The sequence below is a fragment of the Crinia signifera genome, chromosome 1, assembly GCF_055691185.1.
Source record: "Crinia signifera chromosome 1, ASM5569118v1, whole genome shotgun sequence".
Lineage (NCBI taxonomy): Eukaryota > Metazoa > Chordata > Amphibia > Anura > Myobatrachidae > Crinia > Crinia signifera.
In genome coordinates this window covers 28873403-29017581 of record NC_139217.1, presented here as the reverse complement: position 1 = coordinate 29017581, position 144179 = coordinate 28873403, and the positions used below count along the sequence as shown (strand labels likewise).

General features: G+C 47.4%; 1 protein-coding gene across 3 annotated transcripts; it reads right to left on the bottom strand.

The window, feature by feature from the left end:
* Positions 1-41915: 41915 nt before the first annotated feature.
* On the bottom strand, positions 41916-137722 carry PTPRA (protein tyrosine phosphatase receptor type A). 3 transcript variants are annotated; one of them, XM_083183191.1, is made up of 24 exons: positions 137262-137722; positions 92222-92308; positions 73589-73665; positions 71948-72334; positions 68885-68905; positions 67937-68021; positions 66667-66740; positions 65452-65588; positions 64712-64802; positions 62356-62432; positions 60535-60571; positions 60328-60425; positions 58821-58940; positions 58040-58206; positions 57144-57279; positions 55405-55554; positions 51793-51886; positions 51595-51671; positions 50288-50422; positions 49615-49740; positions 48657-48808; positions 48347-48482; positions 46789-46901; positions 41916-43916 (listed from the first exon to the last, which is right to left on the bottom strand). In XM_083183191.1, the coding sequence occupies exons 3-23, from the start codon at positions 73659-73661 to the stop codon at positions 46827-46829; spliced, it is 2448 nt and encodes an 815-aa protein (XP_083039317.1). In that variant the 5' UTR covers positions 73662-73665; positions 92222-92308; positions 137262-137722; the 3' UTR covers positions 41916-43916; positions 46789-46826. The 3 variants fall into 3 exon arrangements, with proteins under 3 accessions (XP_083039317.1, XP_083039235.1, XP_083039403.1); XM_083183109.1 differs by having other exon boundaries at positions 41916-46901; XM_083183277.1 differs by lacking the exon at positions 68885-68905 and having other exon boundaries at positions 41916-46901.
* Between the last annotated feature and the right edge of the window lie 6457 nt (positions 137723-144179).

Below are 144179 nucleotides of genomic sequence, written 5' to 3'. Positions count from 1 at the left end.
TTTTTCTGCTACTGATTCCTCTCCCTATGCAACCAAGCATCTGACTAGCCTTCCTCATTGCTTTGTTACATTGCCTCCCTGCCTTTAAGTCACTTGAAATAGTGACTCCTAGATCTCTTTCCTCCTCAGTAGTTTCAATTATAGTACCCTTGATACTATATTGAGCCTTTGGGTTTTTGAGTCACAAGTGCATAATTTTGCATTTTTTAGCATTAAACTGTAGTTGCCATTCTCTTGACCAATTCTCAAGTTTACTTAGATCATCAGTCATTTGATTTACCCCTCCTGGTGTGTCTACTCTGTTGCATATCTTTGTATCATCTGCAAAAAGGCATACTTTCCCTTCAATACCATTTGCAATGTCACTAACAAAGATATTAAAGAGCACTGGTCCAACTACAGATCCCTGGGGTACTCCACTGGTAACATGTCCCTCCATAGAATGCACTCCATTTACTACAACTGTCTGTTTCCTATCCTGCAACCAGGTTCTTATCCATTTAATTGTTTTATAATCCAATCCCACACTTTCAAGTTTATTTAGCAGCCTGCGATGTGGGACAGTGTCAAATGCCTTACTAAAGTCTAGATATGCCACATCTACAGCCCCCCCTTCATCTAGTATTTTGGTCACGGAGTCAAAAAAGTCAATGAGACTTGTTTGGCATGATCTCCCTGCAGTAAAACCATGCTGTTTTGGATCCTGTAAGTTGTTTAATTTAAGATATTCCACTATTTCTTCTTTTAATAGTGTTTCCATTATTTTCCCTACTACTGATGTAAGGCTCACTGGTCTTTAGTTACTTGCTTCTTCTTTGCTTCCGCTTTTGTGCAGTGGAACTACATTTGCTTTTCTCCAGTCCTCTGGAACTGCACCTGTATCTAGTGACTGGTTGAATAAATCTGTTAATGGCGCTACCAACACGTCTTTTAGTTCTTTTAGTATCCTTGGATGCACTCAGTCTGGCCCCATTGATTTATCCACTTTCAGTCTTGAAAGTTCTGTTAGGACTTTCTCCCTAGTAAATGTACCTCCATCTACCTTATTTTTATGAATGTCCTTGCAACTTAACTGTGGTCCCTTCCCTTATCCTTCTATAGTGAATACAGAGCAAAAGTAATTATTTAGATGATCTGCAATTGCCTTGTCTCCCTCCACCAAATTCTCAGTGTCTGTCCGCAGTCTTATTATTCCTTCATTTGATTTTCTCCTTTCACTTATATACTTAAAAAAAGTTTTGTTTCCTTTATCTACCGACTGAGCCATTTTCTCCTCAGCTTGTGCCTTGGCACGCCTGATCACTTTCTTAGCCTCTTTGCGTCTGGCAAGATACACTTCTTTGTCATTATTATTTTGAGTCTGCTTGTATGTCCTAAAGGCCATCTTTTTTGCTTTTACACTAGTTGATACCTCTTTAGTAAACCACACTGGCTTCCTTTTCCTGGTACTTTTCTTAACCCTTTTGATACAAAGGTCCGTTGCCTTTAGTATTGCACTTTTTAATTTTCTCCACCTCTCCTGCACTCCTTTCAAGTTCATCCAATCTGCTAATGAGTCGCTTAAACATCTCCCCAGTTTTGCAAAGTCAGCCTTCCTAAAATCCAACACCTTAGTTTTTGTGTGACTGGAGTTGGACCCTGCCTTGATACTAAACCATACTGCTTGATGATCACTGGATCCCAGGTTCTCACCCACATATATGTCTGATATCCTGTCACCATTTGTGAGTATTAAATCTAATATTGAGTCTTTGCGAGTAGGCTCCCTCACCAATTGCTTGAGAGAGGCTCCCCTGTAGGGAATTTAGTAATTTGCCACTTGTAGATGATCTTGCAAAAGACTCCTCCCAATTCACATCAGGTAGATTAAAGTCTCCCATGATTATGACTTCTCCCTTTAAAGCCATTTTAGTGACATCAAGCAATAGGCTCCTGTCCAAATCCTGCTCCTGGCCTGGTGGCCTATAGATGACCCCAGTACTAATAATGTCCTTCTCCCCCATTTCTATGGTCCTCCAAAGGGCCTCAGTTTTTTCTTCAATGTTTTGTATTAAAGTAGCATTTATGTTTTTCTTTACATACATTGCTACCCCTCCTCCGATTCTTCCCATTCTGTCCTTCCTAAATAAATTGTATCATGTTACATACGTAACACAGCCTTTATCAGACCATAAGGATAAGAGGTTAGTGCCATAGCCAAGGGTGCTCAGATTCAAAGTGGAAGCTGGAGTTATTATTAGTTGTATCCTATACCTGGAAGGGTCTCTGTGACGACTCTTCACTTCTTATCACTACAGTACCCAACGGGCACTATTTCTATATCCCAGCTTTGAAAAGGGGCTGCATTTCTATATCCCAGCTTTGAAATTTATAGGCACTTGACTACAGCATATTTCACTGCTTGCAGGGTGATTGACACCCTGCGGATGCTTGGGGGTGATAACGCAGCATTTTCTAAGAGTGCTCCAGAAAATGCAAGCGTCCACTGGCCACTGGGAGGGAGGACCGCTGATGTCATAAGTGGCCTCCTTCTCCCCACGGCCATCACATCGCCAGGTAAGTCTAGATTTTTACTCTCCATTTGTGAGCGGGGGGGGGGGGGGGGGAATGATTTGATGGTGAGTGATTTTCCCCCAGTGTGCATGACTGGGAGTGCATTTGCAGCAATGCACAGGGGTGGGGAAGTTCAGTGCAGTAATAATAATAATAATAATGATATTTATATAGCGCTTTTCTCCCAATAGGACTCAAAGGTCTTCACCAATGTCTTTACAGCTCAAAATACAAAACAAGCTTAACAGTGGATTTCAGTGAAATGCTGAGTAAATAAGTATGTTTTTAGTCTATTTTTAAGGATTCTACAGTGGGGGCTTCTCGTACTGTGCGAGGAAGAGAGTTCCACAGAGTTGGAGCAACAAAGTTAAAAGCTCGACCCCCAGATGAATTCTGGGAGATTCTGGGTACTGTTAGTAGTCCTTCTTCAGTGGATCATAGTAATACAGTAGGACAGTGAGGGATCAGCAGCTGCTGCAGGTACCTTGGGCCCTGGTCATGTAGGGCCTTGAAAGTGAGTAAGCCAATCTTGAAAACAATTCTCCATTTTACAGGCAGCCAGTGAAGGGAGTAGAGAATGGGAGCTATGTGGCAGGAGCGGGGCTGGTTAGTTAATAGTCTGGCGGCTGCATTTTGTACCAGCTGCAAGCGGTGCAATTCTTTTGATGGGAGACCCAGGTAGGGAGCATTGCAGTAGTCCAGGCGTGATGATATAAATGCATGTATGACTTAAGTGCTTGATTCTGGCGATGTTTCTCAGATGATAGAATGAAGATTTGATTGTGGCTGACACCTGGGGCGAAATGTAATGGGAGGCGTTTTTTTTTTTTGGCGATTTTTCCCGCAAAATATGCCGTTTTCGGCCATTTCCCGAAAATCGCATATTTTATAGGGTGCGATTTGCGGGAAAAATCGCATTTTTTAAAGGTGCGATTTTTAGTTAGACTAAAAATCGCATCAAGATGTTTTCCCATTAAAAAGGATAGAAGTCGCATATTTAATGGATTGCGATTTTTAGTAAAGCTTACTAAAAATCGCAAAAAAAATAGACCAGGTTCTGTCTGGCGCTTTTATCAGAAACATGCACAGATCATTGAGATCTGTGCATGGTTCTGTTGTAAAAAAATAGTTAAAACAAGAAAAAAGAAAAAAAAACGGCGTGCGGTCCCCCCTCCTAAGCATAACCAGCCCCGGGCTCAAAAAGCCGGTGCTGGTATAATAAAATCAAAGGAACAATCAAGTTGGGGTTCCCTGGATTTATAAAACCAGCACCAGGCTCAAGGTCCGGCGCTGGTTCCCAAAATACGGGGGACAAAATGACTAGGGGTCCCCCGTATTTTAAGAACCAGCACCAGACCCAACCAGCCAGCAGGGTAATGCCACAGCCGGGGGACACTTATTATATAAGGTCCCGCGGCCAAAGCATTAACCCCCTGGCTGGTCAGCATGGGCAGGGGTCCTGGGGAAGTGGGACCCCCCCCAAAGAAGGGGTCCCCCCCTCCAGGACTTACCAGCCCATGCTGAAAGTCCGGGGCTGTCCCCGATGCCCCTGGGCAGTGGGCATCGGGCTGATGTAAAGTGTAAAAAAAAGATTATAAACTATTGTCTTATGCTGAAGAACTATGAGTCCCAGCAAGCCTACCCCGCATGCTGGGACTTGGAGAACCACAAGTCCCAGCATGCGGGGCATAAAAGGGCCCGCTGGTACTTGTACTTCCATAGTACAAGAAATAGTTAAAGAAAACACACTGACACCCTGAAAAATAAAAGTTTAATACATACACAGCCCACACACACTGATACTTACCTACCTTGAGCCCGTAGGTCGGTCCCTGGATCCTGGGTCCGGGCTACGGGGCTCCAGGGCAGAAGAGTCCGGTTCCGGGGCCTTGGTCCTGGTTCCGGGGCTGGTCCTGGGGTTCCGGAGCTCCTGGGCTGAAGAATCCAGGGTCCAGGATCCGAGGTAGTCCCCAGGGGTACCTAAGGAAGGAAATCCTACTCACCTGGTCCCCGGCCGCACGACCTCGGCATCCTCTCCGGCAGAAGCGCTGCTCCCGTCTGCTACCCGGCTCACGGACTTTCAGAGGCGCAGAGATCCTTCTTCCTCGGCATCTCTACTCAGAATGATTTCTGGCCAATCAGGAGCCGAGAAAGTCGGCTCCTGATTGGCCAGAAATCATTCTGAATACAGACGCCGAGGAAGAAACATATCTGCGCCTCTAGAGCAGAGATGTTTCTTCCTCGGCGTCTCTAGTGAGAGGATGCCGAGGTCGTCGCCGGGGACCAGGTGAGTAGGATTTTCTTCCTCAGGTACCCCTGGGGACTACCTCGGATCCTGGACCCCGGATTCTTCAGCCCAGGAGCCCCGGAACCCCAGGACCAGCCCCGGAACCAGGACCAAGGCCCCGGAACCGGACTCTTCTGCCCTGGAGCCCCGGATCCAGGGACCGACCTACGGGCTCAAGGTAGGTAAGTATCAGTGTGTGTGGGCTGTGTATGTATTAAACTTTTATTTTTCAGGGTGTCAGTGTGTTTTCTTTAACTATTTCTTGTACTATGGAACTACAAGTACCAGCGGGCCCTTTAATGCCCCGCATGCTGGGACTTGTGGTTCTCCAAGTCCCAGCATGTGGGGTAGGCTTGCTGGGACTCATAGTTCTTCAGCATAAGACAATAGTTTATAATCTTTTTTTTACACTTTACATCAGCCCGATGCCCACTGCCCAGGGGCATCGGGGACAGCCCCGGACTTTCAGCATGGGCTGGTAAGTCCTGGAGGGGGGGACCCCGTCTTTGGGGGGGACCCCACTTCCCCAGGACCCCTGCCCATGCTGACCAGCCAGGGGGTTAATGCTTTGGCCGCGGGACCTTATATAATAAGTGTCCCCCGGCTGTGGCATTACCCTGCTGGCTGGTTGGGTCTGGTGCTGGTTCTTAAAATACGGGGGACCCCTAGTCATTTTGTCCCCCGTATTTTGGGAACCAGCGCCGGACCTTGAGCCTGGTGCTGGTTTTATAAAATCCAGGGAACCCCAACTTGATTGTTCCTTTGATTTTATTATACCAGCACCGGCTTTTTAAGCCCGGGGCTGGTTATGCTTAGGAGGGGGACCGCACGCCGGTTTTTTTCTTTTTTTTTTTTTTTTACAACACAACGCACTGTACTGAAAATGTGCCGATTTTCATGACTGAAAATCGCACATTTTCAGGACTAAAAAAGCGCCCGAAATCGCACCATATCGCACTTTTTTGCCGCAAATTCGCATCTCATTACATATGCGAATTCGCGGCAAAAAATGCGATTTTTAAAGGTGCGATTGGTGCGATTTTTTTCTTACGAAAAAAATCGCACCCTATTACATTTCGCCCCTGGTGTTTAAGTGTCAGGCCACTATCCAGGACCACACCCAGATTCCGCACATGATCAGAGTTTTTTAGTGCTGTGGCCCCCCAGCGTGAGACCTGTCAGTTGGCTATGCTGCCATCTTGTCCTGTGGTTTATCATCTGGACTTCTGTTTTATCTGGGTTCAGTCTCAGCCAACTGGCACTCATCCACTCCTGGAGCTCAGCTAGGCAGCCATTTAAGGTTGTTATTGTGTTATCGGTGCCTGAGCAAAGGACAGGTACAGTTGTGTATCATCTGCATAGCAGTGGTAGACCAGGCCATGACATCTGATTATGTCACCCAGTGGAAGCATGTATACTGCAAAAAGCATGGGAGAGAGTATAGAACCCTGTGGGACACCACAAGACAACGGCACTGGTGGTGAAGAGTATACTCCCGATGACACTCTCTGTGACCTGCCAGCGAGAAATGATTTGAACCAGCTAAGGACTGTGCCACCCAGGCAACAGGAATTCTTCAGGTGCTCAATTAGAATCCCATGGCCAATGGTGTCAAATGCAGCAGAGAGGTCCAGCAGGATTAGGATTGAACAGTCCCCTCTATCCCTTGCATTTAGAAGATCATTGAGCACACATACCAGAGCTGTTTCTGTGCTATGTCTTCTCCTGAATCCTGACTGGAATGGATCATAAATGTCATGGGCTGACAGGTGGGTCTCTAGTTGAATTACTTTCTCAATAACCTTTCCTAGAAAAGGAAGATTTGATACTGGCCTTTAGTCGGTCATGCAGTCAGGGTCTAAATTAGATTTTTAAGAAGTGGTCTGACTATTGCTTCCTTTAGTCGTTCGGGAATAACGCCTGTCTGCAAAGAGCATTGAACTATTTTTGCTAATGCAGGGCCGATTATTTCCACACACCCTAAAATAAGTTTGGATGGGGCAGGATCCAGATCACAGGAGGAGGGACGCAACAGTCGGGAAATTCCAGCAATGTGTTTTACATCCACTTGGTCAAAGATGTCCCATAAAGGCAGGTGTCTTACACTGGCAGGCTTGGTATGTTGGTACTCCTTTGGTGTCACTGTGGGGATTCCAGCCCGGATGATAGATACTTTTATCCGGGCTGGAATCCCCACAGTGACACCAAAGGAGTACCAACATATCAAGCCTGCCAGTGTAAGACACCTGCCTTCATGGGACATCTTAAGTGTGACGAAACACATTGCTGGAATTTCCCAACTGCTGTGTCCCTCCTAATGTGACCTGGACCCTGCCCCATCCAAACTTATTTTAGGGTGTATGGAAATAATCGGCCCTGCATTCGCAAAAATAGTTCAATGCTCTTTGCAACACAGGCGTTTTATTACACTCATACCCCAACATCTCCGCTATTACACTCATACACCAACATCTCTATTACACTCATACCCCAACTCCTCCTCTATTACACTCATACCCCAACTCCTCCTCTATTACACTCATACCCCAACATCTCTATTACACTCATACCCCAACTCCTCCTCTATTACACTCATACCCCAACTCCTCCTCTATTACACTCATACCCCAACATCTCTTATTACACTCATACCCCATTCCCCTCTATTACATTCATACCCTAACTCCTCCTCTATTACACTCATACCCCAACATCTCTATTACACTCATACCCCAACTCCTCCTCTATTACACTCATACCCCAACTCCTCCTCTATTAACCATACCCCACTCTATTACACTCATACCCCAACAATTACACACTATACCACAACTCCTCCTCTATTACACTCATACCCCATCTCCTCCTCTATTACATTCATACCCTAACTCCTCCTCTATTACACTCATACCCTAACTCCTCCTCTATTACACTCATACCCCAACATCTCTATTACACTCATACCCCAACTCCTCCTCTATTACACTCATACCCCAACTCCTCCTCTATTACACTCATACCCCAACATCTCTATTACACTCATACCCCAACTCCTCCTCTATTACACTCATACCCCAACTCCTCCTCTATTACACTCATACCCCAACATCTCTATTACACTCATACCCCATCTCCTCCTCTATTACATTCATACCCTAACTCCTCCTCTATTACACTCATACCCCAACATCTCTATTACACTCATACCCCAATACCTCCTTTATTACACTCATACCCCAACATCTCCTCTATTACACTCATACCACAACTCCTCCTCTATTACACTCATATAACAAAAAATCTCCACCATTACACTCATACCCCAACATCTCCGCTATTACAATCATACCCCAACATCTCTTTTACACTCATACCCCAATACCTCCTTTATTACTCATACCCCAACATCTCCGCTATTACACTTATACCCCAACATCTCCTCTATTACACTCATACCCCAACATCTCTATTACACTCATACCCCAACTCCTCCTCTATTACACTCATACCCCAACATCTCTATTACACTCATACCCCAACTCCACCTCTCTTACCCCAACATCTCCGCTATTACACTCATACCCAACATCTCCGCTATTACAATCATACCCCAACATCTCCGCTATTACAATCATACCCCAACATCTCTATTACACTCATACCCCAACTCCTCCTCTATTACACTCATACCCCAACTCCTCCTCTATTACACTCATACCCCAACATCTCTATTACACTCATACCCCAACTCCTCCTCTATTACACTCATACCCCAACATCTCTATTACACTCATACCCCATCTCCTCCTCTATTACATTCATACCCCAACTCCTCCTCTATTACACTCATACCCCAACATCTCTATTACACTCATACCCTAACTCCCCCACCATTACACTAATACCCCAACTCCTCCACCATTACACTAATGCCCCAACTCCTCCGTTATTACACTCATACCCCAACACTTATATAACAAAAAATATCCACCATTACACTCATACCCCAACATCTCCGCTATTACAATCATACCCCAACATCTCTTTTACACTCATACCCCAATACCTCCTTTATTACACTCATACCCCAACATCTCCGCTATTACACTCATACCCCAACATCTCTATTACACTCATACCCCAACTCCACCTCTATTACACTCATACCCCAACATCTCCGCTATTACACTCATACCCCAACATCTCCGCTATTACAATCATACCCCAACATCTCTATTACACTCAAACCCCAACCCTCCTCTATTACACTCATACCCCAACTCCTCCTCTATTACACTCATACCCCAACTCCTCCTCTATTACACTCATACCCCAACATCTCTATTACACTCATACCCCAACTCCTCCTCTATTACACTCATACCCCAACATCTCTATTACACTCATACCCCAACTCCTCCTCTATTACACTCATACCCCAACTCCTCCTCTATTACACTCATACCCCAACATCTCTATTACACTCATACCCCAATACCTCCTTTATTACACTCATACCCCAACATCTCCGCTATTACACTCATACCCCAACATCTCCTCTATTACACTCATACCCCAACATCTCTATTACACTCATACCCCAACTCCACCTCTATTACACTCATACCCCAACATCTCCGCTATTACACTCATACCCCAACATCTCTGCTATTACAATCATACCCCAACATCTCCGCTATTACAATCATACCCCAACATCTCTATTACACTCATACCCCAACTCCTCCTCTATTACACTCATACCCCAACATCTCTATTACACTCATACCCCAACTCCTCCTCTATTACACTCATACCCCAACTCCTCCTCTATTACACTCATACCCCAACTCCTCCTCTATTACACTCATACCCCAACTCCTCCTCTATTACACTCATACCCCAACATCTCTATTACACTCATACCCCAACACCTCCTCTATTACACTCATACCCCAACATCTCCTCTATTACACTCATACCCCAACATCTCTATTACACTCATACCCCATCTCCTCCTCTATTACATTCATACCCCAACTCCTCCTCTATTACACTCATACCCCAACATCTCTATTACACTCATACCCTAACTCCCCCACCATTACACTAATACCCCAACTCCTCCACCATTACACTAATGCCCCAACTCCTCCGTTATTACACTCATACCCCAACACTTATATAACAAAAAATATCCACCATTACACTCATACCCCAACATCTCCGCTATTACAATCATACCCCAACATCTCTTTTACACTCATACCCCAATACCTCCTTTATTACACTCATACCCCAACATCTCCGCTATTACACTCATACCCCAACATCTCCTCTATTACACTCATACCCCAACATCTCTATTACACTCATACCCAAACTCCTCCTCTATTACACTCATACCCCAACATCTCTATTACATTTATACCCCAACTCCACCTCTATTACACTCATACCCCAACATCTCCGCTATTACACTCATACCCCAACATCTCCGCTATTACACTCATACCCCAACATCTCCTCTATTACACTCATACCCCAACATCTCTATTACACTCATACCCAAACTCCTCCTCTATTACACTCATACCCCAACATCTCTATTACACTCATACCCCAACTCCTCCTCTATTACACTCATACCCCAACTCCTCTTCTATTACACGCATACCCTAACTCCCCCACCATAACTCATACCCCAACTCCTCCACCATTACACTAATGCCCCAACTCCTCCGTTATTACACTCATACCCCAACACCTCCTTTATTACACTCATACCCCAACATCTCCGCTATTACACTCATACCCCAACATCTCCTCTATTACACTCATACCCCAACATCTCTATTACACTCATACCCCATCTCCTCCTCTATTACATTCATACCCCAACTCCTCCTCTATTACAATCATACCCCAACATCTCTATTACACTCATACCCCAACTCCTCCTCTATTACACTCATACCCCAACATCTCTATTACACTCATACCCCAACTCCACCTCTATTACACTCATACCCCAACTCCTCTTCTATTACACGCATACCCTAACTCCCCCACCATTACTCATACCCCAACTCCTCCACCATTACACTAATGCCCCAACTCCTCCGTTATTACACTCATACCCCAACACCTCCTTTATTACACTCATACCCCAACATCTCCGCCATAATACTCATACTCCCAACATCTCCGCCATAATACTCATACTCCAACATCTCCGCCATAATACTCATACTCCAACTGATCTCCGCCATAATACTCATACCCCAACATCTCTGCCATAATACTCATACTCCAACATCTCCGCCATAATACTCATACTCCAACTGATCTCCGCCATAATACTCATACCCCAACATCTCTGCCATAATACTCATACCCCAACATCTCTGCCATAATACTCATACCCCAACATCTCTATTACACTCATACCCTAACTCCCCCACCATTACACTAATACCCCAACTCCTCCACCATTACACTAATGCCCCAACTCCTCCGTTATTACACTCATACCCCAACACTTATATAACAAAAAATATCCACCATTACACTCATACCCCAACATCTCCGCTATTACAATCATACCCCAACATCTCTTTACACTCATACCCCAATACCTCCTTTATTACACTCATACCCAACATCTCCGCTATTACACTCATACCCCAACATCTCTATTACACTCATACCCCAACTCCACCTCTATTACACTCATACCCCAACATCTCCGCTATTACACTCATACCCCAACATCTCCGCTATTACAATCATACCCCAACATCTCTATTACACTCATACCCCAACTCCTCCTCTATTACACTCATACCCCAACTCCTCCTCTATTACACTCATACCCCAACTCCTCCTCTATTACACTCATACCCCAACATCTCTATTACACTCATACCCCAACTCCTCCTCTATTACACTCATACCCCAACATCTCTATTACACTCATACCCCAACTCCTCCTCTATTACACTCATACCCCAACTCCTCCTCTATTACACTCATACCCCAACATCTCTATTACACTCATACCCCAATACCTCCTTTATTACACTCATACCCCAACATCTCCGCTATTACACTCATACCCCAACATCTCCTCTATTACACTCATACCCCAACATCTCTATTACACTCATACCCCAACTCCACCTCTATTACACTCATACCCCAACATCTCCGCTATTACACTCATACCCCAACATCTCTGCTATTACAATCATACCCAACATCTCCGCTATTACAATCATACCCCAACATCTCTATTACACTCATACCCCAACTCCTCCTCTATTACACTCATACCCCAACATCTCTATTACACTCATACCCCAACTCCTCCTCTATTACACTCATACCCCAACTCCTCCTCTATTACACTCATACCCCAACTCCTCCTCTATTACACTCATACCCCAACTCCTCCTCTATTACACTCATACCCCAACATCTCTATTACACTCATACCCCAACACCTCCTCTATTACACTCATACCCCAACATCTCCTCTATTACACTCATACCCCAACATCTCTATTACACTCATACCCATCTCCTCCTCTATTACATTCATACCCCAACTCCTCCTCTATTACACTCATACCCCAACATCTCTATTACACTCATACCCTAACTCCCCCACCATTACACTAATACCCCAACTCCTCCACCATTACACTAATGCCCCAACTCCTCCGTTATTACACTCATACCCCAACACTTATATAACAAAAAATATCCACCATTACACTCATACCCCAACATCTCCGCTATTACAATCATACCCCAACATCTCTTTTACACTCATACCCCAATACCTCCTTTATTACACTCATACCCCAACATCTCCGCTATTACACTCATACCCCAACATCTCCTCTATTACACTCATACCCCAACATCTCTATTACACTCATACCCAAACTCCTCCTCTATTACACTCATACCCCAACATCTCTATTACATTTATACCCCAACTCCACCTCTATTACACTCATACCCCAACATCTCCGCTATTACACTCATACCCCAACATCTCCGCTATTACACTCATACCCCAACATCTCCTCTATTACACTCATACCCCAACATCTCTATTACACTCATACCCAAACTCCTCCTCTATTACACTCATACCCCAACATCTCTATTACACTCATACCCCAACTCCTCCTCTATTACACTCATACCCCAACTCCTCTTCTATTACACGCATACCCTAACTCCCCCACCATAACTCATACCCCAACTCCTCCACCATTACACTAATGCCCCAACTCCTCCGTTATTACACTCATACCCCAACACCTCCTTTATTACACTCATACCCCAACATCTCCGCTATTACACTCATACCCCAACATCTCCTCTATTACACTCATACCCCAACATCTCTATTACACTCATACCCCATCTCCTCCTCTATTACATTCATACCCCAACTCCTCCTCTATTACAATCATACCCCAACATCTCTATTACACTCATACCCCAACTCCTCCTCTATTACACTCATACCCCAACATCTCTATTACACTCATACCCCAACTCCACCTCTATTACACTCATACCCCAACTCCTCTTCTATTACACGCATACCCTAACTCCCCCACCATTACTCATACCCCAACTCCTCCACCATTACACTAATGCCCCAACTCCTCCGTTATTACACTCATACCCCAACACCTCCTTTATTACACTCATACCCCAACATCTCCGCCATAATACTCATACTCCCAACATCTCCGCCATAATACTCATACTCCAACATCTCCGCCATAATACTCATACTCCAACTGATCTCCGCCATAATACTCATACCCCAACATCTCTGCCATAATACTCATACCCCAACATCTCTGCCATAATACTCATACTCCAACATTTCCGCCATAATACTCATACCCCAACATCTCCGCCATAATACTCATACCCCAAACACTAGGCATTGTCCTGCTTCTGCCCCCTGCCCGCCCGCTTCCCTTATCTAATGTGAAACTTGCAAAGCCGTTCGCTCCCGGGGTTTGCACATGTGCATATATCGCGCATGCGCATAACTCGAACATCGGGGACAGGGCTGAATTCGTCCCATAACATACGCGTCTGAATCAGCCCCTTAGGTCTGTGAATGAAGCTGATAACAGAGAATAAAACCCTCATGTAGTACAATGGAGGTGTAGGTGTTGTAGGTCTGCTTATCTTCAATATATTTGCTAAAAAGTTCATAAAAAAACAATAATGCAAAAATAATGAAAAACAAATACCATGAGTGCTCCGCGACCTTCTCTAGCCTCAGATGCAGGCCGGAAGATGTCACCCTGCAGCTTTTCCCTCAGTGCGGGGCTGCTAGCAGGCTGATGTCGGGTACTGTCCGCTGTGACTACAACAAGCAGCAGCGATGACATAGGAGACAATAACGGGCAGAGCAATGTTTACCTTCCCCATAGCTAAATATCACAGCACCTGAGTCACCTCACACGCATGGAAAGATGTGATTGAGGTTATTGACGACGACCCAGGATCCCTTTTGTCATGAGGTGGGCGTGTCTGCTGCGGAAACATCTCAGAGCTTCTGGGAGCAATGGGGTCTCTCCTTCAGCCATTGTATTTACTTGTGGCCACCGCCGCCATTTTGTCTTTGGTGCATTGTCATCCAGGTGAGGAGGGGGCCCGCAGACACCAGCATGCGAGCCCCTTCCAGGTCTGAAATGCCCCTGCTGGAGCCCTGTGACAGATTACTCACCTTCGAATGATTTTTCCTCTGTTTGTTATGGGATGGACGCTTTCCAACGCAGTTGGTGCCGGTCGTCGACGTCATATGATGTCATCCACCCGTGCCAAGCAGGCAGAGCCATGTCTGTGTTTGCTGGGGACCACCCAGCATTTTCTGTGGGCGCGCCCATGAAACGCTTGGCGGACCCCAGCAACCGCCCTCTGCCAGTCACTCTATTTGCAAATGCCCCAGCGAGTGAAAAACTCTCTGAAGGCGTTCGGAGGTTTGCACTTGCGACTATGCTTATGCGAACACCCCCACCATCGGACTGAATCGCCCCCTGCGTCGGCGGTAGCTGATGAAATGCAGCGCGTGCTCAGTGCAACTCTGACGCGTGCGCAGTACAAAATATATGCTCAACTGCGCTGACATCAGCATTCATCCCACCCCTGAATCCGGCTCTTGCAGTCGTAGCTTTAGGGCTCATTCACAAGGATGCAAACTGTATTGCGTACTGATCAATGGTCACTGTGCTCTCTGGGTGTGCTTCTGTGACTGTACATGGAAAGTCGGTATTGATCTTAGGAACTTCTTAGGAACTTCAAATCAAAAAACCTTTGCAACGCTGCGCCCCAGGACAGGCGAGTGCTCGATTGAAGAGGGCCTAACGCAATCACTGATAATCACGCTGATTGGGAATGCAGGAGAGGGAGAGGTAATGGCAGGAGGGGGGGGGGGGGGGTGTTGGGTTTTAGAAAACACATTACCTCTTACAAGTTTTGGTGTTTGTCTAATATTCCCTGGATGTATTTGCTCCAAAAGGCAATTAAAAGTCAAATCTGATGAAACCACACGAGAAGAGCAAACAGTCTTTTTAGAGCGCACATGAATATTTTACACCGCTCTGCTCGGGATGCCTGGTACCTGGCAGACATTTCCAATGACGCATGGTGGGACCAGGAGAAGCGCTGATCTGATAGCCAGGGTCAGACGCAATCTGGACACACAAGTAGGAAGGCCATCGCGGTGATGTACCAATATCTATTCATAACCTCTGCTCACATTCATAGCACTCGGTCTGATCATTACCAGTCGCTGTACAGAGATGCATGGACCAAAAATGCCCACGTGCCAATTCATTATCGGAATAGGGTTTACAGGTCATCGTCTGCGATCCAATGGAAGCATCTATACAGGTCACTATGGCCCTTATTCTGATCGGTGCGGTATTATCCGCGTGCGTTCGTGCCGCCGATGTTTTGTGTCTGCGCATGTGCAGAGGCGTCTCTGCGCATGTGCGAGCGGGGCGTACGGCCAAATCCCGCATGAAATGTGAACACTCCGAACAGGGGGTGGAGAGGGGCGTGAAGGGCTATTTGGGCTCATTACCATATGCATACGCCCCGCGTTTCATGGGCGTTCCCATGCAAACGCTGGGCGTACGTATGGTAATGCGGCCGTGACGCACGTGTAGGGGGCGGACATATGACATCGCCGGATGTCAGCTGCCCGCCCAGATCCCGGCTTTTGCACGGAAAAATGTCCGTGTGGTCTGAGGTTGCGGGAGCTGGTGGACCACTCTGCGACCATCGAATGATGGGGGAGGTTCCCTGAGATGGAGGAGGCGTATTCCGTGAAAAATACACATGCGGTCCGTTCGGCCAGCTTCTTACCGCGTACGGACGGAGTTGGCGATCCGTATGGAAGGCGGGGTTTTGCACGCACGGTCCTGGCCGCATAATCGGATCCGGCCGCACCGATCAGAATAAGGGCCTATGTCTGGCTGAAGAATGGATTTGGATCAAAGAGAAAGTTTGTGATTGACAGTGACAGTGATTGACCATTTGTGGCAGGTGATGGGGTAGAGGGGGGTTCTCTACAAAAATGCAGGTGTGCCGTGACCATTTTTGGAGCATGTCTCAGTCTGCGACCGTGACCCTGTGCATAGTAACTCTCGGCTGTGATGTCTCAGCTCCAACGTCCTCTCTCAGTAACCCCCCCCCCCCCCATCACCCTGTTCTGTCTGAATGCTACAGTACTGTCAGATTTATCCAGCTTGGTCTTTCAGTTGTACAGACACATTAACTATAGATATACAGGGGTAGATTTATTAAGCTCGGTGAAGTGATAAAGTGTCTGGTTTTTATCACCGGCCAATCAGCTCCTACCTTTCATTTTTCAAACCATAGCTGTAACTTTACAGGTAGGAGCTGATTGGTCGGTGATGAAAACCAGACACTTTATTACTTCACCTAAGGCGTCTAATGCATTATTGAGATGAACCTTTTCTTTCAACCTAAACCTTGGTTACCCCTAGAAGTAAATCACTCGGACACGTGACCTGAAATAACGACACGGACAACCACTGCATAAGTTTAAAAGGTTAAGGGTATTTATTGTGGTATGACCCTATTGAAAGGGATGGCCTAGAGAGCGCTTGGAGACCAGCCAGTCATAAAACGTTAGCAATGGCGGCGACTACAACGCCCCAACTTGTAACCAGGCGATGAACCGCCCCCATTGAATTCAAAGCCAGCCTGCGCTGTGACTGTCTTGCCGCCCCTCCTAGGGCATGATGAGTACAGTTCTAAAAGTGTCCTGCGTCCCCCCTCGGGGGCAGAACTCACCAGCCTTCCTGGCAGAGGGTGGCAATACCTCACAGTGACCTCCTGTACTTCAAACTGGACTGCTGATCGAGAGCGTCCTCCCGCCACAGCTGGGTTCAAAAATTGCCACTTAAAGACAATTACTGTAGAACCCAAGCCCCGCCAAACCTATCAATAACTAAGTCAACCAAAGTAACACAAACCTAATCCCCTATCTGCAACAACTGAACAAGTCCTGAAGTAGAACGGCCATGCCTGATTCTGACAAATGGACACCATCACTTCTGTAGAAGGATGGGGTCTCCAGTGCTAAAGAGGGGTGTCTAACCGCTGTGCCTCCCATGGACGTGACGGCTTTGGAGACCGCAAAGTTAACCTTGCGTCTGATCTTTTCTAAGGACTTGGGGTTCCAGCAGCCTCTCCAGTTGAAACGAGGCACTATGTCGGACCAAACTATCCGCAATCCAGGCCAAAGGCCCACCAGAGTCTTAAGATCAGCCTCGATTCTCAAAATAAGGCCTATGCTGGTTCCCCGGCCTAAGTCGTTACCTTCTAGGTGTACCACCAAAACATCCGGGCGACCCCAGCGACGCTCTTTATCTGACAACAATGGTAAAAGACCATTCCACCGGAGACCCCTGACACCGAACCAATGTACTGCCTTCGCCCCTAGCTCTGCGCGGGCCCTGACAGCTAACTGATGATTGGATGCCCAGAAAATGTATGAATGCCCGACGAACCAGACAGTGGCATGAGTCGTTGAAGAGGGGGGAAGGGCTGAAAAAGAAAACCCTAACCATTCAAACTTAACTGTACAATGCACAACGTAGGGTTAGACATATAATGCACAACATAAATTAGTACACTAGAATCCAAGTGAAGGGGAAAACCTTAAAAAACCTCCGGTGGACTTGAGGGGGGAAGCCAATTGTAATCAGCCCACTATCGGAGGAAAAAGTAAAAAATTCCCTTCACACCCTCGATTCCGTAACGCTGCCGTTACAAACCCGAGTGAAAACCTTGTTTTTGGATCCAGCGCCAAAGGCGCGTGCTAAACCTTATCTAGACGGATATAAGATTTATAAGCGGAGGACTTCCAGCGGCCGAGTTCCTGTATGGCATTCACTGGAAGGCCCTCCGCTGCTGCGTTGGTGGCCGCACCAATACGGAACGAATGCGTCCCGTAGTCGGCGACCTCCAAACCCAACGCAGCCACACAGCGCTTAAACACGGCAGTGAATTGAAAGCGCGTCAAAGGTGATTCATCAGCATGCGCAAAGAACTGTGCCGGGGGTGTCGGCCTCAGAGGCAAGTATGCCGCGGCCAGGCGCACAGGGCATATGTCCCCTTCCGGCTGGGACTTCAGGGTGACCCAGCGGCCTTTGCCCAACTGATCGGTCTTGGACCGGCGGATTTTGCAAAGGACTAAACCTTCCTGGAAGACCATGTCTTCATACCGCAAACCGGAATCAGTGGCACTCTTATTGGCCGCTACGAGCTCGCTCACCCTGAAGGCCCCAAAAAACGCAAACGAGAACGCCGCTCTGCACACAGTGAATTAAATTCCCAAGCATCAGCGGATCGATTGGCTTACGCCAGGGGTCTTCAACCCATGGCCCGCGGGCCACAAGTGGCCCACTGAGTTGTTTTGAGTGGCCCTCCACCTGCCGCCTCTCATTGCTGTGTAAAAAAAAAAAAAACCTTCCGCGCTAGTCCCCTTTGCATGTGAGACGCGGCAGAGGTGGATGTGCAGTGGCTGGGGTGGTCGGGACTGTGCGCGGACATGCGCATTGTGTATTTCCTGATACCGTGCACCTGTCCCCCCTGCGCCCTTTCAGAGCGCAGTGACAGCCGCCGCCAGTCCTCTGATGAAGCTGTTGTTTCCTGAGACCTCTGCCAGGGACATGGAGCATCTTGTGACATTGCAGAAGATTCAGGCAAGTTTCTTAGGGAAGGGGGAAGCTGGCTAAATGCAGTGCTAACTTCGGGGGGCTGGCTGCAACGCGGTGCTGAGTATGGGGGGTGGGCTGGCTGCAATGCTTTGCTGACTATGGGGGGGGGCGTGAGCTGGCTGCAATGTTGTGCTGAACATGGGGGGGTGAATGGGCTGCAATGCGGTGCTGACTATGAGGGGGGCTACCTGGCTGTGTGGTGCTGACTATGGGAGGGCTGGCAGGCTGTGCAATGTGGTGCTGACTATGGGGGGCAATACTGGGGCACTTTGTGAGGGACACTACTGGTGGCATTTTGTGAGGGACACTACTGGTGGCATTTTGTGAGGGACACTACTGGTGGCATTTTATAAGAGGCACTGCTGGGGGCATAATATGTATAAGCAGGAGTATTGGGGGCATTATAGTGCAAGGTGCAATGGGCATCATGGTGTGTGGCACAATGTGTAATGGACATTACAGATAAACCGTGTATATTAATTTAAGTAGCCTGTCATTGTTTGGGCTTGATTTGTGAGGCGAGCTAGGTCACTGTGTGGACCTTAATGTTTATATGTCACTGTGTGGCCTTTAGCCAGCCAACTTAAGCGTGGAAGGACAACAACTATTCCTGCTGTAACCAATGTCTGGTCATGCAGGTTGCAAAAGTGAGATGTCAGGTAATGGTTTTCCTGCTAGTTCACACTCTTATAATTAGACCACGCCCCTTAGAATTAGGCCACACCCATTTTTGGGAGCGCTTCTACACCGCGTGCAATTTCATCAATATAATATTATGTATGGGGAGCTGCATTTTTTTCTGTTCGCACTGGGACCCTAATTGTCTAGAAATAGTCCTGATGCTGACTATATATTGGGGATGGGGTTTATGTGTATGGGCAGCTGTGCCAACTATGTATTCAGGGGCTGTGCAATCTATAAAGGGCTGTGCTTTATGGGGGCTGCGATGTCTATCTATGAAGGACTGTGCTAATTATCACAGTAGAGATTAGTGGCCCTCAGGCTTCATTGAATTTTTTAATGTGGCCCACACTGTCGTAAAGGTTGAAGACCCCTGGCTTACGCGAATCCGCTGCTACCGGGCGTTCTTTAGCCCACCCACACAAGGCCTTTGTTAATACAAAGGACTTGGTGGGATCACGCACCCCATGCAACTTGGCGTGGAAGGATATCCCCGCTAGGGCTGATGACATGGCGGATTTAGACCGGCCCGCGTTGTAATGGCCCCATACTAACGCCAGCAAACGGTCATCAACCGACTTACCGCTGTTCGCCGGGGACTCCTGAAATGCCTCCCAGTCCTGCTGTGCCGCAGCGTACGCCCTACGGGTGGAGGGGGCCAGGGATCGCAATGCTAGCCCCATCATGTCTGCTCTACAATCTGCCACACAGAACATGGACAAGTAAGCCCAAGGGGAGATGCGTTGGGTGCCAACTCACGAAACTTCACGAAGTTGAACCGAGACAACACATCAGCTATGCAGTTATCTACCCCCGGGACGTGACGCGCCATGAAATGTATGTTATGTTGCAGGCTCTGCAGTACTAAGTGCCTCAACAGACACAAGGCTTGTGGGGATGAGGTGCGCTGGTTGTTAATTGCGTGGACCACGCCCAGGTTATCGCACCAGAACACGATTGTCTGGTTCGCCAACCTCTGTGCCCATAACCCAACTGCCACTATTATAGGAAAGAGTTCCAATAAGAGTAAGTTGGCAGTGAAACCTCTGTCGACCCATGACTGAGGCCATGGCGCGGCGCACCACTCCCCCTGGAAAAACGCCCCGAAACCTGTGGACCCTGCAGCGTCCGTAAATAGCTGAAGCCTGGCATTTGGTGCCGGTTCAGAGGGCCAGAGCTGTTCTCGGTTAAAGTTTACCAGGAATGATGCCCAGACGACCATGTCGTCTCTGATTTCCCTGGACAACCTGACCATGTGGTGTGGGTCCCGTGTCCCCGCTGTGGCCCTCTCTAACTTGCGGCAAAACACCCTGCCCATCGGTATGACCCTGCATGCGAAGTTCAGCGAGCCCAGTAATGACTGTACCTGCCGCAGTTGTGCCTTCTTGCGCGGCAAGCATTCCCTTATGAGCCCCAGCAACTTGCTGACTTTGTCCGCCGGGAGGCGACAACAGCCGGCCGCAGTATCGATCTCGATGCCGAGATACGAAATCACGCATGTGGGCCCCTCGGTCTTGTCCGCCGCGATGGGCACCCCGAGCATTTGGAACACCCGGATCGCCGCGGACAACACAAAAGCGCAGGTGTCTCCGTCTCCAGGTCCCACAAACAGAAAATCGTCCAGTTAATGTGCCACACCGGGGCACCCTGAGGCTTCCTGGATGCACCAATGCAGGAAAGTGCTGAATTTCTCAAAGTATGAGCAGGAGACGGAGCAACCCATAGGCAGACACTTATCGAGGAAAATCCCCCCGTCTAAGCGGAAACCCATAAATCTAAAGGATTGTGGGTGCAACGGGAGGAGTCGGAAAGCGGACTCAATGTCCAGCTTTGCCATTAGGGCGCCCCTGCCGAACCCCCGTACTAATGCCAGTACCTCATCAAAAAGCTGGTACTTGACGCTGCATACCTCATCAGGGATGGCATCGTTAATGGATGCCCCATGAGGGTGAGACAGATGTTGGATAAGTCTATATTTCCCCGGAGCTTTCTTGGGCACCACGCCTAACGGCGAGAAACACAAGTCACTCAACGGGTCAGAAGCGAATGGGCCAACCATCCTGCCCAACGCTACCTCAGCCTGTACCTTCTGTCTCACCACCTCGGGGAACTCCATTGCCGATTTAAGGTTCCTGTTGGACACTACCCTAACATCCTCCGAAATTGGCAAACTAAAAAAATAAAAACAAAGCATCCTCCCTGTTGGGGTAGGATCGCAACCGCAGCTCCAACTCCTCTATGACTATAGGGGAGGGGGCCTTACTTAGTGCCAGCGCTGTGCTCGCCCCCCGTGCCTGACTTACAGGACTTGGCCGGGTGGTTGGCTCCACAGTTGCGGCATTCGTGGCGAAAACAGCATTTCGCTCCCCTGTTGCACTTGGAGTCATTGAACGCATAGCACCTGCCTTTGGCGGCAGGTTTGGACGCCTTTTTCCCCCCAAGAAATGGCTTCTTGTGTGTTGCGTCTGCCCCTGTGTGGCCCTTCCCAATGACCTCCAACCAAATTTCCACATGCTTGAGGCCCATGGGCATTACTCGGGTGCCGTCGTGTGTCAGACGAAACTTGTCGTCATAGTCCCTCCACGCCGTCCCCTTGTAAGCCATGAATGTCTCGTTAACCAAATAAATGTGCCTTAGAACATTGTTGTGTTCCTCGGGCCTGGTGTCTAGGTAGCAGGACCCAAATATGAGGAAGCCTTTTAGCCAGTTGTGAAAGCTCCTGTAAGGGTTTTCCCCTGCCCCAGCAGCTTTCCTGGCCTTTTCGTGCTCCTCTTTCATTTCGGTCATCAACATAAAGACGTCCACGAATTTCCCCTTGGCTATTTTCCCTTTTATGCCCCTGCGCAAGCCGCGTGATACCGCTGTGTTGCTGCAATGTACCATGTCAGTAGGGGGCTGTGTCTTCTCGAAGGGCTTAGCCTTGGGGGCCTGTTTACTACCGCCCACTTTTTTGGCCACTGCACGCGCAACTAACCGGGCAAGTTTACGGGGGCGCCTACCGGTATCTGACCCATCACTGCTACCAGATGACTGTCCAGACGTGGAACAAGCAGAATCAGCATCATCATCATCATGCTCACCATCACCCGGTATGTCCTCTGCGCCAAGAGACCCGGCAGCCTGAAAATAAACCAGCAGCGGCCACTGGGGGGCCCGATGTTGCTTCAGCCGTGGAAGTCGGCGTCGTGTGGGTTGTTCGCCCTTCCCGTTCAACTTCATGTTTGCCATCTCTGGAGGGACGTGCCACCTCTGGTACCGATGTCTGCTGGATGGCCGACACCTCGGAAGAAGCAAAACGGGTTAGTGAGGCATTGAGGACGCCGGGTACTACTCCCTCCCTACTGTGCTGTGACACCGTGGCTGACGTCACGGTGGTGCTGCCGGCAGCCTGGGCCCGGGATGTGAAACCCTGTTGGAAACCACCGTATGGGCCCGGCGGGTACTGCGGGGGAAATTGCTGTTGGCCTGACCAACCCTGCCCAAAGTAGGTGGGGTAATGCCCCCCCGTACCGGGGCCTTGGAAAAACTGAGGACCCGGGCCTGCCGCTTGGGGGTACCCCCAATGCGGTTTGTAAGCCTGCTGCATATTGGGGCCCTGAGCCGACTGCGGCGGGTAGGGCCATTGAGGGGTCAGCTGCTGCCCTCCCAGCGGAGGGAAAACTGGGGGAAAAAGGGGAAGTGACCCGGGGTAGGGCCCTTGCGGTGTGTCCCCGCTGCGTGCGGCCCCTTGAGACGCGGTCCATGGTCCCCCCTGACCAGGGGGTGGCAGCGGGTGAAGCTGCTGAATGGGCCCCAACAGGGGAGCCCCGGAGGAGGGGGAGGCATGGCCATGGGCAAAACCCCCTATGTGTAGGCTTATGGGGCCTTGAGATAGCATAGATGCTATCTGCCCAGCAGGTGGCGCCAGAGCACTGTGTGAAGCTCTGAGGGCCCCTTGCCTGGGTTCATGCGCTCCCCCCTGCACGGGAGGCCTGGCCCCCCCCATGTATCACCGGCCAGTCAGACCTGGCACCCGGCGTGGAGGGGGGGAGGGAAGCCGCCGGAAGTTGAGCTCCTGCGCGGCGTGACATAACCCCCCGCCGCCTCTCGCGGCTCATTACCCGCCGCGAGGGGGCTGGGGAGAGGGGGGAAAAGATCAGGGCTGTAGTGGGCGGCACGAGGTGTTCCGGGCGGCGGCGCGGGGACCGGAGACTGTGCAACCGTGTGCACACCCCGCGCCCCGCACGGCGGCTGTGTACGGTTGCCGGACAAGTCCAGCGGCGAGTCAGGCGGGGAGCCGCCATAGACGCTCGCCGCTGGTATGATAGAGGGTGACGCGGCCGCCGAAGCAGGGGAGCAGGTAGGGCTGAGCAGCAAGCCGGCGCTAGGCCGTGACTCGCGGGCGGTGACCCGTGCTGCTGCGGCAGACAGGGGCCGCGCCGATTCAGAGAGCCAGCGGGGTGGGGGGGCCTTTCTCTGTGAGCGGCGCATAGTGCAACAATTTATTTAGCAGCAGGAAAATTTTCACAAAAGTACTTAGCTTCCTGTATCTTTCCCTGCAGCTCGACTGTCCCTGATTCTGAAGAAATCTAGACTCAAGAGGAAGATGGATCACCTGACTACCTCTTATATACCTCCGCCTAAGCTACCACCCCTTCCACACCTGATTGGCTACCCCATCTACACTGCACCTCTATGGGTAAGTGACACTCTGATTTCTATCTTTGTCATACTATCCCAAACTGCACAGACTCTTATATTCCCTCATGCCTAGGCAGCCCTCGCTTTCTCAAGTTTAATAAATCTGCCCCACAGTCATTACAGTAGCACACACCGGCTCACCAACAATCTATTTAAACCATTTAACGAATGGACGAAGCTTGAGAAAAATAACATAAGAAATGAACGTCTATTTTTGACATACAGTGACATTTCTGCATGAAGAGAAGCTGATGGTTAGCTGTGGTGTTTAATAGACAGATAGCATAAATACTATGTACATGACGTCAGTAGATTTCTGTCATACAGTGTTTAGGGTCACTAAGCTCACGTTATCCGAGCCGTAAGATGCACCTGTTCCCTCCATGCTGCCGTATGCCTGGAGGTGGTTCTGTGTCATCAGTTACCTGACGGAACCTGCCTCATCCTTTACACCTGTGTTGGGCTCAGACTGCCAGCCAGTTAGGAACCTCTTTATAGTGCTGGCTATAAGCAGGGGTGGATTGAGCCTTCGGGGAGCCCTGGGTCACTTTAGACAGAGGAGCCTCTCCCACTTATTACTGGCTGCACACTGCACGGGAGAATATTACACTGTCAGAACACAGACAAGTGGCAGTATAAACTTGGTCAATGGGTAACTGCAGAGTGGGGGATATATAAATCTCTGTTTGTCCCTCTGTACATTACTTTGTAGGAGACCTCACAGGCTCACTGCTGCCTCTGATTAAAAACCCTCCCTCGAGGGCTGCTGCTGTCTTCCATGGGCCTGAGAAGTATGTAATGACCACAGGGGGCCCCTAGATAGAGGGGGGCTTAGGGGTACTGACCACCTGAGCGCCCCCCCTCTTAATGTGGCCCTGGCTGTATGTTGTGGTTGTTTATCTTCATCTGTGCGCTGTGGCCGGTTGAACAACATTTGTTTTATTTGGGTTAAATCAGGAGCTGCAGCTTTCTCAATGGGAACTAATGTGGATTTTAGTTTGCAGCTCCAGACTAGATAAAAAGTAGAGAGAAATGCTTGTTTGATAGTAAAATGTTGGGACAGATTGCAGTACCCCTGGGACGACCCTCCCAACGATTAATAATATACTTAGCTATTTATAAATAGGAAACACATCATTTTTAGGAAAGGGTCACTAGGACGACCCTATTTAGGTCAAAATACATTGAGGCGACCACTAAAGGTCGACTTGGAGATTAAATAAGTCTTAAATAAGATTAATGTAAGTCAACATGGTTAAAGTCAAGCTAGATACAGTACCGGCAGTTAGAAAAATCATGTTTTCTTTCATTTTATTTTAATCATACAACTAGGAAGTGATATGTATTATCTAAGTGTGTCACACTGGTACTGTGTAACTCTGGTGCTGAGCATTAAACCTTTGTGTACAACACACTGGAGTTTTTTAGTGTTTTTTTTGTCTTTGTGGCAGGATTTAATGCTTTTTTTATGCCCAGTGCATGCTGGTGCCCCCAAAATAAAAATTTCCATAATGCACAGTAGGTGCCGTGGAACTGCATTAATAAATATAAATACTGAGTCAAAATCAATAGAAGAGCAGGAACAGCAACCAAGTACTAGTGCTGTGGCTGCTGTCAGTTATGATAGTACTGCAACATCTAGTAAAGATGGTCAAAGGAGTTAGAAAGTTTAAGAATAGGAACCTGCAATCAAAATCTTTCACAATGTTAAAAAAGGGCTAAAGGTGACACATTAAAAACTGGCAAATCAATGACAAATAAAACACTTAAACAGAAGAGCAAAATGTGTGTCCACAAATTCCTTAGCAGAGTTTTGGGGTGTCCACATTAGCTATGTGACATTCCTGAGACTATACTTCCACCATTTCTGTACCATCTGCACAGGTGTGGTTTATTACAAGTTAAGATGTTGATGATGACATAATAGAAATTGTGGATGCTTATGTGCAAGTGGAACAGTATGAGGCGATAATTGTGCACTATCTGATGCTACTGAGGATGATAAGGATTTTGATGATACTTTTTGCTTAAATCAGCCACCAGTAGCAGCAGTTCATGCCCATGGTAACAAGAAAGCCATTGTGATCATACATGTGGCCCCTTACCTTAACAGATGCAGTCCCGACGGTGAGGATGACAGCACTCAATATACCGATGTTGGCATCCTTCAGAACACTGGCGACGGGACTTCAAAAGACATAAGCATGCTGAAGTACCGGCAGCCAGCTACCTGAACGTAAGTATGCTGGGTCGGTTAAGAACAGGCCCGTAAATGGGGGGGGGTAGATATATTTAGGCACTAAGGGGGGACTTAGGGTTAGGCTGCAGGGATTGGCTGTTAGGCACTTACAAGGGGGGGGGTAGGGTTAGGCTGCTGGACAGGAGGACTAGATTTAGGTTAGTAGACTGAAAGCAGGGAGCATTGGGGGGGGGGGGTATTGTATGTACTGCATCCCAACTTAATAGTATCTTTGTAAATATCTGCAACTAAAATATCTTCATTTTTGCTTATTATGTAGTGTTCAAGTCGATGAGGAAACGGACATGTAAAAATATGCTCCCCAGCCACATGTGTTTCCTACATGTAGGGGTGGCTATTGGTGGATTTCCCATCGATGGTACTATTGATAGGTAACTTCGATGGTGTGAAACCATCTGCAACTGAACCAACTATGGTTTCACCCGATGACAGTCATCCCTGCTCTTTATTCAGTATGTTGGGAAACCATCTAGGTTCCCCCCATCAACGGCAAAAGTATTCAACATTGGTCATAGGCCATTGATGAGTTTTATCGATGGTCAATGGCCATCCTTTCCTACATGACTGTATGATGTTTTGCAGTTATGTTTATAGGGGTGTGCTAGATTTTGCCAACATTCACTGTATCAGCACTAATAAAAAGTTGACACGATTATAAGGTCGACAAGTGGTGACGTACCTGGTAAGGAGGGTACAATGTTTCCATTGACATCTTCATAAGTCTGGCAGTGACATTAGGTGGTACGCATGGCTAACTCTCCCCCCTAGAGGCTAACCCTAACCTCGCCTCCCATAGCCTCCCCCCTCCCCATATTTGCTTGGGTGTATATATAATTAAGGTGAGTGACCTACCACTTGTATGAGTTCATTTTATTATGAGTTGAAGACATGCTCTGGATCCTCCCATCCTGCAATAGACAGATGTTAAATATGAACAGAATAAATACGAGGCGCACAGCGAAGACTGATCTGTCTGTACGGGGAAACGCTAGCGCTCGTTCACATTGTTCTGCGCAATAAACTACAGCTGTTTTAGTTTGTGTGACATGTGGAGCCTAAAATGGGGTAACTTGGGGTGAAATTTATTGGATGAGAGATTTAGAAAGTGAGAGATTTGGTAAGAAATCTCCAGTTAAAGCGGCAATCATTTACACTGCAAAACCAGTTTGATTTTGCAGTGTAAGTGATCGCTGCTTTAAAAAAACTGGAGATGTAATAGGATGAGAGAATCAGAAAGTGAGAGATTTGCTAAGAAGCAAATCTCTCACTGTCTGATTCTCTCATCCTATTACATTTCACCCAAGGGGTCTATGTAGGGGAGAAAGCAGAACGTTGTGGGTAGGGTGGCCAATCCCGGGATCGGGATCCGCGGGATCCCGGGATTTGGCCCCCAAAACACCGGGATTTCAATCCTGGGATTGGAGTTTCCAATCCCGGGATTTCGGGAATTAGACTGCGCATGCACCCCCTGGAGTGACGCATGCGCAGTCTAATGCCATCACTCCAGGGGGCGCATGCACCCCCTGGAGTGACGCTAGCGCAGTCTAATGCCGGGCAGCGTCTGAGCGGGTGCTCAGCAGCTGCCCGGCTTCTCCCGTCCCGGGCAGTGCCGACGTCAGAGGTCACGATGCTCAGGCCGCACAGGCTGTCTGCCTCCATCCTGTCCCCGGACCAGCCCGCCCGCCCAGCAGCGGACCTGCCGGCACACCGGGCCACCAGCAGACCAGCCCGGGCTGTCCCCGGATCAGCCCGCCCAGCCGTCCTGTCCCCGGGCCAGCCCGCCCAGCAGCGGACCTGCCGGCACACCGGGCCACCAGCGGACCAGCCCGGGCTCCATCACCCCATCTCGCCCACCCACCCGGCCGCACCACGCATCTGTAAGTAAATATGCGGGGCGGCCAAGGTGGGTTTTTAATAGTAGGGAAGCCAATCCCGGGGATCCCGGGATTGGGCATTTTTCAATCCCGAATTCCGGGATTGAAAAAATGCCCCGGGATTGGCTTCCCTAGTTGTGGGCCCCATAGTAAGATATTGAAGGGGCCACTGTCCCTATGCTTTTGGAGAGAGATCACTTTGCATCAGTTATTCATTTGATGTCCCAAATTAGTATTATATGTCATTTTATAAACCATTGCAGGGCTGCCAGTACACATTATACAGTACAACACAGTACCCCTTATTCACATTATGACTTGGTGGGACGTATTAAGCATCACTTTCACATACTAGTCACACGTGCTTACTTATGTGATCTGTATTGCAATGTATAGTCTCCTGATCAGAGTTCTCCTTTGCGATGCTAGGAATTCTAGGTTTACACCCCAGAAGGACACCCAGGGCCGTCGCCACCACTAGGCAGCCTTAGGCATTTGCCTAGGGCGCCGGCCACTGGAGGGTAGCAGTTTGGATCTGCCCCCCCCTGGATGGAGGTGAGTGGCACTGATTGCGGCCACCACTTCCCCCACCCCCTGGAGTGACTCGGGGCCGCTGCATCACCCATCCCCCATGGAGTGACCCGCACCGCATCACCCAGCAAGGATCGGCACATGCTGTTGTTTAATCTTTCTTTAGGGTCCAGCTACTATATGGCCCTTATTCAGATTCACTCACTACCCTGCGTGTTCGCACAGGGGAGCAATGTTTTGCGACTGCGCATGCACCTAATCAGTTATGCGCATGTGCAGTCGCTGTGTGCGAGCGGCCGCGGTGAATAGATTATTTGCTGGCTCTCGCACACATCAGTGCGTGGGGGCGTGACCTTGCGATCCGGGGGATTCGCCCATGGCAACGCATGTTCGAGGGGTGGGCATCTGCCGTCAGCGGCCCGCCCGCTTCCCGTACAGGCACTCGCAGATGTAAGACACCAAAGAGGAGGACTCGCAAGCCTGTGAAATTTGCGAGTCAACCTGCGTAAGGGCCTATATCAAATAGTTCTCAAATCACTGGGCATCTCCAGTAGTGGGCAAGTTGGGGCATGGAGGAAGCGGCTCAGCACTTACTTGGTAAGGAAGGATATTTGTCTTCCAGTATAGGAATGATTTTATCTCCCTCGCTGCCACTTATTCTGACAATTAGGACAATGTACTGTGATAAATGCGATTCGGTGCAATGATTTTGTACTTTGCTGCCAAATAAATAAAATGAGTTATTTAGATAAGAAATTAACAAATTTGTACAAAGTACAGAATTGAGGACCATTTATATATCTCACATCGACATCATTATCCCCCCGAGGCGATGGATCTGGCGGATCAGGAGTTAGAAGCTTATTGCTTTTTATCTCACTTTTTATAAATCTTTATTTTGTCAGGTCAATTTGGATAAAAAAAAGGTGAACATACAGAGTACAGCGAAGTGCAAACAAACAGAAAATAATCCCAAAGCGCAACCAAAAAACCTTAAGTAGCCCCACTGAAAAGCAAGACCACCAAACCAAGGCTCAAAACACTACATACAGGGGGACATTTACTAAGAATACAAATACGACTCAGTCGTATTCCTAATATGAATGAATACGACTGGCTACGGCCGTAATTTTGACAAAAAGCAATTCGTAAATAGGGCAGATTTACTAACCTGCCTTATTTATGAATTTGTATTTGGCCGATGGCGTAGCCAGTCGTAGTCTGGCCGATACGAATTCATATTTAGCGGCCGTATATGCGTCCATGGGCCGGACTTGGTTCCCAAAATCTGGGGGTCAAAACGAGTCGGGGTTTACATCCTATTCATTGCAAAAACAATCTGCCTGCTTGTTAAAATAGGTAAGTATCAGTATGTATGGGCTCTGAGTGTAATAAAGTTTTATTTTTCTTGTACAGTGTGTTTTTATTTAACTACTAGGTGATTCATCGCGCCCTACGGGCGCTCTTCACACCGTCGTAAGGGGCTGCGCCCCCTTAATTTGTGAACGTTTGTATATGAGAAATATGGTTAGAATTGTATGAAAGATGCCCTGTATTGCAACTTAGGTGTCCGCGAATCGCGGGAGGGGGGGTCGCGGAGGGTGCCGCGAAATGCAGGGGGGGGGGTCGCGGGGGGTGCCGCGAATTGCAGGAGGGGGGGGGGTTGTGGGGGGGTGGATGCTGCGAATCGCAGGAGGGGAGGGATTGCAGAGAATCGCGGGAGGGGGGTCGCGGGGTGGGTTGCCGCAAATCGCAGGAGGGGGGTTACGGGGGCGGGGGTTGCGGCGAATCATGGTAGGGGGGGTCGCGGGGGATGTGCCGTGAATCACGGGAGGGGGGGTCACGGGGTGGGGTGCCGAGAATCGCGGGGGGGTGTGTGTGTGCCGTGAATCGCGGGAGTGGGGGTTGCAGGGGAGTGTGACGCGAATCGCCACAAGAAAAAATCAACACAGAAAGGTCAACACATGTAAATGTTGACATAAGTGTGGCACTTCATTGGTGTCCATGTCGACACATGAGAATGAATACGAAAACATTCAAAAAATGAAAAAAAAAACTTCAAAAACTCATGTCAACCTTTTTCATTGTCGACCATAGCCATGTCAGTGTTTTCCATGTGCAATTTAATTCTGGAGCTGCCGCGAATCACGGGAGGGGGGGGGTCGCGGGGTTGGGTGCCGCGAATCGCGGGAGGGCGGGGTTCACAGGGGTTCCGGTGGGGGGTTGCCGCGAATTGCGGGAGGTGGGGGGTCACGGGGGGTGCCGCGAATCGCGGGAGGGGGGTTTGCGGGGGGTGTGACGTGAATCGCCACAAGAAAAACTCAACACAGAAAGGTCAACACATGTAAATGTTGACATAACTGTGCCACTTCATTGGTGTCCATGTTGACACATGACAATGAATATGAAAACATTCAAAAAATGAAATAAATCTTCAAAAACTCATGTCAACCTTTTTCATTGTCGACCATAGCCGTGCCAGTGTTTTGCATGTGCCATTTAATCCTGGGGCTGCCGCGAATCGCGGGGGGTGCCGCGATTTGCGGGAGGGGGGGGTTGCGGGGGGTGGGTGCCGCGAATCGCGGGAGAGCGGGGTTCATGGGGGTTCCGGTGGGGGGTTGCCGCGAATTGCGGAAGGGGGGGGGTTCGCGGGGGGGGGTGCCGCGAATCGCCGGAGGGGGGGGGGGATGTGACGCGAATCGCCACAAGAAAAAAATCAACACAGAAAGGTCAACACATGTAAATGTTGACATAAGTGTGGCACTTCATTGGTGTCCATGTCGACACATGAGAATGAATATGAAAATATTAAAAAAATGACAAAAAAACTTCAAAAACTCATGTCAACCTTTTTCATTGTCGACCATAGCCATGTCAGTGTTTTCCATGTGCAATTTAATTCTGGAGCTGCCGCGAATCACGGGGGGGTGCCGCGAATTGCGGGAGGGGGGGTCGCGGGGGTGGGTGCCGCGAATCGCGGGAGGGCGGGGTTCACAGGGGTTCTGGTGGGGGGTTGCCGCGAATTGCGGGAGGTGGGGGGTCACGGGGGGTGCCGCGAATCGCGGGAGGGGGGGTTGCGGGGGGTGTGACGCGAATCGCCACAAGAAAAAATCAACACAGAAAGGTCAACACATGTAAATGTTGACATAAGTGTGCCACTTCATTGGTGTCCATGTCGACACATGACAATGAATATGAAAAAAATTAAAAAAATTAAAAATAAATCTTCAAAAACTCATGTCAACCTTTTTCATTGTCGACCATAGCCATGTCAGTGTTTTGCATGTGCCATTTAATCCTGGGGCTGCTGCGAATTGCAGGGGGGGGGTGCCGCGAATCGCGGGAGGGGGTCGCAGGGGGGGTGCCACCAATCGTGCAAGGGGGGGTCGCGGGGGGGTCCTTTTTGCCGCGAATCGCGGGAGGGAGGTCGCGGGGGGGTGTTTTTTCCGCGAATCGGGGGGGGGGGTCAGGGGGGAGGGTTTACAGCGATTCGCGAGAGGGGGGGGTCGCGGAGTGGTGGTTATGCCGCGAATTGCGGGAGGGGTCGTGGGGGGGTTCTTTTTGCAGCGAATCGCGGGAGGGGGGGTCGCGGGGGTGTTTTTGCTGCGAATCGCGGTAGGGGGGGTCGCGGGGGAGCGGGTATTTTTGCCGCAAATCGCGGGAGGGGGGGGGGCGGGGGGGGGAGGTTTTGCCGCAAATCGCGGGAGGGGGGCGCTCACCTGGTGGCTGTGGAGTAGCAGTGCTGGGCACCATGGGAAGGCAGTGGGTGTCTGGCACTGTCTGTGGGCTCACTGAGCTGGTTCTCGGTCACATACCTCCCAACATGACCCTCTCCAGGAGGGACACAATGCTCTGTTTCTAGACTTCTCCTTAATGTATGATTGCCATCACCTGTTTTAAACAGGTTAATTTCTCAGAAAGGTGTTCAGCACAGATGAAGGCAATCACACATTAAGAGGAAAGTCCAGGAACAGAGCGTTATAGACACAGACACCCACTTTGAGTGACAGATGTAGCCAAATATATAGGAGATTGGTTCTGCAAGGGGAGGTAACCGGGATCGGCATCAAATACGCAGACATTTCACAACTGTTTTCAGGGTGTATCTCCAATCCCAAAAGTAGTAACCTTTGCTGCGGGGGCGTCTTACTTCCTGCGGCCACAGGTTTCCGTAATTCTGATCTACAAGCGAGGCTACCACTTTGCATGAAACCACTTGGACTTGCAAAAACCCATGTGGGCATCTCAATAGAAATCCAGGTGGCTGCAATAGTATGCGACTGCTATGGCATTGGCGTACAACATGGGCCCTATAAGCGAATGTGTGTCCAGCGAGGATGTGAATAAAATTTAGGGAAAAGTACATCATTCCAGGAACTGCTACATATGACACAAGTGACATGACGGCTCATCACACATACAGTGTCGGTCATAGGCTCTCCACCGATCAGCACCACGTGTAGCTAGATTATGGTTCTGATAGATAGATAGATGTAGTTACTCACTGTATATTCTGGTATGAGTCACCTCTGCTCCAGCAGCCGGTCCCATGCTGCAGAGCCCCCAGGAAGACTCCAGGTTAATGGATGACAGTTGGTCTAGAGCGGGTGGCTGCACTTGTCTGGAGCAGATTGAGATGTTCGGCATCACTTATCACTAAGATTTAGCTAAGAGCCTACATGGATTTAATGTGCGCAATGTCCTGGCATTTAGTGACTGGGTCGCTGCTTCATTAGTTCAGGAGTAATTGTGGAGAGAAGAGATGTTCCTATATTAGCAAACAGAAAAGTTACCTGCATAGACCATCTCGCTCCCCAATCAATCACAATAACTTATATATGGGAAAGAGCAGTATTTTCCAAAATTACCACCTACATTTGGTATTAAAAAAAAGCTATTTTATATATTACCGTTCAAAAGTTTGAGGTCACTTAGAAATGTCCTTTTTAAAAAAAAGAAAAGCATTGCGTTTTTCAATGAAGAGAACATTAAATTTATCAGAAACATGCTCTATACATTGTTAATGTGGTAAATGACTAGACTAGCTGCAAATGTCTGGTTTTAAAAGGAATATCTACATAGGTGTATAGAGGTATTTCCAGCAACCATCACTCCAGTGTTCTAATAGTACATTGTGTTTGCTAATCGCATTAGAAGACCAATGGATGATTAGAAATCCATTGTGCAATTATGTTCGCACAGCTGAAAATGGGTTTTCTTGTTAGAGAAGCTATAAAACTGGCCTTCCTTTGAGCTAGTTGAGTATTTGGAGCATCACATTTGTGGATTCTAGTATACTCTTAAAATGACTAGTATGTGAAACGTGACAGTTTATTCTTGTTCTTCGTAAGGACGGCTATTCCATGCAAGAAATTGCCAAGAAGCTAAACATTTCTTACAATGGTGTGTACTACTCTTTTCAGAGAACAGCACAAACAGGCTCTAACCAGAGTAGAAAGAGAAGCGGGAGGCCCCGGTGCACAACTGAGAAAGAAGACAAGTACATTAGAGTCTCTAGTTTGAGAAACAGATGCCTCACAGGTCCTCAACTGGCAGCTTCATTAAATGGTACCTGCAAAATGCCAGTGTCAACATCTATAGCGAAGAGGCGACTGTGGGATGCTGGCCTTGGAAAAAAGTGTTATGGACAGACAAATTGAAGTTTGAGGTGTTTGGCTCACACAAAAGAACATTTGTGAGACAAGGGAAAAGATGCTGAAGACTGCCAGACTCCATTTGTCAAGCATGGTGGAGGTAACGTGATGGTCTGGAGCTGGTTTGGTGCTGGTAAAATGTGAGATTTGTACAAGGTAAAATAGATTTTGAATAAGGAAGCCTATCACTCCATTTTGCAATGCCATGCCATACCCTGTGGACAGCGCTTGATTGGAGCCAATTTCCTCCTCCAGCAGGACAATGACACAAAGCACCCCTCCAAATTATGCAGGAACTATTTGGGGAAGAAGAAGGCAGCTGGTATTCTGTCTGTAATGGAGTGGCCAGTGCGGTCACCAGATCTCAACCCCATTGAGCTGCTGTGGGAGCAGCTTGACCGTATGGTATGCAAGAAGTGCCCATTCTGCCAATCCAACTTGTGGAAGGAGTAGTACAACGGTAGTGTATACAATATATTAAAAGCAGAAGTATGACTTTTATACAGATGGAGCCGGGCTTGTCTTTGCAGGGGATGGCGGCAGAATCGCCAGCCATCTGTATCTGCGAAAGGGGACGTGCGTGCACGAGATGCGCACACGTCCACTTCCGACGGTGCATCCCCCCGCCGGCTTGTCGGCGGTCACCCGGGGTCCCCACCGCCTCCCCGCACCCCCCCCCTAACCCTGTCCGTCTCCCTGAAGCGGAGATGGACAGGTTCCCGTCGCCTCGAAACTGAGACGCACGTGAGACACACGCGCGTCTCAGTCAGATGGAGCGCCTCGCTGCTGGCAGATCGCCTGCCAAGAAAGTCTGGCGATTCGCCAGCAAGAGGGAGCCCGGCTCCATCTGTAAGTGACATATTGCTATGATGCCGCTGCCTGAGCAATGCACATCATATACTAAATTAAAGGCCTTGGTGTGCAGATTTGCAGAAACATATGGAGATGTAATTGGTTCTTTCGTTTCTGAGTTATGCGGCAAAACATTGGTCTGCCATTTCCAATGAATCACCACTGTGCTCTGGAAAATAGGACATTTGGTGAACTCTCCCCGGGCACACGTGGGTTGACCTGGAACATGTGACTTGCTGGGTGATCTGGAAACTGTGACAGTTATTTGCAGCCACCCACTAATCAGCTGGTACTTACATAAATAAAGAGTATACTGTATAACACATTAAGATTTTTTTTTTATTCTAAGTGGTAGAAGTTTACACGGTTAAGGTAGAAGTCCCACATGGCTTACATATTTTTTAGTATACATACCCTACACAGGGTCATGAGGAAGGGGTGGGGTAGGCACGAATTACCCCGATCTGGGTTTTGATGTGCAGTCCTGGCATAGAATCGGAGAAACATCTTCCCACCGTTCCTCCTAACTTCGCTGAGTGTCGGCAATATTCAAACATTCCAATTAAGAGTCGGCAACCCTGTTCCTACTGTACTTACAAATCTTTATCTCCAAAATTGTTCTGGAAGGATAAGTTATTGCTGACAGACACAGGTCTCACATTGTCCTGTGATGACAAAAGGAGGAAGAAGAATGGGGGAAATGTTACAGTGAAAACAGAGTTCAGAGAAGAGTTCCAAAGCACCTCTGCTCACTACATCATATGATTGTGTTTGCCAAGATCTGTGCCCGTGACACTGAAGAATTATGAATGAAACAGAGCAAAGAGAAATGGTCACAAGGCCGTGGGATAGCATTTGCGCAACCGCCACATTCCTCTATCAACACTGTATATGGAACACACAACCAAAAAAGGGCTTTTATGAAAGGGTTAAAACCATTCCAAACAAAAATAGCATACAGGGAACATACTAGTGTTTCTAGCCTCTGTGGGATCTACATCAGCTATAACCCAACAGCAGTAAGGACTTTCGATCTTGCTGTTGACCAAAGCAGTGATCCTCCTCCAATGCCATCTTTATTTTGGTGGTCTGATCCTCAGAATGCCTAGCCACTCTAGGAGCAGTGGTCAGTGGGCCCGATTCAGAGGTTTGGTACTTTGTATGTGTCGCAGACCGCCCGACTCCGCATATGCAGAACAGGTCTACATTGTCGGAAGCAGATCTACCACAGACCGTCAGTGATCGACAGTCTACAGCCATATTGTGGCGGCAACAGCTGATGAATCACGCCGCTGGCAAGTGGTGTAGCAGGTGATTCGATGTTGCGTTCTAGGACACCGCACAGACATTCACCTTATCTCTCTCCAAGGGTTAGTCATTAGACTCCTTAGCCTCATACCTCAAAGAGATCACTAGTTCCCACTGAATGGATGGGTTGGATAATGTTTGCTTCCACTATGACCAGTGATCCAAGGGGGAGGTGTATCAAACACCGGAAAGATGCAGTACCAAACGATCAGCTCCTTCGAACACAACCCTGGCAGTTAGCAACATATTGGTTGGTACTTTAGCTCTTCATACAGCTTGATATATCTCGCCCAGGCTGTAAGAAATATCACAGGCAGTCATTTAAGTATTTTGCTGAGTTATAGCAATTAAGTCTGGCCAGTTATTACCTTGTCTGTTTCCCCAAATCCTCAATTGATGAGCTGTAGGGAGAACCGGAGCGGACACGGTATGTAATGATCTATTCATCAGACTATAAACCTGCATGTGAAACGTCTCTTACTCTTCTTGTCCATTACCGAGATGCACAAAACTTTTATGACCCGTCACCTCTCCAGGCATTTACCTGAGCATGACGAACAGCCGGGATCCTGTCGCTGGGACACGTCTGCCAGTCTATTTGCAGCTTGCTGAAATCTTTAAGAATTCTAATGAATGCCTCAACGTGCACCAAGTGTAATCTATTCGCCTTAAACCACATCTGCTGCTGACCATCCCGAGGGGCCGCTGGGGTTTATTGCTACCACAAAAGTTTGTTTGAAGAGGTGATGGATTATGCTGTTGGTATTTACTATTCCCTTATCCCAACCAATGGGAGAGGAGGAGCGGCAGATGCGGCTTCACGTCCAACAGACCTAAGACGTTGAAATGTCAATATCTGTTACAATGCCCACACTCAGGGGAACGCAGCCAATAATGCCGGGGTTGCTGGACGGCCGCAGATTGACAACTCTTTTCCGGAGACGTCTTATTTTTAGCAGCGCAAACAAAAAGGCGGATTTGCTACCAATTATATCGGTGTAATTGACTTCTATTCTAGCCGGTTCATTTAAAGCATCAGCTATCTCAGGCAGGAACAGATACATGGGCACAGGTGACTGCTCTTAGATTAAAGACAATGGTAAAACGGTACTTGTGTAATATCTGGGCGCCCGATTTTTTCATTGCATGCCACTACTTATGGCATGCAATGAGACGCGATGGGACCGGATTTGGGGCTTTTTAGACGTTCCTTGTACAATGTAAAAATCGGTCGCGTCTCATGCCATTACAATGGCATGCGATGCGTTGCGACGTGACCGACCCGATTTTTACATTGTACCCAATGTTAAATGGCCCCCCAGACCCAATTTTTAATTGTATACCCACCATGATGGTTAATTATTAGGTAAAATGCCCCCCCCCCCCCCCATTGTTAACGCAACACCACGATACACGCAAACTCGGAGCGCAGCGAGCCCACGAGGGGCGGCGGTACGCGTCCTCCATCCTTTTCATACCCCCACTATCCACGTCGGCGTGGAGTTGAATTTATATAGACGCGGAATACATGTGAAGTAATGCGCGTCCGCTCGCCACACTTCTGGCTGTATAAAATCAACTCCACACCGACATGGATAGTGGGGGTATGAAAAGGTCGGAGGACGCGTAACGCTGCACTTGCCACGCTTAGGGTTGCCGTTGATCGTGGGTTGTGGCGTTAACAATGGGGGGGCATTTGACATAGTCATTACCCATCAGGGTGGGTGTACAATCAAAAATCGGGTCTGGGGGGGCATTTAACATAGGAATCAGGCATCTGGGTGCCTGTACAATTAAAAATCGGGTCCAATTGCATTGCATGCGATGTGACCGATTTTTGGTTGTACAATGACATAAGATTAAAAAATTGGGCGCCCAGATAATACACAAGTACCGGTAAAACATATAGGGTGACATGTAATAGGATGAGATTTTTGGTAAGGTCCCAAAATCACAGTAAATCACATGTTTGAAAATCAAATTTTTTAGCGAAATCGCAAATGTAATAGAAGGCGGATCTTTAGGTAGAAAAGGAATTCACATTCCAATTATGTCCATTTTTGGTCATAGTAATGTGCAAATTAAAATCACTGAAATGTACGATTTTTTGGAACATGGTAATGTTCAGTTTTTGGTGATAATTTCAAAATAAAAACAGAGGGAGGTCCCTCCTGCGTTCCTCAAATATAAGGCAAGAAAAAACAAATCATATTATAGAAACCAGCACCAGGCTCAAAAATACTGGGGACAAAAAAAAAAAAAACCTGGAAATCCCCCACCAGGCTCCAACAGCCAGCTGTGTCAGGGGACACTTTTTATACAAGTTCCCCTGTCTGTACCATGAGGGGGCTGTCCGAGGGCGGTGGATGCCTGCCAATATTAATATGCCCGCTGGGTCCCATAGTTCATCTGTGAAGAGAATGCGGAAATAACACATACACCCAGAACAGTAAAAGTTTAATACACTACCTTTTTTACACCATGAAATCACACTTGCTTACCTTGTCCAGCACTGCCCTCTCTCCCGCTGCTCACTCTGCACTGACAGCCCCTGAGGGAGCAGGCTAATTTATAGTGGGGGACGGGGATCCCTGTAGAATTTTGAGGACAAAAATTAAGAGAGACCTCATACTGTACATCACAGTAGAGGCGACTGTATAGCCTTCTGTTATATGCTAGCGCTAATCTTTGGGTGACCCCCCAACTAGTCTGATAGGGAGCAGAGTGTTTCTGGACAAGGCTGTGTACACCCCTGCCCAGCACCTGCCTTAGGCAGGAAAAATATCCTCAGGGGATAGTGTCCCAGGGTTGTTGAGCAGAATGTAGTGGGGGTGGTCTGTTACCAGGGGCCCAGGAGCCAGTAATAGTAAGGAGCCCCGGGTGAGAGAAGGTCCCTAAGTACAGGAGGACCTTTAAGGAGAGACTGCAGCAGAAATTGGGAGAAAAGTGCCAGTGAGGCAGACAGTAGTGACTGATCCCTGAGGAAAGCAGAAGCAGTGCCTGCAAGAGCTGAGCAGTGCCTAGGGTGCTCACTGAAAGGCTGATCCCGGGGTCTGGCTGAGGAGAGCAGACTGAGGCTGATCACTGAGGGAAGTAATGAAGCAGTGCCCTGAAGCAGAGCCCAGGTGACTGAGGCTAATCCCTGAGGAAAGAAAGCAGCACCCTAGAGCTGAGTTTGGCTGAGGAGAGCTGACTGAAAGTCTGATCTCTGAGGGAAGTAAGGAAGCAGCGTCCTAGATTGGAGTTTGGATGAAGAAAAGCTGACTGAAAGGCTGATCCCTGAGGGAAGTAAGCAGCACCCTAGATCAGAGTTTGGCTGAGGAGAGCAGACTGAAGCTGATCGCTGAGGGAAGGAAGCAGTGCCCTGAAGCAGAATCTGGCTGAGGAGAGCAGACTGAGGCTGATCCCTGAGGGAAGTAAGGAAGCAGTGCCCTAGAGCGGAGTCTGGCCACAAAACTGTGCAGACCAGAAGGATAGGCGAAGAGACAGACCACCAGCAGAAGATGAGAGAAAGATCCCTGTGGTGGAAGAACTCTCCGTGGACACCTGGATGGAAAGACCCTGAGCAGACCAGTGCTGTGCTCAGCATCCCAGGCAGCGCTGAAGACTAGGACGCAGGTGCCTGAAGCACTGCAGCATGGGTGGAGACACCAGTGCCCTTCCCCCCCCCCCCCCCGCCCACTGCAGTAGTGCTCTGCCCCAGTGAGTTAGTATAAATGGCGGGCTCTCCATTTTTTCTCCTGCTTCTCTAGCAGTTACAGTAAGATGGGACATGCTCCCTTTCTGTTTTCTGCCCCAGCTATGTGTTATATCTGTATAGGGGGAAGGCTCCTCTTCATGCTCCACTGCAAATTATCGGTACATAGGGAGTTACGCTCCTGCCTATGCACAGATAACATCGCTGCACACCCATGATGTGTGCGAGCAGCCCTTTAACCCCATGAGTGGTGGGTTTTTCGGGGGCAGGACATACATACCAGGGCTGGTTTTTCCTGTCCCAGAAATACCCACCAAAGACAGAGCCGACCACTCCGGCGATCGTACGTTCGGAAAAGTTCGGGGCTGCCTGAGAGTTTGGGCGCCCGAGTCCCCCCAAGCCTGCCGGTTGGTCACTGCTGTGAATGGCGGCGGGGGCAGCAGCGTATAATGGCCAGAGCGACTGAAGGGATGGGGAGTGGTCTACCCGGTCTGTGGTGGGTATTTCTGGGGCAGGAAAAACTTACCCTGGTAGGTACGTACTGCCCCAGAAAAACCCACCACTCAAGGGGTTAAATGGCCTATTGCTATATAGCTGGATGAACTGATTGTCTTAAAGTCAAACCAGCTTCAATCATATAGGAACTGTTGAATGTTATGTATATTGGTTTTCTTTCTGTTCTTGCTTGCATATTAGTGTATATGGAGTTAGATCCTGATGGAGTGGTACCTTGTCTACACTAATACCGCTTTCAGGTTGCAAAATGCAGGGTCGCCCCCGGACGGTTCCGACCTGAAGCTCTCTCTGGTCCCTTCAGCAACCCAGCAATATTGCCGGTTCGCTGACGCAACGTCATGCGGGGGTAGGAGAATGCTGCTCCAAGCACTGCATCCTCCATCAGTGTGAAGGGAACCGGGTCGCTTGACCCAAAAACCGATAAGAACCCCCCCCCCCCCAATAAACACCAGCTTATATTTCTGCTATGGAGAAACACAGCTTTTAATCTATTTAGAGCAACCATGTCCAACCTGCGTCCCTCCGGCTGTTGTGAAACTACAAATCCCATCATGCCTTGCCACAGTTTTGCTAAAATGTAATGCTAAAACTGTGGCAAGGCATGCTGGGAAGTGTAGTTTCACAACAGCTGGAGGGCAGCAAGTTGGACATGCCTGATATAGAGTAGAAGAGAATAAAACCAGACAGTTACTAAAAAAAAAGACCAGAGACGTCCTTCCTTCTTTTGGAATGAGCACATTTATTTCAGAGTAAAACCTACAGCTGGACCAGATTCCCAAAAACAAGGAACTGGCCAAGCCTATTTACAACATTAATAGCATTGACCGATGTTAGGATTAATGAGTGGGTGATGTACATTTCAGAAATCACTAAATTAAAATCCACAGTGCAAAGCCAAGCTGCGGGGGCACATGGTACATGATGGAGTCCCAAATTCACTACGCCAAAAATTAAGCTGCAAGTGGGGTAAGGATTGGAAAACGGTATTGGTCCATTTTAAAACGTTTTTTAAAAAAATGCTTATTAGCTATGAGAGGACCAGTCCACCATGAACAGTGGGAGATGGCCATTATGTCGGGATTTGTGACATCACGTTGGTACCTCATGCTTGGGTGATGCCATCAATGAATTAATTCATTAACCCTGTGACAGAAACCCTAGAAGTCCACCAAATAAGCACTATTTTGCGGAAAGTAATGAGCACCGGTATGTTGACTGGAAAACACAGAGGATTGGTCGGAAATGTCAATCAGAGCACCAGTTCGAATGTCGTATCTGGACTTGATGTTCGGTAAGTGCATAAATTCATAAGGTAAGGAAGCCTTCAGTTAAACCCTTACAATCATTTTATAGCTAAAAAGGACACCATTAACAAAAAATGAAATAAAAAAAAGAAACAAAACAACTAAAACAATGATGAAATAAAAGAAAATTGTACAATTTGGTTACGTAAATCATTTTTTTTTTATATGACACCATTAAACTGGGCACAACAGCAATATTCCCAAAATATATCATCGAAGCATAGGCACAAAAATTTACAACGGAAATTTATGCTGGAATTTAGAAATATTTGAATAAAGACAGTAAGCACGGGAACGTGAAGTCCAATTTGTAGACACAAAGCAATGAAGAGCTATGTACATGTGAAACGACAACATGCTAATGTTTTACCAGGACAACAATAGAACAATCCCCCTCAAAGTTCATATGGTAACTTGTAAAAACTTATCCAAAGTATATACAGTACAGTAGGCAAAGTTTTGGCTTCAAATGACAAAAAAGATTAAGGCATTACATAATTATGCACCTGTCACTAATGATGGCAGAGTCTCTGGAGATAAACTTCAGCGTGGGGGGGGGGGGGGGATGTATCAAGATGTTGGCGAGATCAAGTACTGTATCAGTCAACCAGCTTCTAACTGCCATTTGAAAAAGGACAGGAGCCGATTGTTACTTTATCTCCAAATGGCTTCATACATCTCCCTCTTCTGACTCCTAGTAAACCAATTGGCTCGTTTCTCCTGAATCCCGCCAAGCTCACAAAATGGCTGCCATGACTGTAATATGTTAAAAGACCGCACTACATGACGTTCGACAATAACGCATGAGGATTTAACCTGAACAATATCAGAAGATGGTATTACAAACTAATAAAAGGGGTCAAAGAAAGGCGACGATCAACGATGAATGAAAGCAGACATTTTTTCCTCTGCACGGATTTCCTGGGCTGCATTTGTCTAATAACCCAGAGCATCACTAAGCGCATGTAATACAGAAGGAGAATTATAGCTGCAGGGATAACCTTTGAGGCCTTCGTCAATATAGGCGCCCGTGTGACACGGAAATCCCGCTGTCAACTCGTGGTCTGAGGTGAAAAGAGAAGCAAACAAAGCAGAGCATTGATCGGACAAATGTGAGGAGATATTGACCAAAAGAGGACCTCGGGATTTACACATCAAGACCTGAGTGACAGCAACTTCTTAAAAGGTGTGGGGGGGGGGGGGGGGGGAGGGGGGCATAACCACGTTGGCCTGTATAACAATTCTGAAGGGGGTCAGCACAGCTGCTCAACCGCTGGATATACAGTACAAGCCGAGGTGATCCTGAATCTTCTGCCAATATTTTCTTTGTCCGGTGATCCCCAATTGTTACGTTGCAAGAAAGGACAGCAAACATTTTTGCACATTTCTCCTCCATGCCGCCATCTTGTCCCAAAACTCAATGTAAAAATGGCACATTTTCACAAAATTAGGCAACGGATGCCACAAGTGAATCTGCGCTGGTCTTTTTACAATTTGTAAATAAGGTCTACTATGCCCCCCCAAAGAATTCATCACCCCACAATAATAGGAGGGTCTATTAACCAGCCAAGATCAATACTGACTATACATAGTAACACACACCCACAAGCTAGCCGCCACGTGCAGTGTTGGCAAGTGCTAGAATTGTAATTATACTTCCTCTTCCAGCTCCGGCACAAATTATTATCAGGTAGCGCTATTTTATTCATACATTTTACACCAAAATTTTTGTCCCTAGAATGCAATGTTATCAGGGATTACCACAGGTGGCGGCCTACTCAGGTGGTGCGGTTATTAGGGTTTGTATTCACCTCCTTTGTAGAGTAGTAACGAGCAATCTCAGCACCACAAAGACCGGGCCAGCAAGGCCAATCCCGTATCGTTCTCTGAACAGGTGATTTTTCCTTGTTATGGGCGTTACCCGTCTTGACAGGTCGTTACTCCATCATTAAGGGCCAGTCACGAGAGTCTGGACAGGTGGTTACTCATCATTATAGGCAAGTTACGTGTTTCTGGACCCTCCTTATGGGCCAGTTACATGTGTCTGGACAGGACACTCCTCATTATGGGCGTAATGGGTCTGGAGAGGTGGTCACACTTTGTTATGGGCAAGTTACATGTCTGGACCGGTGGTCGCTGCTAGTCATGGGCCAGTAACGTGTGTCTGGACAGGTAGTCAATTTTCGTTATGGGCAAGTTACGTGTCAGAACAGGAGGACACTCCTCATTATGGGCGTATTGTGTCTGGACAGGTGGTCCATCCACGTTATGGTCGTAATGGATCTGGACAGGTGGTCCCTCCACGTTATGGTCGTAATGGATCTGGACAGGTGGTCACTCTTTGTTATGGGCAAGTTGTGTGTCTGGACAGGTGGTCACTCTTCGTTATTGACCTTTGGTATATAGACATGACTGTGTATCCAGCATCCTCCTTTTGCATTATCTGCATTCCCAGTTCCATGATCAGTTGCAGCGCACTCTCTTTGGATGCAGATTAATTTTGGTTACATGCCAATAATACATTCATGGAGCCTACAAGGAGGACGCCAACGTATGCAGTCATAAACCTCTTTCTGACAAGGTGGAAAAAGAGAGCTCCGATGGGGTACTTATCAACCCTGGTCCCCGCACAGATAACTGGTGACAGCCACAATGCTGTGTGCCACCGATTATGTAATAATACTGAATGGGACCCCCCCAATGCCCTTCCTGTTAGCACAAGCTGCAATCAGACAACTGCCATGAGCCCAGGAGTGGAGGAGCAACGACCTCCTTAGATAACCCACTGGCATACACCCATTAGGTCCCGCGGCCACAAGTCTGTACACTGGCACTACATTCTTTTTTCCTTTTCTTTTTTTTTTTATTGTCATCACCGATACTTTAAGTATAAGACAATTTAGTAAATGAAAAATAAACATATGAAACAAGAGCCCCAAAAAAAAAAAAAATCATGTAAAAAAAAGTTTTGACATTTCGACTGTGGTGGGTAGCATAAGGGTTTCGGTGCCCGCAAACCAAACCAGTAAACAAAACCGGCCAATAGTAGCCTTTATTACAGTCCATAGATCTATCCATTGCTTAGGATATTGGGAATGCCTTTGGCTAACCGTTCTACAGGTGACCGGCGGAAAGTCAAACAATCCGCTGACAATTAGCGTTAAGATAATGGCTGATCCTAGGATGTACAGGTCAGGACCAATATGGTTCAGCCCATTAAAATAACATAATCATCTTATCCAGCAAATTGACTGAAAAAGAGTCCCAACACCACAGAGTACCCATGAACTACACACTGGAAAGGCAGCCATTTTATGCCTAGAACCAATGTTTGTGTGACCGCACTTAGCATAGGGCAGCCATTTTGTGGTCTCAAACCAATGTTGGTAAGAAATCAGTAAGAATCAGTGATCCGACTAAAGCATGAGGAACTGTGCATCATGTCACCGTTTCCCAGTCCATAGAGAGGCTGATATCTCATAACCATTAGCCTAGCTCACAAAATGTCTGCCTCTGCTTCATATACACGGGGGAGCCATTTTCCTTTTTTTTGGGAGCAGCACTGATGAAGTAGCCGACCAGTCAGAGATGGAAAGTTGGGTATTATAGAGACCTTGGAATGTACAGTAGCAATTAGCACTATGTGATACAGAGCAGCATATTCAGATTATAAAACAACCAAACCCCGGAGACCCACATTGCGTTGAAGGCTTGTTTAATCCTTTACCCGCTGTAGAGGAGCCCGCCACAAATCGAAGGCCTTGGCAGCAATAATTGCAATACTAAAAGGTTTATGTTATTTATTTTTCTTTTATTTTTTTTAATACAAAAATCTATGATATATTTTCTATTTATATATTTATTTACAGAATAATTTCAAAGTGTTTGGAACGGCAGTAAATGCAATTTATGCTGCTGTGTACCCCATAGATCTTTCTAGAACAGTCTCCAAAGGCTTTCCCAGTCAGGATATAAATGGGCAACAGGTCAATGCAATGAAGGAGTGGAATATATATATATATATATATATATATATATATATATATATATATATATATATATATATATATATATATATATATATATATATATATATATTTATTATTAATCCAAACATCAAGCTATTGTATTCAAATAATAATGATAAAAACAAAACCTAAAAGGCTATTGGCACTAAACACTTTGCTACATATAAAATGTCCAGCTAATATAAAGCACATTGTACCAACCCTCTAAAACAGTTAAGATATATACACTGATCTAGATATATTAACAAATAGAATATTACAAAATATTAAAGGCCACAGTCGCATCCTCCCCTCGGTCTTATTTGAAGTTGGCGTAGTCCGAGAATGCGTCAATATATTCCTGCACCACCCTGTAGCAGAATTCGTACTGCTCCTGCGTGTGGGGAAAAAAAACAGGGAAAGAAGGGGGGGGGGGGGGTGTCAGTATTTGCAGGACAAGAATTACAATTGCATCTTCTATAAACACCATCAATTTCTTTAGGACTCAAGACTAGAATTTTAAATGAAATAATGCAGGAAAAAAATGGCATTTTTTCAACCTCACCGTCTAAGCCAGGGGTGTCCAAACTTTTTGAGATGAGGGCCAGATTTGGTGAAGTGTAAATGTGTGGGGGCCGACCATTCAGCCTGACATTCTTTGAATCATTAAATCACATCAGAATGGTCCACCACTCTGCCCCCATTCACTTTATGTCCCCCAGACTGCCCCGTCACTGTATTTCCCCCAGCCTGCCCCGTTCACTGTATGTTCCCCACTCTGCACCCATTCACTCTGTCCCCCAGCCTGCCCCCCTTCTCTTAATGTCCATCAGTGCCTCCATTCATTGTATGTCCCCAAGCCTTACCTTCCTTCACTGTATGATCCCCATTCACTATGTACCCCACTCTGCCCCTATTCACTGTATGTCCCCCAGCCTGCCCCTGCTCCCCTTTCTCTGAATGGCCATCACTGCCTCCATTCACTGTATGTCCCCCAGCCTGACCCTCCTTCACTGTATGTCCCCCACTCTGCCCCCACCCTTCTCTGTATGTTTCCCAGCCCCTTGTGTGAGCCAGAGGAAGGAGAGGCAAAGCAGGCACTGCAAGGACAGGAGATGCTTGGGCTCCCGCTGCTGCCCTCCTCCGCTCTGCATGTTACGGGAGCAAGCTTCCCCCTTGCTGCCCCCCTCCCCACACACTGCTGTCACTGTGATTGTGGAGTATGGTGATATACGATTGCAGCAGCAGGGGTAGGACGCCAAACACATCTGACTGTGGCGGCCGGCACCTCCTCACTGCAGCAGACAGTAGTGTCCTATAGTGTCCTGTGCTGTACTTCTCACATCTGATGCTCTGCCCGCTTCCAGCTGGAGGCTGCAGGCTGCTTGAAATGACAGCACGGGCCGCAATTGGCCCCCGGGCCTGACTTTGGACATGCCTGGTCTAAGGGGATCCTCACCGGCCTCTCACGGCGAGGATTCTGCCCAAACATTGAATACGGTGAGGGGGGTTTGACAGCGAGGATGGAGTATTTCTGGCAAGTAAAAGTCATCCTCGCCTTACAAACCCCCCCTCGGCGACGTCATTGAATACCACTCTATAGCGAGGGGCAGTGTGTAGGGGATGCAACCAATGCATGCAGGATGGCTAAGTGTCCACGGGTTCTGTCGCCATCACTGAGGCCAATGATCCAATAATTGCCAACACGCCAGCGTGAAGCTCAAGGGGCAAGAGTCAACAAAGTTATGAGCCTAAGGCCCGATCACACAGGAAAAGGTTCCCCACACTGCTGACGACGTGCACTATCGCCTGCGGATAGACATGGGGGGGGGCACCTACCAGTGTCTGGACCATGTGTGGCCTTTGTAACCTTAAGCTTTTCACGGTTTGAAAGACGTCTAGAATCCCCTCCGCTTTCACTCTCTCCAGCACTGTGCTCAGGGCGCAGAATGTCCCCGTCCTCCCGGCGCCGGCACTGGGGCAGAAAGCACAGTATGAGAAGGAAAGCCAATAAACAAAACCCTGATCACATTTCATCCCATACACATCAATGATGACACAACCAGCTGCTGTGACGTGCTCTGTAACCCTGTGATTCCCTGCGGTGTGTCGGGATTGGCTGTTACTTGTAGGTCACATGGCTGCTCACCTGCAGTGTACGGTAATTGGGTGATTCCCGGATTGTTGCTGCTGTTTCTGCACAGCGGCAATAATATTTATCATGCCCTTCCCATCGGTGGGAATGCCGACTTCCGGCCACCCGTGAAAGTGGAACTGTCTGATCTGACGGGCTTTGTTCTCCTGTTGGGAAGAAGGAGCTGATTACAGTGCGGAATAACACAAGGTGTACACAGTGGTGACGTAGACAAATATAAACTACCAAAAAACAGAAATACAGTAAGTTAATGTTTCACTGGACGCTGGTGTCATAACTATTTAACAGAAAGACGCTAACAAACACAGCAGCTAATGAAAAGGACTGTTGCTACTTGCGTCACCCATGAAAGTCACGCCCATTGCTTGCTGGAACCACCGAAAGACACGCCCATTGCCTGCGGCAGCTACTGAGAGGCACACCCATTGTTCGCAGCAGCCCATAAAAAGCTGCGTCTATTGCTCACAGTATGAAAAAAGCCATCATCCCTTGCAGCGGCCAATGAAGGCCATGGTCATCCCTTGCAGCGGCCAATGAAGGCCATGGTCATCCCTTGCAGCGGCCAATGAAGGCCATGGTCATCCCTTGCAGCGGCCAATGAAGGCCATGGTCATCCCTTGCAGCGGCCAATGAAGGCCATGGTCATCCCTTGCAGCGGCCAATGAAGGCCATGGTCATCCTTGTATAGAGCACGCAATGAAAGCCATGCATCGTGTTATAAGCTCTCCCTTGTCCCCTACACCCATAGCAGGAGCAGATATAGCTGAGGGAACTTGGATCACAATAAAGGCTCTTTACAGCCAAGTGAAGCACTGGTTCCTAGGGACCAAAATGGCGGCATACATGCAGGTGACTGGTGTACCAGAATGGAAACACAGGATTCTCATCTTCCATTTCACACAGTCAGTACACTACTGTGAGGAAAAGCGGGGAAACCTCAGGATGTTCTTACCCTGTTGTTGGAGACCAGAAGATCTCGCACCGTGTAGCTGTCACTCTCCTCCTCTTTCTTCAGCTCTATGGTAATGTCACCAAAGGACATGTTGCCTTCTGACGGCCAATACTGCGCGCACTTCTCCTGAAGGGATTACAGAAGACATTTGTATAAAAGAGGTAAAGGAACAATAACAAGAGGCAAAGATGGAGGTAGTGTATCCCATCCCATTAGCGCCTGTATGTTTCCACCTAGGTAAATGGAGGTAGTGTATGTAGGTCTGACACTGCAAAAGATGGACAATTCCACTACAACCGGCCGCATTTTTCCATATAACGGAGTTGGTACTTTAGAGGGGGTGGGGGTATCACATAAAGTTGATTGACAATTGTGTAGCCATTTTGTAGGCTTAGACTGCATTGAGGCAAACTAATTGCTAGGAACCAAGTGCCTCAGCGATTGGCTAGTGTACGGAGATCACACATTTGCAAAATGGCTGCCACAGCATAAGACAAACACTTTATGGGCTATGAAGCAGCATGAATATTTGTCCCATCAGAAAACAACATTCGTGAAGTAATTATGCAATTAAACTCTTATTGCACCATAATTACGGTACAATGCTAAACCACAATGGAGACATTTTCCTTGGGGTACTTTGGGGCAATTCCTACAGCATGGTGGTATATACCTGCCCCCTCTCCTCCAGCTCGGTTAACATGACGATAGAACAGGATTTCCACTCCCAGATCATCCTCCAGAAATCCTCTATGGTGTGACGTAACGGACCCTGACTTGCAATATAAGAGTCCTTTTGTCTATACCCCTGTAAGACAAAGCAGTAATATATTATGTTATTAGAGCGCACTCTAGTGTTAGGACAGTGGCATGGACACAGCTGTTTTTTTTTTTGAACGGACTTCTTTCTATGGTGACTGATAACTCGAGTACACATTGCAGAAGGACAGCTGTGCTAAAGCAGGGTTATACTTAGTAGAAGTCCTGTAAGGGACCTTTGCTTGCAGTGTGAGTTATCTATACACAATAACTAAGGAACAATGGGGCAGATGTATTAAGCCTTAACAAAAGATAAATGCAAGGGTGATAAAGAGATAAACGTCCAGCCAATCACATCCCAACTGCCATGTTACAGGCTGTGTTTGAAAAAAGTCAGCAAGGAGCTGATTGGCTGGACGTTTATCTCGTTTTATCCTTATCACCCTTGCATTTATCTCTTGTTAAGGCTTAATACATCTGCCCCAATGGCTCTTAGTGATTTATACAGACTCCAAGATGCCAGCTGTAAAACAATAGGGCCAGGAAATCTGCAGATCCCCTCGTTTGTATCGGACTCCAACATCATTTTACATGCAAGCTGAATATTTGACAATTCCACAGCCAATAAGTCGTTCTGCAAACATCATTGCGTCTACGTGCGGGTAAGGACTCAATCAAATTTCTGATTCAGCTTCGCAAACAACTTTCAAATGCCAAACTCCCCGCTCGCGCACAACAACTGTCCTCCTCTGAACAAACAAGAGGGGAATTAGATTGTGGGTCCCTGTGGAAGTAGAGATTGTCCCAAATCGAGCTGGATGAATAAATCAGGAGCAAAATAAGAGAGGCGAGACACAGGGGGCCATACCCCTGCTGACCAGAACTACCAGCCCAGCGAGAGCTGCAGGGGGCGCTGCGGACACCTGCCTCCTGAGGGACCCGCGAAGGCTCATCGCTACTCTGCAGTTATTTTCGTTTGAGTTTAAACTGACCGCTTGTATATATATATATATATATATCTATATATAGTTATTGTTTATTTATATGGCGCCCCAAGGGTTCCGCAGCGCCTGACAACACATAGATGAGCGAGAAACAAGATAGTGTAACAAGTGGGCTGCGTTTTTTAAATGTCCCTTTAAATAGACGGTTATACCAATGAAAAACCCAACATTTCTAAGCATCCTCAAAGAGGTATGTAATACTATATAGAATACTTACATCGATAAAGGAGGCATTTACGTAGTCTGTATTCTCTTCCCCTCTCTTCACTGGGATTATGACCCGGTTGAATTCATCTGTTCAAAAAAGAAAAGAAAAATCTATAAACAAAAAGGAGAAATGGTACAAGAAGGGGTTGCCAACTTTAAAGATGGCCGCTGCCATTTAAACACACAGTCGCTGACCACAGACACTTACACGGGATAATCTGAAGGACCCGGTTTTTCTTCATGTTTGGCGGTAGATTCCCCGTCCGCATCTTGTCGTTCTGAATTTTAATGGACGTTAATTTCTGTAATAAAACAATGAACAGATTCCATGTAAATCAGACTCTGATACAATCTATAGGGAACACCTTCCCAAAATTCCCCTCAATAAGGCCCTGGAGGGAGCACGATGGCGGTTGCTGATTGGAAGTGTAATCTCTGGCATCACGTGCTCCTACTGTGCTGAACTCACATACATTAGACAGCTCAGTGGTGACACCTAGTGGAAAACACTCGCCACTTCAGCAGATGCACTTGGTGAGATCTATGAAGTACCAACCAGCTCCGGTCATTTATCAAATACCGTGTGTAACATGCCAGAGGCTTTTTGGCTGCTATTTTATCTCTCACCAAGGCTTAGTACATCTTCCTGTTTCATTTAGATCGTTTGTCTTTATTATCCTTTATTTATATGGCGCCACAAGGGATCCACAGCACCAATCACAGAGCACATAAATGAGTAAAGCAAAACAGGAAACTGTGACTTCTAGTAGAATACAATAGAGAACAAGCATAGGACATAACCAGAGCTGCATCAGCAGGCGGCACTGAAATCAGCATCAGGGAGGCAGAAAACCACAAGTTCGGGTGCCTTCGAAGGAAAAGCACATGAGGGAAGACGGCCCAGATGGTGTAGACAGTGAGCATAGAACAGAGGGTTAAAATGAGCGTTGGTTGGGTTTGGTGAAAAAGTGGGTCTTGAAAGCCTGTTTGAAGTTTTGTAGAGATAGGAAGAGAGAGGCAGAGAGTTCCAGAGAAAGGGAGCAGCAGCACAAGAAAAGTCTTGGAAGCAGGAGTGAGAAATCAGTATGCAGGAGAGGTGGCATGCATTAGCGGAGTGCAGATGACGTGCAGGAGAAGAGGTCAGATATGTAAGTGGTAGAGGAGTGGGTGATGGCTTGTAAGTGAGTGTAATGGACGTCGTAGACTGAATTTGCCAAGAAATCGTGCAAAATCAAGTGTACGACACCCGATTTGATGCACAATTCCGTGCGCTTCGAGTCAGATTCGGACCAGCAGAATATAAGATAAATCGGAATCGGACCCATCAGCTGCACAACGTAGATGCATTTTAGCACCCGTGATGAATCGAGCCCGATTTTGTCCGTAGGTGTGCGCCAGTGATGCTGCACTGCTGGAATTCACCTATCTGCAGGTCGGACCTCCGAGCGTGGGCAGGAGGGATCCGATACGTAATCCCGGCGGTCGGAATCCCGACACTGGAATCCCGACCGCCGGAATCCCGACATGGGGGGGACGTGGATCGCCCCCCCTTGCGGGCTCGCTACGCTCGGCACGCTATTTTATTCTCCCTCTATGGGTGTCATGGACACCCACGGAGGGAGAAAGTTTCGGGATTTCGGCGGTCGGGATTTCGGCGGTCGGGATTCCAGTGTCGGGATTCTGAATGCCGGGATCCCGATCGCCGGCAAATTGACCGCATCCCGGCAGGAGATTTGAAAAGAAAAAGCCTTAACAAAAGAATGAGCAGCCAATCGGCGGCACATCAAGTGCCAAATCGCATAGTGTATGGGGGGCCTTATGGAGCTTGGTTTCTGTAAAGGAAGGGGAGCATGTGAAGGGCTTGTAGAAGAGGGGGGAGACGGATGTAGTGGGTTTGGTGCTGAAGATGAGCCGGGCTGCAGCACTGAGGGTTCTCTTCTGATCCTGGTAATATTTCTGAGGTGGAGATGAGGTTTGTGAGAGGTGCTGAATGTGTGGTGTGAAAGAGGGAGTATTACTCACAGACAGCGCAGTTAGGGGCTAGAGTAGGGATGCCAATCCCAGGGCATTTTTTTTCAATCCCGGAAATTCATTTGAAAAAAGCCCAATCCCGGGATTCACGGGATCCCAGGATTTGCTTCCCTGATAAAAAATAAAAATAAAACACCCCGGCCGTCCTGCATATTTGCTTCCATGTGCGGTGCGGCCAGTAGCTATGTGGTGCGGGCTGTGAAGCTGGGTGGGTAGGTGATTGAGCCGGACGGGCGGGTGGGCTCATGGAGGCGGGAGCACGCCCAGGACAAGATGGGCTGTGTGCAGAGCCGCACTGCCGGGGACGGGAGAAGCCGGGCAGCATCTCAGCACCCGCTCAGACGCTGCCCACCATCAGACTGCGCATGCACAGTCTGATCCAGAAATCCCAGGATTGGAAACTCCAATCTCAGGATTGAATTCCCGCCATTTTAGTGGCCAAATCCGATTGGCCACCTAAGGCTAGAGGTAATAGCTGTGCCATCGACAATGAGATTGTGGGAGGTGAGGCAGTGCAGGAGGACGGAAGGGGATCAGCTCAGGCTTACACATGTTAAATGTAAGAAAGCGCTGGGACATCCAAGAAGATGCAGCATACAGACAGTTGAAGAGAATTTAAGCGACGCTTCTGGGACTAGGAGTTGGTAGGAGTAGCTGGAGGGTAAAATGACCCCAATCCCACAGGTTAGGGTGTATGTGAGAATGGGAGGCCCCCAGCAGAGAGAGCAGCAGGAGAAGTGTTAGAGGAGGAGATCCAGGTTTCAGCAATGGCTAGGAGATGCAGGGAGTTGGAAGTAAAATAGTCGTGAGTGGGGACCAGTTTGTAACAGATCGATCTGGCATTCCATAGGGCAGGGACGGATTAAAGCAGCTTTTTTTTTTTTTAGCTAAAGGTTTTGTGCATGGGAGTGGGGTAGTGCTACAGCTTCACCTATCTGCCAATGCGATAAGGATTAATGGTGCTGAGCATGGGGTGCCAAGGCACACTGACTGCACAAGTGTGCGGTGCATTACTGGGAGTTGACTAAGTCCTATGACACTTTACACGAGGTCAGAGGCTGAGAGGTTTGTGCTGAACTGATTGGTGGAGCTCATTACATACTTCTCAGGTCCATGGAGGACAGCAGCAGCAGCCTAGTCATGGGAGGGTTTTTAATCAGAGGCAGCACTGGGAGGTTTTCCAGGTCTCCTCACAGAATCACAACTAAGTTATTATCTCTACATGTGGATCTTTCGAAATTTGCCAGTGAGTAAAGAGTGCAGCAGCTAGGTGCTCTGGAAAACATGAACTGTTGGTAGCTCTCGATTACTGGAGTTGGCTACCCCTGGGCTAGGGGGTGCAAGTATGTGGGAGGGTTGTGAAGGAGATTACCAGGGCTGCGGAGGAGAGATTCATTTGGAAGGCTGGGACACAGCAGGTGTAGTGATGGTGCTGGGCTAGGAAGGGAAAGTGCAGGAGTCGGCCATGGAGGGAGTACAGCGTGATACTGATGGAGGTGAAGTAACAGCAGGAGGAGGTAGAGAGCAGGGCTGAGAGGTGGAGCAGCAGTGGGTACCACAGGAAGATGGGGGGGGGGGGGGGGATGGGAGACACAGTACTCATAGGATAGAGGTGGTACCATGAGGCAGAATAAGGGATTACATAGACAAGGTGTGTAGAGGGTGTTTCAGCATGGCCATAGGGGTGGTGGCTGAACGAGATGGAGCATTAGAATTGCAGATGAAACCCCTGATGTGTAAAATCAATGACACATGCACAAGAATATAATAAATCAAATAGAACTCTGACCTTGAACTCTTCCTCGAGACCATTGCTGCTGTTCCCTAGGATCTTATTGTACAACTTCTGGAGGTGGGTCTCTAGCGAGGTGACTTCCAGCTCCGTGTCCCCGTACAGATAGTGCTCCAGCAGCGCTTGGTAAATGAATACGTACTGCATCTATAGCGCACACAATCAGGACAGTGACATCAGAGAAAACACAGATCATTCCTGCGCATCGGTAGAGAGGCTCATAGCGAATGACAGAGTCTTTATGGCGTTCTGAGCTAAATCAACTGCGCTACGCTGCAATAGCCAACATTTATTAATGGACATCAATTGTTCTTTACAAAATGTTACTCAACTGTCCCACATACTTTATACCTCCGGGTACCTGCCCCACATCACTTACACTTCTACATACCTGCCCCACATCATTTACACCTCCCCATACCTGCCCCACATCATTTACACCTCCCCATACCTGCCCCACATCACTTACACCTCCCCGTACCTGCCCCACATCATTTACACCTCCCCGTACCTGCCCCACATCATTTACACCTCCCTGTACCTGCCCCACATCACTTACACCTCCCCGTACCTGCCCCACATCATTTACACCTCCCCATACCTGCCCCACATCATTTACACCTCCCCATACCTGCCCCACATCACTTACACCTCCGGGTACCTGCCCCACATCATTTACACCTCCCCATACCTGCCCCACATCATTTACACCTCCCCATACCTGCCCCACATCACTTACACCTCCGGGTACCTGCCCCACATCATTTACACCTCCCCATACCTGCCCCACATCAGTCACACCTCCACGTACCTGCCCCACATCATTCACACCTCCGGGTACCTGCCCCACATCATTTACACCTCCCCATACCTGCCCCACATCATTTACACCTCCCCATACCTGCCCCACATCATTTACACCTCCCCATACCTGCCCCACATCATTTACACCTCCCCATACCTGCCCCACATCATTACACCTCTACATACCTGCCCCACATCACTTACACCTCCAGGTACCTGTCCCACATAATTTACACCTCCAACTACCCGTCCCATATCATTCACACCTCCGGGTACCTGCCCCACATCATTCACACCTCCGGTTACCTGCCCAACATCATTCACACCTCTGAATACCTGCCCCACATCATTCACACCTCTGAATACCTGCCCCACATCATTCACACCTCTGAATACCTGCCCCACATCATTCACACCACCTACCCCACATCATTTACACCTCCACCTACCTGTCCCACATCATTCACACCTCCGGGTACCTGCCCCACATCATTTACACCTCCACCAACCTGTCCCACATCATTCACACCTCCGGGTACCTGCCCCACATCACTTACACCTCCACATACCTGCCCCACATCATTCACACCTCCACATACCTGCCCCACATCACTTACACCTCCACGTACCTGCCCCATATCATTCACACCTTCACATTCCTGAGCCCCATATCATTCACACCTCCACGTACCTGTCCCCACAGCATATACACCTCCACATACCTGTCCCACATAATTTATACCTCCACATATCTGTCCCCACATCATATACTTTATTTCACATAAAAAGCGACGTGAGTTTAGAATTGGATGGTAAATAATTCTGAGTGCACAGGGACAACCGGCTCCTAAGTGGATTAGTAGCGAGCTAGTTGGGGACTAGAAGAGAGGACTGCACAACACTACAGTAAACCCATCGCCGTCATTACTTACATCTGTCTGCACCATCTGACATCGCTGAGCCCGGATCCGACTAACAAATCCGTAAACATCGACCTTTTTTTCTGCATTCATCATATCCAGCATGGCGTCTATGACTATGAAGGTCCCAGTGCGGCCCACCCCGGCACTATGGAGCAAGCACAGACGGGATCAGTAACATATAGACAGTGACCTCTGTAATTTACCCTTCAGCAATACTACTGCAGACGTCATTACAGAAAGGGGATAACAATAATGTAACAGTACAGCTGTAATGTGCTAACACACAGCACACAGCCAGGCCTGCTAGCCGTCCCATGTACAGAGCTACAGAGCCATACATGTGGTTGGATCATTCCAATGGGAGGAAGCCATTGCTGGGGCAATGGTGGAACTACGGCATGGCAGATATCAGCAACTGAAAGGGGCTCCGAGGCAATGTGCATTGCTCGTCCGTCTGTAGATGGAGCCACCAGGTGTAGACCCAGAGCCAATTATACTCTGTATATCACTAGGCGCTGACATGGTCTTATGTTTCCTTTTTTGTTGACACGCTACTTACAAAACCAAGAACAAATTAAAAACCAGGAAGCCGACACTACACCGGCCAGGCCACTAGGGGCTGTAGAGAGCTCTTACAAAGCTATAATGTTGGGTACACACCAGAACGATTTGGGCTCAATTCCCCCAATTTCGATGCGCTTTGGAGATTTTATCTGCTGCACTAAAGATTCATCATGTACATTGGATTGGGCACAGATGGTTTGCAGACCTTGTGTTACAACAGATCGTGCGACCATCATACGATTTCAAGGAGATCATCGCACGATCACGGTTTTCTGGTGTGTACCGTACATAACACAGACAACAGACGCCACGCGGTTGGATCGGATTGCCGGCGCACTGACCTGCAGTGTACAACTATGGCCCCTGCGTACTGCGGGTTGCAGGTCTTCACCTTCTTTAGGAATTTTAGCATCCCTATGGGAGTAAAAGGCACCCCGAAATCAGGCCAGCTGGTGAAGTGGAACTGTGTGACAAGGCGCTGCGGCTTCTTATTCGTGACATCCCCGACCTGTGAGTGGAGGAAACAGAGTCAGCGGATTACCTGCAGCCGTTCCCCTCAGGCTCAATAGGTTCTGCGAACACGGCGACCGCTTTTACGGAGCAGGGGCTGGATCCAAACTCAAGAAACTCAAAAGCAGATCTGACTTCTATACGAAGGCATGCTTGTGAATGGATGGATAGGTATGCGTACGAAATATTATAGGAACACCAATAAAGAGAAAAAACGTAACCCAGGAAATGTAGGCGCTATAGAGGAAATGATTCGTTTTAGGTCCTGCCTTTCACCTCCGTCATGGTAACAAGATCAGATTAAGGGGGAGATGCATCAAACCATCCAAAGAAAACAAAAATGAGAAGGTTGCCCGTAGCAACCAGTTTGCATGCATCCCTTTATAGAATGTACTAGGTATAGTGCTGGAACCTACTTGGTTCTTGGGGCACCATCTCCACTGGTCCGGTTCTGACACACCTCCCCAGTAAGGGCACAGTAACCTACTTCCTGCACCCTGTGCCCTAAGCATTGGCTGGTACGTAACCTCTGCCTATCACCCTGTGTCCCTGTTGCTCAGCAGCCATAGTCCTGTGATTCCTGACTGGATAATGATGATGTAATAATCTCACCTGCTGGATGCAGAACTTGCGCACTGTGTAATCCACCAATACGGTCATGTCTTCCACGGACACCCGGATATTGCCGTACGTCCAGCACCCCTGGTCTGGCCAGTATTGTGCACATTTACACTGTGGGGACAACGGCGCACGTAATGAGAACAGGGACAGGCTTCATATATGGGTGACATAGCTGTGCTCACATGTATAATAACAGGACCCCCCCCCCACCAAACAGTAACTTATTCCTATTCATTATTAGACCAGTGCACTATGGGATAATGCACATAACCACAGAATGACATCACTGAGGCTTTAGAACACGAATACTACAGGATGTATATGACATATGCTATTTCTGTGCATATAAGTACACATATACTTATTACCAGGTATTTATATAGTGCTCACCTATACCACAGTGCTGTACAGGGAATATTTCAACACTCACATCAGTCCCTGCCCCAGGGGAGCTTAAACTCGATACCAGGCGTGTCCAAACTGTTGTGAAACTACACATCCCAGCATGCCTTGCCATAGCGTTAGCATTCCCTAATAGCAAAACCGTGGCCATGATGGGACTTGTAGTTTCACAACAGCTGGAGGGTCCATAGCATGGAAATGCTGTTCTATACTCTCCACTACACGTACATATACACACACAAGCTAGGGTCCCGTTTTACATGGTAACCGTTAGCTAGGGGTCTTGATAAATTTCCCCCAATGTTAGAAGTAGAACCTTTGCGACATACGTGTCTACACGTATAATAAGCAATCGACAGGTCAGGGGATCGCTGGTGCCATGAACTGTAGAATCCTTTGCTCAAGCCCTTTGGCCACGATCACAAGAGATAATCAGGGGGAGAACACGCGGCCACTGCTGGTGGGGTAAGAGGACCTGTTACAGTTATGTGGCATACACCAGCACAAGGATTCTTCTAGCGCCAGTTTTATAATCCGGCTTTGGGGCGGTCGCCACAATCCCAGACTGTGATATTACTGATCTGTGACATCGCCCCAGCAGCACAGAGTGCGGGGCCGGCAGAGTTCTGCAGGGAAACCTTCCTATACTGAAACAGGAACACTCTCTACAGGAGGCCGGGGGTGCTTCAAAACGTCGACATGCAATGTCAACACAAGAAGAAATGTTAACACACTGAAAAATGTCAAGGTGGAAATGGTCGACATTAAAAAGTCGATGCATGTGGCAGATATACCAGGGAGGAGTAACAACATGGCAGAGGCGAATATTACCCCCCTCCAAGTTGCCCAGCTCTGACACGGGAACATGAAACCGGACACTGGATGACGGACATTGCGGTCTCTTCTCTTCCCGTCGCACTCATGCCCCAATTCAGCAGCCATTGTGCAGCTTTACCTACTCTCTATGGCAAAGGATTGTGGGACAGGGGCTCTATAACCTGTCCAGCAAAGCGCCCGGCTCCAGGCTGTCCGGCAAAGCGCCCGGCTCCAGGCTGTCCGGCAAAGCGCCCGGCTCCAGGCTGCGCTTAATACTTGCCTCCTTCCTTTCTTTTAAGTTGGTGACCATGACGATGGTCGCTGTATTCTGTTCCCAGATCATTCTCCAGAAATCGTTCACAGTCTCCTCTTTAGGCCCTGTAGACGGTGGGAAAAGAAAACTCAGCCGGGAAACGCACATTTCTTATAGATTGGACAACACCGTGATATAAAAAACATTTACAATGAACACACAGTTCAGTCTTACCTTGTGCAGCTATAAACTTATTTTTCTCCTGGTAACCCTGAAACACAGCAACGAGTCCACATGAGAACTTCTCCAGTTTTACAAAAACAAAAACTAACTTTCCAAATTCTAACAGAAAAGCAAGGCTCAAATGGGTAGAAGTAAGAACTGCCATCAGAGAACATTAGGGGCACGTTAACGCTTCCTCCCATGTATTAATGTGTCGGTGTGCAGTATATGACAGGAGCACTGGCTGCCGGCTCTAGGCTGCACGGGAGAAGTAACAACAATTGAGAGACCTCAATTGTCCGGTTTGCAAAAACAAACTGGACTCCGGCATGCATTAAATGGGGCATGGATTCAAGGGATGCCAATGTGATAGTGCCTCTTTACAAGGCATTGGTGAGACCACACTTGGAATATTGTGCTCCGTTCTGGGCACCGCACCATAAAAAGGACATAAATGAATTGGAACAGGTACAGAGAAGGGCGACTAAGCTACCGTAGTAAAAGGTCTCGAATCACTACAATACATAGATAGGTTAACCAGGCTGAATATGTTTTCACTGGAGAAACGGAGGCTGAGAGGTGATATGATTAGTATGTTCAGAAACAGGATTGGGAATCTTATGGAACTGGGAGATGATTGGTCACTAGCAGGCCCATACTTATGACACGCGGGCATGTACTGAGGCTCGGGGAAAATAAATTCCCTACTGAATTAACAAGAGGATTCTTCACCATTAGAGCAGTAACATTCTGGAACTCATTGCCGGTGGGGTGATTACAGCAACTACTGATAATGAATTTACATCAAAACTGGCCACTAAGGGAATCCTATAGATATGACTTACTCCAGTCAGTACTTACACGTTAAGATAGGTTGAACTCAATGGACTAACGCAGGGGTCCCAATCTTTTTTGAATCACGGCACCCTAGAGCAGTGGTAGCCAACCCTAGCCCTCGAGAGCTACCAACAGTACACATTTTCCAGACAACCTAGCTGCTGCACAGCTGCGATCATTAATCACTGACACATTTTAAAAGATCTACAGGTGGAGCTAATTAGCTCACTTGTGATTCTGTGAGGAGACCTGCAAAACATGCACTGTTGGTAGCTCTCGAGTACTATGGTTGGCTACCCCAGCCCTAGAGTATCAGAATTTTTTCACGGCACCCCTAGGCCAAATTTTTTTTTTATTAGATTGGGTTTATATGCAATTCTTAGGGTCAGTTATGTGGTAAAGGGCAGGATTTGTTTGTACACATTTTATGACTGGCAACCACCAGCACTGGATTTGTTCATAAATAACCATTAATAATTTAAGTTGGTCCTGGCCCACCAACCCAGGGCAACCCTGCATGTGTCCCGAGGCAACCCAGGGAGCCACGGCACACAGTTTGGGAACCACTGGACTAGCGTCTTTTTTCAGCCTTAATTACTATGTTACCTGGCGCTTGCCGGCTGGGAGGAGAGACAGTGGGAGGAGTTACCACACCCCCTCTCCAGCATCTGAGATGATACTACAACTCAACACTACTGCCCACGAGAACACACAGCGTCTCAGCAGTGTTCCCAGAAATTGCCGGGTGTTCCCATGGTAATTGCCTGGTGAATTAGGCGCGGGGGGGGGGGGGGGGGGGGGGGGAGGCTGACATCACCGAATTCTAGAAAAATGTTGGCGCTTTATGCCAGCGGTAAACCCAGCATCTAAACGAATCTAATCCCTCTTCTATCTAATCTCTTCTATACAAACAGTGTTAGAGACACATAGCTTGTGTGTGACAAATGGGAGTAAATACACAGACTGGGTAACGCATCTGCAGACAGTAATACTTACATTGATAAACGAGGCGTTAATGTAGTCCGAATCCGGCACGCCTTCAATAGGACTCAGGTGAAGCCTGGAATGGTCATCTACAAACAGCAGAAAGGTCAGAGGTTACAGATGTGACGTACGTCTTGTGTACAGACTGAACCGGTTTCCTACACATCTGTATCCCAGCGGGCATACAGCCAACGGCACCTAAAGGGATCCCAAACACCGTTCCTCATCCTGCCACACAGTCTTATGTTGTAGGAAGTGCCCTGAGCCACGGAGCTTACCATCTAAATGTGCATCGCAGTCATGGCTTAGCGCCAGGCTTACGGTTCCCATTATGATGTGAAATAACACAGTAGCCAAGGATGAAGGACACTCTGTACAGGGAGCCCCAATGTACAAACTGTTTCTAATACAACGGAGGACGGAACAGAATGAAACAGAACAGATACAGCAGCATTATGAGACGGGATGACTAATGGCAGCTACACAATAGGGGGACGGAGACGCAAAGAGCAGGTCTGGATACACACAGCGAAAAAGCTTTTACACCAATATTACAATGTAAATATTTCAATGCAGAAGTATATTATAATATAATAGGTCATTGTCTCTTTATTCAGGTGTCTGCCCTGATGCTCTGTACATGTCTGATAAGAGCTGATACACAACATCACATAACTGATAGATAAGTCCGATAATTGCAGTGTATTGTATATTCCCAGTTTTAGTGTCCCAATGGATCCGTATCTCCAATAATTCTCTGCTAGCCAAATTGTCGCCCCAGCCGAATATAATCAGGACTGTTGTGTGTGATGAGGTGTTAGAATTGTACTTGACTCGCAATTGTGGCAGTGTAAATCTGCCCAATGTTGTACGGCAGGACACAATCTACCGTTCCAACATAGTTCTAGGCAGCGCAGGATCAGGGAAACGCCCACCCACAGTGTACTGGGGACACGCTGGACTGCGACATTAACCAAACAGGAATTGGTATTACATACTGTGTGTACAAAGTCACACACAAGTACCAATGTCACATCAAATTGATCAGTCTAATGTAGCAATGTTGACCTGTCGCTCCCAGTTGTTACATTTCAGAGTAGAAGATGCAGATTTTGAGTGGGAAAAAAAAAAAAGCTTAGCCCAAGCTTGTCACCTGGGAGGCTGCATGTACACATTGCGTTTCAGCAAGATGCAGTCAATCAGGATCCTGTTTAGCAGGATGCAGCTTTTTGTGTCTACACACTGCATTTTAGCAGGATGCAGCAGGCTTGTGTATATATATCCCCTTGAATAAGCATCCTCCTAAACACATTGGCAAGTATTCAATGCCGGTGCGAGCGGCCGGCGAGGGGGTTAAACTGCGAGGATCACAGAAAACCAGTGATCCTCGCAGTTTAACCCCCGCGCCGGCCGCTCGCACTATGCAACGTTCCGGGGGAATCCTCGCAGTCACAGAACGGCGAGGATTCCCCTAAACTGCGAGAGCCGCGGCTAGTGCAGCAAACTCGCTGTAATTAGCCTCGGCTCTCGCAGCTTTTGGAGGCACATTCGCTCAAAAAACGGAGCGAGGGGGAATTTGCGAATGAGGGGGGGTCAGTTGAATACTGACAGGGTAAGAGGTGACTGCGAGCAAAAAGTCCTGCTCGCAGTCACCACTCGCCCACGGCATTGAATATATGCCAATGTGTTTTAAATGTGCAGACGCCTTCCTGTCAAAAAGCAATGTGTAGATGCAGCCTAATTCAGAACTGATCACAGAGCAAAATTGTTCTCAAAATGGGCAAAACCATGTGCACTGCAGATGGGGCAGATGCAGTGGCGGATTACCAACGGGGCGACAGGGGCAGTCGCCCCGGGGCCCCCACACCGGTGTGTGGCAGCCGGGTCGGGCACCTTGGAATTACTGTCCAGTGTGCAGAAAAGACAGGAGGCAGCGGGGTCCCTGCAGGGGATGGGAACTAGTAGCGGTATTGCCAATACCGCTACTAGTTCCCATCTGCCGCAGGGACCCCGCCGCTCAGTTCCCATCCACTGCAGGGACCTGTGCATCGTCTTACCTTGCTGTATTCCTCCGCACCGCGACGGAGTGCCAGCACCTTACCGCTAGCGCCCGCATTGTTCTGGATTCTGCCGCCTTTTCTGCAGGGAAACCCAAATAGCTCATCCAAATTCAACTCTCTCTGCACATGTTAAAATCTGCCCACCTGCTGTGCAGCATGGTTTTGTCCAATTTGAGAAGAAATTTGTCCTGTGATCAGGTCTTACAGTATTAAAAAGATAACAAACTAACTACCGTTCCAACAGAGAGCATCTCCCCCATATCGTCATTATGAGGAAGCAATTCTCCCTATACAAAACAAGCACTCACAAGGTAAAATGTTGACGTATCTGTTCTTCTCCTTGTTCTCCTCCTTTGAGGCAGCCTCACACGTTGCTTGGATTGGACAGGCAGGAAGAGCCTTTAATTTCAGATAGACAACATAGGAGGAAGGGTTAAATCACTGGCACATTGTATTCATTTTAAACATTTAAAAGACAAGAGCTGCTGTTCCACAAGTAGCCACTAGGTGGCAGTAAAGTCACTGGAACACTAAACGGAAAATCTCCCATTAAATTGGACAGGAAACGAATTAAAGTTAAATGATGAAATGACTGACTAGCAAAGACCCTCGTTGGTGACATAATCCATTAAGCAATGTAGTGCGAGGGGAAGTCAGCAGACATGAAGTGATATTTGTACACAAGGAAGGCACTCTGCAATACCACGGAGATCTATTAAACCTCTATGGAATCCTAGAACTGTGTTTTAAAATTGCACTCTAGTCTGTATTACATAATGCTGCTGACAAGGACAGAATTCCAGCAGCAACCAGGTCTGAAGCCAGCTAGGAGATTCCCACCAGCCCCAAGGCTATATGTACCAGGGCATTTAACTAGGTTGCCCCTAGATTCACAACAGCAACAACCATTCATAACTTACTCAGCCGCAGTACTTTGCAGGCATGAGGTTAAGATAGTACAGCATCATTATACAGGTATAAGCCAGGCACAGTCAGTGCCTATCTAGAACCCCACGCTTGGCTAATCTCGCCTATCCCAGAAACTCACGTTGAACTCCTCGCGGAACAGCTTGTTGTCATCCGCCATCCTACGGTTAATCTCTTCCTCCAGCTTATCGACTGGCAGCGGCGGATACTTGCGATTGGTGCTGGGTGATCTCGCCAGTAGCGGCATGCTCTGTGGTTCTGTAATACAATGAGGTATTGTATAGGCTCGGTATTGTATAGGCCCCCCCCCCCGCTACCTGCTGCTACTAACCCTGTTCTGGGTTGTCAAAACCTCTCCCACATGAGTCACATGCTACCTGGGGAGGGGCTCTGACGACCCAAACAAGACACACCCAAGCGGGAGACATAAGAGGGCATCATGATCAAGTGGAACCAGTAAAGGTGCCCACACACTAGAAAGATCTGCGATCACAAGACGTGCACATAAATTAGCCTTCAAATCTTTTGCCTGTCCTGGACAAAAGATTTCAGGCCAGCGCACGTCTTTACCAAAGATTTTTCTTAAGATCCCGTGTGCGTTCCTATGGATCTTTTGGTAAATCTTCTGATCTTTCATGCAGCACGTAAGATCAGAAGATTCAGAAAAAGATCCACGGGAGCACGCATCGTACCGAAATCGGCCGATTATCGGACGATATATCAGCAGATTTATCAAAAATCGGCCAAAAAATTGTTCTAGTGTGTGGGCACCTTAAGAACAATGAGATGTGTGAATGGCTGAGTTGCTGTGGTTTCTTCAGATGGTGAAATCTGAGTGGTACAAGGGAAATAAAAGTGTCACCTGCTGGTGCTAAGAGGTGCCATCATAAAACATACTTCCTAATCCTCTGATCTAATGCGGCTTGGTCTGGAATGGGTAGACATTAATTAGGGCTGCAGACCTGACAATAACAGGCATACAGTGGGTATGAGAATCAGCCGTAGAGGCTTTTATTTTTGGTAACCGCTGTGATTTGAATGAAGGCTTCTCGACCGCCACATCCAGCTTCCAACACACCTTACATATATAGCTGGGTAAACCCAGCACCTATCAGCATTGATTAAAGACGTGGCGCGATTAAAATTCTTCCAGCCCTTAGAAATCCTCCAAATCAATGTTTGGAGCAGAGAACATCTCATCACTGACATCAGTCCCGCACCTTGTGGAGAAGTTTATATTCTCCATTGCGGTCGTACAAACCGCCACTCTGCCCCAAATGACACGACGCGCACAAAATTTACAACCCACAACGGTCACAAACTGCTGGCCACTTACCCATGTCATCCGCTCGGCCGTTAGACAGCCTGAACGAGTTGGAGTGACTCCCGGCTTGCTTGTACTTCTTAAACCTACAGGACAAGTTTAGAAATCAATAAATGAACACGCTTCTATGGTGATGGCTTACAGGCATCAGCCAATAACAGCACAGATGGTCAGAAGTAAATAATTCCAAATTATAATAATTGAAAGAACTTGACGCAATGAGCGGCGCGAGGCGTGGCGCGGATCATTTATGGTGCTAGAACGAACTTGGTGTGCCGACTTGTAAATAACGCGATGGAAACTCTTTTACTAGCGTCAGCTTTCCAGCTCTGCATAAAGATGGAAAGTAGAATGATTGCAGAGGGGAAACGGAGGAGGAGGGGGGGGGGGATCGGTATAAATAATACAGCAGGACTACGCATAACACATCGGCTTCCCCCGATCGTGAATGGAATCTAGGAAAGTAATTAGTGCAAACATTAAGTAAACCCGCTTTCAGACCTAGGAGAGATGCTGTCGCCCCAATGGGGCTCCTACTAGAACGAGGATTTCTTCTCATTGGCAGCTAGGAGGACAAACACAAGGTCAGAGGAAGTGTTCAGCTGGATAATGAATCACATATTCCGCATTTAAAATAATTGATTAACGGTTGTTGCTTTTCTTCATCTGGAGAATTACCATAGCGACAGGCACACTCGTTTCCATTCATAATCCTCCACTGCTGACAAACGGTTTGCAAGCACTGTTACTTAGGACTATATAGGCTTAATGCTTATACAGGACAAACTCGCTTGTGCACAGCGCTGAGAGGGTGACTTCTCTATGACTATAACAATGACCTATTGTAGAGAATGGGGGAAGGGACGGAGATGGGAGAATCCAGATTATTACATGGTCACACCAGATTGATACAAGCACCGCGGACACAAACCGATACTTTATGGCTACGGAGGACGGGAATAATGCAGCGTGCTTGGCCTGAGAGAAGATGCCAAGGACAGGCATCGTCTGATCACGACACACCCAGGCATAACAAATCGCTATGAAGAAGGCCCAGGCATAACAAATCGCTACAGAGAAGAGCCCAGGCATAACAAATCGCTATGAAGAAGAGCCCAGGCATAACAAATTGCTAAGGAGTAGAGCCCAGGCATAACAAATCTCTACGGAGAGGAGCCCAGGCATAACAAATCGCTATGGAGAGGAGCCCAGGCATAACAAATCACTACGGAGTAGAGCCCAGGCATAACAAATCGCTACGGAGAAGAGCCCAGACACTTACCTCAACATGTAAAGCACTATGATGATGAACACGATAATCAGCAGAGACGAGAGCGCCACCATGACTGCAATAATGGGAGTTTCATCTGCAACAAAAAGGGGAGAACGTGACTGGAAAAGCCAAGCGCTCAGACACAAGCATACATCTACAATATTTAGGAATGGTTTGTTTGTCATAATTCTGCCTCTTAAGGTCCATACACACTGGGCGTTTTTAGTGAGAGCTGATGGGGGGGGGGGGGGGGGAGTGGAATCACTGGGCTGAAAAACGCTCAGCGCATACACATTTCCCTGGGGTGGACGACTTTGCATAGCAGGACACTATGGAAAGCTGTCCACTCGCTCATCTGCTGGTAATACCATCGGGCCAGTGATGATGCAGTGCCTATTACTCACCGCTGCCCGGAACAAACTGGACGGGTTCCGTGCTGAAACCCGCTCCAGCGAGTAAGATGCGCTGCTTCCAGCTGAAAGTCGCCCAGTGTGTACGGCCCTTTTATTCTGAGGACACGACAACCACACAGAGAAATCCTAATCTCTCTACAAGGCTTAGTAAATAGACAACAATACAGAACTACTCTGGCAGCTGGGGATGGGAGGATTCTTACTATAGACGTAAGCTGTATATTAGTAATGGTTCTAGAGTAGACAGAAAGCCAGTGCAAACTTCATCAATGTGTGGAGAGAGATAAAGTAGTACCAACCAATCCTCTCCTGTGACTTTTCAGGCCCATGGCAGTTAGGAGCGGATTGGTTGGTAATTTCTCTCTCTCCCCAGGATTTGATACATTTCTCCCCCTTGGTAAGAAAGCACCAATAACACAACACTCTGTAGGTTGTAAATCCAGCAGTCGGTCAACGTGAATGTCAGTAGTGGCTTGTAAGGAGTAGTTAATGATTATGGGTGATATTACGCCGTTCATAGTACGGGTATAATGGTCAAGCTTACCTTGACCATCTGCCGTTCCCCCTGGAAACAAATAAAACAAAATAAAGACAGATTATCAGGTTTGTCACCCAATACTAGCACCAGAAGCCTATTGCTGGGACTAGTACACAATACAGACATCATTCTCTGATGCTGGCATACAATACAGAGATAACTGGCTGATGGATGGTTACACAGTGCCCTCTGGTGGTAAGGAAATCATACCTTGTCCACTGCATAGTGGTGAGTACATAATACAGATCCCACTGTATTAAGCGGTTCAGACAGTAGGGGGCAGTAATAGGTTGCAGATGTCAGCAAGTTAATATGGCGGGGAGATACCAGTGACATTACCAAGAGGCCTAAGCAGCAAGGGATCTAGTTAATAAGCCTTGGTGAGAGGTAAAGTACCAGCCTAATACCAGTTTTAGGTTAACTGGTGCCATATTCATTTGTTAAAGCATGCACCAATTATATTGTAACCTGTGGCACTACAAGTACCAGCATGATTGTACTTTGAACATTAATTAAGGTATCCACAATTTAACAAAAATATATTCTCCACAAATTAAAACTAAATTTTTTATTTACATTACACACCACATTTACCATGATTACCCCAACAATAAATTAATTGAATAAATTATTATATTATATTTGGGAGGCCGGTTTCAGAACAGCTGGAGAGACTAAGGTAAGCCGGGCAAGAGGAGACTCACTGGGCAGTATTCAATGAGAAAGTTCTCCGTGCATGGAGAGCGTTTTATTTCGCTCTCCATGCACTCTCCGTGTTTTTGCGGAGATTCTCCATGTTTGGAGATTCTCCGTCACGGCACTTTATCCACTATTCAATGAGGCTGATGCTCGCCGCCACTCGCGGCGAGTCTTAACCCCTGCAGCGGACGAGCGTCTGCGGCAGGGAGCTGGGGGACGGAAGCAGCCAGAGAGATTAAAGTCTCCCTGGCTGCTCCAGAGGAATGTGGAGGGGAGGGGGGCTCCCCAGGACCCAGGCAGCACAGGCTGCCCCCCCCTATAGCCAGCGGGGGACCCAGTATTCACTGCACCCGATCGTGCATATTAACGATCGGGTGCAGTGAATATATGAATATGTAATGAGCGGCTCGAGCGCTCCGGCCCCCTGCTGGCTGCACTGTGTAAAAAAAAAAAAAAAAAAAAATATATATATATTTTTTTTAAATTAAATATATATTCATGTGCTATAAGCACATGAATAAAAACAACATGCCCCTTCACAGAAAAAAAAACCTGATTTTTTTTACACCAAAATTAAAAAAAAAAAACCTTTTAGTTTAAAAGTTCACATTCCAGCTCCCCATCAAAAGATGGAGAATTGCTACACGGAGAGACACGGAGAAAATCACTTAGAAAGACGGCGAATATTTCACATTGAATAGGGTGGTTCACTTTTGGAGAGCAAAATGCTCCGTCCAAGGCGAAAAAAGCAAAAATTCTCCATAAAACACTGAGAGTTTTCTCATTGAATACTGCCCACTGAGTGAACGGTGGAGACTGGGGAAGGGAACACCATGTGCAGATATATAAATAAGACTCCGCTGTGATGACAACGGAGGACTGGCGCAGACCCCAATAATTACAGAGATCATTCTGGTGTTGCTAGGGGTTTTGTACAGTAACTGAGCAGCTTCCACAAGAGAAGAGAAGCCTGACCGGTCAATTAAGCCGGGGATATTCTTCGCATGAAGGAGTTGTCAGGCCGCAGCGCAGTGGGAGGGAGACGCGTCCGCTCTGGAATCCATTAAAGCCCTCATTTAAAAGAATATTATTCACATCAGCTAATAACTTATGCCGGGCCTGTCAGGGTAAGGCGTTTCTATCTGATTGCAAGCCTACAGTCTATGCACTGACAGACCGGAACCATAACAAGGTAAAATTTCGGGACTTCGGACCTGTGATTCAGCTTTATTAGCAAGACAAAAAAAAAAAGCACACAACTGGGCAGAACCATGCAGCACTGCAAGGGGGTAGATGCAACAGGTGCCGAGAGAGTTAAGATTTGGGTGCGATGTGTTCAAACTGAAATCTATACTGTAGTGTCAAAATGGGAGTGGTATAGGGGTCCGACAGTCAGGATCCCGACAGTCATTAGCCCGACGTCGGGATCCCGACTGGCCGGACCCAGACAGCATGGCGAGTGCAACAAAGCCCCTTGCGGGCACGGTGGGCGAGCCACCTATTGTATTCTCCCTCTATGGGGGTCGTGGACCCCCGCGAGGGAAAATAGCCGACGGCCGTTGGGAACCCGGCTGTCGGTGTTTTGATAGTCGGGATCCCGACGTCGGGTGAATGCCTGTCGGGGTCCCGACTGTCGGGACCGCGTCCGGCACCCGTCAAAATAAAGTGTACAAATAAAGTTGTCCAACATCTATGGGCTACATGTAAAAGCAGCCAGTATTTACCCTGCACAGAAACAACGGTTTATTCCAGGCACAGAATCTGGCCCTTGGTTTTGAACAAATGGGGCACCCCCCTAATGATTCATTAGAATGTTTTAATTACCTTTATTTGGATAAAAAGGATATGTCACTGTTTGCATAGTTTTACCCAAAATGCAGATAAATGGGTTAATTGATATGGGAGAGATAAATAGGGTTATGGTTTGTCCACACGGGCCCGTATCGGCGGCCGCCAGTATCCATCGGGGGGCAGGAATCGGTTGGCAGGGAGGGAGGGTGGGACGGCGCGTCGAGATAGTAGAAACAGATTGTGCTACCCAGTCTATTTTTACATTCAATTCCGATGTTGGGGGGCTGTGCATCGTGATCTAATCAGGATCGGGTATGATTTGCGCTATGTGATTTTGACTTTACAATCAAAATAGATTTACTATTCAGATTAAATATCTGATAAGAGGCGATAAGTGAAATTAACGGGCAACATGCTCCAAAAACTCACACTCTGAAACTTTATCACCTCTAATTGAATTCACCGATACATCGTATTAGCATCCCGGGCTGTGCCACCTGCTGTAGCCACTATTAAATGAAGCCCCTGCGGGTTCGTTGATTTGTCTCACCACAACGTGACCCAATGTTCTCAGCGTACCTGTAGAAGTGACCGTGTCGTCCGTTGAGACCATCATCGTGGATGTCAACTCCAGGAAATCGCCGGCGGTTGTCTTTATATCCGGCACAGGCACAACCAAGGTGCTTGTTGCCCCGGCAGGAGTAATGGTAGTGGCAGGTGCAGTGGCATTGTCGGACACCGTGTGATTACTGGTGTCCGAGTCGTTGCTTGCGGTGCTGGAGTCGGAGATGCGGTCGGTGACGTTCGATGTAGGCGCGAGGATGACCGCAGCCGTGGTGGTGAGGACAGCGGTCGGATTTGGGTCTGCGGTGTCAGAGCTGGCATTGCTGCCTGTGCTGGGCAGTGCATGGGGGATTTGATGCGTGGGACCAGATGTAATGTTCGGCGCTGCGGTGGCGGGGGCAACTGTGGAAAGAGAACACCAACAATGTGAGACATTAAAAGAGGAAAACATTGTGGTGTAGAACATGACGTAAGCTTCGTACACTATAGCAAGGGTTCTTAAACTCGGCCCTCAGGACCCCACACAGTGCATATTATACGGGTCTTCTCACAGAATGAAGTGAAATAATGACATCCACCTGTGGATCTTTAAAAATGTGTGAGTCAGTAACGAGTGCACCTGTGCTCCTGCCGGGTGACCTGGAAAACGTGCACTTCGTGGGGTCCTGAGGACCGAGTTTGCGAACCACTGCTGTAGATCACTCTCCCGATCAGGAACATTTACTAACGCTCCTACAAACACACAGCCTGATCAGCCCGATAATCGGATAGTGTGCGCCTAAATAATAAGGGCGTATCCCAAATTACAGTACGCCATTTTTAACGAGCCGTAAAATTCTAACTTGATGACGGTAGCAAAACCAAAGGCCAAGTACAATTAGTTTCCTACGAGAATGGAAATTAAATGCTGAGAAATAATTGTGTAATAAAAAGTCTATAACAGGTGAGCGGCTTTCTAGGAAAGTCTTACTTCAGCATTGTGTGAGGTAGAGGATGAGCGGCGAAACGCGTAGCGAGACTCCAAATGGGAGAGACTCGTACGGTGTTTATTATTTTGGGCCAGATGTACTAAGCGTTGGTGAGAAATAAAGTACCAAACCGTTCCCGTAATTTGTGAAACCCAGCCCGTAACATTGCAGCTAGGAGCTGGTATTTTATCACTCTACAAGGCTTAGGGGGTAATTCATATGTACTAAGGGCCGTATACATGCGCAGTGTATAGATAATCATCTGCTGTGCGTATTTACAGCCGTGCGATTAGGACTGAATTACCCCCTTAGTACACAGAGAATCAGCCAATCGGATTCTAATTACCATGCTGCAGGCAGTGTTTGAAAAATTACAATTAAGTCAATATATTGTTTTATTAAATTGGTCATTGTCTAATGATGGAACTGGGGAGTTGCAGGACATATTTGTACCTTCTATATTATATAATCTGAAATTAAATACTTCACATCTAAATTACTGTAGTGGGCTTTATTCCCATTTTCTTGTATTTCCGTAGACTGCCATTTTTTCAGTCTCTGTCCAATAATCCCATTTACCTTGTGCCAGAGTTTTGCTGACCGTATAATTCTATATAATACTAGGTCTAGGCACCGGCACTAGACTGTACACTAAGTGGACCCAATATATACTGTGCCCGCTTCTCACCTGTGGTAGTGTTGCCAGCGACCAGGCATGCCAAGGTACAGACCAACACCAGGAGCACGTGCCAAGAATCCATGTCTCTGAAACACACAGGACAGAAACAGATGAACATGGGTTGTCCAGCACTGAGCTGACAGTTATACAGTTATAATGTCCTGCACCAAGAAGAATATAATTTCTCCAGTGTATCGGGTCTAATGAAAGGGAGGGAACTCATTGTTTTACAGCACCTGTCTAAAGTGGAGGCAGCAGGAAGCCATAGTTATATAGTGGGAGGAGCAGGGTCCCCAGCAGCACAGAGTATATCAGGAGAGGAGTGATGTGTCAGTGAGGACAGGGCTGCATGTGACAGGGGCAGTGACATGATGTGAGGAGGGGAATGGAGGCAGCAGGAAGCCACAGACTGAGGGTTATATAGTGGGAGGAGCAGGGTCCCCAGCAGCACAGAGTATATCAGGAGATGAGGGATGTGTCAGTGAGGACAGGGCTGCATGTGACAGGGACAGTGACATGATGTGTGGAGGGGAATGAGGGCAGCAGGAAGTCACAGACTGGGAGTTATATAGTGGGAGGAGCAGGGTCCCCAGCAGCACAGAGTATATCAGGAGATGAGTGATGTGTCAGTGAGGACAGGGCTGCATGTGACAGGGACAGTGACATGATGTGTGGAGGGGAATGAGGGCAGCAGGAAGTCACAGACTGGGAGTTATATAGTGGGAGGAGCAGTGTCCCCAGCAGCACAGAGTATATCAGGAGATGAGTGACGTGTCAGTGAGGACAGAGCTGCATGTGACAGGGGCAGTGACATGATGCGAGGAGGGGAATGGAGGCTGCAGGAAGCTACAGACTGGGAGTTATATAGTGGGAGGAGCAGGGTCCCCAGCAGCACATCAGGAGATGAGTGATGTGTTAGTGAGGACAGGTGACCGTGCATCTTCCTCCAAACCCCATGCTAATATTTTATGCGTGGACAAACGGACTATTGTTTAAGAGTATAAAGCCCCAGTATATATGTGGGTGGGTTCTATTAAACAGCTTTGCACAGCAGTAGCTGTGCAGGATTACCAGCTTCTCCCGTGCTAAGTTCTGGGCACGCTGAATGTGTGACCCCAGGAACCCACGACCGGCCCTGAAGCCGGACTTGTCACAGATGTCTACTCGCACCGGATGAGGATACGAACAGACACCCGCTATCAGTGCTGCTTCGGCCTGGTCACATCAAACAACTGAATAGCTTTAGACTATAAACTCCCACAAACATTTGAATCTCCCCAATAAAACGATTTGTACACAGTTTAATAATTCCAGAACTAAATGTAAGCACACAATCGCCAACAAACTATTTAATACGAACAGCAATGAGGCGCCACACCAAATTCTGAAATACATTTATTTCAATGTTATTTGGAAAAATAACCTCCCATACAGAATTACTTCGCAGTGGAAGGGATCTCTGAACCACAGACTTATAAATTGCAAGCCTAACCATAAAATGCGCTGTTCAGCGTTACCCTGACATTCCACTGCAGCTCGGCTTAAGAGTGTCTCCCCTAATCTACTACTGACCGCCGAAGCTCCTCCCACTGTAGTGATCCCGGTGTCTGTGACGGAAGGAGCAGAATCATAATAATAAAACAAGAATAAAACGTTGCACAACGCCGGGCACTCTAGGAAGCTTGTGCAATGGCGGATGGCAGCATATCAGACACGGCAGAAGCACAGTAACACTATCACTGGTCACAGCAAGGGCGGGATAACAGATGGCAGATAACAGCCACTGCACAAAGTAACAGACGATGGGTGGAAAGGGAAGTTGGATACCACAAGACCACCACGGAGGCAGCACACTATGGGAGGAAATGTGTAAATGTATTGCTTACATATTTGTCATCTGTTTTTTTCATTCGGTAAGCATTTGGACACCGTTGGACCGAATTGGACGAAACCAAGGCAAGGTGGAATGATTGAGTCCAAATTAGGTTCACGGTCACTAAGACCCCCAATCCTGACCCTGTGGGGGTCCTGGGGGCCCAAAAAGGGGTCTGGCCAATACACAAAGTGAGTCAGGGAAGCAAGATATGGAAGAGTTGCATAATAGAGGGGGGGTCGACCACAGACCATGGTCCGCTGGATGGATTTGGAGGAGAACCTCAGAGAGGGGAGGCAGATGGTCTGGGATGACTATAGGAGTGACCAGGACCTCTGCCCCATGTCAAGTTGTGTAAGCCAGGCAGGCCTTTGACCCGAGGAGCATGTTCTGAACCCGAGCAACGCTGGGTACCTCAACTATTCCTTTATAAATAGGAATCCCAATATATAGGGTAATGCCATGCCACACAGCAAGGGACCCCAACTCTGACCATGCCACACAGCAAGGGACCCCGATTTATACCATCCCACACACAGCAATGGCCTACGAATCAAACCATGCCATACATCAAGGGCACCCAATTCATACCATACAGCAAAGGCCCCGATTCACACAGTGCTACAAAGCAAGGGTCCCGATTCACGCATGCCACACAGCAAGTTCCCAGCAAGAATATATATATATATATATATATATATATATATAAAAAAAATTATATATATATATATATATATATATATATATATATATATATATATATATATATATATATATATATATATATATATATATATATATATATATATATATATATATATTTTTTTTTTTATTTTTATAAAAGCAGACAAAGTATACACCATATAAGTACAATGCTTCCAGAGTATACACTGGTTAATGGAGATGCCATTTTGAAGAAGTCCATGAATTGGGTACAGGTGACCAGTGGTCTGCAGAATCGGTTACAACACTGCAGCCCGGAGGAAGTCAACGTTGACCTCTCAGCAGCCCGAGTGTTCTTTAATCCCCACTTAAATGTCTTTGTGTTGCCTGCCCACGATTTGCTCACCCCTAGGCCACAGAGAAATGGTTCTAGCCTCCCACAGTCACGCTGAATGGAGACATAATTCCCACAATCACCAGCCATTATGTTAATATCCACTTTGGCTTCTCCTCAGATGATTACTAAGCGGTACCCAGAACGAAGCGGGAAAGGGGGGGGGGCAATGGACCCTTCAACAAATTGCAGCCCTCCGGATAACACATGAGGGTTTTACATATGAATGTGAGATATTATGGCGGACGGGGAACCGAAAGAAGGATTCTTCAGTATGAATAGCGCAAAAGGACAATTTATTGAAAACCGTTTAATTTGCATAAATTAAGGGTTGTTTTTTTGTTTTGTTTTTTAAATAAGACTCACATCCCCTGCTTGGAGGAGGGGAAAAAAGCAACAATGTATCACAGTCCCATTACTGCAGAGATTAATGACATTGCTGCTGGGAACCATAAATTGTGATCTACTGTAAAGCGGATTTAAATACACCTCAAAAATGCTAATTCTCCCTTTAAAAACACAAAGTAGTGTAATTTATTCATGAGTGTGAATGGGATTCGTCTGTAAGGTATACGGATATATAATTTTACTGTCTGTTCCTCAGTGTCGGTCACACTGAGGTATATCCTATTAGGCCGCGCTTTACGGAGATCAATGGAAACCGTATGGGGAAGCGGATTCCCTGGGTCACTATGGGAACGGAGCCGCCGGTACACAGGCCAGATCAGCTTCCAGCAGTTCCAAGACTGCTACATAAATCACAGAAGCCGATTGGCTGACAGGGGGATGAGCACAAAGAAGCCTCCTCCCTACGAAGGACAACAGCCACTGTAAGTCGTAATCCTAACTGTCAGGCATTTGAACAGTCAGGATTCCAACTGTCAGTCCATCCCGGCACCAGTTCCACAGGTCTAGTCATTCCCATTCTCTGCACCTCAGCGCTGGACACACTGTCAGTGTGTGGGTATGGATCACTGGGTGTCCAACCTGTGACCCTCCAGCTGTTGTGAAACTACACATCCCAGCATGCCTTGCCAAAGTTTCAGCATTCCCTTCTAGCAAAAACTGTGTCAAAGCATGCTGGGATGTGTAGTTTCACAACAGCTGGAACGCCGCAGGTTGGACATGGCTGCTTTAGACCATATCGGTCATATGGGATCAACCAATTATAGAGCGACATAACTAAGATCTAACATCGGGAAGCCCGTCCTACAGCTTCAGACAGACCAACAGAAGGACATTACTGGTCCAGGGGCCACTACTCGTCTGGATGTCCGGTCATTAGGTTAACAGTGGCTAGGTGGTCAGTTAAAAGGTCAACAGTGTCCATGTCGACCTATATAAAAACGACAAGACACCGAAAATACATGAAAAACAAATTTTGACCTTTTCCTTTTTAATTATGTTGACCTTTTGACCATTCAACCTTTTTTATGCGTCAAACTAATAATCTATTACCCCTGTCCGGGGCTGGTACCACAGGGCACCTCTGTTCCCAGATCAGCACTTCGCTATCCTGTACAATGAAATGCTGCCGTTTGGTTGCTATGGGAAACTCCTCCACTTTATTCCCCCCCCCCCCTCTTTATTACAATCAAAAGGAGAAGCAGCGCTTTTATCATAATAATTGGGCTATTCCCACATGAGCGTGTAGAGAAACAGGAGCATCACCACGTACAGTACAGGAAGCAACGCTATGCAGTGGGCGTCCAATATCCTGTTACCACGGCAACCCCTTGTCATAGGTAAACCAGACACATATTGTATGTATTTGAAAGCATTTGGAGCTGTAAGGTTTCTCCCCTTCACCCAGCACGGAGGCTGCTGCGCTACCCCTGGCGATGATCTCCCTGCGTCCTTACCCGAATGTAAATACAGCCACAGCGGCAGCAAGTGACCCGTGAACAGCGCAGCAAATAGAGGGCACAGGCAGCAGCTAGAAGCATTGGAGCGGAAAATAAAGAGAGGTGGTGGTGGGGGGCTCATTACCGTAAACGTGTGACGCGGTTGTACGGTCTCAGAATTATTAAGCAACCAGATACACAGCATCAGTGCACAATGCCTACAGCACAGTCACAGTGTGTTGGAATGACAAAACTATTAGTACACAGGTAAAGGCCACTGACTAGCAACAGGCCACGGCCAGAGCAGCCAGCGGGCAAGCCCAGCCGGCAGTCAGAGGCCAAGGGGTCTATTCAATTAGAGTCGGAAACTGCAGTTTGTCGGAAAACGGCTATTTAACCACCTATTCAACTCCCAGTCGGATTTGGTCGCACAATTGAACAGGAATGGATCTTACTTTATTTGAATAGACCCCTTAAGCCATTCAGCGGGCATGTCCAGCACCTCCACCTGCTGGGTGGGTATAAGGAGCAATTCGATACCATGCTGACAGCTTGTGCGCGCTAGGAGCCGCTGCCAAGGTGGGCTTGTGGTCTTTTAATGCCAGGGCTGATTTTTGGTCCCAGTCTGGTAATTGGGGGGGGGGGGGGGTGACCACTTTACCCTCGACAATTTTCTCTGCTGCGAAGCATCCATGTTGAAGACCATGGTTCTCAAACGCTCTTGGTCTCTCTTCTGTTTGTCCATTCTTAATAACAGGCAGCCACCAGCACTGGTTTGCCCATCACATTGTCCATTAATAACGTGATTAGGTACTGGACCACCAACCTGTGCCACCACGGCAAGCATCCCGTGGCACCCAGTTTGTGAATGATAGGTCTGATTGATTACTAGAGCAAGTTCTTCCACAAAACAGAGTTCCCAGGAACATGCTGTAACACAGCCTTAGAACAATACATGATTTTTTTCCACGTTGTCCAAACATCACTTTACCTGAGAACACAATGTATCACTGTCTTTCCTCTGCAGAGTCTGTTTCTATTGGCAGGAAAGGGAGACAGCTTACGCGCTGGCACTGGTGAGATACGCGTCACTGCATTGCGTCACTGCAATTCCCAGTGCAGATAGCGATAGATGTGGACAACTCACTAATCCACACCCTGTCCACATCTATCGCTAAGCCACACCCCGTCCACCTCTATCGCTAAGCCACACCCCGTCCACCTCTATCGCTAAGCCACACCCTGTCCACATCTATCGCTAAGCCACACCCCGTCCACATCTATCGCTAAGCCACACCCCGTCCACATCTATCGCTAAGCCACACCCCGTCCACATCTATCGCTAAGCCACACCCTGTCCACATCTATCGCTAAGCCACACCCCGTCCACATCTATCGCTAAGCCACACCCCGTCCACATCTATCGCTAAGCCACACCCCGTCCACATCTATCGCTAAGCCACACCCCGTCCACATCTATCGTTAAGCCACACCCCGTCCACATCTATCGCTAAGCCACACCCTGTCCACATCTATCGCTAAGCCACACCCCGTCCACATCTATCGCTAAGCCACACCCCGTCCACATCTATCGCTAAGCCACACCCCGTCCACATCTATCGCTAAGCCACACCCCGTCCACATCTATCGCTAAGCCACACCCCGTCCACATCTATCGCTAAGCCACACCCCGTCCACATCTATCGCTAAGCCACACCCTGTCCACCTCTATCGCTAAGCCACACCCCGTCCACATCTATCGCTAAGCCACACCCTGTCCACATCTATCGCTAAGCCACACCCTGTCCACCTCTATCGCTAAGCCACACCCTGTCCACCTCTATCGCTAAGCCACACCCTGTCCACCTCTATCGCTAAGCCACACCCTGTCCACATCTATCGCTAAGCCACACCCTGTCCACATCTATCACGCCCTAGAAACATCCCGTGCAGTGTGGTCTGGGCAGGCTTTGCAGCACAGTCCTGAATTACTAAAGCAACTGCATTTTCTACTCAATCTCGTAAACCAGGGGGTGGAAAACATGGGTTGGGATGATTTGGTCTACAGCATGATAGTCGACAGTCATCAGGTCGACACCATTAGGCCGACGTGGGAAAAGGTAGACATGGGTCTAGGTCAACATGGGAAAAGGTCATTAGTTCGACAACGTCTAGGTCGACAGGGCAACATAGGGTTTTTCACTATTTTTTTTACCTGAATGTCAACAGTCGACATGGACACAGTTTAAAGTGCACCGCTGCGCTCGCTATGCCCATGTCAACCTTTTCACTGTCGACCTAGACACTGTCGAACTAACGGCCTTTCGGCCTAGAACCAACTCCTATACCACGGCCCAATCCAGACATCTGTACCAATCTGTCCGACTCAGAACCAGCACCCTTAAATCTGTATGTACGATATGAATCCCCCCCCCCCCCCCCCCCCCCGGCTTACCTGTAAATAAGTTTTGGCATTTGGACTTTGTAAGTTTTTGTACATTTTGCACCATTTTGTTTGTTTTTTTGGTCCAAATCGACAAAAAAAAATCTATGATCTAGAACACAAACACACAATCACAAACTAACCTGGCATTTAATAATAATAATAATAATAAAAAATAATACTTAGGAGTCATCTCCCGAGGGAATAATGGGATTTTCTCTGTAATTTTCCTTTGTGACCCTTTAATATCAGGGAAGACCTCTTGCACTAATGCCCCTTTGATCCCAACAAGGAACAAGAGAAATAAGACGCGATTAAGTCTCTGTAATAATGAAAAATTATTCATATTGACACAAAGACCGGACTATCGTCTCCATAATCGCCCGGTGCGATAACATCACAAATTATCTGCAGATCAAGGTCAGCTTATCAGCCCCGAATGAGGACTTGTCAGATTTAGGGAAGGGGGGGGTTTGTAAGCCTCCTAGACATCTGGGAATATGTAAAAGAAATGGTGTGTACCACCTCTATGGGTGATACTAGGCGCTGCTTGAGGTTTTCTTCAAATTCAGCTGCAGTTTTGATTAAGGATAGTCAGTCCTTATTTTATAACACAGGAAAAGCAAGAGAGAAAAACTGCTCTTTGAGGAACGATTAACCAACAGTATGATAAATGAATTATTTATTCCTAAAAAAAACATCACAATACACACTTTAAAATAACATTAAAATGACATTAAATCATTAAATGAAATCTCAGAAAAATGGTGGTGCAAAATAAAGTTGCGTTTTAGATTTAGGGAATGGAACCCCTCTTACTTCCTTAATAAGGATCTAGTTCCGATTTGGCTCCAAATAATGTGGCAGGAAGGCTTACGATTGAGCAGTAATGGTATGACACTCACGTATAACGGGGATTTAAGCTGTATGCTTGCAGCAGATGGAAATGTCCCCTTAAGAGTCTGGTGAAAGTCTCGTCCTTTGTAGGATTGCTTCAATCTGGCCCAAACAGAGGTGGAGTTTACACCTCTTTTTTGAAAAAGCTGAGACCCTCAGTGAAACGCATCAGATGCCCAGCACCCCTCTCTAATGCCCCTTTCAGACCGCACTTTGTAAACGGTATATTGCCGTTTTTTTTACCGTTTTAAAACGGTAATCTGTGCGGTCTGAAAGGTGCAGGACCACTTAACCGGTTAGAAAATACCGTTTTGGTACTCTTTACCTAGAACGGCGCCCATCGCGGTGATCGCGACATCGCGGGCAGCACATAAACGGCCGCGACGCGATGCCCGCGATCTTCCCATAGGGAACAATGTTAAAAAGTCAGATTGATCGCGATTTTGCATTCAATGCCTCAATGCCCGCGATTTTCCCATAGGAATCAATGTTAAATGGGCTACAGAGCCCAAATAGCCCCAATTAACCCTTAAATGTCCCCCAAATTTTTGTACGCCACCCCACGATCCACGCCAACCCGAAGCGTGGCGAGCGCAGCGAGCCCGCGAGGGGGCGGCGGTACGCGTCCTCCGACCTTTTCATGCCCTACTATCCACGTCGGCGTGGAGTTGAGAATAGAATAGTGTGGCGAGCGCAGCGAGCCACCGAGCCCGAAGCGTGGCGAGCCCCGCGAGGGGACGCGGATACCTTCACAGTTATACGCGTCCCCTCGCGGACTTCACAGGTGTCCGTGGCGACGCCGACACCTGTGAAGCCCGCGAAGGGACGCGTTTACCTGTGAAGGTATCCGCGTCCCCTCGCGGGGCTCGCTGCGCTCGCCACGCTTCGGGCTCGGTGGCTCGCTGCGCTCGCCACACTATTCTATTCTCAACTCCACGCCGACGTGGATAGTAGGGCATGAAAAGGTCGGAGGACGCGTACCGCCGCCGCTCGCCACGCTTCGGGTTGGCGTGGATCGTGGGGTGGCGTACAAAAATTTGGGGGACATTTAAGGGTTAATTGGGGCTATTTGGGCTCTGTAGCCCATTTAACATTGATTCCTATGGGAAAATCGCGGGCATTGAGGCATTGAATGCAAAATCGCGATCAATCTGACTTTTTAACATTGTTCCCTATGGGAAAATCGCGGTAATCGCGGGTACCCGATTTTGATGTACCCGCGATTTACCCGCGATGCCCGCGATTACCGCGATTTTTTACCCCCGACGCCCGCGATTCTGATCGCGGGCGCCGTTCTAGGTAAAGAGTACCACCGTTTTTTCTAACCGGTTAAAATGCAGGGTCCTACCCGTTTCAGAACCGGTATTTTAGGCTCAAAATTGGGTTCTGAAACGGTATTTAGGACCCAGCCAATGAGCTGGGTCCTAAATTCAGCACAGTGAATATTTAATGAGCGCTCATTAAATATTCACAGCACTGGAGCCGCCCGCGCCCCCCCGCGCGCGTGTCGACCTACCCCCGTGCAGCCGGTACCTCCGTTGTGGATCCCGGCACTGCAGTTCTGTATGGTCGGAAGCACTTATGAAAAAAAGTGTCTTTCAGAAAATGGCTGCCCCATGGGAAAACCTGTTTAAAAAAACTGTCTTTCGTATGGGGGCAGCCATTTTCCAAAAGTCACTTTTCTTTTAAGAAAAGTGACTTTTGGAAAATGGCTGCCCCCATACGAAAGACAGTTTTTTTAAACAGGTTTTCCTATGGGGCAGCCATTTTCTGAAAGACACTTTTTTTCATAAGTGCTTCCGACCATACAGAACTGCAGTGCCGGGATCCACAACGGAGGTACCGGTCGACGTCGACACGCGCGGGGGGCGTCGACACGCGCGGGGGGTGCTGCACGGAGGGGAGGGAAGGGCTGAAGGCTGCACTGGCTTTGACCCTGTATTTGGAAAGTTTCCAAAAACGGGTCTGCCAGTGTCAAAAAATCGGCACTTAAACGGTAATATACCATTTAAGAGCTGCGGTGTGAAAGGGGTTTTATCTGGCAGACACGTTTTTGGAAACGTTTTCAAATACAGGGTCAAAGCCAGTTATGCGGTCTGAAAGCAGCATAAGCCTTCCTTCAAACACTTTGTGGATTATAAAATCACCACCTTCAATTTCGGATACCTGAACCAGGACTCTATTTGTGGACTTCACCTCTGTTTGGGCCAGATTGAAGCAATCCCACAAAGGAATACGTATAGATATTTTAACATTTAATCCATGAGCAGTGTTTATGGCCCGGTACATTTCAGGCTTCTTGCTAGGTAGCCGCGGGCACAGAACGCAGAACTCCCCCAGTACTGTTTTCAGCCGCATTCGATCCGGATGCGCGCTCCCGTTTAGTGGAAAACTAACGGGAAAAATAGAAAGAAAATGCAGGAAAGACTATTATAGTACAGACACAAGAAAAACTTATTATAGTACATCTGTACTATCAACTCAAAATCAAATGCGATTTGCTTGCCGCGCGATTCAATCCCGATCGAATCGCAAGGCAATCGTACCGTGGGTACACAGCATAATTTAGTGTTCTCACATTACAGGACCCCTCCATTTCAGTGCATTGGCAGCCATTTAAAAAAACACTGATACCACCTCACAATCAGACTAAAAGGCAAACTCCTAGAAACACAGAATGTGACGGCAGATAAGAACCACTTGGCCCATCTAGTCTGCCCCTTTTTTAAACATGTTACCTCAAACCATATTTGATCCTTATTTTTTTGTAAGGATATCAATACGCCTATACCAAGCATGTTTACATTTTTAAAACATGCTTGGGATAGGCCATCATTACAGTCCAGGTTTTGAGAATATTCATGCTTGACTACAGGTGACGTTTTATTACCTCAGTCATTTTGATTTAACCATTTGGACTCAACCATAGATATCCTTAAAACCGGTCGTGTAATGGCAGAAAAATTCTGCTATACGCTAATGAATATTGTTTAGTGTATACACAGCCTTATCAGATCAATACCGGTTGCAGGGTAACAAAGCCCCCCACCTCTCGGAAACTGGGCATGGCACCGGTCAGTGTTACGGCCCTGAGGCCATAAAATGGCTGCCTTATCGGTATGCAAGGCAACAGGTACACTTTAATGAGAGCTCTGTGCGGACACTTTTTTTTTTTTGCGTTTCTAAAACAAAGGCTTATTATTCAACCTCAATGTCCTTGATAAGGGGTGAGAACCCAGCCAGACTAACCTTAATAAACTTCAAGTACAAGATATTTAGTCTAATGACACATAATTGCCATTAGAAATTCTCATCAGGTAAAAAAGGAAGAACAATTTTCCAGGAAACCTGAAGCCCTAGTTTTTCTTGAGGAGAAATTCCTCCACTAGCACAAAATGTCTGCCGGTTGGCGCAAAAATACGCGCTAGTCTGCAACTTCGGTGTAATGAGTGTTGGTAAATATTGTGACGATGCGAAGAGGATAAAAGCATAAAATAAATAATCTCTAGTGAATAGTTTCCAAGCATTGCAGTATATTGCATGCTTCACGGATTCCAGAGCCTCTGATTAAGACGGACTAGCAGGGATACTCAGAGTGAGCGGTATAAGCCAGGCGTACCGACCCTATCGTGTTATTATGCGGATATTTCCACAGCAGAAGATCAGCTTTGACAGATCGGCTTATACTTACAAGCTAAAAAAGAAAAAAAAATTAAATTAATTTCCACAATCGGATCACAGTCGGAGTTGGGTTTATCGCAGGCGCTCAGCAGATAAATTGAAAAATGCCTTTTTATTTCTGAGCGTAATGGTCGTACACAGGTTTCCACGCAAACCAAACATCAGGGACAGGTTTGTGCATCTTTAACGCCCTGTATGTCATTAAGAATACTTCTATTTTACAGATTTCAGAGCATGAGGCCCCGGATATAGGGTGCCTTTGTTTCTGTCCAGGACTGAGGCAAGAAAAACACAGATCGTTGTCATGTCAGGAGCTCTCTGTTTTACGGATGGAGCCAAACGGCTGCGTAGGCCCGGTTACCATGGCGACTCACAAAGCTGGACGTGAAACAAACCTCACAAAGCCTCAGAGCGGCAAATTAACCTGCAGGAAAGAGATAGAAAACACAGTAAAACCATTTTAACCCCTCTGCCGCCACACAGTTACCACAGTGTTGGGAGAGCGGATAAGTGAATCCGCTACGTGACACACCTGTTCATTTGTAAACAGGAAATGCCGCACCGTGGGGTCTAAGTTTCACCGCAAGTCCACCCTGCATATATTATGCATCCTAGGTATTTCAATACAGCCAATGGCTACCATTATAGTAAAACATTCCTCAATTGCTATAGGAAGCTGCCATATTGCCCAGACTTCGGTCAAGCCAAAATGAAAAAGACGACTACAGGAAGAAGCCATTTTAATGTGGTTTATTTGGTCACGCAATTTGGAGATGAATTACCAGTTACCAAAATGCCGCATTTAATAACACAACATTTCCAGACAAAAGAACATTTGCTGAGGTATTTTATATTCCGGAATTAAGTTGGCAGCAATAGGAGGCTATTAAAAGCTTTACAAAAACCATTGCTATGTACTCCTTCGCTGTTGGTGGCAGAGATGATGACAGAAAGCCGACTCATGGTCCTATAGACCGGCATTGTGTTTATTAATGACATTACAGCCGCTAAAGGTAGCAAACGTCAGGCAAAAAAATGGTCAAGGCTCAAAATCGTTGAGAAAACCATGACCGTGGTGGAGGGAGTTTCTCCCCACTGTAAATTTCCAAACAGGCAAACACATCGGCTGATTGACTGAATCAACCCATTGGCCACCATTTTGTTTGGCCTGATCACGTTTGATTAATTGACCCATACAGGCAAACTCTGACTGAAAACTCCATTTTGTGAGGAATATCTGACATTATACTCTGCCTCAGAAGATTACTTAATAGCATTCCTGAGGTGCCACCGCACACAACACCAGCATGCACGCCATTAATGGATAATATAGTAAATACGGTGAAATAAAAATGTATTCTACGAAAGAGGCCCCATTGTACAAGGAGGAGTAAATCCTTCCAGGAGTTAACGTGACCCAATTGTTGTAGAACAACAGAGACCTCGCACAGAATTATTCTAATTAAAAGCACGGGTAAGGATAATTAGAGGAAAGCCACAGAGGCTTAGCGGAAAATAGGACGTTGTAAGAAATAAATGGGATTTTTTTTTCAGACATTTCAAGCAAGTGAGGGGAAGAATATCCCAACAGCCTACTTATATGCCTCATGCCTCATTATTAATTGTCCCAGTCACACAGACATCGGTTGGCACGCGTTCTTAGAAGTATCGGTGAGAAAACAAAATGGCTGTCTACTCCACAACTATTGCACGTTTTATTAACCGCTTTCAGTTTCTAAAAGGCAAAAGAGTCCCTGACTTATACAATAATCGGAACACATACAATCTCGTCTTCTCAGGGGTCACTGGGAATGAAGCTAAAAAAACACATCTGATACCAGGTTAGACGGATCAAACACTTAAATATCATGATTTAAGGAGATAGAACTGGGATGAGAGCAACAGAGAACATTGATAACTAATTGTGGTCTAGGCCTCAGCAGTTTCAGGACTACAGGTCCCAGCATAGACAGAGGAGAATGGTTTACTTGTAGTTCCACATCTTGTAGAAAGCTGCAGCTTCAAAAGGCAAATAAGGATCTGATTGGTTGCTATTGGCTATTGCTATTACCAGTTTTTCGGCAAAGTTTACTGATCACTAGGTTTCACCAATGTCTCCCTATTACAGTGACGGTTAACCTTGACACTTCAGCTGTTGTTGAACTGCACATCCCAGCATGCCCTGCTACAGTTTTACTATTTGGCCATGCTAAAACTGACACAAGGCATCCTGGGATGTGTAGTTCAACAACAGCTGGAGTGTCAAGGTTAGCCATCACTGCATTATTATGTACTTTATATGTCCTCACAGTAACACTTTGTATAGAGCATTTGGTCTTATTGTAGGACAGGGGGCGGCCCATATGCGGCCTTTCAGCTGCTGTAGAACTACACATCCCAGCATGCCCTGCCACAGTTTTACTATAGATCTACGCGATAACTGTTGCAGGATGTTTAGTTAAATGACAGCTGTGTTCATCCTAGCACCCTGCAGCTTCTCCCTGCCTGGGGTGCTGCACTCTGCTGTGGTGAGTCTAGACTGTGTGTGTGTGTCACAGCTGACGGGGAAAATTCAAATATGCACGCCAGCCGCAGGCCGACACATCAAGTGTCCGATCAGTAAGGGTGGAGGCTTGCCCAGGATCAGCCGCTCTGCAGGCATGACATCGGGTACGCCTTGTTGTTCTAAAGTGCTTTAGAACGCGCTACAGAACACAACCGCTTGCAGAAAGGGATGTCTGTGTGCAATATACAGTATTGTGAGGAATTATTAAGTAAGGCATAAAGGAGTATAGATCATGGAATTACTAACCCAGGTGCACAGGAATATTGCTGCATTGGTCATATAATGTCTAGCCTTTACCACCACTGATGGGAGGCTATTACACGTCTCCACTACCCTTTCTGTGAAGTATCATTACATTTCCACGACACTTCCTGCGCTCATCCCGGCAGATAAAACACCAATTACAAAACACATATCCACGCAGAGGGGCAGAGGCTGAAAATGTAGTGTTCCCTCTAAGCTTCTTTTGCAGGGTGCCGCACCCAGCCAGCTTTTAAAACCTCAAAATGCACCCTGCCCTTTTTGTGTGTGGTACTGTGCACACTGCATCGGTGTGTGCCATCATGTGTAATGGGTATTACAGTGTGTGCCATCATGTGTAATGAGTATTACAGTGTGTGCCATCATGTGTAATGGGTATTACAGTGTGTGCCATCATGTGTAATGGGTATTACAGTGTGTGCCATCATGTGTAATGGGTATTACAGTGTGTGCCATCATGTGTAATGGGGATTACAGTGTATGGTATAATGTGTAATTGTCATTACGACAGGATACATAATGGGCATAGCAGAGTATGAAAATGTCTAATGGGCGTAATCCTAGTGCAGTGTGCAATTTTTTATATATATTTTTTTTGTTTGTAATGTAAATTTCTAATATAAAATGTGCCCTCCCGAAAAAAAGGTGCCCTGCCTGGTGGTCAGCACCCTGCCCTACATAAATCCTAGAGTGAATTCTAAAAATGCAAATCAGAAAGAGCCAGGGCGGAACTGGGAACAGCGTCAATGAACCAGATGGGGACTAGCAGGGCTCGGACACACTCCAGCAAGCCCATGTAACCTCAGGGGAGCGGAGAACATTCATCTGTTCTAGTCTCTGCTTATCGGACTGAAACAACGGAAGAGAGATGATCACCAAACACAGATACAGAAAGCGTATAGCTACAACGATACAGTATCCCACACATGCCGGATATTCAGCCAGTGGTAACCAATTTACTCTTTTACCGCGGTCGTTAGAACTATTGAATTAAACATGCATATTAGGTGGGAATTATTTTTTTTTAACCACTTTTAAAACCCGTGCAAGCTGTAAGCGTAACCGCTGCGCAAACCCGTGCAAGCTGTAAGCGTAACCGCGGCGCAAACCCGTGCAAGCTGTAAGTGTAACCGCGGCGCAAACCCGTGCAAGCTGCAAGCGTAACCGCGGCGCAAACCCGTGCAAGCTGCAAGCGTAACCGCGGCGCAAACCCGTGCAAGCTGCAAGCGTAACCGCGGCGCAAACCCGTGCAAGCTGCAAGCGAAACCGCGGCGCAAACCCGTGCAAGCTGCAAGCGAAACCGCGGCGCAAACCCGTGCAAGCTGCAAGCGTAACTGCAGGGAAAAGTCTATGGCGGACACAGTGGGGATATTTGGCATGATTTGAGGTTTGGGGTGTGTGACCACAATTGTAGCTGTGGACTAACAGACAGTAAGGAGGGCCCTTCTCTAAGGCTTACCATCTATAGAGAAGTCGGGATTTCATACATGAGGATCAGTGCTACATACTACACATTGGTATATGGGCTGGCCGTATGGCCTCACAGAATGTTGGCCAGGTGTCGGAGCGTAGGAAAAAAGAACACATGTACGTTTTGTGTGAGCTGTGTACATTGAGGGAAAATGGGTAGAACAGCTTATAGAGGTTACATGTGTGGTTAATACTTGCACTGCTTCCCGGCTTACATCATTGTAAACCGAGGTAAAACCTGCCAGCAGGCCTCATTACAATCAGTTATATGTGAGAACCCGGAGGGAAATGTCCTGGAGTCACATTTCACTCTCCAAAAACACACATTCCAGTCATGCTTAAAATATGTGCCTGAAAGACAAAAGTTTGGGCGCTGTATTAAGTGCAGGCCGTACAATGGTTACAAGATGACTACAAGCATAGGGGCTTCAGAAAACCATTGTGAAGCTCACACTACTGCCCCCTACTGGCGCAATGCTTGTAGCAGTACCAAACTACAAAATGATCGGGCGTATTAATCACTAGGTGTACGATCAGGTAAAACCTCTTCACTGGTGTTTATGTCAGCTCTGTGGAGGAGAAGGATACAGTGCCTCAGTGATGTTACTAGCATAGATCAGAGATCTGAATATTGAGTAAGCTCGGACAATGCCGCGACCACTGCGTGCGGAGTCACAACTACATTTTAGTCATGTTCACATAACACATACGCCGACACACACTAGACCTAGAACCACAGTGCAGATGAAAATGCCTCATCCAAGATAACAAGCTGCAACCTGTATAGTCACAGATCCGTACTGAAATACAAGTCATTTACTGAACAACAGATTAAACAAACACTAAATTATGTTCCACAGAGACACATTCTCCATACTGTAATTAGTACAATGAGCGATGTACCAGGCCTTGGATGGAGATAAGAGGGTGGACATAAAGTAGCTCCTAACTGCCATGTTACCGGCTGTTTTCAGAGGTTTGGTCTCGTAACACAAATGCACCAAGCTCCAGATGCAATACGTTCGAGAGCTTGGATATGGCAGGTAATGCCACATTTAGATGGTGTAACCCTATAGAAAGCCCAAGAGCTTATTTTAACGCATTGCACCTTGGAGAGGGATCCCATCTGATCCCCGACAGCACCTCCTGCGGTGGGTGTGTGTGATTTGATGTGTGTCCAGGCAGACTCCCAGATACTAAACACCAAAGTCCCCACACCGTAAAGGACAGCGCCCATCAGGAGACATGTCCTCTGCTGAAATATTCATGCTCAAAAGTTCGGCATTAATAAACACAGAAATAAAAAGTGGAGAAGAAAAGAAGGCAAGAGCGGAAGAGGGAAGGGATGGCAAGAGCGGAAGAGGAAAGGGAAGGCAAGAGCGGAAGAGGAAAGGGAAGGCAAGAGCAGAAGAGGGAAGGGAAGGCAAGAGCAGAAGAGGGAAGGGAAGGCAAGAGCGGAAGAGGGAAGGGATGGCAAGAGCGGAAGAGGGAAGGGATGGCAAGAGCGGAAGAGGGAAGGGATGGCAAGAGCGGAAGAGGAAAGGGATGGCAAGAGCGGAAGAGGAAAGGGAAGGCAAGAGCAGAAGAGGGAAGGGAAGGCAAGAGCGGAAGAGGGAAGGGAAGGCAAGAGCGGAAGAGGGAAGGGAAGGCAAGAGCGGAAGAGGGAAGGGAAGGCAAGAGCGGAAGAGGGAAGGGAAGGCAAGAGCGGAAGAGAGAAGGCAACAGCAGAAGAGAGAAGGGAAGAGAAGAGCAGAAAAGAGAAGGGAAGCGAAAAGAGGGAATAGGATGGTGGAAAATAGAAAGGGAAAGGAAACCAAAGCAAATAATTGGAAGGAAGAAGAGAATAGATGGGCTGAAGGCAAGAGTAAAAGAAAGTGTGTGTGTGTGTGTGTGTGTGTGTGTGTGTGTGTGTGTGTGTGGGGCTTTGGTTGACGAGTAATAAGAATAATGTTTATATTGGTCACGACATAGAACATGCCTCCATACACATAAACATTATTGTCCTTTATGTCCTTTGACAACCATTTATTTGTACAGTGCTAGGCTGCCACATTTTTTCACATTTATATTTTTAAAGAAAAATAATATGTCCGAGTAAAAGCTGCCCACCTGTATGGGGGAGCGGGGAGGCAGCGACGCGCAGAATATCTGGTCACGTTGTGGAAGCCAGGTCGCAGGTGCCACCACGCACTACCGTATGAAATACTTAAGCAGCACTGACAGGTGCAGCAGCGTGAAAGGTGAAACAGGGCCCCAGGACTGAGCAGATGGGCTCTGACATTTACACGGAGAACAAAACTATTACATATCATGTACTTGTTATTCCCCCATCATTCAAACCAAGCCGCGACCTCAGCCTTTAGAGAAATATCTCATTATATAATGTATGGCCTGTATATCCAGGCCCAGAAGAGGATTTATACGTCTCGCTTGTATAAAGCTGATCATTTTTAGTTATTACCATCCCAATAGCTATTATAAGTGATAAACTTGGGAGGACAAGAAATTGGGGATGCCTCTGAATGACCACTGTCCGTATAGAGGGATTACCTTATCAGAAGAGCCGCGTCAGCAGTCTGTGCTCAGAGCCACCAGTTTCCATAAAGAACCATCTGTCGGGGCCACACTCTTCAAAACCTGTAACAAGAAGGAAAAGAAGTGATCTATGCTACCATCCTCAGGACACCGAAGAATATTAGACCTGGTCACACAATGCATATTAATACAAAGGAGAAACAAATGATGACATAAGTCCTTAGGGTCAATCCTAATAGCTACGAGTTCCCCAGTGGATACGGTCCGCACTTACAGTACAGATTGAGTATCCGGATATCCGTTATCCGAATTATTCCAAAAAACTTGTTTTTTGGGGGGGAATAGTTCGAATTTCTTTTCTTCTCTCTTCTTCCATCTAACTGCCCTCACTCAATATGGCCGCCAACACACAAACAGCAGCAGATTGTACCACACTATAGCAAATCACAATAATCCATCAGTGATACTGTGTCATTAAAGCTGCATAACTTGTTACGGAAGACCGTTATGAATCAAGAAACAGGGAAAATATTCTGTAACCAATAGCAACCAAGATATATAAATTAAGTTTTTCTTTTGGGCTGTTACTGTTTCCTCAGGCAGTACTGTCCAAGGTGGTGAATGTGATAGCCTGGTGCAGCGGTGGCACCACCACCACAAATAGCAACATCGGGCGGAAGAGCTTAGTCTTGGATTGGGAGACGTTTCTATTAACTGGGAATAGACGAGCAACTGCAAATTACATTACTGGAAGTCTCACTTATCGGGCGGTTCTGGCGAGAACGCCACAGAGCAGCGTATTATGTTTGAGTTGGTGTCTATAAATCTCCACTCGTCAAGGCGAGTAATGCAGAGTACACAGGTCATGGACTACCACAGTGGAGAATAGTGTCCTGGTGAGACGGATCATCCTTTACGGCATTCTCAACCACCGCACCGGTCACCAACCAAATTCTAGAGCCTGAAGGGCTCATACTAAACACTGGTGGGATCTGTAACCCCATGGGACACATTTCCTGGGTATTTTCCCAGATTCAGACAGTAAGGTCACTACTCAACTGGGGGTTGGGTTTGGAATATTCTACATCCAAAGTTGCGACAAGTCAATCCTGACTTCCTAGGTGACGATAGTCCTCATCCACAAGGTGGCCTTCGCAGCCACCAGACCGGAGCGGAGTCAGCATTAATGGCATATTCCGGTAAGATGTCAGAGAGATTTCCACCACTGAGCCGGTGCATACAGGAGGGTACAGGTGGTCCTCCCACCCGGTTATGGTGTATTTGATCCACAATGTCTAGGTCTACAGTCATATGGTCCACCACTATTGGTCTGAGGTTTTCATGGGTTTTTTGGGGTGTCTATGTCGACATAGGTCGGTATTGACACGGTTTAAATGTACCGCCATGCTTCGGGCACACTATAATATTCTCCCACCCAGTAGTGGATGGTAGGGTATGAAATGCCGCCTGTCGACACATATCGGCTCAACAATAAAAAAAACACTCATGTGAACCTTTTCCATGTCGACCAATAGTGGTGGACCGTATGACTGTCAACCTAGACACTGTAGATTGTAGATATAACGACTGTATACATCCCACCCCAGGAACCAGCGCCCCATCTCTGTCCATATGCTACAAGTGTGCGGACAGCTTACACCCCAACAAGACTGTTGTTTGCAGAGGATCAGTACATGATTAATACAAGAGGTAATAAGCCTTCAAAAGTGATGAAATGGGATAAACCACCAACCAATCAGCTCTGAACTGTCATTTTTCAAACACAGCCTGTAACATGGCAGTTAGGTGCTGATTGGTTGGTGGTTTATCACTCTCCATTCTATCTCTTTTCACACTTAGTACATCTGGCTGTAAGACAGGTGGAAATGAAAATATGTGTCAGCCTTTCTTGAGTTGACCCATTGACATGTGACCCTTGTGACCCGCTTAGCCATATGGGGTCTAGATAGCGTTAATCTTGTATACCACACCTGGACGCCGTAACAAAATAATGTCAGTTACATATGTCAGGATACTCGAATAGACGTGCAAAAATGTTATAAAACTGTATCTAGAAGACCTTCACGTCCACCAAAACATGGCAGAGAAAATTCATAATAATAATAATAATAATAATAATAATAGGTGGAATTCAATTGGTCCGGTTAACTTTATCAAATTATACCGTATTTTTTTAATAAAAACAAAAACAAACAAAAAACGCTATCGTGCAATAATACATGGGATCAGGGAAAAGCAACTGGGTTCCAAGTGTCATCGCGGCACCGAGGGCTGTTTACTGCGTATTATGTCCGAGGTCCCTAAAGCGTAGCACCAGATAAATGTCAAGTATCGGGGCTATGCAATTAGCGAATCAAAGTCCTATAGATGGGACATTTGTTTTAACCTAGTAGCCAATTTATAGATCCAAACCAGGGACAGCAGCAGATACAGCACACGCGGTCCATCTCCCATCCCAGCAATGGCTGCATGGTCTAGTGACGGTCAGAAGTCTGCCTGTCATGCAATGCTCAGCACTGGGAGTAGGGTGTGACGAGGGTTATTTTCCGGGGAAAGACGGGAGCACAGATAGATGGGTCGGGAAGTGGCAGCCAGTTATATATATATAGCCTGCAGCGTTTCTTCACAGGACAGCGGAATTCCTGCTGGGAAACCCAGGTCACCCCTGACATGACACAGGCCCCCAGCGATAGCAGGGCTTCTGCACCACGGCTGTGCATTGCTGTACAGGACAGGCCATGTAGAGGGATGCAGGATGCTCTGTGCCACATGCCAAGAACATACTACATTTACTGCATTTCCAAAGAGGCATCAGTGGCATTAACACCATTGTCACGGAGATGCCAGAACACTACAGAGCCGCTTAATGTTGGCACTATATGCAGTTATTACATTGGGCAATCAGTTCTGCCCCTCAAAGCAATAACTGCCATCCTACGAGCAGGGCCCTCTTGCCTCTCTCTTTGTCTATTACTCGCGTTGTCACGCTTTTGTTTCTTATTGTACAGGGCAATGGAACATGTCGCCGCTATATAAAATACACGTTTCGCATGCTGACCTGCTTGCAACCACTCTGGTCAATCTCCCAAATCTCAACCATCCCCCTTTAGAATACAGAATTTTAATTTTAATTGTTGTAACTACCCATGATGCTGTAGTGGGGCTGGCATAGATGGGAGGTGGACATAGTTTATACCAATATACGTGATACAGATACACATGATATTCCGCAGTATTTGTAAGGCCATACCCAGCATGTGCCAGAGCTGGCACTGGAGGGTCACATGACAGGTCATACCCAGAGTGTGCCAGAGCTGGTACTGTAGGGTCACATGACAGGTCATACCCAGAGTGTGCGCCAGAGCTGGCACTGTAGGGTCACATGACAGGTCATACCCAGAGAGTGCGCCAGAGCTGGCACTGTAGGGTCACATGACCGGTCATACCCAGCATGTGCCAGAGCTGGCACTGTAGGGTCACATGACAGGTCATACCCAGAGAGTGCGCCAGAGCTGGCACAGGAGGGTCACATGACAGGTCATACCCAGAGAGTGTGCCAGAGCTGGCACTGTAGGGTCACATGACAGGTCATACCCAGAGAGTGCGCCAGAGCTGGCACTGTAGGGTCACATGACAGGCCATACCCAGAGAGTGCGTCAGAGCTGGCACTGGAGGGTCACATGACAGGTCATACCCAGAGAGTGTGCCAGAGCTGGCACTGGAGGGTCACATGACCGGTCATACCCAGAGAGTGTGCCAGAGCTGGCACTGTAGGGTCACATGTCAGGTCATACCCAGAGAGTGTGCCAGAGCTGGCACTGTAGGGTCACATGACAGGCCATACCCAGAGAGTGTGCCAGAGCTTGCACTGTAGGGTCACATGACAGGTCATACCCAGAGTGTGCCAGAGCTGGCACTGGAGGGTCACATGACAGCCCATGCCCAGAGAGTGTGCCAGAGCTGGTACTGTAGGGTCACATGACAGGCCATACCCAGAGAGTGCGCCAGAGCTGGCACTGTAGGGTCACATGACAGCCCATGCCCAGAGAGTGTGCCAGAGCTGGCACTGTAGGGTCACATGACAGGCCATACCCAGAGTGTGTGCCAGGGCTGGCACTGTAGGGTCACATGACAGGTCATACCCAGAGAGTGTGCCAGAGCTGGCACTGTAGGGCCACATGACAGGCCATACCCAGAGTGTGCCAGAGCTGGCACTGTAGGGTCACATGACAGGCCATACCCAGAGAGTGCACCAGAGCTGGCACTGTAGGGTCACATGTGAGTCAGCAACTGAATGGGATCATTGAATCAGACAAGCGGGTCTCTGACAGCAGAACGTTTGTAGAAGACACTCTGCACCTCCTCCCTGCCCCAGGCTGTGTACAGAGATCCTCAGCATTATCCAGTCACATCTCAGCATTAAGCTGCAGTCAGACATCGGTGGGGTGTCTGCGTGTGTGTGTATAAACAATATCGTTCATTTTGGCCCTTCTGAACAGTATCGTTCAAAATATCGGCCAGTGTGACTGTGTATGCTAAGATCGATGCGCACTTGCACGTGTCGTTAGTGAGGGTTTCTGACACAAGCAGCTTAATGTTGGCTATGTCGGTCACACAAAGCTGCATATTACTAGGCTCCAGCTAAATTGTACGTCATATTGTTCAGTGTGTACAGCATGCACAATATAGTTTGTCTAGGATACTGGAAAGTTCAAGAGAAACTGTTCAGCAATATCATTCACTGAGCACATCGTGTAGTGCAGGCATGGCCAAACTGAGGTCAACAGTCAAAAGGTCCACATGGGGTGTTTCACTGTTTTCTGACCCTAATGTTGACACAGTCGACATGGACACAATTTGAAGTGCACCGCAATGCTTGTCGACCTAATGACCGTATCCCATATATATAGCGCAGCAGGTTCCGTTACAGCGTCTTATATAGCGCAGCACATTCCGTTACAGTGTCTTATATAGCGCAGCACATTCCGTTACAGTGTCTTATATAGCGCAGCAGATTCCGTTACAGTGTCTTCTATAGCGCAGCAGATTCCGTTACAGCGTCTTATATAGCTCAGCAGATTCCGTTACAGCGTCTTATATAGCGCAGCAGATTCCGTTACAGCGTCTTATATAGCGCAGCAGGTTCCGTTACAGCGTCTTCTATAGCGCAGCAGATTCCGTTACAGCGTCTTCTATAGCGCAGCAGATTCCGTTACAGTGTCTTATATAGCGCAGCAGATTCCGTTACAGCGTCTTATATAGCGCAGCAGATTCCGTTACAGCGTCTTATATAGCGCAGCAGGTTCCGTTACAGCGTCTTATATAGCGCAGCAGATTCCGTTACAGTGTCTTATATAGCGCAGCAGATTCCGTTACAGTGTCTTCTATAGCCAAGCAGATTCCGTTACAGCGTCTTATATAGCGCAGCAGGTTCCGTTACAGCGTCTTATATAGCGCAGCAGATTCCGTTACAGTGTCTTATATAGCGCAGCAGATTCCGTTACAGTGTCTTCTATAGCGCAGCAGATTCCGTTACAGTGTCTTCTATAGCGCAGCAGATTCCGTTACAGCGTCTTATATAGCGCAGCAGATTCCGTTACAGCGTCTTATATAGCTCAGCAGATTCCGTTACAGCGTCTTATATAGCGCAGCAGGTTCCGTTACAGCGTCTTATATAGCGCAGCAGGTTCCGTTACAGTGTCTTATATAGCGCAGCAGATTCCGTTACAGTGTATTATATAGAGCACCAGATTCCGTTACAAGTGTCTTATATAGCGCAGCAGGTTCCGTTACAGTGTATTATATAGCGCAGCAGATTCCGTTACAGGGTCTTATATAGCGCAGCAGCTTCCGTTACAGTGTCTTCTATAGCACAGCAGATTCCGTTACAGTGTCTTCTATAGCGCAGCAGATTCCGTTGCACTTTACAATAGGAGACAGTGATAAAACAAACTGGGTAACAGACAGACTTGGAGGTAGGAGGGCCCTGCTGCAAGCTTACAATCTATAGAGATATAGTAGGGAAACACAAGGACAGGCACCAGAAATAGCATAGCTTGTAGGTCCAGAAGGGAAGCTAAATATATGATACATAAGTGTCCTAGAGGGTTATGCGTATGGAACTTAGTTTTTTAGATACATGTAACATGATTTGGAGACAGACTGAATGTGGGGAACAAAGGACAGTTCAGAGTCGTGGGTGACCCCTAGGCAACGAGCTTTTGTGGTAGGGTAGATTGTTGAGTTGACAACAGGGATGGAGATATCAGGATGGTAACTGTTCTTAGGGAAACTACTGAGGAGGAAAGAGATCTAGGAGTCACTATTTCAAGTGACTTAAAGGCAGGGAGGCAATGTAACAAAGCAATGAGGAAGGCTAGTCAGATGCTTGGTTGCATAGGGAGAGGAATCAGTAGCAGAAAAAAAGACGTAATAATGCCACTTTATAGGTCATTGGTACGACCTCATCTGGAATACTGTGTCCAGTTCTGGAGGCCATATCTTCAGAAGGATATAAATACATTGGAGAGTGTACAAAGAAGGGCAACTAAAATGGTTCATGGCCTACATCACAAAACTTACCTGGATAGACTAAAAGATCTTAACATGTATAGTTTGGAGCAGAGAAGGGAAAGGGGGGACATGATAGAAATCTTCAAATATATCAAGGGTTTTAACATAGTACAGGTGGGAAATTTTCTTCAAAGGAAAACAAGTAATAAAACACGAGGACATGCACTGAAACTGGAGGGAGGTAGGTTCAGGGGAAATGTTAGAAAGAATTACTTCACAGAAAGGGTAGTGGATAAGTGGAATAGCCTCCCATCAGAGGTGGTAGAGGCTAAGACAGTAGAACAATTTAAACATGCTTGGGATAGGCATATGAATATCCTTACAAAGAAATAAGGATTAAAAAGGGTTGAGTTTACCTGAAGGGTAAAAAAGGGGCAGACTAGATGGGCCAAATGGTTCTTATCTGCCGTCAAATTCTATGTTTCTATGTTTCTATGTTTCTAGTTGGTAGAATATAAGTAAATCCGTTTTTAAATATTGAGTTGGCGAGAAGACATCCAGGATGAGATGGCAGAGAGGCATTCAGAGATGTATATTTATTTAGCACAAAAATGAATGTCACACTTAAGTAACCAATTTTATGGTCTTGTACCGATTATAAACACTACTGGCCGGTAGTGAACGGGATACACCCCAGGAAACGACATCTTCATCAGCGTAAGAGACAGGAGTATATACTCGGATAATGGCCATAGAGAAATAAATGGGTTCAATTTTAAAATTAGCTGGAATTGTTTTTTTGCTGCATTATTGCTCAATTCCCAAATAAAGCACCTTTTGTGTACAGCAAACCCAGGTCCCTGGCAGGGATGCAGCATTCTTTAATTCTGGAAATCTTCCACGGAACAAGACAAGAAGCCGTACAGATTTTACGTCCTATTAACTGGAAATCTCATTGTGGGAGTTTAATTCTAAGAAGGAACCAACGTTTTCCCACTTAGGATTAGATTTAGAGGGGAAAAAAACCTGAGTGAACGTGGGAGTGTGAGGTTGTTGTGTGAGGGGATGATCTTCCTGCAGGATTTACCTCACAACGGTCTTAACATCACCAAATGAACGCACATTGAAAAACCCATTTATGCGGGCTGCGCGGGAAAATGGTGGACTGGACAGTTTGGATGCCATTTTGATCTCCAGCAGAGGAGGCCGCTGGGATGAGTTCAACCATGCAAAAAGGTTCTGAAGAAGTCACAAGACTTCAAATCAATAGTCCACCAGTACGCCATCATGGTCAATATGACTACATAATAATGATTAACATGGCATATGGAAGTCATGGGTTTTTCATGATTTTTTTTAATTATCTGTTCATGGGGACTACGAGAGGGAAAGCAGAGGTTCCCCAAATAAATGAAATATGGATGGACGTGGTACACTAACTATCCATGTGCTATAAGATAATAGTGGACACCGAGAAAACCTAGAAAAAAACACACGTCAACCTTTTCATGTTCAAGTTGACCTTTTTGCATCAACCTAGACACTGTCCATCAAATAACTGTCCGACCTAGCAACCAAACACGTTCGAATCAGGGTAGTGCGTCCTAAGCGCCCAGGAAGTGGCAGAGTTCTAGATAATGGGCAACAAACTGCGCACCTAAATACAGGCTGAGTGAGAGTCACAAAACACCCAGCTCAATGACAATCACTGCGGAATACCCACGATGTCCAATGAGGAGATCGCCATCTTCAGCCCGATCCTCGGAAGCTCAAAATGTGGTCTACAATGGTATTTACCAATGGCCCAGTTTACACAGGGGGTAGCTACAGGGAAACTATTGTAGCATTAGGTGCCCAGGTTCTTATGTATCCCATCACCTTGAGAAAGCTGTAAAGCGAAACGCGTTGGTGAAATACAGCACAGACACCCACCACCTGGACTCCAAACTTGTCCCCATCATTCGTGACCAGACCAGCTTCCCCAAGCCGTACAATATCGGAACTCCCAACTTGCCAGCCTACCAGGTAGATCCCTACACCAACGGGCGTTTCCTGGGCAAGAGAACATAGTTTCTCATACCAAGTTCCTGCTATTAAAATCGGCCTCCATCATTTGGGACATATTCAAAGGACGCACAATAGGAACGGACAAAGGACATTACCTTATCCGGACATTGGGTGACTATCCATGCTTAATGCAATTTTTCTTGGTACCAGCATCTTTTAAACATTAATACTCAGCAAATCGAATAGATTGCTTTTTAATGTATATTGCATTTATAATTATTTTTATTAAAATGTGTTTGAAATTTTTACACCTGTTGCATGTTCTTAGGTCTAGCGCGGTTTCACACCCCGAGGAACCTCGCCATGTTTAGTAACTAGGGGCCAGATTCTCTAAGCTTCAAAAGTGATAAAATAGAGAGTGATAAACAGCCAGCCAATCAGCTCCTGCCTGACATTTTTCAAACACAGTCTGTGACATGGCAGGTAGGAGCCGATTGGCTGGCTGTTTATCACTCTCTATTTAATCACTTTTGAAGCTTAGAGAATCTGGCCCATAGTCTGTAGAGAAATGGGTTACCACAGATTTAAGGGCAGACCACTGTGATCCATGGGAGGGCCACGGTTACGGATATTAATAGGACCTACACACACCATCCTATCCGTTCTCTGTGACCCAGCATCATGGTGGAGGCTGCAGGTGAACAGAAGTGAGCGATAAACACAGGTGGCTGTCCCTTCAGTAACCTGCTTCATAGACATATATAATAATAACACGCATTACCAAGGCAACGCAATAACACCGCAGCACAGCTGCAGCAGGCGCTCCCATCTGTGTCCAGCACAGAGAGGACGCAGTGATCCTACTGTATATACAGGGCACGGGGGCCGCAGAGGACAATGACACGCATCTCTAGCACGACGCGATAGGGCAGGAAATGGCTATACATAATGTAATAATGGCGCTATTCACATTGTTACAGATCTGGCTGCAGCTCGACGGACGCCACATCCGGCATTGCTCGGCTATTCTGGGAACACTGCTTAATAAATAGGTACAGAATAAAAGAGAGACATCTCTTCCAGCGCAGCTATATGCTGTCATCATTCTATATATATATCTTGGTGTAACAGAGCCAGTAACAAACCACAAGGCCCAACTCGTAACAAAAGTTACGCTTCCCGGTACTTGTTTCCTAGCACGGCCACACCGATTTACATCGGGGTGGTCGTGTCGGAAAAATCGGGTCGGTCGCATGCGATGCGACCGACCCCATTTTTTAATTGAATGAAATGTAAATCGGGTCCCTGGGACCCGATTTTACATTGGATTCAATGTAAAATATTCCCTACACCCCCAAATTTAACGACGTAAACCCCACCCCACGATAGACGCCAACCCGAAGCGTGGCGAGCGCAGCGAGCCCGCGAGGGGCGGCGGTGCGCGTCCTCCGACCTTTTCATTCCCCTACTATCCACGTCGCCGTGGAGTTGAGAATAGAATAGTGTGGCGAGCGCAGCGAGCCACCGAGCCCGAAGCGTGGCGAGCGCAGCGAGCCCCGCGAGGGGACGCGTATACCTGTGAAGTTATACGCGTCCCCTCGCGGGGCTCGCTGCGCTTCGGGCTCGGTGGCTCGCTGCGCTCGCCACACTATTCTATTCTCAACTCCACGCAGACGTGGATAGTAGGGGAATGAAAAGGTCGGAGGACGCGCACCGCTGCGCTCGCCACGCTTCGGGTTGGCGTCTATCGTGGGGTGACGACGGGGACATCTATAATGTGAAATGGGTCATATTGTCCCATTTCACATTTTTTTAAAGGTGAGATGGACTTAATCAAGTCCATCTCATCTTGTGCCATTATAATGGCACAAAACCGACGCGATCCTCACGATTTCAATGTTAAAAAATATTTTAACATTGAAGCCTATGGGGAAATCGGGGGCATCGCGTCGGTCGCGTCGGGACCAATGTTAATGGTCCCGACCGACGCGATGCCCCCGATATTGTACCTTTGCCGGCAAAATGGACCTGATTTCAAAGGAAATCGGGTCCATCGTGTGGATCGTGTACCTTAACTTAAAAGGTACATGATCCACAAGATTGTGGCCGTGCTAGGAAACAAGTACCCACTTCCCATTGTGATACACAATACAATACTCAGTGACAGAGTGTAGCGGACAGTGACAAACACACAGTGACAGGAAAATCAATGCGTCGCACATTGGAGGAGTTTTATCAACCCACCAAAATAGGTCACCGCACAGCATTGTGCCAACCACTGTGGATCTACCACACTATACAATTCAGGTCTGCCGAGGCTTCAAGCAATCTCCACCCCCAACACTTCATTTAGACCCTGACCAATACCCGACTTCAAACACCTATAATTCCCATTATTGTGTATAGAACTTGTGTCTGTGCTCTGCCACAATGTCTCATATACCGCCATGCCGCAGACAGGGACTCCTTCCCCCGAACTGCGCTTCTCCCATTTCCTCACTTACAACTCCCATAAACAATTCAACACGCAGCGTAGATCCGTGAGCGAGGGTAAAGGGGGGATGCATCTATTTTCAGGAGCGGTTAATAATACATGTCAAGCGGCCGTTGTAGGACAAACAGTAACTGACAGGAAATGTGCGGCTGCTGGTTAACACGCCGGAAACAGCCTTTATTCTGCTCGTTACACGGAACACAGCAACAAGAGGCAATTAACCGTTACACTGCGACGTTCACTCTTCCTTCCTAAGAGCCGCGTTCATTCACAAATGCAGGCTCGGATCTATAAAGCGAGTGAATCACTTGGTGCCTCATACCTCATCTGAGCAGGGTGCGGATTATAAGATAGTCAATAGGTCTACCCCAAAAAGGTTGACAGGGAACCAAATGTCGACACACAAAAAAGGTAGACACATAAAAATGTAAAATTAGTTTTTCAATTTTTTTGAACCCACGATTAGTGTAAATGTAGTCTATCGTAGCTTGGCAATATTCTGAGCAATAGTTCGCTCTTAATTTTGTAAGATTGTATGGTCATAAATACTAGCTCGGTGTCCAGATGGTTCACAGACAACGTCAGTGTCGACAAGAACAAAAGACGACATAGCGGTTTTTCGGGAGAATTAGATTTAGGCGAGTTATTTTGTTTCTGTGCAGGGTAAATACTGGCTGCTTTATTTGTACACTGCAATATAGATCTCACTTTGAATTCTCTCTGCACAAGTTACATCTGCCCCACCTGCAGTGCACATGGTTTTGTCCATTTCGGAAGGAATTAGCCTCTGCGAGTGACAAGAATAAGGGCCAAGGTGAGGCATGAGGCCTTCGGTCAACTGAAGAAGAATCAATTACAATTAATTCGCAATACAACAAGGGTCAGTAGATCCTAAAATGTAACACGTGGCACACGTAACTAAGCCTGGATGGGTGTTTGATGGCTGGCAACAAAAAGTGCGCTCAGTCAAAACGTTTGTAGTGGCTGAAAGGCATAGATTGCTATCAGAGCCACAAGATTGATCACCACCTCAGAGCCACGCCAGCGCAGGCCACGAGACCAATCACCACCTCAGAGCCACGCCAGCGCAGGCCACGAGACCAATCACCACCTCAGCGCCACGCCAGCGCAGGCCACGAGACCGATCACCACCTCAGAGCCACGAGACTGATCACCACCTCAGAGCCACGAGACCGATCACCACCTCAGAGCCACGAGACCGATCACCACCTCAGAGCCACGAGACCGATCACCACCTCAGAGCCACACTGGCACAGCCCCAATGAGAACCCCCCCCAACTCAGAGCCACACTGGCACAGCCCAGAGGAGACCAATCACCACCTCAGAGCCACACTGGCACTGCCCAGAGGAGACCGATCACTACCTCAGAGCCACATTGGCACTGCCCCAATGAATGGCGTATGATTAGGTTAGAACGATCGTGCATCATGAGGTTACCCATGCATGTACTCGCCAGCTTTCAGTGCTCACCCAGATTCATATAGTCTCCTGGACATGCAGATCATGATATTCCTCTGGCTTTTATCCTAATCACCCCCCCCCCCCAACACTGTGTAACATTTGTCGGGTAGCTATAGAAGACAGACTTACAGTAGCGTCCTGTTATGTCACAGTGACGGATCAGAGATGGTACTGAGCGGTGACAATGGAGATAAAGCATTAATTTCTCTATTCACCTTGTGTCTGCACCACACGGATTACGGGCAGCGATAGCAGTTACAACGATCTACAGTTGTCCTCGCGCACCTAGCCTCAGTACGCCAAGTTACCCGCGTCATTTACTGGAACAATTTTCCGTAAATCTTCCTTGCAGACGCAGCACAGCACCACCCAATCAGAACCAGGCGCTAGGCTGCAATTTTGAACTCCGCAGTCAGTTCAAAATTGCTAGTCATGCTAGTCCCACTAGTCATTGGTACCAGTGCTCTCGCTCGTCTCCTGGACCCGCCACCTTTCCCATCTCAACCTACAAAAAAAAACAAGAAAACAAAAAAAACAGCAGTAACCCGAAAACAGGACCTTTTTTGCCCCAAAAAAATGGCCCTAGATTGTAATGCCCAATACCGTATATACTCGAGTATAAGTCGACCCGAATATAAGCCGAGGCACCTAATTTTACAACAAAAAACTGGGAAAACTTATTGACTTAAGTGGGACCCTCACTCGAGTATAAGCCGAGGGGGGCTTTTTCAGCATAAAAACTGTTCTGAAAAAGTAGGCTTATACTCGAGTATATATGGTAATTACTATTGGTCATATATCGCGCTTTTCAGGAGAGAAAAAAAAAATTCGGACTAAATGGCTATCCTTATAAAGGCCGCATACACTTATGCGATTTGGGCCGATTTTACCAGATTCCGACGGATTGGGCTGAGAAAAATCGACCCGAATACTTTATACGATTCGGGCTGATTGGGACGAGAAATCAGCTGGAATTGGATGCGTTTGGCCGCGTGCACTGGACCTTCCCCGCGGTGGGGAACGGGGTCGCATGTGATCATGCCACCCAGGAAGGTCCCAGGTGGCTCAAGGGGGATCGGCTGTCCCTACGCTGCTGCGGGAAATCGCAGTACTGTACGGCCATCTTAAAAGACTCATTACTCCAGCGAAAGTGACAAGATGGCAGCAATAGCGTATAGTGTATACATGGAAACGGTCATCCTAAGAATATCCCAAGCATGTACATTACATTGTTCCTAATGTCATATCACAGGGCTGTGTCCTAGGCATTGTTGTAGGGCCTACAGACCTGAATACAAGATGTATGTTGTGTAATGGCCTCCGTGCAGGGGGGGGGGGTGTGTCTAATGCAGCTCAGCGAGTCCCGAGATTTAGGTTAAATGACAATTGCTTCTTTAGTGGCAGGTTTAACGAGTGATATTGATCTTCAATAGTGCCCCAGCCAAATCGGCTCTTACAGATGGGTACGCACTTGTCCAATCCTCCGGAGAACACTTACCTGCCCCAAAGGCCCAGCTATAGGGACAGATTACCAACAAAAACACCATAAAATGTATAATTGAAGTCTAACGCCCCCATCAGCAGCTGTTTTCATTAAGTGTTGGGAGGGATTATACCTGTATCTCTAATATAACGGGAATTTATTTGAAATTAAAAACAACAATATTAGTTAAGCGATATAAAGTTTATTAATTAGAAAGATTTCAAATTAGGATGGTTTACCTTATAAAAGTTTGCAATTGCCTTCTCATGTCAATAGTGTCCTATAGAATTATTTGCCTCATCCACCTAAAACAGTACAAATAATAAGGGTCACTCAGCTTACACTCGGTAGGGTGTGCGGTATCAATGAAACGATCAACCAATCAGGCAGTGTTTGAAATATGACCAATGCCGATTGGATGGTACTTTATCTCTCTCCACACTGAGATACATCTCTTGCTAATGAAAAGATGCAACTGGTAAATGCAGAACAGGCAGCTATGGTGACACCAGCACAGAAGTGTGCAGGACAAATCGGCAATAGTAAGCGCCATGGCCTGCAGCCACGCACTGCGAACGCACATCGCCAGTAATTGGATTGCACCGAAAAGAGACGGAAATGGAGGAGTCTGGACCAATCCAGCAGAAAGCTAATGTTTTCTCTGACGCCCAACAACAGAAGGCTTGTAAGAGCCGATCTCCCTTCTCTGTACATAAATATCTCTCTCGGGATAAGATCCACAATGCAGGGAATAGTCGTGCACTCTCCCCTTTATGTATCCCGTTCAAGAGCAGGCCAGCCCCAAATAACAATCTCCTTATTGTCTCAGCACAGGGCCCGGCTGCATTACAGAACAGGCCAGACACCGGACGGAGAAGTGCGTAGGTGTGGAAACCATAACAGTCTCAGCGGATGCCTGGCGTAAGGGGAGAGATCCTACAGCTCAGCTTTACTCTAGGACTAGGCTCATGTGACATCATCATGTCACATGGCCTACAGTAACCAATCAGATCTGTGCTGCCATTTTCTGAGCCATGCTACCAAAATGAATAGCTCTCATACAGGAATGTTCAACCTGCAGCCCTCCAGCTGTTGTAAAACTACACATCCCAGCATGCCTTCCCATAGTTTTAGCATTCCCTAATAGCAAAACTGTGGCAAGGCATGATGGGACTTGTAGTTTCACAACAGCTGGAGGGCCATAGTTTGGACATGCCTGGTCTAATATTATAGGTCACGGTAGAAATGTGTATATTGGACCGGTCACGAACCACTCATTTTTTCACCGATACTGTGTCCGATTAATAAAATGTAGGAATCTTGTGTTTTGTGCCTGTCGCTGAGTCACAGATGAGTGAATAGGAAAGAGTGGCAGGGTCATCTTCTGCATTAACGGAAGAAGAGCTTTTCTTTCATTACTCAATCAAGTCACCACGTCCTCATCCATGGTGGACATTCATTCCTTCAGTATTACTGTCATCTATGCATAATCCTATTCAGATTTGTCATTATTTTCAGTACTGTGGTGTATGGTTTAACACAGGGTTTCTCAAACTCATTCCTCAGGACCCCACACAGTTCACGTTTCCCAGGTGACCCGGCAGGTGCATTCATTACCGACTGACACATTTTAAAAGATCAGCAGGTGGAGCTAATTATTTCACTTGTGATTCTGTGAGGACACCTGCAAAACATGCACTGGGTGGGGCCCTGAGAACCGAGTTTGAGAACCTGTGGTTTAAACAGAACAGTGCCACGAAGTCTATGCAAAGCAGAGGGTAAAATAAAAATATATATAAAAAGTGGGACTCCAGCTAATGCGGTCCCAGTGGCACAGCTGGAATAAGATTATCATCTATCCTAGGGGCATTTCCTGGCACGTCTAACCTACAGATCCCGGCGTAAGTGCCCACAGCATGTGGATTACGCGGAACGTAATGACTACGGTCTTGTGGATCAGATATTTTCCTACCTGTCCCCAGATAAAGCTCTATGAATGGATGGGGACATTAGATGGAGGTGTATAGTTATGGTAAGGGGAAACTATGAGGTAAAATATCGCCGTTCTTTACCAGACATTGCTACGGCCATCTGTTACTGACTCCTCCTACTGCGTCATGGGCAGGGAACTACTTGCAGTGCCCATGCTCCCATCACTTAAATCTTTGTATATGGGGCCAAGCTCCACAGCCCACTTCCCATAAGCCAGTGCTGCACTTGGCAGCGGACGGAAGGGTTGGCTTGGAGACACAGGCCTCAACCGCATTTTTTTAAAATGTATTTTAAATATATAAATGAATGGTCCACGGTACAGACCAGCCTGGCAAAAAGGGGAATTTACCCACTTCATGCTGCTGCCGCCGCCATCTTGGCCACGTGACCCAGGTCTCCAGCAGTGGGATTTCACAGCAATGCCCTTTACATGGGAGGTTCCCAGTAGCACAGCCCCAAACCCCCATCCTGGAGAGCAAACAGTTAACAGGAAAACGTTGAATGTAGAAACCGAGAGCAGCAGAGAATGAAACGTGTTCTAGGAATATTGGCAGTCGCTGCAGCGCAGGCATCTTATGGAACAGCTGCTGTCCTCCTACAGACCACCTGTACGTAACAGGACCACCAGCACCGACTGCTGGGGGCCGACACATGCACGGAACACCAAGAGGTCTCTAAGTTACTGCATTAACGGCGACAGCACATGACATCACACCTCTGTATGACATCACTTACAGGGATTGCAGAATTAGAATTAAAAATAAATTTTGTGTCTTTTTTTGTGTGTCTTAAAAATCTAAAAAGGGTATGATATTCTTAGGCTCCGCACCCATCAACCCTTATTATGTTTTCCTGTGCGCCTCTAGGGCGAAAGGCAAAACCCTTGGTGTACGGAACATTGCGGCAAATTTAATAGACCCCTCTAACTGAAAAGGCATTCATGCAATAATTACATTTCACAGAAATCTCGCCTTATAGGTACAGAATTATTTAATTACAGCAATCTTCATTGGTTCATCTGCCCGTGTACAGTTCTACCGATCCGGAAACCTCATAGGTGGCAACTTGCACAAACATTGCTCCGAGTCATTGCTTTGTCTGCGCCCAGTGGACAACGCAAGCACCGGAATATTATTGCATCAACGAGAATTAGCGGATCCCATAAATATTAGTTATTGAATGAATGATCGAGAGAGATGGAAGAACATTTAGTGACTAATACATTAAAACCTATTTTTTGGTTGATTTTTCTTCCTCTATAATTTTTACAATTCTAACTTTAATTGTCCTAAGTCCCAGTGGTCATAACTTGTGTAGGCGGTATCTCTCAGCTATGGGAGTACGCACATTTTCCTCCTCAGCAGGAAGTCCGTCCACCCTGCATTATAATGAAAATAAGTATCGTTCCTATAATGTGCTCCCTTTAATAGCCGTAGCACAGAGCTGGAATCTACAATTTCAGTGATGCTGAGATATGAGTCATAAGACAGCCCAGCTCCGGCCTCCTACAGGGTACAGAAAAGGTCAAGGCCAGACTTTAGGCTGCCCACGCACTGCAGTACTCACCGCTGGGTGAGTAATGCCAGAGTCCGGAGTGAGCTTGACACTTTGGGGTGGGGGTCGCATCAAATAATAATCAATATTATAGCATCATGATCGATGTCCTTGCACATTTCCATACACCTATAACATTTATATTACCATAATGCCAGGTGCCCAAAACTTGGTGAAAAATCCATTTATAGTCACCAGAGGTAGGTTAGGAGCATTACAGGAGTCGAGGCCCAAGCACACCCTTCAAGGCAATGGTATTCCTTGAGGGAAGCGGCCTTTAACACCAGGATAATTGATCTGGACGCAATGCAAACACCACGCAGGATGGTTTGAGGAACATCACAAAGAGCCCAAGGCCTCCAAAATCCCCAGATCTCAGTCCAATGGAGCATCTGTGCTGGAAACCATGCCCGGACCTTGAAGGCCGAACCCTACAACTTACAGGACTTCAAGGATCCACTGGTAATGACTGGATAAGGATTCCACTGGACACCTTCAGAGGTCTTGTCCAGTCCAGGCCAAGAAGGGTCACAGCAGTCTGGTCGTACTAGAAGGACCTGCACATTCCACAGGTGGTTTTAAAGTTATGGACTTATGGTTTATTTACCAGTGGAATTACAACTGCGACTTACAGAAGATGACGCACCCAAAACCACATCCGCAGTACAAAGTATACGTTCCCTCCCTGAGCTTGCGTAGGAAGCCACCAAGTGCCTGGCTGTTATCCAAAACCAAACAGGTTGGACCATGACACCGGAGCTGGAGAGCTACAGAGCTGATTGATGAGCAACGCTGCCAGGAAAGATGGCACCGACAAATGGTAGCAGAAGATTTTGCCATGCTAACCAATGCCATCCATGAATGTGGTGCCTGACCAGAAGACACCCACCAATAATTACATCTCAGGAACACACCATGACGAAAGGCACCACTGCCACCAATGACTTACCTGCCAAGATGGAAGCTGCCAGACGTAGGCGCCCAGGTTGGCATCATCTCACGGATCAATTCATTGGTGGTAGGGTCATTCCTAGCTCCCAAGACCTTTGTAGGAGTATATCAGAGATGGGCAGAACACTAATAATAGCTTTGGACCCAACTTTTTGCAACGTTCAAAATCTTTTTTCCTTCCCACTCAATTTGTCTTAAAAAAAAAAAAAAAAAAAAAAACCTCAAATATTCCATGACATTTAATGTACTCATGTTTCATGCTTTAAAATAAAGGTGACACGAGTTTAATCTGCATCCTTCCCTTGATTCCGAAAACATTTTGCAGGTCATGGTGTGACATCTACAGCCCCGAAAAGCTGCTGTAAGCCAAGTCTCCTGCAGAGAGCTCAACTTAGGTCGTTCACCCCAATTACCACTAGCGATGTCACTTCCTGCAGTCACTCCGGTCCACCCCACAAATACTTACAGCAAACTCTGAGTCAGAATTATCATTCGCTTTAAAATGAACCTGTTCCTGGGGATGTTCGTCTGTCCCCAGCGGCTCTGCCTCGCTCTGAGCTGTCCATATATACTGTAAACAGGCCTAAGGCCATCTGTATTAGTAATGATGGGAGTCCAGGAATGCCCACTCAGCCTGGCAGAGGAGCGCAGAGATGGGGGGGGGGGGGGGGGGGGGGGGGTGTGAGGCCTATAATGCTGAGTCAAATCTCAAAGGGGAAATGATTCATTAGTGCAAAAGGCTTATTAGTATCCCGACTATAATGTAGCATGCAATATCCGTCTTCTCAGGAAAATAGTCCCCAACCTCTCGGCTGGAAGGACATTGCAATCTGACAGGAAATAATTATTTATAAAAAAATAAAAAAGTTGTGAGGATATTAAATTGCAGCCATTTCATGAACAGGATCAATAACTACGAGAGTAAATCCCGAAATAAACGAGGAACTACTAACCGCACGCGAGGTACTTTTCACCTCCTACCTCGCTGAACGGCTAGGATAAACATCTGTTTGGCCCACAATACGGCTGTAGCCACCATATGAATCCCTGGGCACCCGCCTATTGCCAGGAACGTGCTTGACGCTGCTGAAGGGTTAACGCATCTAGCCGAAGGGATCCTGCAAGCCCTCTGCAGGGGAACTTACAGGCCGTGCACGCTTATAAATATGAATAGGGCTAATCTAATTTACATGGTAAAGGAATATTGATTGGGAACAGCAAGGCTGCAGCGAGGCTTCCTGTGTGAGGGCTGAAGGGAAAGTAGGGGGGGGGGGGGGGGGGCCCTACAGGGAACATGTGAAAACCAGTGGATGCAAAATTAGGAAACCGCTTCAGTAAATCCCAAACTCTACAGACAGGGAGATGTATTAGGTCGCAGAAAACAGACAGCAGCCGCCGCCACGTAGCAGAAGCGCTGTCCACTTCAGAATATAGGTGGGAGGGCAGACGGGTCCCAATGTGGCATGAGCCTGGCAAATTAAAAGCACAATCCCTTCAAAGGCTACGTCTGCGAGGCACATGGGCAGTTTACGGCTCTGCATGAAAAGCCCCATGAAGCATCTGTCGGAGCGATGTCCTTCTGGCGGAACTAAATAAACACATACTGTATAAAACACACTGGGGAAAAACACAAAAAAAAAAAGGGGGGGGAAGATTCACCGCTTACCGTCACCACTGGCACCCACCACCCACAAATGAACGACCACTTCCCATAAACATACCTTTTTTTTGCGTTACACCCTGAGGCAGGTGTAGGCTACCGGTGGCTCTACAGCTATTACATGAAACTACAAGTCCCAGCATGCCCTGCCACGGTTTGGTTATTAGGGGAGTGCTAAAATGGTGGCACGACATGCTGGGACTTGTAGTTTCACAACAGTTGTAGAGCCACATGTTGCCTATGCCGGTCCAAAGGCAGTAAAGTGCCAAAGCTGACAATCAGCGTCAACCAAAAAAAGGTAAACTTGCATACAGTCAATATGGGGGGAAAAAGGACAAAATGAAAAGGTTACCATTAGTTTTTGGGGTTGTCAATTTTTCTCTTTTATTCCCTTGGTCCCCGTGTTTGAACCACTTTACCGTTCCCAATCACAGTCCACGTGGATGGTAAAACATAGTTTTTACGAAAAAAAAATTTTTTTTTTTACAAAAATTTTGAAAAACTACTGTCTGACAATGTTAACCTAATGCATGTCCGGAGAACATCTGAGGGGAATGCAACATTCACACACAAATTTTAGAATATTTTGTTTCCCCCTGCCCCTTTTTTTCATACTTACCCGATGTCCACGGCAGCCAGCAGTGCATTGCGCGGACGTCACCTGCGCCCCTGCAAACTCGCGCAATGCACCCCTGGGACCACTAAAGAAGATCCCGAAGGCCGCCGTGGACACCAGGTAAGTATGTAAAAAAAAAATAATCCAAAAACTGTAAAAATCCCTTATTTAGAAATCCTTGTGGTCCCGAGCATTTCAGATAAGGGATACTTAACCTGTATTTTAAATATGTGCTTGATCTACATATAAGACTATCCTTAGCATGCCCTGAAGTCCTAGGAGTGTGTGCAAACTAGAAGCCTTTTGCACTATGCAATGATCACAATCCAGTGAGGAGAACACACAGTCCTCTGTTTCCTCTGTAAGGCCTGAGGAAATACATGTATGCATCCATACATTTCTGTGTCAGCTGTCCTGCACACACACACACACACACGTGGAGAGAGTCCTCGCTGACTCAGCCAGGCATCTGCGCTGGACAAGTGTTGTGAAATGAAATATTTCCTATCCTGCCTTAAACATTTTTTCCACAGCCGACTTCAGAACGAGACCTGAAAAAAAGGGTCTATTACGGCTAAATATAATAACCGAAGGGTTTGGCTCGACTTTTGTGGTGTTCTTATACCAACACGCACACGCCCGGATCCCGCTGGGTCACACTCTAATTCATAACACAGGCAAACACGTGAAGCCGCATACATAGCACAGAAAATGGCCGCATGCTGGATTACCTTGTGGGGAGAAATGGTTGAATACACGGAGTCCTCCGCTGGATATTATTGGGGTGCAGAAATGCCTCACTCCGCTCCCAAAAATAAACCCACTTGTAAAATGAAATGTAATTCGTATACTAGGGACATGCCCGTTAATTAGTGTTAAACCTTAAATTTTGCAGGAAGGCAACTAGCAACATCATGGTGGCCATCTTAGTGATCATACTACATCTCCTCAGGTCACACCAATTGTATGGCCAGTGCCACAAATAGTCTAAATTGTCCAAATTGTGGCCCTCCAGCTGTTGTGAAACTACACATCCCAGCATGCCTTGCCATTGTTTTAGCATTGCCTAATAGCAAAACTGTGGCAAGGCATGATGGGACTTGTAGTTTCACAATAGCCGGAGGGCCACAGTTTGGACATGCCTGGTCTAATGCAACCTGTAGTTTAATTGTAAATTAATTTTAAGCACTGATTTTATGAGAGATTCTGGATTTACAATAAAACAATGGCGTTGGTAAAGGAAAATTATAAATAGTTTTTTTTTTTTTTATGTTTGTCAGCAGATGCCTCATAAAACCAAAATAGCTGAGCGCCACCGGCACAACAGAGCGGAGAGGATTACTATTGTATTACAGAACTTTCGTCTCCTGGCAACACGTAAACATGAAAATGTGTTACAGACAGATCAGGCAGCCATTTTGTGAGCAGATATTGGGGAAAACGGGTTCCATCAAATCACTTCAATCCATCTAGTGATGTCACTGGTACCGAGCAAATAGGAAGCCATCTTAGGGATCTTGGCCTGGCCCAGGAGTTGGCTGCAGCTGCTTTGTGCAAACAGAACACAAGGGCGCTTTAAACAGTGCAAAAGGATGAGACTGGGATAATGGAGATATACAAAAACACCAGTAAAAAAAACGTTGTAATGAGAAGAAACCGAGAGCAATTTAACACAAGCCGCAACACCACAGCTTCCTGCCAATCACTTTTTCGTTTCACTGAAGCGGAACGAACAAACTAGACATTGAACGAAGAAAAACACAACAGCATTCATATATAGCGGCTCATTTTACTAAACTAACGGTGCCTTAAACAAGTCGACACTGGATAAAAATTTTAGACATGAGTTTTTCACTTTCTTTTTGGTGAAAATATCGACACCCGAGTAAGTCGACTGCCAATTAGGAGTACAGATTCACTCGCTATGCTTTGGGATAATTTACTGTTCCCAATTGGAGCCGCATGGACGATGAAAGCTTTCAGTATTTGGGGGGAGGGGGGCGATGACCCTAATACTCAAGTACTCATGTCAACCTTATTCCAGGGGTCAACCATAGCCACGACGACTTTTTGACCATGTTGCCAGCCCTATGATCTGAGGTAAAAATTGCAGATTCTTAATGCAGCGTCAGGATTTATCATCTTCTGAATTAAGACATTGAGGGGGGAGGGGCGCAATTGGCTCCGTATAATTGTGAGGACTGAATAGCTTCAAAAGGGGGGGGGGGTTCATTGTAAAGGGTGCAAATTCCCGTTGCCGCAACAGTAGCCCCCCATCGCACCAGCCTATTACCAGATTCGCACAAAAGGGCCTGGTACTCTATGGGACAGCGACCACTGTTGCGCGGCGAGATCGGGCCACCGTAAAGCGCGACTATCGATGTGCTGAACTGGCCGGGCAAATGGATTGATCGGCAACCGAATTCCCCCCAAAATGCTTCAAGCATGTCGTCCTAGGGTCGTCCCCCCCCGTCTCGTACCCAATTTATCCATGAGACCTCTGTATCTTTTGGGTGATTATTTCAGCAATGACAGGACCTCTCCAGTCAGTACCGCACAGTTTCCATATGACAAGACTGTCCCTTCCAATACGTGTCTGTGCCAACCAGCAGTGAAGGGGTAAAGGCCGGATCACCACAGCACAAACTGCAAGTACATAACCACACTGCAAATCCCTGGCACCGGCAGCACGCTGGGTTTGTGTGGCCAGCCGCCTGGCGTGCAGCCTGAAAACATATTTGGGAAACAGGTAAGGAAGTGAAGAAATTCCGATATGGTCAGAGAAGAGCGCGGATGTGATGTAATTACTGGGTGAAGACATGTAGCCTGGCCGGCGTCCTCCCGGTAATCATCCAGAAGTAACTCTTTCTGGCCCTGCAGATGGTGTAAGCCAGGAGGTATGCAGCCTGCAGTTCTCCGGCAGAGGTGAAACTACAAGTCCCAGCATGCACTGTCATGGTAGGTTGTGTGCATACAAGGTGGTTGACAGGAGCTGGGCCTTTGGGGGCGTTCCCCGACCGTTGGGAGGTCTGTCAATGGTGGCAGCGGCCTCCTTTACCCCACGGCCTTCGCAGTGCCGAGTGAGCCTAGACAAACTCTGCGCTGCAAGCAGGGGGAAAATCATTTGATGGTGAGTGAAACAGGCCCTATATCACCCTAAATGATCGCAACAACAAAAAAATGGGCTACTCGCCCCAGTATCAGTGTTCCTATGTTGCTTGAGTTTGGGGTCTACGGGAGATAGTTTCTGCAGAAAGTCTGGAAAACATTTCTGAATGTCTGCAGAGGAAGGGAGGAGTTATAGATATCAACCAATCAGGTTTCAGACTTTAGGATGAGAGACTGACCACCGAAGAATTAAACATTAATAGAAAACAACTGATGTTGCTCTGTTTCACAGGACACTACATTAGTAAATGGCATGCAAGGTGACTGACTGACAAGCTAGAATGGGGCTCGCATCACAAAAGTATCGTTACAGATCTAACTCTTTGAAGAAAACGGTGACTTAATGAGGATTAAATCACAATAAAATTAAACAAATATGTCAGCACTATCTTCTCACCACTGTCCACGCCACCAAACTACTAATCTACATTTCCCCACTGTATTTGGAGTAAGGTGCGGCCCTTTTGGAATGGTGAGAAAAATCACATCTCAGAGCGGTCCAATGTGCATACGCCAACAGTGTGGAACAGATATATCGTAGAGGCTTCTATAGCCAAGTGCTAGTAAGTTACACAATAATAATAGCTTAGTACAAGTTTAATAGCATAAATCAGTGGTTCCCAAACTATTTTGAATCACGGCGCCTTAGAGTATCAGTATTTCTTTCACAGCGCCCCTAGGCCAAAAAGTTTCTTGATTAAAAAATTCAAGAAAAAAAAAATTAACTAAAAAAGGGCCTTGTGTTTACAGGTCATCCTTACCGTCAGATAAGTGGCGAGTGAAATTATTTGCCTTTGCGACCTCCAATCCTAAAATACATGGTCAAACAAATAGTGGTTTTTGCCTATTTATTTTATTTATTAACAGTTTCTTATATAGCGCATACATATTCCGCAGCGCTGTACAGAGTATAGTTGAACGCTCACATCAGTCCCTGCCCCAGTGGAGCTTACAATCTATATTCCCCACCACATGTACATGCACACACAGACATTCTAGGGTTAAATTTGTTTGGAAGCCAAATAACCTACCAGTATATTTTTGGATTGTCGGAGGAAACCGGAGTACCCGGAGGAAACCCACGCAAATACGCGGAGAATATACAAACTCTGCACAGTTAGAGCCATGGTGGGAATTGAACCCATGACCTCAGCGCTGTGAGGCAGTAATGCTGCTAACCATTACACCACCTGTACTGCCTATTAAATGGACCATAAGTAATTTGAAGTGGTTCTGGATGACCAACCCAAGGCACCCCTGCAAGTATCCGGAGTCAGCGCTGAGTGCGGCGGCACAAAGTTTGTGAACCACTGTCAAAAGTTATAGGGTACTTGTGGAGTATCACGGCTCCCATCGTATGGCATCGCATGCCATATGTAGTGGCATATGATGGCATACGATGCGATGTTTTACCGATTTTTGAGCATTTTTGCTCAAAAATCGTATGCCATCGCATGGCATCGTATGCCATATGTAGTGGCATACGATGCGATACGATGTTTTACAGATTTTTGAGCATTTTAGCTCAAAAATCGTATGCGATCGCATCGGATGCCATACGATGGCATCCGATGCGATGGCACCCGATTTTGCACTGAAATGCATCAGAATGCATTGAAATGTGTATTAAAGTAGTGAAATGCCCCCAAATGCCATTTTTCATAGTGCACCACCCCCACTATCAACGTCAACCCGAAGCGTGGCGAGCGCAGCGAGCCCGCGAGGGGCGGCGGTACGCGCCCTACGACCTTTTCATACCCCCACTATGCACGTCGGCGTGGAGTTGAGAATAGAATAGTGTGGCGAGCGCAGCGAGCCCGAAGCGTGGCGAGCGCAGCGAGCCCCGCGAGGGGACGCGGATACCTGTAAAGCCCGCGAGGGGACGCGTATAGCTGTGAAGGTATCCGCGTCCGCTCGCTGCGCTCGCCACACTATTCTATTCTCAACTCCACGCCGACGTGGATAGTGGGGGTATGAAAAGGTCGTAGGACGCGTACCGCCGCCGCTCGCCACGCTTCGGGTTCACGTTGATAGTGGGGGTGGTGCACTATGTAAAATGGCATTTGGGGGCATTTCCCAAGTTTAATACACATTTCAATGCATTCTGATGCATTTCAGTGCAAAATCGGGTGCGATCGCATCGATGCGATTTTTAGCATACAATCAGCATACGATGAAGGTCGTGGGAGCCGTGATACTCCACAAGTACCAGTTATAGTAACAGTTAAAGCAGCCAAAGGGAGTTGTCCGCACACCTGTATGCTCTGATTGTACAATGCCGCTGGGTATGTGGGTGACATAACATTGGTGGATGTGGGAAAGGCAATGCTGTGGTACTAATCCACATATTAAGCCCCGTAGACACGGGCAATTTCAGAAGAAATCACCGGGAATATACATCCCCATGTATACAGGGCAACGTGCGCTACCGCGACCAGCCCTGCAGTGGTCACTGGAGCATGCACCAACGGTTTCCCCCAGCAGAGTGTCTCGTTTTCGTCAACAACCACAGGAAACTTAGCAATTTGGTCACTGCGCGATTTATCACTGAGCGACCAATCGCTCAGTGTGTACGGAGCATTAGATTACTCAAGAAACAGACCCCGCCCACTTGTGTCACGTGACCGCTTCTCAGACAGACATAGTCCATGACTGAATCCTTAGCAGATAGTGAAAGTAAATCACATAGCAACATATGGGAAGTTATTCGTCAGAAGTGGGTTTTGACCTGCATCAACCTGGAGATGTACCAAGTGCTGGACAACACATTAGCGGTTGGGCTGCAGCCGCTGGGTCCTACTGCAGCACTGGACGGCGGGACTGTCGGATTTCAGGGCGAACGATGTATGTGTTCACACAGTGTGGTCTGGCCCTAAGCCTTGAAGAGCGAGAATAAAGAACCAATCAGCTCTGGTAATTTTTCAAGCACAGCCTGTAACGTGGCAGTTGGGAGCAGATTGGCTGGTACTTTCTTCACTTAATCACCTTTCAAAGCATAGTACATCTGGCCCACAGTCACAACGCGCCGTGTCATATGAATCAGCAGTACATATATATATATACAAAAAATACACTTGCGGTGAAAAGTTGATCCTGTGTCGTGTGCCTTCATTGTTGGAGTTATATATATATATATATATCAGTATAAACCTATTTAAACAGTCCCCTGGAGTGACGCTGTCTTTTTCCACGTACCTCATCTTCACCAGAAGGCACCCGAGGCAAGTACATTCAGTAGCAGCAGTGCCGGCTCAACCCCCACATACAGACATACATTTTTTTATTTATTTTTTAATTCGTTACTTTAAGCCAGGGATGGGGAACCTTCAGCCCTCCCGCTGTTGTGGAACTACACATCCCAGCATGCCTTGTTACAGTTTTGCTATGGGGCCATGCTACAACTGTTGCAGGGTATGCTGGGATGTGTAGTTCCGCAACAGATGGAGGGTCGAAGGTTCCCCATCCCTGCTTTAAGCAAATTCCCTGCATTATGCTCTTCTAGTTAAGTGATGGCTTTTGACGTTACAGTGTCTTATATAGCGCAGCAGATTCCGTTACAGTGTCTTATATAGCGCAGCAGATTCCGTTACAGTGTCTTATATAGCGCAGCAGATCCCGTTACATTGTCTTATATAGTGCAGCAGATCCCGTTACATTGTCTTATATAGCGCAGCAGATTCCGATACAGTGTCTTATATAGCGCAGCAGATTCCGTCACAGTGTCTTATATAGCGCAGCAGATTCCGTCACAGTGTCTTATATAGCGCAGCAGATTCCGTCACAGTGTCTTATATAGCGCAGCAGATTCCGTCACAGTGTCTTATATAGCGCAGCAGATTCCGTTACAGTGTCTTATATAGCGCAGCAGATTCCGTTACAGTGTCTTATATAGCGCAGCAGATTCCGTTACAGCGTCTTATATAGCGCAGCAGATTCCGTTACATCGTCTTATATAGCGCAGCAGATTCCGTTACAGTGTCTTATATAGCGCAGCAGATTCCATTACAGTGTCTTATATAGCGCAGCAGATTCCGTTACAGCGTCTTATATAGCGCAGCAGATTCCGTTACAGCGTCTTATATAGCGCAGCAGATTCCGTTACAGCGTCTTATATAGCGCAGCAGATTCCGTTACAGCGTCTTATATAGCGCAGCAGATTCCGTTACAGCGTCTTATATAGCGCAGCAGATTCCGTTACACCGTCTTATATAGCGCAGCAGATTCCGTTACAGCGTCTTATATAGCGCAGCAGATTCCGTTACAGCGTCTTACATAGCGCAACATGTTCCGTTACAACGTCTTATATAGTGCAGCAGATTCCGTTACAGTGTCTTATATAGCGCAGCAGATTCCGTTGCACTTTACAATTAGAAACAACAGTGGTTAAACAAACTGGGTAGATACAAACCGACATGAAGGTAGAAGGGCCCTGCTCGCAAGCTTATCTTCCACTTTAGCTCTTCACCAAGCTGAATACATCTGCCCCAGTAACTCCGGGTTACAGGAGATCTGAAAGGGGCACAACACTCCTAACACATAACTTATGTAACACTTTTAAAACTCACATCTCTCACTAGTGCGATGGCATGGCCTATATGCTGTACCATGCACTGGATTGAGCCTTAGGGAACCAACTGATGAGGTCACCTTGTCACAATAGGTGGCCAAGTCCTTTTGGCCAAAACATATGCTAAGCACTTCAATTCTGCTCTAATGTATTTATACATACAGGTATATCCACATACATCTATCCTCCATGGGATACAGAACGTTTGAGCGCCGTGTGATTTTATAGCACCTTTCCAAAGCAGCTGGCAAATAGTCACACCACATATTTGAAATCAGCAGAAGCTGCTTGTGCATCCTATCCATTTTGCAAAGAAGATGCATTTTAATAGAAATAGGTATGGCTCCGCTGGACTTCCCTGTGCGCACCGGCAGGGACAGGCAGCAGGCTGTTCTAGCAGGGCGCTGCTTAGAGGGGAAGGGTGCATTTTGCCCTTTAAAATTCAGAGAGGGTGCAGCACCCTGCTAAAAGAGCCTGGCGTGAACACTAAGAATGTGCTGCAGCATTTGGTAAGCATGTTGTCAAGATAGTAAAAATGATTTAAAGTCATGTGATCAAGCAGCTTTCACCCATCTACATCTTTATGCATGCGCCCTTCCTTGGAGTACATTCATGCACCCAAATGTCCCATTGTCAGAGCGTTTACAATCAGCCCGGATAAGCCCTACCCCTATCACGCAAGTAACATAGGATAGAACTGTGACGTAAGAGTATATAAATGGAGGAAAGGACATGGAGAGCTCCGCAGGCTCCTGGTGAAATCTCGGAACTGCACTTACACATAGGAGGGTGGGATCCTATTCATTGTGCCGACTGTAAGGTGCTGTTAAACGCCGGCAAAGGCCCCAGGTATTGCACCCTTGCAGGCGGGTCTCAGCCCGAATACACTTTGAATTGCTGGCTACCTTATTGGGGCAGCAAGTTTTTTTTTCTGCGAATTCCGGCTACCGTAAAGTGCGACTGGCACAGCGATGATTCACTCCTAAAGATTCATATCGGCTAAAAGTATCGACCCCATAGTGTAGACAAACCACACGAGGAAATACTCAGCCGTGTGAAGGGAAGACCAGCTAGCACGCTGCAGAACTGGATGTGTATGTAGGGAGCCGGCTGAGGAATGTAAACACACATCAAAGGTTTTATGGTGACATCATACATGCAGCCCGTCTCCTGCCAACCCATTCACAGGAAGGACATACAGGGACCCCACACAGCACATGACAAAGCCTCTCTCATACCCATACGTCACCTGTACACAACGGAGCCAGCAGCTGGCAACTGCGGAACTAAAACTCCTAGCATGCCCTGATTCTGCCAAACAGAGAAACATGGGTAAGGGCCCCTTACACTTGTGAGATTTGACCTAATTCAGGTGGATTGAGTCAATTTATCTGACAAAATCTTATGTGCCTGATGTGTAGGACACAATCCACAATCCTGTGCCATTGGGTATAACCAAGAGATTGATTAGGGATGGCCATCGACCATAGATGATTCAAAATCATCGATGGTTTATGGCAGATGTCAAATACTTTAGCCATCGATGGGGGAGAACCAGATGGTTCCCCTCCATCGATGGAACAGGAACAGCAAAACAATGTTTTGCCTTTTTTTTTTTTGTGCCGGGACACTGAGCATAGCCCCGCCCCCGACACCCACGAAGCCCCGCTCCGTGTTTTGATTGGCCCACAGGCCAATCAAACACAATGGATGACCATCGATATGCAAAAATATCGATGGTCATCCATAGCATAGTTTAGCACTATCGATGGCGAGTTTCAGAATTGCCATCGATGGCAACCATCGATGACAATGGCAACGATGGCCATCCCTAAGGTTGATCCTCCTGCACATAGGATAAATCTCGAGTCAATCAGGTCCAATTTGTTGAACAATAAGTTGAACAAGTGTAAGGGGGCCTTAAGAGATTCACAAGTGATAAATGTCCAGCCAATCAGCTCCTATCTGACATTTTTCAAACACAGCCTTTCACATGACAGGTAGGAGCTGATTGGCTGGACGTTTACCACCCTCGTGTTTACCTCTTGACTTAATACATCTGCCCCATTATTACAGGCCAGGCTTGGTCAATCGGTTGCGAAACCACACATCCCAACATGCCTTGCCACCAGTTTAGCTTTCCCCAATAGTAAAACTGTGGCAGTGCATGCTGGAACTTGTAGTTTCACAACAGCTGGAAAGCCACAGGTTACACATTCGCTGCCTTAGGATCACAAGTGTGAGGTAAATGCGTAGTGCCGAGTTAATCAAATGTCACGGTATGTACATAGGTGCGATGCATCTTCCTAGAGGAAGCAGTAAATGTTTTTATATCTGCATATTAGGAAGATACTGTATATATGTCAGCACAAAGAAGCCCCAGTCCTTTCTCCTGTAGAACAGCAGCGAGCAGGAAGCGTCTCTGTGGGGATGGCGCGGAGAGAGGTCATTGTGGTGTGTGCATTTTGCTGGATTAACCACAGAGTAACCAGAAAATTACAGGGCTGCCGTCATCAAACGGGATCCCAGCAAATGTTTTTATGCCGCTCCCTCGAACACGGGCCAATCCCACCCTCATTACACGGTGACCTAATAGCCGGTGTCATCCGGAAGAGGCTAAATCGGTTTCAGATAAAAGTTATTCCCTGGCTGGGCCACACTGTGTACAAGACAGAAAAGCCTCCCTTCCTTCCTATCGCAGTTCCCATTCTACAGAGCATCACAAACAACTGCAGCGTTCTGGGATCAGTCTGCCAGGAGCACAGAGGATCTTCACTAACTCTTCAGGAGGCGGACAGGGCATGCTGGAGCTTGTAGTGCAGCGAGTTAGAGGTGTAATGCACACACTTCACTTGCAGGGTTTCTTTGCTGCAGGCTTCAGAATACATATTAAGGTCATTGTGCCAGAGTGGGAACCCTAAACATGGCCCTACTGTATGGGGTGAACCAGGTGATGGCACAGAAGTGTAAAAGTGCATTGATGTACACTTGCGTTGTGATCTAACATTTCAAATATAGACGATCAATAAACACTGGTTTGCAGTGATTACACTGAAAAATATTGTCATTTTTAATAATTATTTGGCCACTAGGGGGTGCTGGTCTGTATTAGAAAAGCTGTAATGAAAGATACAATCCACAATTCTGTTCAACAGACAAATATATTTGGTTTCTAAGGCGGTATTTATCAATGCATGAAGAGAGAGATAAAGTAATAACCGCCAAGACGTGTTTAACAGAATGACAGGAGTGTATTGTTGATGCTGTATGCCTCTTCGCTATATCGCCCTCTGTACTTTGATAAATACCCTCTAAGAAGTCACTTGTTGAGCATTTCTTATTGTTCATCTGTGAGCACCACAGCTCTATAGCGCCGGATAGCAGGATCATATACCACAGGGATGTACAAAGCAAATAATGTAAATGTTCATACATAGCATTCACAGGATAGGAGAGGGGGCAGTAGTGTGGGTGGTATAGGGGGCAGTAGTGTGGGTGGTATAGGGTACATCAGTGTTGGTGGTATAGGGGGTAGTAAGGTAGGTGAGGGTGCAGTAGTGTGGGTGGTATAGGGTACATTAGTGTTGGTGGCAGTAAGGTAAGTGTAGTGTAGAGCAGTAGTATGGGTGGTATACATAGCTGTACAGTAGGTGGGGGGGCAGTAGTATGGGTGGTATTAGGTGAGTGGGCAGTGGTGGGAGTGGTATAGGTGGCAGTAGTAGGGTAGGTGTGAGCAAGGTAGGGTGAGTGGTATAGGTGGCAGTAGTAGGGTAGGTGTGAGCGAGGTAGGGTGAGTGGTATAGGTGGCAGTAGTAGGGTAGGTGTGAGCGAGGTAGGGTGAGTGGTATAGGTGGCAGTAGTAGGGTAGGTGTGAGCGAGGTAGGGTGAGTGGTATAGGTGGCAGTAGTAGGGTAGGTGTGAGCGAGGTAGGGTGAGTGGTATAGGTGGCAGTAGTAGGGTAGGTGTGAGCGAGGTAGGGTGAGTGGTATAGGTGGCAGTAGTAGGGTAGGTGTGAGCGAGGTAGGGTGAGTGGTATAGGTGGCAGTAGTAGGGTAGGTGTGAGCAAGGTAGGGTGAGAGGTATAGGTGGCAGTAGTAGGGTAGGTGTGAGCGAGGTAGGGTGAGTGGTATAGGTGGCAGTAGTAGGGTAGGTGTGAGCAAGGTAGGGTGAGAGGTATAGGTGGCAGTAGTAGGGTAGGTGTGAGCGAGGTAGGGTGAGTGGTATAGGTGGCAGTAGTAGGGTAGGTGTGAGCGAGGTAGTGTACTGGTACATTGGATGTAGTGTAGACCGGACTGTAGCGGGGATAATCAGGTGACAGGACACCTTATAGGTAGAGGTTGCAGTAGCATAGGTGAGGGCGTAGTAGTGTGGGTAGTGTAGTGGTACATTGGATGTAGTGTAGACCGGACTGTAGCGGGGATAATCAGGTGACAGGACACCTTATAGGCGGAGGTTGCAGTAGTAAGAAGACAATGACAAGACAATGAAAGGTTTTGGGTCCTGAAACAATCCGTATCCATTCTGTATGAGGAGGGAGGTGCTCAGTAGCTCACTGCGAGGCTACAGAGGAGCTTATTCCATTTCCGTTATGCGTTAGTCATCATTGCTCCAATGTGTAATCCCAGCACCTATGTTAGTGATCACTATGCACCATCTCTCACCCCATTACATTTTACCCATGAAGTCAGTAATGTCACGCATTCGCCTTCAGTAGAACACAGAGCTCTTACACAAACTGCACGCCCGCATACGCCTGCCCGCCATTTCATCGGAATCAAGTGTAGGTAAAACCGTGTGCATGAAGGAAACTGCAGCTCCAGGAATTCCCAGAACCTAGGTGAATTCCACGGACACCAATGGAAATACCCTTCCTAAAAATATATATATATATTTGGTGCGGATGATTCACGAGTGCGAATCACCACAGCACTGGGATCACTTTACGGCGGCCTGCATCTGCTTAAAAGTGCTCGCAACTCCATAGGGGTGCAAGATGGGGCTGAATCGGGTGTCATTGCCGACGTTTTTCACACACGAAAACGGCACCCAAATGGCATCTCGCACCCTTCGGACCTATAGGATCGACCCCTAGGACTTCTAAGTACTGACAGAACCTACAAGTATCTTTATTAAACGATCGTATGAAAAGAAATCCAGCTCATGTGCTGAATGAGGCGGCCATGCCGGGCCACGACTAGCTACATGGGAGTAGTCCGTTCCCCTCCCTGCATTCTCCAGCTATGGAATAATCGTATCATACAGACTTCAAACACAGGATAAATCCTGCAGGCTGCCCGATGATCCGTCCAACGCACGGTGATCCCTGGGGATCAATATACATCACTACTGCAAGCGGACCCTCATCCAGGGTTGCATTCACCTCCTGCAGAAATCAGGGCAAGCGCTGCCCGCGCCCGCTAGGACGCAGCCTTTTTATTTAAAAAAAGGACGTGAACCATTTGTAAAAACAGCAGACAAGGCTTTGCACCCTTGTCACGCCACAGGACGATTCGGATAAATGCGCTCCTCATTCAACAGCAAACAGTCACTTATCACACCTGCCACGCACTGCGAATTCTATCTGCCAGACATTAATAGCGACCAGCCGCTAGAACAGACCACTAGCCCTGCAGTCAGCCCCTGGTCGCTGGGCAAACAGATGTTTGGTGTGTGCAAATAGCACAATGTGATTAAATAAAGCACTAGAAAAAAAAAAAAAGACACTCAACACAAATTTACAACCAGAACACTCCTGTGAGACAGTCACCCCCCCCCCCCCCCCCCCCACCAGACACTGCCTCGCATGACTGCTGACTGTCAGTAACATTCAGGGCTGCCCTTCCAGAATCCGGTACAGAATAAATCTGCATTGTCTCTGTCTGCATGAATCAGTTCACAAAGCAAAACCCTCCAACGCAGCGGCAGCAGGGTCAGCGCGTGGACTAGATCCAAGCCTGTTACCAGCCCAGAGGTATAATATCGCTATACGGGTCTGATCATGTATTTAGGAGTAACTGGAGGTAACCCACGCAAGCACGGGGAGAACATACAAACTCCACACAATATGCTAACCATTACACCATCCGTGCCATTCAGTTGTCCTACAATAAAACACAACTACGAAAAAAACATGGGGGTTGCATCCATCTTGGAACTCGGCCCGATCGCAATGGTTTCATTTGTTCAATTTAAGCTACTGGTATGTTTTTGGAGTGTTTGGTAAATCCAGAGAGAAAAAGCTGAACCGCGAGAACGTACAAACTCCAAACAGATAGAGCCCTTGTCGGAATCAAACCCCAGAGTTGATAAGCGATATAAGACCGGAACTATATACATCTCCACTTAGCGTAAGAGGAAGGTTTTCAACACTAAGTCAGGATAAATGATCTTTTACCATAGAGACAATAGATCACTTTCACCTGAAACCAGAAAAATAAAAGCCTAAAAATAATGTATTTACTACTGGTGTTGTCATGGGCAACAATGGTATAGATCCAGCAGGCACCTGAGCGGAAATAAGTTTCTATAATGACAGGACACGGAGCTATAGACCTTTCTAATTGCGGGCTTATGTCAGACTAAGCAATAGCTGGGTACAGGCGAAACGCGACAGCATAATCTATGAAACCTCTTTATTTTTCTTCTTGCGATGCTGATCTGAAAAGGCTCCTGAATTGCCGACATCAGCAGAGATCACAGCCCCATTAATTAGCACCACCGTAACATGAAACCATGCAATTATGTACCAACACCCTTTGTTTCCCGGGTCTGTATAGAGACCGTTCTGGCTGTTACAACAAAAGAGGATCATAAAGCGGATGCATACAGTACAGACAGAACTAACATCACCTTTTGGTACACGCACAACCAGGATGATTTGGGGTATTTAAGATCTCCATGTATTTTATATATTTGTATTACTTTAACCTATAATTTAACCAGATACTGCCCCAGCGGAGATTACAATCTAAAGAGCCAATTCAATACTGAATATTTGGCCATGCAGAAAGGGAGTTGAAGATAAAAGCAGTCTCCGTGATATAGACCGGACAGTATTCAAGGTATGGATGACATGGGCACATAAACTGGGGTAGAAATAATGGTAGGGGTGAGGTATAAAGGCCGCAGGGCACGCAAGCCGAGGCATAAATGACAATGTTGGGGCTACAGAATGTACAGCATAGGGGCATACTAATACCCCTTTCACACTCGCAGAGCCGGGTCATACCCGGGAATGTACCCTTTCACACTGCACTCAGACCTGGGATCACCCCGGGACATCCCCATTCACACTGATCCCGGGAAATCCCTGCAAATACATATGCATGTCATACCCCTTTTACACCAAGAAATAACCCAGGTTGGACCCAGGTCAGCGTTGGTGTAAAAGGGGTCAACCCAGGTCCAGTAACACTGGTCTCCTACCCAGGTCCTGACCAGGGTTGAACACTGGTTGGACCTGGGTCATGGGCGGTGTAAATTGTACCAACCCAGGTTGGGACATCTGGGTAGTGCTGAAAGGATACCAGAAGTGCTGGACGCCTTTCCACAGTGCGCTGCAGTGGCAAAAGACAGCAGCCAGGAAGGATACGGGCAGTGCACACAGAAATCATAATTGGATAATTGGATGCAGTATAATTTATATTATTATTATTATTATATTTTTTTAGGGGGGGGGGGGGGGGGGGGGGAGCACATGGGAGATTCGGGCTGCTGCTGCTGCAGTGGAAGGTGCTGGGGAGAGCACATGAATGATGCTGCACTTTTATACCGCTGTGTGTGCTTGAGCAGTGAATAAAATTTTGAAAAATATTTGACTAAATAAAAAAACAACATTTTTCAATGCTAGTCATGTCTTTTAATTTTTATTTTAAATCATTGAGGGAAAGTTGGATGGCAGGTTATCCTAAAATGGACATTTTTAATGTCATCCATAGGAAAAAGCAGTGCTGACCCAGGTTCAGTGTAAAAGGTGCAGACCTGGGTCCGACCTGGGTCACAGTGCTGTGTAAATGGGGTATGAAGCTGGGTCCAACCCTGGAAACTCCCATGTTCAAAGACCAGGGTCCGACCAGGGATTTTGGTGTAAAAGGGGTATCATTAGAAATGGACTCCAGGGCTCTGAAAGATGACATCAGCATTTGCGAGCCCAAGAAAGCTCCAATCAGCAGCTTTTTTTTTTAAGTCCCGTGTACGGGACCATTCACACTGACCGCATCCCGGGTCGATTCCGGAATCTATCCAGGTCAGGACCTGGTTAGAAATCCCAGGATGTTCTTTCAAGACCCTTGCACACGGAGCTATATCCCGGGTTGATGCGCGTTCATGTGCAAAAACCCGGGATATTTTTGCAAGTGTGAAAGGGGTATTAGACCTAATTAAAGTGACCACTTTTGGTGCATTCATTCAGGACCATCCAACACGGTCAGCAGGTCCTAAATACGCAGACAAGTTTTCAGCCTTTTTGGCCGCGCCACAGTCTCTGGAATTCTTTATTGCAATGTGTTAATCCATGGAATAATGGTACTTGTGCCGATTTAAGTGTGTAACTTGAGGTAATTTTGCATTCCTTATTCTTCAAGAGACATGTAATTTGATTAGCGGTGACGAACGCCGTAATACAAACATACGTGTACTGTACATACATACATACATAGTGAAAGTATGGAGGCCCATACACCTGTAATTTTTTTCCTGCTGACTTGAGCCATCTGTAACATCAAACATGTTCGAAATCGTTTCGCCAACTCTGCCCTTAAAAAAATAATCGGAAACGGCGAGTTTTTAACGTATAGATGTTTTTCAGTTCCTCCGAGATATCACAGAAAGTAGGTAAAAAAAAGGACAATTATTTTTTTTCTCTTGCATAAACCATGGTTAGGGCTCAAGAGCAACCAGTTATAAATAAGAACATGTAATGTACAAGTATATTGCTCATGGGTCATATGACCAGACTCGTAAGCCAAGCACAGAAGTCACGCTGGTGCTGGAGAACGAGAGGCACAGTGTGTCGGCTGGCAGGGTGCTGTCCAATAAGATTTCCCAATTCTTGTACCAGTCATCTGCCCGGCCAACTGCTCGTGGCAGGCGGATGACATCACAAGACAACAGCACCAGCCCCCAATTCGCAGAAGACCGGACATCTCAAAAATTACTGACTGCCCATTGCCACTCAGTTCATGTGCGGAATCTGTTCTTGCCCAGCTTTCTACCAACACCAATGGAAGGAGGTTTCAATTCAGATTGCAAATGAAATTCGACTAGGACCTTGGCCCTTTCTATAGGACAGTAACGCCCCTTTGTCGCACCATAGGCGATTCAATACAGAACCGTCCCATACACCGGCAGCCTATTCCCAGCACTTGGAATGATCTCCCTCAGGGGTACGCACTGTGCGTGTTGCGCATATTAATAGCCACTGGGGCGGTCATACATTGTCGGAGGCAGAGTGTCTCTTTCTGTAGCTGTATTAGGGTCCACTGGCCTCTAGAACTTCTCTGCCTCGCTCACATCACTTTTTCTTTGTATCGGGTAGCACGTTGCACGGATTTTACGTAGTTATTCAGCTAGAACTCCCGGGACAGGATAAATGCTTCATTGTTACAGAACTACAGTAGCGTTTTCAGGCCTGTTGTAGTAAATTTGCTTTAGCCCTACGATTTAATACGGGCAGCACAGTGGTTAGTACTTCTGCCTCACAACCCCGTGGCAATGGGCTCGATTCCAAACAGGGACACAAGAAAGAGAATAAAGTAACCACATACTATCCTCATCTCTAAGGGGGGAATTAAGAGTTTTGCTAGATAGCACCCAGCGGAGACATTCAAGCATCGCTCCATTCAGGCGCGCACGGCCACCGCACACATTGTGGTTATGATGTTCTGTAATTTTGACTGGCTAATAATCACTTAACCAACAGTTGCTATGGACAACCGTAGGTCTCGTTTTATTCTAAAGCTGGGTTAATGAGTTTTGGTTGAGGGAGATTTACCAAAACAACTAAGTAGAGATGTTGCCTTGGAAACCTAGCTATCATTATAAAGAATATAACCAATGAAATTACAGCTCAAATCTGATTGGCTGCAATGGGAACCCACTCCACTTGCCCGTTTTAGAAGGCTTGATAAATCACCCCCTTAAATAGGTAGTTTCAATAACAATCGGAATATGCACGGATGGGTGATACCGTAACCTCCCCAGATGTAGAACTGCAAGGCCCAGAATGGCTCAGGTGATCATTCAAACAATCCATTAGAATCAGCGTAACCATAACCAATGTGTTTATAATACAGTCATCGCGATCCTCAAAAAGAGAAGCGGTCGGAGCAGAAGCTCGCCATAAATCTCGGGGACAGAACCCAACGAGAAAACCACTAGAAAAATCACTACTTAGCAGAAGGTTGCAGCAGGGTCACTGCTAAATAATATTAATTGCCGGGAGTTAAGAGGGGGGATTTCGGAGCGTTAGCAGGAACACTGCGCCGTTCATTATTTGTGGTTCTTATTTCATGGGGAGCTTAAGGCAGTTCCTCCGCTTGAGGAGAACGGCACCCGTGCCTTACACAGTATGGCTCAAATATCCTCAATGGAAGCAGATGTCTGAGGTACTCGAGGCAATGGCAGATTTGCGGCAGATATTCCGCGCTCGTTAGCCCCTCCGGCCGCTAAATTATCCTGCAGCATGGCGAATTCAGAAGATGGGGATCTCTCACCAGGCTGCATCCTTCCAGCAGGGACCTCTCCAAGGCTTCGCTACAAGCAGTGTATAGGTCAATAATTAATAGGTCGACAGGTAGAAGGTGGACACGTGAAAAAAAAGGTCCAAAAAGTTGACATGGGAAAAGGCTGACGTGAGTTTTTTGTGTTGTTGTAAAGGTGCATTACACAATGGACCTTATTCTAGTTGATTCGGACGGATGCGTATTTCGGACAGGCACCGAGTGTTCTTAGCCCCGCCTACCGTACGGATCGCTCACACCGTCCGAATGCGGTAAAACACCGACCGAACGGACCACGAGTGGATTTTTCATGTGAACTCCTCCCCCATCTGTGGGAACCTCCCCTATCCTCCGATGGTCGCCGACCATAGAATGATGGACCAAGCGGTCAGGCAGCACCGAGTGCGCCAGAACCACTCAGGCATTTCTCCGTATGAAAGCAGGGATATGGGTGGGCAGCTGGCATCTAGCTATGTCAGCTGTCCGCCCCCCACACGTGCATCACGGCCGGATTACCATACGTGGGAACGCCCATGAAACGCGGGGCATACACATATGATAATGAGCAAAATCAGCCCTTCACGCCGCTCTCCACCCCCTGCTCGGATGGCTCCGTACAATCATTTTCTGCACGGAACTCACGCCTTGTTTGGACGTGCGAGGCGTTCGCACATGCTCAGATACGCCTCTGCACATGCGCAAACACCAAACATCAGACGTCTGACCGCACACGCAGCCGTTCGACTCAATCGGAATAAGGCCAACGTACAATTTTTGTTGACCAACTTCGTACATTTTGGCCATTCTGAACGAAAATCAGTCAAAATATCTTTCAGTGCGTTTGCGACGAACAACAAGTGATGATGCGCATACCAGCCAATTCATCAAGATTGTCATCAACATCTTTCGTCCAGGACACTGGGTTCAAGTAAAATGTCTTTCAATGAAATTGGTCAAAAAAATTGTACAGTGTGTATGCACCTTTAGTGTCATTGTCGACATAACTCGTAAAACTTATATGGGGGGGCATTCAACGGTTTGGACCGACAGGTGCAAACTGCTGCACGCCCCCTCCTCTGTCAGCAGCCGCAGCGCTGTGGACTGTTGCTTTGTATCAAAGTATACTGCGTATGCGCGAGTCTCCAGGAAAATGGCTGAAGCGCAATTTTAACAGCGACTTCCAGTGACTAGCAACAGGGGAATCGGGGTACGTATAATTATATGGGTGTAGGGTGTGCTGTGCGGGCGCACTCTGTGTGCTGCACCAATGACGTAACGCACGGGGTTAGATGCATTGAGAGGCTAAACCGATGCAAAATGCCGTGCATGTGGGGGCCCCAAGGGCCAACTTCCACAGATGTCTGCTCAGCACCTCTAGAAGGTGCGCGTCTGAATTTTGTCAGAAGTCAATTAACATGCCTGTATGTGGAAATCCGAACACAGTGAGAACGTACAAACTCCACACGGAGAGGGCACTGGCTAGACACGACCAATAGGACCCAGCTCTGTGAGCGCTGAGCGAGCCATAGCGAATGCACAGGGGCTCGGACAGCGGGGGTGCGTACGGCAAGGCAGCTTTACCCTGCCTGCTGGGCTCTGAACACAAGCAGCCGAGCGAGAAAGTCTGAACTGGGCCCAAGTGACAGCTCAATAAGTATGCCTAGGAAACTACATATCCCATCATGCCCTACCATAGTATGGCTGATAAGGTAAGCTGGGATGTGTAGTTCGAAATTAGCTAGAGCGCCTACCTAGTCTGTGCCATCTGAGAATATATTACTACAGCACCGGCATTAACCTACCTGTGGTTAGGACACACACACACACACACACACACACACACACACACATAATCCATCTAGTGGTTACCAAGCCCTAAACTCCAATGACTAAGCTCATAGTAATTCCCATTGTCATTAATTACTGGACAAATGCTAAGATGAGGAAGCCCAGTGGCAGGAAGTGCTGCTTCCATAATAAGATGGACCAGGTTCGCAGCATTACTACATCCCCACCCCCGGGCGTTCCTCTGTCCCTGTATAGGCGCAGACCACCTGGCAGGTCGGTCTGGAGCCCTAGGGGTGCAGCATCTCCAGGAGAAGAGGCATCTGCCCGGATTAAAGTGGCATCCTCAGTTTTGTAAGAGTTCTAAAGGCCCTTCCCTAGCAACACTGTACAGGGAGACAGATTTATAATAGAGAACGCGGATTGACCTCAGAATTAGACACAACGAAGCACCCAGGAGCCTTGGAATATCTAACAGCTACATCCAGGTGGGGAGACGCGGGGCTGGGGCTACAGGCCTATCACAGCGGCAGATGTTGAACTTCATTACTCCACCAAATGGAATGGACTTTTGACCTATGTATCACCACACCCAGCACTGCACTGGATCGAGGTCACTGAGCACGTTCCAGGGTTTAAAGGGACCTGCACCAACACAAGGGGAAGCCATACTCCCTTGTAGATTAAACGGGTAACCAGTTTGGCGTGAAATCGCAGATATTTACGGTAGCCTAATGTCACATTTTACTGTGGGTGCGATAATGTGGTCCCGATCATTGCGGATGTCTCGACACACGCACAGCACACCGCCAGTGTCGCTCCGAACGGAATCAGGTTTTCATTCCTTGCTTTACAGTACATGGACCGATGCAGGGTTTTATATACTACGCTACGCTATGTATAGCAATGTAGTGTTCATTCTAGCACCCGCCATCTTTAAAAACCCATGCAGTTCCTCTTCCCTGCCTGGGGTGTCGCTGTCTGATGTAGTGCCTCTAGCACAGTGTGGTCTGTATATCAGCACTGATATGCAAACCAGACCTGTGCTAGAAACACTACAGCAGACAGCAACACCCCAGGCAGGAAACAGGAACAGCATGGGTTTTCAAAGATGGCGGGTGCTAGAATGAACACTAGCATTGCCAGTGTTTACTTTATACGGACTTGGACCGAATGCAGACGAAAGGACCTACAGGAAAGCAAAGTTAGGCAGTGACGGGTAACCCCGGTATACACTTCGCTCTATTACTCTGGTTAGTATTGGATATATCTTGGTAAATAACATTCACTATTATCTGTTCTCTCTACTTGCCCTGTGCTTTTTAGAGAGCACAAGAAATCTTGCTGTGGTGCTTCTAGCACATGTCTGGTCTACATATCAGTTCTGAAATACAGATCACACTGTGCTAGAATAACCACAGCAGAGAGCTACACCACAGACAGGGAAGAGGAAGCGCACCAGTTTTGGAAGATGCAGGGTGCTAGAATGAACACAAAGGGCGGTATTCAATATGGGGAGGCGAGCAGTGGCAAGGGGGATTTGTACACAAGGATGCTTTTTAGCGAGGAAAAGACATCCTCAGCGCCCAGCCTCCTCGCCGGACGCTCACCGTATTATATATAGTACATATTATTCCAGAGAGATCCTCACCGTCGGGGTCGCCACAAATGCAGGGAGCCCGCTGCATATAGCGGCGAGCCTCATCGTTTTGACAGCCGCACTCGCCGTTTCCACCTCACCTCAGGCAGCAGACGAGGTGGAGAAAGCAAGTGAGGGGGCGTTGAATACACTGATGGTGAGCTATCAGCACTGCTCTCCGTCAGCCCCCCCCCCCCCCCCCCCCCGCATTGTGGATACAGCAAAAACGGTACTTGTGTACTAGCACGGCACCCATCACATCGCAGACCATAAGGCATGCGATGCGACACGATTGGCACCCGATGGTATACAATTTAAAATTGTATACCATTGTATATGGCATACAATGCGATGTGATTTTAGTACCCGCACCAATATAACACCAATGCTTCTGCCAGCACAAGTAATCATCGCGCCAGGTGTGTGATGTGTTACTTTTGTACTGGCAGAACATTACAGTACAGGGGTCCTCATACAACAAACCACAACAGGACTGCGCACCGCCATATACTGCAGCCTAGGAAAAGGAAGTTGCAGGTGAGTTTATATCAGCGAAGCTGGAAAAGCAGATGCGCTCTACACCAATTACACGTAGCCTCACATCAGCCTAAACTCTGTCACTGGCCATACACAGAAGGTATAACAAACGCCCAGTGTCATGCTAAGGAACAGGAGCGCAGGCAGGAGAATTGCATCACACCAGAGAGATCTGCTGGAATACTATCTCCATTCAGCCGCTGGACCAGACAGTGTGCACGGCCGTTGCTGCTGCTGTATCCATCACAGCCAAACAGGTCCCTACAGCCTCCTCGGTGCCTGATAATGCAGAGGCCTTACAGGAACAGCACTCACTGACCCCACCTGCCACTACCTTACACCATGAGGCGCCTCACCTCTCTGACTGCAAGCTCAGCAGGCCCATAAAGGGGCAGATTCAAGTGAGGAAGCTTTGTGCTTTACCTCTAGGGCAGTGGTTCCCAACCTGGGGTACGTGTACACCAATTGGGGGTACTTGAAAATAATATTGGTAATCTCCTCGTGGGAACTACCCGCGCTGCCCTCAGACATCAGCAATCATCTGCCCCACGCTGGCACAGGTGGAAGAAGCAGCAGCATTAATCTTACAGGCATTAGCGGGCACCCGGGTGACAGTACACAGCCAGTGGCCAGACACAGAGGGACCGATTCATGACCGCACACTGCTCCTCCGCTACGCCTTAATAAAAAGGACCCACATACCACTCACTTCCTCTCCACTCATAAGTACTGTGGATAGTTCAAATTGAGAGGAGAGGGTACTCATAAAGGAAAAGCCTAATCAAGGGGTACGGGAGAGAAAAAAATATTGGGAACCATTGATCTAGGGGCTGGACTAGCAGAATCAGCTAAAAAATGTGTAATGCTCGGCAGATCTCGTGTCACCGAATCAGGCCCCTAAGGCCATAACTGCATGCAGGAATGGTGCTGTACCCTCCCATAGCAACCAATCAGATTCTACTTGTTTATTTAACATATTTAAAAAGATAATAGATAGACTCTGGATTCGTTGCTATGGGCGACATCCCATCTTCAATGGAACTCCCATCTTAGTAAATTTAGCACTAAGTCTCTGCCTTATAATGTCTCTTATTCCTGCCATGTCTCACATGCCAATGCCCAATGGTGGCATTATGAAGTGTGAGACTGGTCATGCATCTTCTGATTACAGACATCGCACACCTTACTACCCGCCAGCTACATTGCCCTGCGTATACTTACCCCCGTACCTATCTAGATTGTAAGCTTACAGGGCCAAGTTTACGGTCTCTAATCATTGGGAGACATTTTTATCCTGATTCTCTAAGGCAGGCATGTCCAAACTATGGCCCTCCAGCTGTTGTGAAACTACAAGTCCCATCATGCCTTGCCACAGTTTAGCTATTAGGCAATGCTAAAACGAAGGCAAGGCATGCTGGGATGTGTAGTTTCACAACAGCTGGAGGGCCACAATTTGGACATGCCTGCTCTAAGAGAATACGCAGGACTGAGCTTTACAGTGGAACAACAAAACAATTCATATCGCTGTCTGGTGCCATCTAGTGGCCGCCGAAATACAAAACACTTGAATTCCCCCCATAGTGGCTAGGAGCCACGTTATCCTTTGATTATATAGGATGTACAAATGACTTTTTTTAGATCCATGCATGTCAATATGATCTACAATCCAACACACATATTATATATAATCACATATACACCCCTCTTTTGCAGACCTGGCCCATGCATACTTGTGCATCCTCCAGCAGGCAATACCTGTGCTGGAATCTGATGCCATCACACACCCTGGCACCCCATTACCCCCCCAGGGTGTGCCCTCCACCCCAATACTGGCAGCACTGACAGCCCAGGAATTCCCGTTGCTTACCCTCAGCCCCTGGGCGGGGATCCGGTGATCTGGTGCAGTAGGGGATCCAGTATCCAGTGATGGGGGGGATCCGGTGCAGAAGGAGAGGGGGGGGGGATCCAGTGATTCGGGTGAATAGGAGGGAGGATGCTACAGGGGATCCAGTGATCCGGTGGGGAAGGAATGGTGTCTCTCCCCCTCCAGGCTGCTGCTGCTGCTGCGCGGTCTCCTCCCAGGGAAGTTGCAGAGCAGCCAGATGTAGGTGCTGCAAGGCTGCAGCGCGAAGATCCCGGGGCTGCAGAGCTCCTCACTGCCGCCTCATGGCTGCTCTGTGCCCCGGCGGTGGGGAGGTAGGGTGGGAAAGGGGGAAGATCTCCGGCTAGAGCCCTGTGCTGCTTGCCGCCATGTTGCTGCTGCCTGGAAGTCGGGACTGGGAGGGCTGCAGAATCCCGGGGGCTGGGAGCTCTGCCTCAGCCTGTTCCTGAGGGGGGCGGGGCGCGGCTGCCAATCACCGGTTGGACACGCCCCCAGGGAGGGGGGGGGGAGAGGGGAGAGGCAGACTGAGGAGGCTCCCTATGAGAGACACAGCCACACACGGCCAGTGTCACAGTAGCAGTCACCGCTCTGCACCGCTCTCTGCAGGGAAACACTGCAAATAATCATATTGGCAAAATGTTGCCATGGGCATTTTTTGCGTCTGTCGGCATCTGTCCACATTGACTCCTAATTAGTGTTAACTCACGCCTGGCATGCTGCCTGGAATTAAAAAAAAAAGTGAAAAACTCATGTTGACCCCTTCATGTGTCAAATATTGTCATGTTGACCTATTGCTTTTGTCGGACTTTTGTCAATGTCGACCTTTTGACTATAGACCAATAGTGGTCGACATAGTCACCATCGACCTATCAAACGGAACCCCCTTGGACCTACACTGTCAGAAAATGGCATCTATTACCCCTGTTGTCAGGGGTTCCAATCGCATCGCAAAGGGTTTAATGCTTGTTGCCAGGGTTTTAACGCTGGTTGTCAGGAGTTACAAGCTCATTGTCAGGGGTTACCTGCTTGTTGTCAGGGGTTTCTTTCTCATTACCAGAGGTTTCTCACTCATGGGAACACATGCATCAGTGGCGTAACTATAGCACCGCAGCCCCCGCGACCGCGGGGGGGCGCTATGCATGTGCGGGCGGGTGGGTGGCTGGGCGCCCTCCCTTTAACGGCGGGGGGGCTCCCAAAATGTAGTTACGCCGCTGACATGCATTTCCGTAATCCAGCACTTCCTGGTAATGCTGCAGGCGCTGCAATTCCCTGACAGGTCCAGTAGAACCTCTAGCAACGTTCTTCTCCTAGGGGACAACATCAAATGATTTCTCTCCCCTTCGGGTGCATGCGAGGTCCGGGGATGTGTTCTCGGTCACATCCTCTCACATTGGTGTGGTATAATTCACAGTCATTACTCAGACATCGGAATCCCGACTGCACAGCGGGGGGAGCGCAATGAAGCCCCTTGCGGGCATGGTGGCGAGCTGCTCTCGCCACCTATTTTATTCTCCCTCTATGGGGGTCATGGACCCCCACGACGGAGCAGTCGGGATTCCGATGTCGGAGTAATGACTGTCAGAATCCCGACTGTCGGGGAGCCGTCCGGCACCCCTCTCACATGTTACTGAGGGGATGCAGGTGCATACCTCCCAACTTTTGACCGGAAGAAATAGGGACAAAAGGGGGCGGGGCATATGCAAATGAGGGCGTGGCTTGTGCTAATTAGCCGCAACCTCATTTTCATACGAGAATAGACGCTGTGCGCATGCGCACAGCGTCTATTCTACTAGATTGGGGGGTTTCCCAACTGCCACCCCCCGCAGCGGGACAATGCCTGCCGCGGGTGGGACAGGACCCGAAAATCGGGACTGTCCCTCTAAAATCGTGACAGTTGGGAGGTATGCAGGTGGCACTGCGCTTACCTGCTCGCTGCTTAGCAACCAACGTGAAATAGGCTCTGTGTGTGATTGGCACTACTGGTGGTTGGGCTGGCTCTAGGGCAGCACATTTAACATTTCAAATGTGGTACCAGCTACTAGGCCGGTGGATCAGTAGCCATGATTAGTGATTGGCTGCCAGATCGTGAGCTCCGATTGGCTACCGAGCCGGCACCATATTTGAAATGGCTCAGTGAGGAGTAGCATAAGTGCGCTGTGTGTGCTCTTGTTGCATCAGAGACTGATGGCCCAGGCTCAGTGGAGGCTGGAGGTAGCACCAGAGTGGGCAGGCCAGCAAGCTGTGTTATTGGGGGCATTATGTGGGAGTGGCACTACTGGGGGCATAATGTGTATAAGCAGTATTACTGGGGGCATAATGTGTAAACGTGTGAAAAAAAACACCATTATAGTGTGTACGCATTAGCCAATATGAACAATAATATTATTAACAAAATTGTATAAATAAATTGCATAGTGTGTACGCACTAACTAAGCGGGGGGTGGGGGGTATAAAAATTTAAAAGAAAGAAAGTAGCCGCCAATCAACGGTATACAGTCGTGAGGTTGACATGGCATAGGTTGACACTTAAAATAGGTCGACATGACTAAGGTCAACTGGGTTGGAAAGTTAACACAAGCATTAGGTCGACTATGACTAGTTCGACAGTCAAAAGGTCAACATGATTTTTTCACGCTTGTTTTTTTTTTTCTTCTCCTGGGAGAGCTGGGGGGAGCTGCACAGATGAGAAGAACGACCACGCACTGAGTTCTGGGGAACGCACACATGGCCTAATTCAGAACTATACACTAATGCAGTCACAGCTGTGGTCCAGTGCGCAGCGTCTGTGCGATACAATGCCCGGATTTCTATTGGGACCTCTCAGATGCAATGTGTGCAGACAGGCCATGGCTGGCGCTCATCCTCCCATGATTGGTTCCCTGAGTAGCCCTGTGTGTTGAGCAGAATGGCCACGGAGCGTCATGTTTTCTGCGTACGTAATCGCAATTGTAGGCTGAGACACGCCCCCAAATATGCGCGAGACACCTGTAGGATTTTGACACCACCTCCCCAAACTGTCCCTGTCACGGGACGCTTTTATGAGTGTAGGAATATACATTCAATTTACTTAGCCAGGACGGCACTAGTACCCATTGTAGAACTGATTGTTATTGACAAGGCTCCATTACAAAGCATATTACTTACCTGCCCTACCGGGATGTCCAGGACTCAGGAGGGTCCCAGAAATCAGGCTCCCCTCCCGGGCCCCGGGAAGTTTGGGCAAGCCTCCGGCATTTAATGGGGCCCCTGCGTCAGCCCCCGCACCCCCTCCCCCTTCAGATCAAATACTGGCACTCACAGCCGTTTGGGGGAGGGGGCGGGACTACAATGGTGCGATTTTCGCTGCTTACTGAGCCAATAAGAATGAGGCCGTACAGTATGTGTGAACGTTCATATGACTGACTCAACTTGATTCATGAGTCTGACACTCTTGTCATGTCCCCATTTGACAGCATGTGGAACAAGGGTCGGGACACCAGACCTCCCGTTTAAAGAGGAAGTTTTATTTCCTGCTGAATAAAGCAAGCACGGTCTATTCTTAGGGAAAACAAGTCATTCAATAGACATTTCACAGTCATGAGTCGGTGCTTGGGAAGTCACACAGCTAGCGGGTTCGTCATGTCCTACATACTGTACGTAGTAAAGAATGCTCTATTCCCCACAATCCAACAATGAAAGCATACTCATTGAGTAATCCCTGTGGAAGCAGTCAAACTAGGTCTGTACCAATATCATACTGTCTGAGGAAACTGGTACACCCACAGGAACCACGCACGTACATAGAGAGAACATATATACTACGCACATCAGGAGTGATGGTCAGGAAGGGAATTTATGGGTAGAGCTAACCGCTACACCACCATTATCAATATGGTTATTAAACTGGGTATAGCATGAGTATATGATGGTTAAGTGTCTGTTATACTATGTATGGAACTGTACAAGGAGGCCATCTGACTATTATACTAGGTATGGGACTGTACAAGGAGGCCATCTGGCTTTTACACTATGTATGGAACTGTACAAGGAGGCCATCTGACTATTACACTAGGTATGGGACTGTACATGGAGGCCATCTGACTATTACACTAGGTATGGGACTGTACAAGGAGGCCATCTGACTATTACACTAGGTATGGGACTGTACAAGGTGGCCATCTGACTATTACACTAGGTATGGGACTGTACAAGGAGGCCATCTGACTATTACACTAGGTATGGGACTGTACAAGGTGGCCATCTGACTATTACACTAGGTATGGAACTGTACAAGGAGGCCATCTGACTATTACACTAGGTATGGGACTGTACATGGAGGCCATCTGGCTGTTACACTAGGTATGGAACTGTACAAGGAGGCCATCTGACTATTACACTAGGTATGGGACTGTACAAGGAGGCCATCTGGCTGTTACACTAGGTATGGAACTGTACAAGGATGCCATCTGGCTATTACACTAGGTATGGAACTGTACAAGGAGGCCGTCTGACTATTGTACTAGGTATGGGACTGTACAAGGAGGCCATCTGACTATTACACTAGGTATGGAACTGTACAAGGTGGCCATCTGACTATTACACTAGGTATGGGACTGTACAAGGAGGCCATCTGGCTGTTACACTAGGTATGGAACTGTACAAGGAGACCATCTGACTATTGTACTAGGTATGGGACTGTACAAGGAGGCCATCTAACTATTACACTAGGTATGGGACTGTACAAGGTGGCCATCTGACTATTACACTAGGTATGGAACTGTACAAGGAGGCCGTCTGGCTATTACACTAGGTATGGAACTGTACAAGGTGGCCATCTGACTATTACACTAGGTAGGGAACTGTACAAGGTGGCCATCTCACTATTACACTAGGTATGGGACTGTACAAGGAGACCATCTGACTATTACACTAGGTATGGGACTGTACAAGGAGGCCATCTGACTATTACACTAGGTATGGGACTGTACAGGGTGGCCATCTGACTATTACACTAGGTAGGGAACTGTACAAGGTGGCCATCTGACTATTACACTAGGTATGGAACTGTACATGGAGGCCACCTGACTATTACACTAGGTATGGGACTGTACAAGGTGGCCATCTGGCTATTACACTAGGTATGGGACTGTACAAGGTGGCCATCTGACTATTACACTAGGTATGGGACTGTACAAGGAGGCCATCTGACTATTACACTAGGTATGGGACTGTACAAGGAGGCCATCTGACTATTACACTAGGTATGGGACTGTACAAGGTGGCCATCTGACTATTACACTAGGTATGGGACTGTACAAGGTGGCCATCTGACTATTACACTAGGTATGGGACTGTACAAGGAGGCCATCTGACTATTACACTAGGTATGTAACTGTGCAAGGTGGCCATCTGACTATTACACTAGGTATGGGACTGTACAAGGTGGCCATCTGACTATTACTCTAGGTATGGAACTGTACAAGGAGGCCATCTGACTATTACACTAGGTATGGAACTGTACAATGTGGTCATCTGGCTATTACACTAGGTAGGGAACTGTACAAGGAGGCCATCTGACTATTACACTAGGTATGGAACTGTACAGGATGGCCATCTGACTATTACACTAGGTATGGGACTGTACAGGATGGCCATCTGACTATTACACTAGGTATGGGACTGTACAAGGAGGCCATCTGGCTGTTACACTAGGTATGGAACTGTACAAGGTGGCCATCTGACTATTACACTAGGTATGGGACTGTACAGGATGGCCATCTGACTATTACACTAGGTATGGGACTGTACAAGGAGGCCATCTGGCTGTTACACTAGGTATGGAACTGTACAAGGAGGCCATCTGACTATTACACTAGGTAGGGAACTGTACAAGGAGGCCATCTGACTATTACACTAGGTATGGAACTGTACAAGGTGGCCATCTGGCTATTACACTAGGTATGGGACTGTACAAGGTGGCCACCTGACTATTACACTAGGTATGGAACTGTACAAGGTGGCCATCTGGCTATTACACTAGGTATGGGACTGTACAAGGTGGCCATCTGACTATTACACTAGGTATGGGACTGTACAAGGTGGCCATCTGACTATTGCACTAGGTATGGAACTGTACAGGATGGCCATCTGACTATTACTCTAGGTATGGAACTGTACAAGGAGGCCATCTGACTATTACACTAGGTATGGAACTGTACAAGGAGGCCATCTGACTATTACACTAGTTATGGGACTGTACAAGGAGGCCATCTGGCTGTTACACTAGGTATGGAACTGTACAAGGAGACCATCTGGCTATTACACTAGGTATGGAACTGTACAAGGTCGCCATCTGACTATTACACTAGGTATGGGACTGTACAAGGTGGCCATCTGACTATTGCACTAGGTATGGGACTGTACAAGGAGGCCATCTGACTATTACACTAGTTATGGTACTGTACAAGGAGGCCATCTGACTATTTCACTAGGTATGGAACTGTACAAGGAGTCCATCTGACTATTACACTAGGTATGGGACTGTACAAGGTGGCCATCTGGCTATTACACTAGGTATGGGACTGTACAAGGTGGCCATCTGACTATTACACTAGGTATGGGACTGTACAAGGTGGCCATCTGACTATTACACTAGGTATGGAACTGTACAAGGAGGTCGTCTGGCTATTACACTAGGTATGGAGCTGTACAAGGTGGCCATCTGACTATTACACTAGGTATGGAACTGTACAAGGAGGCCATCTGATTATAACACTAGGTATGGAACTGTACAAGGTGGCCATCTGACTATTGCACTAGGCATGGAACTGTACAAGGTGGCCATCTGGCTATTACACTAGGTAGGGAACTGTACAAGGAGGCCATCTGGCTGTTACACTAGGTATGGAACTGTACAAGGAGACC

Excerpts from the sequence above, each read along its gene's own strand:
- PTPRA (XM_083183109.1), bottom strand. The coding sequence starts at position 73,661 with ATGGATTCTTGGCACGTGCTCCTGGTGTTGGTCTGTACCTTGGCATGC. Across the intron at positions 62,433-64,711 it reads ATACGTCAACATTTTACCTT|ATGACCATTCCAGGCTTCAC; the intron begins GTGAGTGCTTGT and ends TGCTGTTTGTAG. Across the intron at positions 55,555-57,143 it reads GTCAGATGGTGCAGACAGAT|ATGCAGTACGTATTCATTTA; the intron begins GTAAGTAATGAC and ends TGTGCGCTATAG.